Genomic DNA, 144,179 nt, shown 5'->3' on the forward strand with positions numbered 1-144,179 from the left:
GTACTGGAGTTTCGGGGAGAGTGTGGCGCACCGTTTTCCCATACGTTGCAAATGGAGCAGCCCAACTACAACACCATGCAGAAGGCTGACATGATCAACGTTGCATACATGGTGCGTCATTTTTCTCCTCCGGGCTTCGCAACAGTAACAATAGAGCTACCTTGTTCCAACGCCAAGGAGTCGCACTGGCCCTGCCTGATGCTAGCTAAAATGTGCGGGGAGCTGTACGTTAAACACACACAATTCGTTTGCGTACAGCGACGGCGAGCAGTCTTTGTATTCTGCGGCGAGCAAAAATGCAAAGTTGTGCGGCTGGCAATTCCCGTCCATTGGCAGAGTACCCACGAGTTTCGTTGAAAATGTGCATCTCACCAGAGCCCACTTCGAGGAGCAACATTTGTTGTTAAGAAACTCTACCGTCATTTCGTCCGACAACGTAGAGAATGATTTGGTAAAGGATCATCTCCGAGCAAACACGGAGAAAATGGAATCATTGTTATCTCTATATTTAAAGTGTCTTGTGAGATCGCCACTACATTTCCACTTTGAAAAGATGTTTATACATTACAAAAAAAAAAAAAAAGACTAAATATGGAGTTGTATCGTAAGAACCTCTTAACTATTCTTGGCAAACTTGTGCCCTGGGCAACTTTTGACGACCACGCAACGGCGCTCTATGACCCAAAGTCATTTTTGTCGTAATCATTTTTGTATTGTGCGTTGCTTCTGACTATGCAATAAAGACATTGATTTCTGACCAACTGCCGAGTGCTGCCATTCATTAGGAGAGCAAATGAGTTCTCTTCCGCGGAGTGATAATAAGGTTTGTGATCCGATATCCGGGATATTAGTTAGAGGCCTAATGAGATAGGTCAAGGATAGTAGAACCACTGACGCGGGGTAGACGCTCTTTTCCTGACATTGGATCCGGTTTGGAATTTCTTCCTCGCCTTATTACATAACCAGTATAGGATAAACACACGCCACAGAAGGACATGGGACGGCACGGCAAAGCTCCAGAAAAGGTTGCCATGGGAGCGCGGGACTACTGCTGAGAGTTAATCCGCCTTCACAGCGGTGGATTGCAGAGCGAACTATTACGATGCGGGAAGTCGACGCCAGTAAAGCACTGCACACACAGCGCACAAAGGATCAAACGGAAACTAATGCTAAATAGCACATTAACGCCAAGGTCTTGCCGCGTGTCGGTTGCAATATCCAGTACCGAACATGTAATCCGACAATTAAACACGGAGACACAGCACGCGAGCGGTAGACACAACACACACGCACGCGCGCACGTTGGACACAACACGCATTTTCTTTTTAGTTGTGTGGTAGGAAGCAGTGCTGGACGGATGTGGTTTGCTTGAGCAAACTGGGAAGGGCCCTTGGGGGCGGGTTATTTACGCACCCCCAGATGATGTGCGCCTGAGTGGCGGGTTCTCCGTTGTTAAATTTTGGACATGCGGGGCCGTATTCCCTGTTAGGAAGTTGATAGAGCAAACTGGGAAAGTGGCAAAACCACCACTGCTTTGGATGGGCGGAGTCGTGTCCGCAGTCCCGCCTACATGCTCATGGTTACACTGTCGGGAAGTTTCTGACGCATGGCAGCTATGCTTACTCCAACCCCCTCTCCACCAACAACTTCGCTGTATACAAGGGAGAGGAGAATCCCTCTCGAAGTTATCTCTGTCGCGTCGCGGAAATGGGAGAGTGACGGAGGAGTGAGTGGCGTGGAGGTGAAAAGGACAGAGATTTAGCTTACCGGAGACGTATTACGTCTCCCGGAGACGTACAGACGTAGACGTATCGGACGCCTACTGCGCATGCGTGAAAACTGCCGATACGTACAGGCGCTGGAGACGTACTCCGGAGACGTATGCCGCGTGACGTCCAGCTTGCCGTAATCTCGCGAGATCTCACGAGATTTCAGCAGCCATGGAGCCAAGCCGCCAAGCGCCGATGGGATGGTGCTACGAGTGCTTGTAGAGTGCTGCTGTGCGCAACGGGCCACATAGTTCTCCCGTTTTCACATTGGTGTCATCAAATGCTGTAATACCCTTGCCCCGGCCGTGCCAAGAAAACATCATGCGCAAGCGTTTCAGTGCGGCGGACGACAAGCAAGTAGCTCGAGATCGCCACCATCCTGTACATACACTGTACAGCGCAGGGAGAAGGCGCCGTCGAAAGAAGTTGCAACGATTTCTAGGGATCCGCCGACGGCGAACGAGCGCTCGCTCCGCTGCGCAATGAAGGCGTTCGCAAAGGCCTTTGCAAGCCATCCAGCGTCAGAAAAAAAAAAAAAAAAATGATTCTGGTAAGACTACCCACTACCTTCTCTGTTCAGACGATCGGACTGGACAGCGGACTGTCCGAGCGGAACAATTAGTTATCATATGTGACGAAAACGGCACTTTTGAGTAGCTCGGAATGGCAGTGACTAGGCGCCTGCCGATCGCGTGCGCTCCGAGTAGGAGTGGTGGTGGATGATGCTTTCCCACGATACATACGGCCCGCCCGTCTGAACACCGCCTAGTCGATTGCTGGGAAATAGCAGCGCAAAGTAAAAAGCCACTTACGTTGTGCGAATTAGATACATAATATTTCAGCATTTTTGCTAAGCATGGCTCGAGTTGCATAATATAATACACGTCGTGTAGCTGCTTTTGTTTACATGTGCATGTAAATGTGCACAGCCACCAGGAGCCACAATAAATGAGAATTGTTTGCAAGATGATTTACTTTATCTTCTCAGACAATTGTCTGGCACCATTAGCTAACAGCACATGCTGAATGCAGTGCCAAAGCCAAATATTGCAAGAGGTCATTTAATTTTTTTTTGCTCCAAGCTTATGAACTTGTGTCCCTGTGTCAGCACGTGAAATGAAGTATTTTATGCTGTTGGACAAAACATTCAGGCACTGGAAGTCTTATTAGCATTTACAAGTCGCAGAGGCTGAACTGGTTTGCTCATTGTGTTATAAAAACACCTGAAAATTAAAAAAAGGATCCTTGTTAAGGACCGTTGCATTGAATGAAGGCAACAGTGTCTGCGTCGTGGCACTTTTCTAGTGTCCTGGCGCAACTCTCAGCTGCACAATTAGATCCTGTATTATGTTGGCAAGTTAATTACCAATCATCTGCGTCTCATATGGTTATTCCCTTTCAGATGAAAATGAGCCTGCAAGTGCCTGAATGACATGGTGCCCAGAGAGACTCATGATGATGAAAGCAATCATGACAACTCCCGGAATAGTAAGCGACAACACTTCTTATATTACTTTCTTCAATGTTCTTGTTGAACATGTTACAGCTATTTACAAAGCACTGCAATGTTCAGTCTGGATTCTCTTACTGCAGTGTACAAAGTGTAGCCAGAGTGCTAAAGTAAGCTCGTGCATGTTGTTATGCACCGGAAAACAGGATCTCATGGCTGCAGAAATAATTATTTCTTTCATTTGTTTGCTTGCTTCCATGGCACAGCCACAAGTCTGCACAGTGTGGAGCCGCTGCCGTCAACACCAAGCCTGCAGTCAGTGCCCTTGAGGGGTGAGGACATATTTACGTTATTTTGAGCAGCACCAATTTGTAAAAAGTTTTATTTATCTCAATGCCTTAACAGCTTACTACAGTTTAAAACTCAAGACTGCTTAGTACAACTGCACTAGAACCTAGTTGTTAGCTTTTGCATTCATGCCAAAACTATGCATGGACCAGCAGCAGCAACAGTGCATTATACAAAATGCAATGGCCTATGAAAGCAGCGATAAATGAAATAAATGAGTAGGAAAACAAATTATTTACAAATTTTCATGTTCATGGTGCACACTCACGAGACCATCGCAATGCTTTGTGTATTGTTATGCTTGTCTCAGACTGTTTTGAACCTACACTCCATTTGGTGGCATGACTGAGTCTTCGGTTTGAGAGAAGAATGACGTTTCGAAGATGAGAGAACAAAAACAATGAAATTTGATTGCACTTCTGCAGACTTATGTACATACTTCAAAGGTCTTAACAGCAAAAGGTCAAAAGCAAGTTCATAGCAATGATAGACTATTGAGCCTCTTGCCCAGGGCCAGTATTGTTTTTTTTTTACTCCACAAGAAACCTTTAAACAATCAATCCAGCCCTCTCACAGAACTTTGGCCAATAAAACACGGCGCATCTCTTCAGGTCAATCAGCCAGTCAATCAAACAGTATTGGTAAGCAATGTTCCTGCAGTCATACCTTGGGAACAGGCGAGGAGACATAGAAACTTCCTTTTTCACTTCGATAGCGTTGCAATAGTCGAACAAGGAGTCTGTCTGCCAGAAAAACACAGGGCATGTCTGATGTCACATACAGCGGATCAAAACAGCATCTGTAGAACTCAACTCCTAATGGATCAGTGTAATGGTTTTATGGCCATGTCCCTTCTCCCAAACAGCCACCGTATCTTCCTGTGCGGTGTGGCCTCAGGCACCCCTCTCCAGAATGTATTCATCATCGGGCAAAGCGTGGGAAGTTCTCACATGCTTTTTCTTTTTGCGGCTTCACACTTTTGTGTGATGTTTGCCTGGACGCGTGATGCATTTCCAGCTCTTAGGTCATTGCAGCATGCTGCTGTGCATGTGCATAATCAACGCAAAAGCTCAGAAGTAATATTTTATAGAGACATTTCTACTGCAATTACCCATTTGGTGAATTTTATTTATCCTCAAGAAAAGGATGGCAAAATTATATTATTGTTTACTCCACCCTCCACTGTGGTCTTAATGCATTGGTTGATGTGAAAAATGATTCAATTTGTTTTCAATGTGCATCAGAAGGAGCGTTCACTGACATAAAATAACATCAAATACCATGGAAAATCTTTTGCATATGCCAGCAACAGGCAAGTCCCAGTATAGATTGCTGTTGAACGTAACACTTAGTATTCTCTGCGAGCCTACAATTGTAATGTTCCGGCTCTCATTGCTGACAGCACGATTAAAAAAAAATTTTTTTTTCTGGGAAAATAATCAGCGTTGTCTTTGAACAATTTATATTAAGTTTGTTTGATTGAAAACACAACAATAATGTTAACAGGAAGGCTTTGCTTTGCTTTGTCAACGTGTCTGCATCAGTGCCCGTCATAATAGAACAGTCATCTGCATGTGGTGGTTGGTGGCAAAACTAATAAATATCCAACAGGTGCAAGATAGGTGTCAACTTATCCGCAAAGATGACGGCCTGAAGTCCTTGGACATGGGCGACGTCAGCTAGTCGGATTAGACCTAGCAGAGTTTCAGGGCGTGAGCTCGACAGTAGTTTCCCAGAATTATTTTTTGTCTCTTGATTTATATTTTAGATTTCTGGACACGCCCATATCATATGTTCCAGATCCACCCTATATATGTACGACAAATTTAATGGATATGTCGATGTGGGCAATGTCTTTGATGAACACTTTCAACAACAGTGGCCAAAGCAGGCTTCCTTGTGAAACACTGTTAGTGACTGTTAGATCGTTCAAATGGTGATTACTCAGGCATGCTATTTGTGTTTATTCTCCTCTCCTTCGGGGCAAGTGCCAAGGGATATACCCTACAACCTGTGTGCAATTCTGTTCACAACTATATAATCACACCAGGTAGATTGCTACAATGAGAATTCACTGCCTTTTCTTTTCCTTTCTTTTTTTTCATGAAATTCTAGTTTAAGATTCGTAATTATCAAAATACCCAATTGCTTGTCCATGAACCTTTTGTACTTGCTATATACCATGGCCTATTCCCCGCCGTGGGTATGTGCCATTACCACTAAAGACAGTCATCAATGGGTCTGATACATAGGTCAGGGGTGGAAGCAGGCTCAAGCATTTTGGAGCAGCTTTGGGAGCAGCGAGACAAGAGTTTTGGAGCAGCTTTGGAGCAATGAGACAAGAGTTTTGGAGCATTTGAATTATGTTTTGGAGCAGGTTCCTAAGGTCAAATGCCTCTGATAATTGTAGTAATTGTTTTTCTCTTTCTGACAGAAAAAGATGAGCTCTTCCTTTTTATGCAAGTTCAATGCCTCTCCAACTTCGCACTCATTTCTGACAAGACAACGGCCAACAACTTGAAACAGACTAGCAGCAAACAAAATGCTTGCTGGTGTGCTTTATAACTGAACACCTAGTGTGACCTTGTGACCAAAGGCATTTGCCTATTCTGACTTGACAGATTCAAATGTCAAGTTTACCACTTCAATGCACTCAAGCAATGCCACTAATTTGGAGCTCAGATTAATGGACATGACATTTCTGCTCTCTATCTTGTGCATATCCCTTTTTGATCCTATGCCTGTGCTGATAAATTCCTTGGCAGTGGTCAGTAGTGCCTTCAGGAAATGTAGATGGCACTGAAGGGTAGCCTTTTCATCCTTCAGCATTTTTACTTATCACTTCCAATAGTTTTATCATTCTTTGCTTGAGCAATGCTGGGGCTCATTTTTTAAATCTTGGCAATAGGCCCTGTATGGCTTTCCAACACTCTTGAGACGCTTCCTAGTGAGTGACATCTTTGGAGTACCAACCCATAACGATTCAAGTATGATTTTGTCTGCCGTAGGCCCGACAAGCTTGTTACTGAAAAAGAGGCTCGATAGGTGCCTGCTTGTTCTTAGACCACAACCATTAGAATAACTCATGTGGTTTTTCCAGTCGGACAAGTTTCCTTCCGAACGACTCACGGTAGTTTGCGCCTATCTGCTTCGCTTGCTGCTCTTGCTTCTCCCTCCACTGGCGATTCAAAAGGCTGAGAGGAGGTGCTACGTCACATGCACAGTGCATTTTTTTTGCAATTATCTCCAATCGCCAGTGACTCATATTAAATTTACTTGCAAACAAATATTTATTATGCCACATGCTTCCTTCCCTTACAAAAATTTCGTTTGTATTAAGCCCAGTGCTAGATGCGTTATATCTTTGCCACTGGTGCAAAGACATTGTTTGTGTGTTGCACTAAATTTGATGGTAGAACATTAAAACAGCCAATTTGGAGCAGTTTTGGAGCAATATTGCATTTTGGAGCAGGATAGAGCAGGAAAAGCAGTTTGGGAGCAGAATGGAGCAAATGGAGTGGCAATTCCACCCCCGATAGGTGCATTCACAAGAGACTGCTGCACTTCTGTGCCATGATATAGGGGTATGCCATATGCCCAGACATTTCATGAATAATCATGTGCGTAGTTATTCACTGCAATACCAGCTGGAGAGCAATATTAAACAACCTCCAGCTTTCTCATAACAGCTTTAATTTTACAGTAATTTCTGTGAACACTGCACCTTTTCATTCCAGGAAGGTAGAAGAATACAACACGGATGTTTTAAGCAGCACATGGTGACGAACACTGCCCCGTGTGAAGATGGACATGTGGAGATCAGCTGGTGAAATCTTGGCAATCAGTTGACAAGATGCTGATTGCGCTGATGAAAGAATGAGTTATTTATGTTGGCACTATATCACATTGCAGATAGCACCAGTTTATTTTCTCCAAAACCCTCTCGACCATGTTCACTTTGCCAAATAAATCCCAAATACATTTTTGCAACACAAATGCTGTCGGTGTGTTTCTGTTCTTGCATTTTATGGTGCATAAGTAGCTAAGGCTACAGTTTCGCAAATACAGGTCCAAAATTATCTGCAAAGGCCACACTAATTTTAAATTGCATATTTTAAGAAATATTTGCATTGTGAGAATTGTAAACATATGCAATGACTCGAAAAAAAATATATGCGCGCAACCTCTCTCAAGTGAGCCTCAGCTACAACGTTGAAAACACTGTTAGTGGCCTGTGGTCACCACTTCACCAAAAGAAATTCAAAATGTCCCGTCACATAGTGGTAATTGCTAAAAACATATCATAGGTCAGTGTTTCTCAAATAAGGGCTCACGAAGTGATTTTCAGGGTCCACGAAACCCACAGCTGCAAAAAAAAAAAAAGAAAGATATGCGTGATAGCTTTGGCCTGACTAGACACAGTTTTGCAGGGTTAAAATCTAGGAGATTCAAAGGCGACTTTAGTTTATGAAAAAAAGAGTGCAGAAACAGAGGGAGAGGGCATCTGCGGCATTCGTTGATGCCAACGTTGGTAAAACTCGAGCTCTGGCTGCACTACTGGATGGGGCTACAATGCAAAGCGTCTCGGGCATGATGACAGCATGACAGCTCAATGAGATTACAATTAATTCAGTAGTGTACAGAAAACTCTGAATAATGACTCTAGCAGTACATGCGATCAATAATTATATGAGCTGTGAATTAGCAGCATGAAGTGAAAAACCATAAAATGGCATCATCACTTTTTCCAACTGGTAGCACAGGTTCTCACTGAAGCCGTCAGACGGCCTGACGAAGACAAGCTGTGGTGGTTTATACACTTTTATAACTCAGATGCCACCTTTCCTTAATCTAGACAATACACAAATGCATACACAACCGTTCGGGTGAAACACTAGAGACGGCCCACGTGGCACAACTCATGTACAGCGTTCAGACTGGTGGTCTAGTGCATATTTGCGGTCACAAGCATCTCGTGCCACTAACAGTTCGAAGTCAGCGTTGGGAACAAGTGAAGCCGTTGGTCCGGAGCACAGCTGTCAGGTGTCCACCGGTAGACGGTCACGCAGTCCAAGGAGCATGGGAGACAATGCCGAACCAAAGTCATCGCGTCCTTTCAGTTCGCCAAGTAGCGAGATGGCAAACCGAAGCTGTCATATCGCTGCACACAACGCTCGGGCAAAAACCCCCGCATTTGAACACAAACACTATCACACACCACCCTAAATGCCACCACGCACACACTATGTCATGTTGAACACTGTGAGACGAGAACAACGAGAAAGTAGTCATGCACTGCTGCAATCAATCGAGATAAATATTGCTGCATCTCGCATAAACAAAAAAATTCATAAAGCTGCATCTCTGCATAACAGCGTCAACAAATGAACAGCATAAACCTTTGGGTAGCATTGTTGCATGCAGTGATGCTCATCTTGGAAATGGAGTAACTGTTCTAGAAAACACGGACAACAGAAACAGAAGTGGACATGGACGTACACAGGCTCACAACTGTATTTTACTAACCGAAAGAGGACATATATACAGCAAGCAAAAGTATAGCGTTGAGCATGCGGTTTTGTGCACTTTATATATGTCATCGTTACTTAGTAAAATCCAGTTGTGAGTCTGCAAGCCTCCTGTCCACTTGTTTCTGATGTCCAAGTTTCCTAGTGCACTTACCCTATTTACAAGATATGCACCACTGCATGCTGCAATTATTGCTGTAAGGAATACAGAGATGAATTCTGCGACTGTTGACAAATGCCTCAACAATGAAGGTCGCTGCTTGCCATGCTTGTCCATATTTTACTGAGAAAGGCAGCCTAAAAAAAAAAAAAAATGTTCCAAATTTTTTGACCGCAGGACGTAGGCCGACACTTATGTCTGAAAAGGCACAAGGTATTGCCCAACTGAGGCAGACACAAGACAAAGTAGATAGACACATGACAGCTGTACAAAGATGTTCGGCAGTTCATTGCGCAACTTTATACATGCGCCTTACCTGTTACCATCTCAAAGTTTGGTTCTTGAAATAGTCAATAAAAGCAAAATCCCATGCTACGCTGCCAAACCCCCCTCTACAGCTTTCCTAACACTGCTAATTGCCTTGTTGAAGGCAACATGATCAGGTTGCAGTACGGTACCTCCAAACAGCTTGTAGAGTAGAGGCCATCGGGGGTAGGCTGCATCACTATAGATCACATATTTATGACCCATGGTGATCTTCTGCAGGTTCTCAAAGTGCACCGTCTCCTTGAGGATCCCTAAAAGATAGCAAGAATTAAAAATATAACCAATGCGGGTCTACACAGGTGCCTCTTCTTTTTGTATAATGAGATGTAATTACAGTTGCAAGTTTTTAGATACAATTTTTTCCTACAAATTTATAAAATGCAACATGCTAACACAATCTTGCATCACATACTTAAGTGCGACGTTTCTTTACAGATGAAATGCTGTTTTTCATGAGGTGGGTCATTGAGTACCCTTTCCCAAAAACCAACTCAAAAAATATAAAAGTACTTGTGGAATTTTCGCAGCAGAGATGTTAGGCTTTAATTTGGAAATGCACTCCCCTGAATATGAAAAACATATTACAGCTAGTTACTGCAATGAAGACATGACTGAACAGGCTTACCTGCATCGTGACGTCTGCCTTTAAATGGCCCACTGGCAGACTATGGCATTGGTACACATTAGTGCATGATATTTCTGCACAGGCTCCACTTGTGCCCAGAGAAGTCCTCCTTCTGAGCCACAGACGGTCGACAAATTTGCCTTGCTGTGCCATGATGAAACCCCAGCAGTTGAGCATGGGGGCCTTCCTTTGCATGCACCGCCTGAGGAGGAAAAATTGGAGCGGCTGCAAGCAACGATCGCTTATAGAGTCCCTATGAGAAAATAATCTTTCAGTGTGCACCTTCTTTACTGTGCCATAGCATAATACTTATTGCATTGCTTTTGGAAGAGTTCACTAGCGTTACCTCGTACAGGCCCATCAATTTTAAGTGAAAATCTTTAATGGCTCATACTGTCGGCATTCGTTTGTTTGGTCACACTATAGCTGTCAATCAAATGACGTCATGATGATGCCATCAGAAAAAATTAAAATCCTGTTTCCGCTGGGAGCCGAACCTCTATCCCTCGCATCCCCATCCGAGCGCTTTAGCCAACTGTGCAACGTTCGGGATCTTGAAACACACATCAAAATTCTCCTTGTCTACTGTAAGGATGATAGTAGCGATGACAGTGAAGTTGGAATTAGCAGTGATGACATTAGCAATGATAATGACGGTGCATTTAATTCATAATGATGAGAGCAAACGTGATGCACCGTGTGCACCAGCAACGCTTAGATTTTCACATTTCTGCAGTGTAGATTCCGCAGTGCTCCCGGATTTTTTCAACACTATCATCGACACTTGACTTTTTTTTTTTTTTCAAAGCAAGCGAAATTCAGAAACCTACACTAGGTTATTTTCTTTTTTTTTTTTTTTTTTTGTAATTGAAAGATCATATATACATCTCACTTTTGCAAACGGTTTGAGACAGTAAGGATGTAAATAAAGACCAGAAATTTCACAGAAATCATGTGCCAAATCAAAAATGAGCCAGATTCTGCTGATGTGCAGATGGAAATGAGCCAAATCTATTTTATTCTTGACAGCTTTCTTTCTCAGCTTTAGCATGATAGGGTGGACTACTGCGAGTGTAAATTCAATTATTGCTTCTCCATAGCTACTTCCTGATCACTGTCTAGGATACGAAGAGATCACAGGAAAATCTGAAGCCAGAAGATAAAAACACTGGGAACATAGGCCTGCAGCAGACATAAAGCTAGCAAAATAACTTATAAAAGACTACATTCAGTTTAGCCTGTTGGCAGCGGCTTTCCACATTTAGCAACATAAGCAAATAGCCGAAACTGGCAAGAAACGACAATATTTGCCGCTGTCTTGTCGCTTTGCATCCTATGTGCATCTACCATTCCCCGGCAATACAATGGTGCACTGAATTAAAATAGCTCTTCATTAAACACATTCCAACTAATTTCTACCAACAGAAAATAGCCTCACATCTTTGCTTGAAGCAGAAGCCCACTAAGCATTTATTTGCTCACTTTAGAGCAAATCAGTGCTGCTTATTGTGTGACAATGAATATTACAACTCTTCATCAGCTGTATTCACAGTATGATCGTTTACAGGTATTATTTTCACAAAGAGACTAGAAACGACTCTGAAAAAAATTTCCTTCAGTCAAAGTAGGGTCAAATATAGATTTTCATATCGATAAGGGCCAAATCCAAAATTGCTTACATTGTTTAAATTATTGCATAAAATTTTATGAAATTTAGTGTTGAGTATTTCTAATACATGAAGCAAATTAAAAAATAACTTGTGCTGATAACAACCTTTTGCGTATTTCTCAGTTTGTGTTTCCGTGGACTTCCCTAATTTAATAAAAAAAAATATTGACTTGTAAGTGTGCTAGTGTTTATGTTGATGACCTTATGCTGTGCTAGTAGGCAAGATCGAAAAGCAGCATAGCACTGGTTGCATTCGGGACGTTAAACAGTTTCACTAAATTCGATGTCGACAAGAGAGCACCTTCCCAAAGCTCTACAACCGAGTTGGATGCCTTTGCATAAGTGTGCCTAAGTTAATTGACGTAAAAAAAAAAAATAAAATAAAATAAAATAAAAATCAATGATTACAGCAGACGTTCGGTGACTGGGCACGAGTCAACTGCAATCGTTAATGTATATTATGTTTTACAGTAGCCAAAACTGCTCGCCTGCTAGAAACGACACAACGTCGCTACGCGCCATAGAGCATTGGTCCCATGCCATCATCCCTAGGAGCATGAGCGTTGGTGTCTTTCGACTACAAAATGGTAGGGTTTTGACGTAGTTATATCGAGTAGAAGGCTCGATAGCGTTTATGCACACATGGAAGCTGATGGGGATGATGTGCAATGAGTAGCGCGAGAGTGCGTAGCAGTGTGCACGCGGGATGATACGACATCCCGCCCCGCTTCTCACAAGGAATTTATCGCTTTAAATCCGCTCCGGCCCCTTTTTTTTTTTTTTTTAAATTTGAAAGCGCTATAAGCGGTCGCACAAGTGTTAGACTGTTTTGATAAGCTCTGAACCTCAGGATTAGCGCTAATTCGCATTCAAAGATGACTACTGAAACGCCACAGCCAGTCAGCTTTGCTTTACATGTTTCGGCGGGCATATTTATTTGACACAGAAAGCACTGCTATCAATAATTTGGCTTGTAACCGTCAAGCCACCACAGCCACCACACCATGCGCTCCTTACCTCGGAGAGGCGTTGCTCGGAGAATCGCTGAAGAGCTTGCAGATCAAGCCACTTATCATATCGTAGAGTAGATGACCGAAGTAAAAATCGAGCTGTGCCAAGGTGCCTCGGAGCCGGAGACCCTGACACGCTGCGCACTGATGACCTCATTTGGAATTAGGAGGGCTAACTGCAGCTCTCCGAAATCCTCTTTCTAGAATCTAAAAATCCTGTTGAACACTATGTTGTTGTTGGCGCCGATGTTGAAGGGTACCACGCTCACGTAAGTTCCTTCGAGGCTTTGGAATATCGCGCTCCCGTTGAAATCAATGCATGTCTTCAAATTCATCCCATGATAGGGTGCTCAAAAAAGCTGCCTGTCGTGAAGGGTGAAGGATGCTGTCGGCATGATGTAACGTAACGTGGGCAGGTTGCACCGATAGCACGAGCAAATTCTAGCACACGACCGAACACCAGCAAACACGAGCAGTTGTTTCCTTCCTCCATGCGAGCACCAAAACTTGACCAAAACAAACGGATTTAATGCAACTAGGCTTGGATTGTTCAGGCTTGCTGCAGGTGGCAAAGTGGGCGCCGTCTGCTGTGACCCGGGTTGCAGCAGCGAAATGCTTCCTGCAACTGGGTTGCAGGAGCAAAATGCTTGCAGCAACCCATGACGTCTTATCCGGTTTAGGAAAAACGTCACATCCGGCTATTGTTTTGTGGGTTTTGTGTTGCTTTTAGTAGCAAAATGGCTGGTCGTCGTCCTTCATGGTGGGAGCCGTGAGAGCTGTGTCGCCGTGTCAGCCGTGTGCTCTCGTGTTGTACGGCACGTAAGCAATTTTTTCTATTCTTTAGATACTTCAGTGTGCATGTATTGAGTCATTACCCGCTGTCTGGAGTTTTACATTTAGGTTTCAACTTCCGTGCGCCCGAATGTTCTGTTGACGACCATTGAGCCTGCTTGGCCGGCAGTGGGCCCGAACGCCCCAAAGGTGTATTATCGAAGGTTTCAATCGAAAGCTCAACGCAGTTCGACACTAAGTTACATGTCGTTAAATACCGTTTATTAGGCCAACCGTACGGAAATCTCAATCATTTAAAGCACGCCTGACTATCAGTCTTGCGTGCGCTTGAAAAGGGCGGGAAACTTGGGTAAGCGTTCCGCAGCTGTCTGGGTGAATAGTTAATAATTGTAACGTCTCTGAGCTGATAGAGGGACTTTAGGAGGTACTAGGACATGTCAAAACAACGCGTAGAAGCAGGAAAGGCGAGGATCACACAGGCCTGTGTGGGAAGCTTTTGTTTTGATGCACCACGACTTGCTAACCACTTGTGCGACGTACTATCATTTTGTGTGGCCCTCGTTGCTATGACGCGGTGTAATGATTTCATACCTCATTTTATGACTGCACACTGTCAAGTGTATGCAGGGCCCCTTTCTAATTACGGTGAGGTAAGCGATTTCGCCTTGTGTTTAAAGTGCATCAACATGTACTTGTCTTAATTTCTTTTGTGTGTGTAAACATCGCTTATAAGCTGACGTCTAATATTTGGTACGCAGGGACCTTCCTGATATGTGTTTTGGAGTCTAGCATGTGCTTGCTGGTTGCTGAGGCTGAACAAGGGACTATGAAAGGCGGAGGCAGCATATGCTCTAACGCCACAAGGTGAGCCCTGTACTTAATTTCAAAACAATTGCTGTGCCACCGTGAATGGTCATTTGTTTTACATGGGGAACATGCTTGGGCACAGGTCCCCAGTTTGCATAGAGTGCATGAATGAATCAAGCAAGCATTCCTGCAGCTGCAGTGTCCAGCTTGTAGTTTGCAGCCTTTCTTTCTCAGTTGCAACTAATGCATTGCAAACAGTGTGCAATGTAACAATTGATTCAGACTAAGAAAAGCAGACTAGCTCCAAAAACAAACAAATGTTTGCGCAAGATGGAAGATCAAACCACGCTATATTGTCTTCTCAATTCGCTGTGGAAAACTGGCAAAGCTGCCAACGAATGATATTCCTGCACAGGTTGGTTGTGTTGCTTTTTTGTGCGTGTGACAATGTTGCTGCAAGAACTTTATAGCTTTGGAAACCACTGTGAAAGATAAAATGAGGTCTGCAAGATTGGCATCAATGGCTTGCAAGACAAGCAGCACAGAATATACACCCTGCCAATTCTTTAACAGTGTCGCTCGAGCGTCGACTGTCCGAGCAGAAGCAAAGGGGAAATCAGGAGAGGGAACAAGCAGGGAGATGTAATCATGCTGCTTCAGCGAGTGTTGTCTGCTTGGCTGTTCTGCTCCGTTGGCAGCTTGAATCAAGTTTCATATTGTAGTTCTGAGAGCGCTCTGCTATGTGCTTGTGGATTCAAGCTGTGCAAACTTGTAACGTTCCAAATATTATACTTGTCCCTGGTTCTATTTTCAGATACTGTCTCAAAGGTTTCTTTTCTTTTTTTTTTTTTTTTTTTTTTTTTTTTTTTTTTTAAGCAATGAAAGTACCGATACAACAATTTTTCAAAAGTATTGATGGCAAGAGTTATGGTGCAAGTTGGATTTTTTATTGGAAATGTGTGTACTTTGAAGATATTATTCACATGATATGCAGATATTATTGCGGCTAAAAGCAAGCAATGACAGCTTCTCCGGGCACCGACATGCCTGCCAGCCAATTGTGGCAAGGTTGCTTCACATTGATCAAAGCAGCGTAGCAAACGAGGTTCACTGCAGAAGCAAGAATTGTGAGCACGCCCTCGCACTCCTGCATCTTCCGGCGCAGCAGCGCTGGGCAGTCGACGGTCACGTGGTACTGTTAAAGGCCCACTGTCCACCCTCCGGTCGAAAATATTTTCTTCCCCGGTGACTGTGAGACTTCGCCCCTAGAATGCAAGGTCGCAAAATCTTTTGAAAAGAGTAACTAATACCGAAGTTACAGCCACCGCAATTACCTGATTCTGTCATGCTTCTCTCCTTCCGTTCCCTCGCAAAGGTTTTTCACTCTCCTGCCCGAGGTCGTCTAGCCTCCGCAAGACAAATTTCCCTTCCTGCTCCGCGTTTGGCGGGAGGTGGGGCGTGGCACTCCGTGAGCGCGAAAAAAAGAAGAAAGAAAAAGGCTGAGGGAGCGCTCGCCGCTAGATTCAGTCTGGCCGTGGCGAGGGAAAAGCGCGCAGCGAGCAGTAGACACCCATCCTTCTCCCGTCAGTCAGCGAGACAGACCAATGGACGTCGTTCGCGGTACGTACGTCATTACTGGGGCCCGTCGGGCCAGCGCAGGAAACGGGGAAGCTAGCTTCCCAAAGGAGAGCATGAGAGAGCTTTGAATTGTATTTTCGATACTTTGCGGCGCGCGTGTCACTGTAGCATTTTGCGCAGACTATCTCCGGTACCTGATCGAAACACTGGGCTCCTTTGCTTAAAAGGGCCTTCCCTGGACAGTGGCCCTTTAAAGCATTGGCCAGGTGTACACTGCCTACAGTGGTGCCCATTTCGTAGCAGAGGCAATGCCTGCCTAAAGTATATCCTCTTCACTTGACGAGCAAAGAAGCATTCTAGTTTTCCTTGCTGAGAATGGGGAATGCAGCCCCTCCACTCCATCCACTATCTTCTCGCCAACATCGAACACTTTCTTTCCGCTCATCAAAGATTATCCTTTTATGCCAGGGGCCTTGGCGCACGGCCCGCGGAGCTGCGTGATGCAGTCTGCCAGCTCAAAATTTTCAGCTGACATTTTTGAAAGCATTACCACCAGCCCTAATTTCCAACTAAATTAAACTCAGACTTTGTACCAGTTAGTACGCGTTCATTTTTGAAAAGGCGTTGACCACTTAATCTGCGTGAACTTTCATTTGACATCACTATGCCTTCAAAGCAAGGAGCCAGACATCCTTGCCTTCTCTTTTATTTCCAAGTGTGCTTTTTTTTTTTCTTTTTGAGGATTATAAGTGTGGTAGTATTTATTAACAGGTGTACCATTTCAGTACCTCTCTCCGAGCGATCCTGAAGCGGCTTTTGTCCAGCATTGAAGTGGAAAGGAGCACACATTGCTTTTCTTTTGCAATAATAGGAGGGCTTGGTCTGACAAAACGAAGTTAGCTTATTTTTGTTCATTTTATTGTTATTTATTGTACTTTGTTTCCTGTTGTTTTGTTAATTTCTGGCTCCTGGGTCATGAGAGAAAAAGCTTTCTCAATGCAGCCCACGTAGCAATATGAGTTTGAGACCCCCTGCTTCATGCCCATAATGGCAGGGGGTCAATGGATAATTCATAATGAGTTTGTCTGAAAGGTAATTGTTTAGCAAAAAGCTACCATACGCCATTGGTCGGCTCGGACCCACAACCTCCACATCATGGTGTTAGAAGTGTGTGAACGGGCCGCTCCGCACCGAACAGTAAGTGACGATACCGATGGTTTGATTTCCGTAGGCTGCCGAGAGACTGCGTTGACTGTTGGTGGCCGCAGGTTCGCTGGGTGCAGTTAAAATCTTCGGGTGAAGGCGTGGGGAATAGATGGGCTTCCCTATACAGCAGGTGTTTCTTGCTGTTTCTTCTGCCTTCGCTCGTACCGAGTGGTGTTGGTGACCACCGCTGCGTCTGTGGCTCAGCGACACATTGCGGTGCGGAGATGAGGACTTCCTTTCTCGATTGTACACATTTGTTTACACTTGTTTACAAACTGTTTACAATAACGTCGTCAGATGCGACATCAAAACATAGAGGGCTAACTGCAACTGGGTGCACGATCGGAGGTCAGAGGCTAGCAGAATCAAGCCTTGGCCTTCTGCTACACTTTAGGCCGGAGTCCCTAGAGACCTCCGTCAGCCTAGCCTCCCTCCTCGAACAACCCGTCTGCCCTCGTCCCTCCGAGCCCAACTGTCCCAACGCTCCTTCCTTAGCGCTCAAAATTCGAGTCTAGTCCGTTGACCAATCAACGACTAGTCACTCTGTGGCCAATAACATACAGTCCTTCAAAATGGGCTGGCCAATTGCTGTGCCACATATACCCCTCTGCTATGCATGTTAAGTAATACAAACACAAAGCACGCACTACGCGGCGAGTGGTTGCACACACAAACACATACATCTGTGCTTTCTCCCTCTCCAAAATCCTCCCACACAAGAGGCGCCAAGCAGTCGCAAAGACAAACGGCGTCGACGGTTACACTTCCGAAAACACACACACTCAAACCTCAGGCCCAAACATTCCGATCCCTGCCCTTGGTCGGTTGCGCGTGGGCAGCGGATTCAAAGGGACGTACAGGCGTCTTCCCGTGAAGACATGTCAACAGTGCGTTCTCCCCAGGCCCGTGTTACGCCGCGTTTCGGGATTTATGGACTCCGCGCCCTCTCCACTCGAACCGGGAGACACAGCAGTTAGCGCCGAACCCACAACCACTGCGCTTACGCTGTGCCTTCTACTTGCACTGCTCTGCCTCCCTCGCGGCACGGGACGGACAGAGCCGGCAGCGTCGCCCCCCGCTGCCGTGTGTTCTGGGCTCACTTCCGAGAAGCGGTCGCCTGCGCGACCGTCATAAATCAGCCCGCGTCAAGCTGCCCCTTGACCTTGGTCGCCCCTTCGGAATCTCCTTCTGGGCGAAGCCCGCAAACTTAACTGGTGCCGCAAGGATTGCCAGTCAGTTCTCAACGTGCATCGGTGCGCATTTTGTTTTTCTCTCTGATGCCCCTGCTCCAAGCCTTTCTTCGATCATGGTATATTCTAAGTTGTAATGTAATGTAATGTGGAAAAAAGTGCATTGTTCACTGCTGCAATACAGGCTACGTATTCTGCAATGAAAAATGTCAGCTTTCTTCGGTGCGAAAAAATGTCGAACGACTTCAGCTATGGTGGCCGGCATACCAAGAAAGGACCGAGCTATACAGTCACTGTTTGTGAGGGGCACTTTGAGCCCAGGTTTATGTCCAAAACATGGACGACAGAGTTAAATGGGCATATGCTGCAAAGTGTTGCGCGTTGCTAGCAAAGGAAGCGGTCCCCACGATATTCTCTGCCTGCCTTACCTACCTTTCAGACGTCGAAAAGTAGAAAGCGACCCACTGAAAGGCAGCCCCAGGAACCGAAAAAATAGAACATCGTCAAACCTTATGTAGAAGCGTCAGGTGAAGGTAGCACGGGCTTCACACGACACTGCGTGGGCATGGACAGGCCCAAAAGCTGGGTGCAGCTCAACCCACGGGCCGTCTGGGCCGACACATGAACATTTTTGCTGGACTCGGGGTGGGCTTAAACGTACGGGTCCGAGCTGGATTCGGGCTTGTACACAGAGGGCCGATGTCCTTTATAGTCACTTTGTCAGAGTAAAATACACATTCGCGGCGTCGCTGCAGCGAAATGGATGAAATAGCCATGATACGCTCCGAGAAAGAAGTTTAGTCTTCTTAGCTTATTTATTTGCTTATTACGGCACCGCGGAGGCTGAGTCATTAAAGCTGGGATACCCTAGTCTGATCCTAATTGGGAGACAGCATTTTGGCCGAAGCTGAAAGCATGGCAGGCATATACTTAACGATGGCAGTTTCATTGAAGAATCCCGGGTGGCCGAAGTGATCCGGACGCCTCTGCTACGGCGTCCTCACACTTTGAGCCAGTTTGGGACCATTGCTCCAGAGACATAGCTATTTTGTTGTTTTTTTGGCGTCGTGTACACTTTTTTTATTCTCCACGTGAGAAAATTCAAAACCAAATGTGGGTATGGTTTTCATTTTAATCTGTTGATTGGAACGTCTCATATCTGAAATAGCCGCAAAGGCTTGATAGAGTAGAAATCTCCTTGACGATGAAATAAGATAAATCTTGAATGAGCAATTTTTAAATAGAGTCAATCAGTGTCGTAAACAATTAGGCGTGCGCCAGCCACATTGAACGATACAAACGAATATATGAAATTACTCCCCCCGGTGACTAAAGAGCAGCAGTCAGACACCGCTCTTGCATGTTTTAAAGCGTAAAATGCCATGTGCGGGTTACGCTGGTGTGGTGCAGCGTGGAGTTCGCCTAATAAATTAGAATAGCGCCAGGTGAGGCTGTTTCAGCTATCAGCGAGCGCAGACAGTCTGGTCCAGACATGGGCATCCTCACGAGGGCGAACCCTCATGAGGGCGTCCTCACCCTCACCTCGTGAGGATCTGACTCGGTGAGGTGAGGGCGAGGGAGGATCGGCGCTGAAAAATTTGTGAGGACGAGGGTGAGGGAGGGCAGAGGCGGTGAGGGGAGGGTGAGGGAGGGAAAGATACAGAGTTTGAGGGGCGAGGGCAAATGTTCAACGAAAGGCATAGTTTCTGCAGTACGAAAAAACGCGGCAACCCGAAAGGCAAGAGTGACAACATACGTTCTCCTCCACTATGCATGTGTTGTATAGAAAACAGATGTAATGGAACGGGACACGGGCACGAAAGCCACAAAATTGCCCCGGCGCTCGTGGTGAAGAAAAGTTAAAAACGACCCTAGGAAGCTGCAGGGAGTCACCGAGAGCGATGTCGCTGCTTCCAGCCTCACAGAACACGACGGGACCGGCAAAGTACACAGGACAATCGTTTCTAACTGCTAACATTCTTTGCCATTTAGGGAAAAACACGCTCAGAAAAAAAAAAAAGCGCGTCCGAAATAGAGGGGACACGCAGAGAAACGAACACAAAAGAGCGAGGTGGGGTGATCTTATCTGCTGGGACCCTGCCACATGTTTTTCTTTTTTTTTCCCCCGTCCGGATAGCTTGCATGAGTAGCCGACGCATGAGAAGTGTTTCTTGACAGTGTTACTTGACTGTAGTTTTACATAAAGCTTTCATAAGTTGTGTAAATTACAATTCGCAGCAAAACCAAAGGAAAATGAACAGCAGTGAATTTGTGCTGATAATAGCTGCAATAAAATAAACCGCAGTTAAATATCAGTTGCAATCTTTGTCATGTGTTTGTAGAAACAAGAAGTATTTTATCATTTCTTTTACCGTTTTTCGCTTTGTTGTAAATTAGCAAAATTGTCAAATCGTGCATTTATATGTACGGCTCGTAATTACCATACTGGAGCGTGGCATTGGCAGTCTCTATATTGATACCTGATACTGATAGACACACCCTCGATAACAGCACAAATTTTTCGTTACCCATCTGTTACACGAAATTCGAAACCGACAACATGGTCTCCTGTAGCTCCAACGCTGGATAAGCGGAGGCAGTTCAGTCGCGTTGTACCGACACCAGCTCTCTCACACTTAGACGCACGATTCCCTCCACGCTCAGTTTAAATCAGCCTGACGCGAAGCGAGACAGTTGATTCAAACGCTATCGCGTGTTCGCAGATCAATCTATCATTGGCAACGTGTCGCACAAGAGCGCCAGCGGACAGCGCATTGTTTTTTCTGCAATTTCTATAGCATTAAGTTTTACTTTTTTTTATTTTCTTAAGACAGTTTTCTTCAGATGGGTTTTAACATAACATCGATTTGAAAGGAATAACTACAGCGTGTGAACATTGAACACAATTTTACGAAAGAGTTGTTTCATTTCCAATATCCAAAGTGTTCTCATTTCGTGTTAGCCTGTTGAAGTCCTGTACTGGAGTAAAGTTATTTAATATTATTTGCTTTTAGCATCTGTTCTGTATTCAGAATAAGTTTAATGCATGGAAATGCCCGACGATCGTAAGGCTGTATGTTGTCACAGACTCACGCATGAGGGGGGTATGACAATGCTGAACCGGGTTTAATTCTTTGCCGAATGCGCTTTCGGGTTGGGCGCGCAAGGTTGCTTGCAGTTTTTAGATACAAGTGTTTCTGTTTGCAAAATCAAAGCGTGCTGGAGGTGTCAGCCTCGCTATAAAAAAAAAAAGAAGGCATTTTAAGCCACCAGTTAGCTCATTCCAAGGTTCCTAAGGAGAGCATTGCTAAAAACTACCTGCATGCCGCTCTTTACAAAGCCTGCCTACATGAAATGACATGTATAGCGTGGATGTCTGGTTGCAAACACTGACCAGTGCAGGATTTCCCTTTGAGGTGGTCATCTCTGTTTTAAAGAACCTTGCCAGGGATGCTAGGGATGTAGAGCAGCACCGCTGCGCTGAAAAAGCGCAAGGTGCAAGATCCGTTGTCATTCCATATTACTATCAAATCTCCCACCGCTTAAAAAACGTGGCTCAGAAAACTGACGTCCTGGTAGTCATCACTGCACCCGAAAAACTGGCTGGCTCGTGCAATATGGTGCAAGGAAAGCACAAGCAGCTAAGGATGCAGTATCAAACACTTAGACAGGTTCATCCCGAGGGAGATTGCCGTCGTTTACCATATACCAATGTCCCGTGTCAGAAACTACACAGAACAAATTGGATGTTGCAGAAACGCCCCACTTCAGAGCTCCACGCATGAGTAGACGCACTGGCGGGGTGGTGGGGACCTGGCCGTCTATGTCGTCAGTGTCGTGGTTCTGTTCCAAAGGCGTACGCCTCTTTCCGTGAAGCGACAATCTTCAAGAAGTTTGCGTTCAAACTGAGCAGAAAAGTATACGAAGCATACTACATTAAGATGGAATTCACCACTTGTGTTAGCAAGAAGCTTCCGATAACTTAAGGAGTCGTACGTACGGCAACGTGCCAGTGTTTTTATTTTGCCATTACTTAATTTGCCAAGATCAGCTTCACTGTAGGGGTAGACCACGTTTATGTCGGCTTTCAACAGCTTCTTATCCAAAGCATGGTTTCCTGTGCTTGGTATGTCACGATATAAAGCGAAAAAGTGATGTAGGTTCAATGCTGCCGAATAAGACAACCGCTGAACTGGAATTTTTAATTGACGCAAAGCAGGGTTTAGATTCGAGGAAAGCTACAAAACATAGATTCACATTCGGTTAGAGAGGTCCGTACTGAGTGTTTTTGACCTATGAGATGAGAGGGCGACGTCGAAGTCCAGCCCTCCAGGACGCTTAAACCTCGAGTAAGACCCGCTGCCCCAAAGCCACGCAGGCACATTTGTTGGGTTTGATTAAAACGGGCTGTAATTGTAGCTTCGGACTTTATGAGAACGTTTTAATAAGTGTCCCTACATTTTCTTAACATAAAGATGACCAGCTGAGATGAAATACCTTTATGCATGCCGCTAAGGCTAGAGTCGCGCCAGAGAGCACCTGTCTCGCATACTGTTGAAACGTATGCCAGGTCTGAAGAAGAGGAAGACTCTTCGAGGGTTTGCGTGATACCTGCTCTCGAACGCGCAGCATTACCTCAGCTTCAGCGCCCCACATTCACTCTAAGAGTGACTCAATATTAATAAAGCAGACAGCTGAGATAAAAGTAAACCCGATTCCGCGTAGTCATGGTATGTCCTAGGATCTCCAGCTGGCAGGTTGAAACTATGACCGCACTGATTTTTGTACACCTGATTGTGCTTAGCCATTTCTGTGGAAGGAAAGAGGCCTCCTCTCTTCCGCGGATTTCCCCTTGTTGTTGTGCAAGCAGTTGATCGCTTCTCATCTGAAGCAGTGGAATGATCAGCGAGATGTCTGCTACTTTTTCTGTCTTGTGCCAAACACACGCATACACCATGTGTGTGTTGCTAAGCAAACTAAAAACGAAGCAACGAACGCCACTACTCGTACTAGGCCGCTGGAAGACGTTACATTCGGCGGGCTACAGTGTTCTACAAGCGGTAAGCCGGAACATTCTTAGCCGGGGTGCACCTCAGCCTGCACGCCCGAGAGCTTTGGTCGGCGTCTCTTCGTTTGAAGACCGCTTGGGAGGGCGACAGATAACGCACAAAACAATCAGTGTGCGCCTGCCTTTGCACCCTGTGGCAATGCGCCGACGACAGGCGCTAGACTCCCCCCACAGCGAAGGCAGCTGTCATTAGGAAAGCTGTTCAAAAAAGAGAAAAAAAAATATCCGAGCGGTGGGCAGACCACGCACGCTAGCCCACGGCTGGGCTAAAGAAGCGGCTGTGGCTCGTCTTATCAGATCTCCCTGAGGCACCGGGTGGAGACATGAATGGACGTGGCAGCATTGCTCTCGGAAGGATACACACGCGTCCACCACCGTGCGTTCCTTTCCCGCTCTCTCTGTCCAAAGAAAGGGTCTTTCTCCAGCCCAATCTCTCCCCCCCTCCCCCCTCAAAAAAAAAAAAAAAAAGAAAGAAAGAAACAGCGAGCGGCAGGAACGGCTGGGGAAGCCCTTCAGTTTGTGTTGCTGTGTCCTTTCGATTGGACCACTCAAGTTGCTGACGCTTGTTGAAACAACACTTTGGTGCGCTGTTGCAAAATTCTATATGCTCAAGGACGTCCGTGTACTATGTGCGCGAATAAGTTTCCATTGTGGCAGTGTCCTCGGATATTATTGGGAAATGCGCGGTCCAAGTGAAAGGTGTGTAGGACGTCATGCAGGTTCCGGGTGAGTTTCATTTTTTTGCCGCTCTTGTCTTCACAGTGCAGACAATCCGTTTCCCGGCTTTTGCATATGCGGGTTCTGTCCGGAATGAAGCAGATCAGGTAGAAGATGTGAACTTAGACGAACTGATGCAGAGTGCTGATTCCGGCTAGTTGGCGCATATGTGTTGCTCTTCTGTTCCCCTTCTATAAGCACTGCTTCTTTCAAGTAATCCTAGATTTAAGCACACTATTCAGGAAGCATAATCAAACCTTATGCATGAAATTCTGGCCTGTTCACTTTGCTCATCGTACTGCTCTAGTTAGGCGCTGTCTCGTCCTGTTCTCGTATAACTTTAATAAAAAGTGAAAAAAAAAAAAACGATTTTACGCAACACTGAGGCGGCGTTCATGAAAACCAGAAGCGCAACAGAGTTACGTGTTTCACTTTGCGTTTTCGGTTTATTCTTGGGGGAAGGCGGGATGCGATCGGGGCACAACATCGGTGGTACCTGCGACGCCGTGTCTTAACAATCGCATTTTTACGCGGCGTTTCCCAAATGACACTACATGTACATGACTGAAATTGTTGAGCACGGCCCCGGGCTCGCATGCTATGTCCCTCCATCCCCCCCCCCCCCCCCCCCCGCCCTCCCCCCTGCGAAGCGATTGAGGTTCATGAACCCCTGACTCCATCGTAATTTACGCTTCTGTGTGATAGCGTTTTTCTGTTACTTGAATTAGATTACATTGTTCTGTTGTCTAATATGCCGTATACGCCTCATGCCTTCCGTCTGCGGCTGGTTAGATTCGTTAGAACCTCCTCCTTCCTCATGCGCGGTGTAAACGCATTTAATCACTCTATCTCCTTCTAACACATGGAGTGTGAACCGGTGGGCATGCTTGCCCGGTAAATTACGGCAGTGGTTATTTTTCTTCCTCCTCGAAGTTTCGCCTTTGATTGGTATGCTTAGGGCACTGCCAGAATTGTTCTTTGCACTTTTCACAACCTGTGGTTTCCATGTGCAGTGCATATCTTAATCTCAGCAACTGTCGATCGGAACAATTAACTACCAGACGGCTCTTGCCAGTGATACGCTACAGCATGAATGCAGCCCCGTCATTTATTTAAGTCCATTGTTAGCTCGAGAAATTCGGATTGCTAAATGATCAACGCGGCTTGACACTGCCGAAAACAGACGCAGAGAAGAATAGTTTGCGCTTACTTTGACTCATTGTAACATTGTCATAGATCGAAAATAATGAAAAATAACAAATATAAAAACTGCTGGGCATGAGGTTGAGGGTGAGGGAGGGCAAATGAGATGAGGGTGAGGGTGAGTGAGGACCAGCAATATTTTTTAAGTGAGGATGAGGGCGAGGGAGGGCGAAGAAACTTTAAGTGAGGGTGAGGGTGAGGGAGGGCTGCCGATTTGAAATTGAGGGCGAGGGAGGAAAGGCCAAAATGAGGGCATTTGCTCACCTCTGGTCTGGTCTGCGATAAGGCGCTTCCACATATGGTCAGTTTTATATACCACTGGAGGCTAGGAACTGGAAACCTCATACAAACCACTGGGAAGGGCCAATATTCGAACGCTTGATGAGGTGTGATCTTTTTCAAGGTTGGTGTTCAACACTCGTCACGCCTCAGCCACAGATACAGCCTTGCTGCCGCAGCGGCGCCATCTTTCTCGACAGGAAATTGAGGGTGGGGGTGGGGGGGGGGGGGGGGGGGGGGACTTTCTACATGCAGAATCAGCGAAGAGCATTGCAGCCAGAACACGTGCCGGTCCTGGCGGCGGTGCTGTTGTGAGCTATGATATAACGGCACCTCTCGCACACCACAGGGCGGGCACGCCGCCTGAGCTTCTTGTCTTTCTTCTACCACTGTCGCCTCCAGTTCACAGATACATTAAATCGAGAAGAATCGAGGAGGTGGTACCTACGCTTGACGAACGGCAGTTTTGGCATGGCGTAAAGGCTACATACGCACACTATTGGCTACTTTGCGTTTTCTCGAGATTTTATTCAGTTATATTTTGCTGCACACGGTGTCTAAATATTAAAGCATCCTCGCAAGAAGTCCGATGACAATTTTTTTTTCTGTCTAATTGAATGTGATTTCTCGAATTGAAATCATGGCCAAACTGGTTGCTTTTAAGGGGGACATGGCTCTTAAAGCTATTTTTCCTACGTTTTTCAACAAATTTGATAAAACCTGGTAGTCTGATTTAGTTTCTTGCCCTGATTTCAAATATGTAATTAGGTTTCCAATTGGCCAATTAGTTCAAAAGATAAACAATTTCCATGAAAAAATAACTGCACTACAAAAAGTTCACATGAATACTTTGCTAGGTACTAGAAAGCATAACGAATATAATGTTAGGCGCACTTTGGTATAACAAATATTAGCGATGTTATAGCAGTTCACTGTTCCAAATGTAAGTGCCTTCCTGTCTTATTTAGAGCAAAATTGAAAACTCTGAACTGCTATAACATCGCTAATATTTGTTAAATAAAAAAATGCTCCTAACAAATTGTATTCATTACGCTTTCTAGTACCTAGCAAAGTGTCCATGTGAATTTTTTGTTGTGCTGTTATTTTTCATTATTTCTGCAAATTATGAACAATTTTATTATCTCTTGAACTAATTGGGCAGCTAGAAAATTGGTTACATGTTTGAAATCAGTGCAAGAAACTGAATCAGAATGCCAGGTTTTATCAAATTTGGTCAAAACTTGGAAAATAATTTTCAGAGCCATGTCCCCCCTTAAGCAGAAGCGAAATGCAATACAGCTGACATATTTCGTGGTGTGTTTGGAGACTGTAAACAGCCTAAACTAATACATTCTTTTTCAGCGAATTTCTAACAGTTTAGAGTTGTCGTGGGAAGACGAAAGAGTCACACTGGCCGTACTGCCCGAATCCGTGAGTCTCACTGCCTGTTAGAGGCTGGGCACACTACGAGCAGTGGCGCGCCGCGCCGGCGCGGCTCGTTCATACACAACCCTTCAGACACCACACTCCATATCATGTTCTACTTGGCACTTGCTGTATTTTATTTTAAACCAGCCAAAAAACGAGACAGAGAATAGAAGCTAACGAGATGAGGCTGGCTTCTCTGTGTCTAGTCTTTTGGCTGAATGAATGATTACCAACTCGCCCAGTTGTTAACCTTGTTGCTGTATTTACAGGGCATTCCCACGTCTGCTGCTGCGGTTTAGTTGAGCACTGGTGAACGCTGTCTATGTTGGGATACATGCAACATATAAAAGATTGCATAGCCATCATTGTAGCTAGTTTGTAAAGCATGGGATGCATAATGTGCAGGTCTCGGACCTCAACGGTGGCATGTTTCTTGTTTTTCTAGTTTGCAATGGGGGGGGGGGGGGGGGGGGGGGTATTTTTCATTTGACAGTAGATACACTACTAATTACCGTTCATCACCAATGCAGATTTTTTTTATTAGTTAATTATATGCTTTCCTCAATTTCATTCTGTTGGTTTGCATACCTGTGTAGTAACAGGGCCTTTATATATTTTTTCTTTTCTGCTAAATAGAAGAGCATGAGCCTCTCATAGCCTGTGTTGCTTTGGGACGTTAAATCCCATAAGCCAGACCAGCATGAGCCTCGTTTCTGGTAGTCGTAGATCTATTTCATTGAACCTCTTTGTTAATAAGCTTGTCAAACATACGTCAGACAAAAACATACAGTATTATGGGTGTGACACCATGAAGGTGTCAATCATTATAAATGTCACAAGTGTTGGGCAGGCATGCAGGGCCCATCATTAACGTGTTAAAATTAAGGAAGCTCCGGTGCCACTCAAGCGAAAACGTGAGAAGCTACTGACAGAAGGCCATGGATTAGGGCATCTGAAGGGGGAAAGGGCTACCCTTGAGTGCAATCTATCCTCACTGAAGGGATTACTGACCAGTGCCTTGGAAATTTTATCAGAACAGGCATGGATAAAAAAATTATGTGCACAAGATAGGGAGTGGAAATATGCTGCTTATTGATGTGAACTCCGAACTAGTCCAGTGGTGCTTGAGCACATCATATTGGTATAGTCCACATTTCTCAAGCTAAAAGAGTCATGTTTTTAGTCAAACTTATCGTTTGGGCATCAAGTATAGAAACAAGCATTGCATTTTCTGCTAGTTTGTTCCAAATTGTTGCTAAGATCATTTGTGTTATTTTAAACATCTGTACATGTTTTGGCTGTTAGTCTTGTATTTTCACCATCTGTACGTTTTGGCTGTTAGTCTTGTATTTTCACCAATGCATTGATCTTTGAATAAAAAGGAATCAAATAGGTTATTTTGGTATGTCAGGTATAAAAAATTCAGCTAATAAAATCATTTGACTTTAGAACGTACTCCAAAACAATTTGAATGCTTCAAAACATTTGTTTTATAGCTTCAAAGTGCTCGAGCCTGCTTCCACCTCTCCAAGTTGGTTTGTGGTTCAGGTCATTATTGCCAATTCTGCATGACTGAATTGATGTCTTCAATTTGGAGTTTTGGGGAGGGTTGCATCCATTGGGAAGAGTGAAAAATGCTGGCCGAAGATAAGGAACGCTGCATTATGAAAATTCTGATTGCTATTGGGCAACCATCTCGTGGATGATGGCACTTGAAAGCGTTTTGACTGGAGGTACTCGCACTGCTTGGGCTAGGCCAGTGCAGCACTTCATCTTACAGGAGCATATGCACCTAATTTTGGTCGCATTACCTCTCCAAGTTGGTTTGTGGTTCAGGTCATTATTGACAGTTCTGCATGACTGAATTGATGTTTTCAGTTTGGAGTTTTGGGGAGGGTTGCATCCATTGGGAAGAGTGAAAAATGCTGGCTGAAGATAAGGAACGCTGCATTATGAAAATTCCTATTGCTATTGGGCAACCATCTCGTGGATGATGGCACTTGAAAGCGTTTTGACTGGAGGTACCCGCACTGCTTGGGCTAGGCCAGTGCAGCACTTCATCTTACAGGAGCATATGCACCTAATCTTGGTCGCATTTTGCTTGTTAACGACATGCAAGACATTGCTCTGTACAGATCATCACCTGGTTTTTATCTTCAACCACTAAATAATTTATAATTGAATTTTTGTCTTATTTGTTTCAGGGTGTCTATACTCCATTAACACACTGAATGTTAGTAGTGCTGCTACTGCACTTAAAGTCAAGTGTTGGTCTCTGTTTGCAATATTTTTTAGCTGCTTTGAGAAGTATGATGCTCATGGACAGCCTCCTTAACAACATGAACTGGTGTATTTGTGATGAGGACCATATATCAAAGACAGCCAGAGGTTTTATGATGCTAGCATTGTAGCAACTGTTGTGGTGCTGTAGTTCGGCGAGCGATTTAGCCATCTTGTGGTTGTTGCCTGTTTGCTGTGGCCACCCTCAAAGTAAATAGCTATGGTCCTGTCACATAGTTTGAGAACTTTTTGTTACTTGTATGGAAATTACTGTTTGGCACAAAATGACTTATGGCTGCCATCATGTGCGTTATAGAGGGCGAGCGACTACATTTCGGTGGAACAGTTCCTCATTCTTTTTCACAGCCCATAGGAAGGATTTCGCAAGTTTAGAAAAATGAAATGTTCACAGCTGAGTCAGTCGCAATTCCGGAATCATGCTGTGTAGTCGACGAACGCTACAATCCAAGAGCAACGCATGTCGTCTAATGAACAGTGCAAGCGGAACTTCTTGGATGCAGCAGCAAATGAAAATGTGCACACATGGTTTTCAAGATGTCTCAACGTTTATTTATATGCTTCACAACCTACCAAAGCCCGCACGCTTGCGTTATACCAAAGCACAATCAGCTGTCTGTTCTGATGTCTGCGGCCAGTGTTGATAACTTCATATCAGTTCTTTACCACCCATGGTGTCCATTTCTGCTGTGCATGTGCACTGCAGTGATACATTGTCACACGCATGCAGAGAGCACTAGTACTGGCCTTACTTAGGGTAACTTTTTCGCTGTTTTGGCTTTTCTCATTCTTGAGCTATGCTACAGGGTGCACACTTTTCTTTTTGTCTGGTTCCTTTGACGAGTCATGAATTCAGCATTTGTGCTTCTTTCCTTTTTGAGGGTGTAGTGACCATATGCAAATCCACTATTAGAATATATGAGCTGCTGCATAGTCTGCAGTCCTGTTATCTTTTTATTTAAATTTGGTACGTCTCTGAGTTTCTCTGGGTGTTTTGTTATTGTTCTGAGCTTGCATTCTTTTGTTTTTTCTCCCTATGACAGCCGATCCTGCACGTGACTGATACTAGTCGAGAGATCACAACAGCTGCCCACCTTTCAAAGCATGGCATTCCCTGGCCCAAGTTGACTGCTCCCTGTGCTACTGGCTCAACAGTGTACTCACAAGTCTGCACTTCACTTACGAGCGTAATGGCAACACACACACGTTGGCCATAGCTTCTGTGTCAAAATAAAGTATTCCTACTTATGTGCCTTTTCATTCATTATTAACGCACATGATTGGAGTAATAAACACTCCAGTGCCAAAACACCATGTTGACACACTCATTTATGTTTAGACTGCCTACCTTCTGCATTACTTCCCTTTTGTAACCTACCTAGAAAGGTATTTACTGTATGTGTCATAGAACCACATGTATTTGTTATTCCTTTTGAGACTGGAAATAATCCGCAAAACCAGTGAAGTAAGAAAAGTTCACAGATATGTTTCGTAGACAATTTTTAGAGGTAAGCCCAATGAAGATGTTTCGAACTGCAGACAGGGACTGATGATAAAAAGGCAAAGTGGGCGGTGTTTGTTGAATTGCATAAGATTGGTTTGATTCAGTATTTTGCAGATGAGCAGCAACTTTCTTAATTGCAATGCCCTTGTCTGTGGGATACTTACACCCATACTGTCACCTCATGTAATGCTCAAACATTTGGCAGTGCTAATCACTTTACTAAAATATTGAAATCTTGGCCCTTCAACGTGAATTGTGTTCAATAGCGAGGTGACATGCTTGTAGCAATGAGATTCTAACCTTGGATACCCACTTAATACACTATTGCTGTACCTCTATGCTACTGGGATGGTGAGGCAGCATACTAAAAGGGCATAAAAAAAAGCGTGTGCAGTAATTCTTTATGTAACAATAGTTGAAGCCCTCGCCTAATTTAATGTGACTGCATTAAAAGGCCATATTTACCAAAAAAAAGGCAATTTGAGTGACAAGGATGAGTGGCAGATAGTATGACTGGATGGATTGGTCTGTGTGATGTGGGGACCATGGTATGGTATGGTCCAGCTCCTTTGACATGAGAAAAACTCGTTGCCTTTCAGAATCCCAAGTCAGATGTGTGAGTTGGGAGTTCATTTACATAATGTGGTAATTAGTAATTTTACAAATTGGTGTGTGCGATAAAAGCGCAAACTAATATCGGTGAATCGACAAGTAGCGAACTAAATGTACAGGGATGAGGATACAGGAGTCGTAAATGCTGTGGCATGTTTTCCTTAACAGCGGTGCTGAAGTGCCCCCAAATACTTGTTGCATTTGCTCAATACAGGTGTATTTCAGTTTCTGGTATAACCTTTCCCACACCTTTAACCTTTAGGCACAGTAATTGTAAATAAAATCGGCAGTTAAAAAAATAGCATTGTCAAGATGACAGTGTTCCAAAAAATTGAGGAATAGTAATTAAGGTACGTATAGCAGCAAAAGTTGCTACACTGTACCATCAGCATACACGTGTGATCCCAGCCATTTTTGGAACCATAAATGCAGTATTAAAGTTTATCAATTCAGTTTCGGACTATCCTCATGTTTGACAAGATTTTAATGATGAAACCTTCAGCTTAATGCCTCCAGTAGCCTGAGTATTCTGAAGCATAGCATTGTTGCCTTACTTAATTACTTGGCACACTTTCCAATTTTGCAGTGAGAAATTTTCTTAGCTTAAAAAAGTGAAAAATTTGGCAGTACTCTGTCAGGGACGAAGCAAGCTTTTGGAAAAGGAAAATAGAGTAAATGTCTCCGAGTGAACACCCCATGTGCACTGTGAATGAAACTAATGAGCAAAAAAAAAAACAAAAAAAGCATATGCTCTCAAGCAAAGTATTGCAATGCTTAATATTACATAGAATTTCTCCTGGCACACATAGATTTCATATTTCAAGCTGCCAGTTTCCATCATGCAAGGACGACATCTGCTAGTTTCTATACAGCACCTTCGTGCTTTCGCACTGGCAAGCCATGTTTTGTGAGAGGGTACCTTTCTAAGTGGACTCAGCTAGGCTTAACCTGATTTCCATGAAATATATATGGAAGGGTGCTTAAACCAGATGCTATCAGGCTTTAAGTATACCTGCAGGTAAGGGCCCTGCCAACTACTATTTTTAATAAAGAAAATTTGATATATCTAGTCGTCACTTAGTGTTTGTCATATATACTCCCTCAAGCACAATTAATAGTGGTCTAATCGAGCTGCTTGCTTGATGCTAAAAATGAAAACGCAGCACTGACACCAAACATGGACGGGCTACTGCTCAATTAAAACGACTGGAGAGAGTGCAACGTAAATCAACTTAATCGCTTTCACTTCTGTCTTGTCGACTGCGACGTAAAGTATCGGCAGCACTTGAGCAGTGGTCACCTTTACAAACCAAGCATGCAATGCGTCTGGTCATCGACTGGCAGTTGTCGGCCGGCGCATCGTCGCCGTCGATTCTCCCAGCGACGCCGCGCCCTCCGCGGCACGGATTCAACCCTCTTTCCAGTTTGGTTGCTAATGGCCATCAATTTTCGCTGATTATTGCGCTATAAGCAGATAAGCCAGCTCTACTAATTGAGCACATAAATAAAATATTTTATCGAGTTCGGTTTACAGCGCAGCCCTATGGCAGTCGCGTAACCGGCGAAGCGAATAAAGAGCACATCAGAGGATGAAAGTTCGGCGATGCACTCTGATGCATATCTTACGCACTGGATTTGTTAGAGACCAACATGGAATAATTTGAACAAATTGTTCGATATACACGGTCATTTGGCTGCTGGATATACCATTGCTTGTAAATCCGGCCGCGCAAAATATATAGTAAAAAAATTTACTTCTTTTTCCACATTCTATGTTCACAACAAACATATATGCATAACCACGCACTGAGATCAAGCGCCACATGAAAATTCGCGCTTCCACTTCAGTTCGAATAATAGCTCTCGAGGTCAAATGATCGAATGAGTCGCGTTACATATGCTGTGTATGCGAGGTGGGTACGTGGCGGACGAATTAAACTGCACTGCAAAAGATGGTTTGGTTTGGTTTATGAGGTCCCGAAGCAACTCGATCAGGCTATGAGATACGCCGTATATAGTGGAAAGCTCCGAGAATTTCGACCACCTAGCTGGGTTTTTACCGTACCGCGCAGTACACGCGGGCGCCTTGTTAGTTTTCGCTCACATCGAAAAGCAGTCACCCCAGTCAGGATTGAATCCCACACCCTTGGACACAGAAGTCGAGTACGCCAACTGCACCAGCACAGCGGGGGGGACTGCAGAAGACACTGTTGCGTAATTGTTGGGTGCTTGGTTTTGCCCGCGGCTGCTACGTTTTTGTGACATGGCCATGCATGCAGTCCCGTTCCACCTAGCTTCCACTGGGCCCTCGCAATTCAATCTCGACCTCCTATGAAATCGCAACCATGCAATTCCTGGCACGAAGTCGCCTCCTGGTCGAATTAGCATGGCTTACCCTGCTCGAGTCGCCAGACAGTTCGTGTATACACGCTGGCCAACAAAGACGCACGGGATCTGTTGGCTCTTAAATGATCACAACGGTGCACTGCAATGCCGATCGACGCCACGTACACGCTTACGGGCGGCATGCAATTCGTTGCAGCCTCCGCTGCTGCGGGTGCGAGTCGTGAAAAAAGAAACTATGCCGGGACTGCGGGCATTGCAGAATTAACATGCAGTTTCACGGGTTGGTTCGGCTGGAGGCTTTTAATTGTGCTCGTGTATGCGGTGCGATTTCTGCGGTGGTGTGGAGCAGGCAATAGGTAACACGTGGTAACAATTAATTAAGCAGGCGCTGGTATATAACTGATAATACTTTTTAACTAGTCATGCGCACTAGCGCCTCATTTACTAACAGCTATAGGTTTGCTGAGGTCGCAATTATAATATCTATATCAGTTTTTTAATTTTTGGAAACACCATTATCGCCCCGCTTTTACCACATGAATTTAGGCCGCGCATGGCAGAAAATGAAACCTCTCGATTGAGGATAATTTAGTACGAGCGGCATATATATGTACGGGTGTACGTTGTACGATCACTTCGCTAGCCATTCCTCCCGGGCGCTCCCGAACATTATGAAAGGAGTGACACCCGCGGCGGTGCGTGGCGCGTATTGAATCGTAAAGATCAGCATGCATGACTAGCATGGCGATTTGCGCTCACCCGCTGTATAGTTTCGGTTTCGCCTGTGTACGGCCGAAACTACCCGAGCAGGTAGTGTAGATGGCAGCATACTGCTCCGAAGTTGTCACTTGCTCCTTCGTAGCGCCCAAGAGGGACGGCAAGCTTCGAGAGCAAGGTATACCCGCACATATGAAGCGGGCTCATAAGAGAGCCAGGTCATAGCCTCCTCTATTTTTTCGAAAAAATAGAGGAGGCTATGGCCAGGTACGCGCTCGATCATCACAGTGGTTTCAATTTAGCCCGCGCATCAAAATTTCTTCCGTTAAATACGCCAACAAAATTATGTTTTGGGAAAGTTTACACTTATATAGATACTGACATGGGCGTCGGCATGACCCCCTGCATGGTGCCAACAGATTCTTATTCACTGAAACTGCATTGTCAGAACACTTAGTGACATAATTTGTTCATTCTAGAAGGACAAACTCGTGGAAGTTTAAATTTTGGGGCTTGTGTTATTAAATTAAGGAAAAAAGTATGGGAGATGGAATAAACCCCACCCTTTACAACCCCCTTTACTGATACATTATCACCAGGCTTGATTTGGTTGTTTAATCTGATGCAAAAATTCATAAGAATGGCAATAAATGGACAGCAGAAGACAATTAAGTAGTTCAGTTTGGTAGTTAAAATCTTAATGGTCACTGTATCAAATGCTTTTTGAAGATTAAGAAAAGGTAGCTAATTTTATTTGAGTTGAACATGCCCATGCTTCTCATTTAGTGAATCAGTATATACAAAGCATTCCTCATCACCTGATGGGCCAGCTCAAGACACTTACAGTAATTGCTTAACTGTGGCTGCTTCCTCTTTGTATGAAATAAAAAACTAACTTGAATTTGAGGCGAAAGTTTCTAAGAAAGGAAAAGGCGCGAGTACTGAGTCATCAAAAGTGCCTTAAAATTGAGATACTCGCTTAAAATCAAGAGACTTAGCTGCAGTATATGCAGCCAAAGAAGAAATAGAAAAATGCTTTTGAAATGTCAAAACAAGTGATTTTAATAGCACCCCCGAAATTTAGCAAGAGTACTGGGCGATTTTAGAGTGTATGGTTAAAGCAGAATTCAGTTTACCCAAATTTAATACTCAACTTGGCTGTTCTGCCAATGCTAAATTTTTCTAAAAAATTGCAACACTTAGAAGCACAAAAAAAGCCTAGCCCTGAAGGCTTTTGCTTTCTTTTCTAGAATGCATTCATACCTTCAGTTAGAAATGTTACCGGTATATATAGAAGCACAATCAAAAGCGACCATTCAGAGCTTCATTGTAACTATCAAAAATATAAGTTATGAACTGCAAAATAAAACGACCCAAGTTTAAGGTCTAATTGTGTTTTTTAAGTTTCGCTCTCAACTATGCTGGTCCCTGTAGACCTTTCCTCAACTCTTTAAACTGTACTTCAAGACCTAGTAGAAGTAGTAGTAATAAACTTTATTTGGCTACAAAAATGAGTGCCAAAGAGGTTTGCAACTTGTAGAACCAGGGCCATCTGTCACTTCGACATGGAGGACTCCAGCCAGGTACACCAATTAAAAGGAGGAGAGTCAAGATAAATGGGGGACTGAATGGTAATGGTGCAAAGGAAAAGCAGTGTTCTAGGTTAATGCAAATGAGAGATATAGTTGGGACAACATGCTTTAGGTGGAAACGGTAAAGAAAGAAATGCACTGGGAGAAGGAGGAAGAAACTTTAATGACACGGAGTATTAGGCACCGAGAATGACCTGAGTACGGGTCACCAAGGCCAACCAGTCCGTCAGCTGATGCAAGACTAGCCAAGCCCACCAGGTCGGGAAACAAAAGTGCGGAAAATGAAATGTGCCGGGATGGTGAGAAAATTTGTTCCCATTTTACGTTTGACATGAGATTTAGTGACAGAAGAAAGGAAGAGGTGTCAAAAGAAGAATGAGATAATCTCGAAAATGCCTGGAAAGCAGCTTCATTCATCAAATTGACAGGTTGAAAGAAGCCGGCTATCCGGAACGTGGTGTCATCTCAGTTGCTGAAGGAACCTATAAAAAAATGAAAACAAACAGCAAGGAAGCTATGCCTAACACAGTGGACAGAATACAACAACAAAATCTGGTTGCAATACCCTATCTGCACAGCATATCGCATGATTTGAAACGAATAGGCAAAAAGTAAATATCGAAGTAGTTTTTACAGCTTCGGAAAAGTTATTGAAGCTTTGTAGGATCACTCAAACTTGTGGTGTGCAGCGACGCGCATGTAGCATAAAACACCCGACTTTATTTGTACCCTGCAGCACAGGTGTGGTGTATGAGATCCCATTAAGCTGTGGGAAACGTTGCATTGGACAAACGGGTAGATGCCTCAATGAACGGCTCTGAGAACACAATTATACCTATGAAAAACTTGCAAAAAAGAAACATCTGCGAAGGAAACGTTGCTTTGCACTGCAGCAGGTGCACAGGTTGTATGCCCTGGCTTCTACAGGGCTTAAAGCCAGGGGGTGTGTCAGAGACCCCCCCGTAATATTTAAGAGGGGTCCGAGATCCCCACAAGCTTGAATTCAAGCATGAGGACTGTAAGAATACAAACCAGGTAACCATTGTTTTGTTCTTGTCAGTGTATCGTTTCAACAGTGAGTTTCACATTGAGTATTAATAAAAACCAGAGATGGAGAAAAATAATGATTTCTCCCCTTTGTATAAAACGATTTGCAAAACAGGCAACCAGCCACTTTCTCTCTTTATTTCTCTTTCCACCAATGCTCGAACACTACAGACCATAGAGTTAATACAAAGACTCTAGAGGGAAAGCTGGGCAGGGAAACGAGCTTCTCACACCTGAACTTGCAGAGAGCCGGCTCCGTGAACTGCGCATGCGCGCACAGAACCAAAGTGGAAAGGAGGACGCGTTGATTCTCTCGACGGATGTGACGTCAAACAACTTTTAGTATTTGCTTTTTTCTGGAAATAAGCCTCAAACCCAGATGTCAATTACCCCGTTTCGAACCACCGCACCCGAGCAAAAGCTGGCGCGCTTTTCGGGCAACGGGTGTTCGCGCCTTGCGAGCCCTAGGTCGCTTTTCATGCGTCGGCTTGTTGTAGTTTGCGGGGCACCATCCCGATAGATGCAAATTCGGTGAAAATCTGATTCAGTTTGTGGATTGTTGCTCTAAATTCAACAGCGTAGCCTTCGGTCCTGTCCCTGGCCTGTCTGCAGCCTCCGACTACGGTGAGTCGTACGCGAATGATGGTGTTTCGTACATGCCCGCGAGCTCTAGGTAAAGCATTTGTCGGCGTTCTGCTACCGTCTTGCAGCTTTTTTAACGAGTTTTTACACGGCAGTGCAGCTATGCGGTAGTCACAATTACTGACGCGGCGTAATCACGCGACAGTCTCCGGGCGAAGGCATGTGGAGACTGCATAATGGCGTCGATCCCGTTTCTTCGCGCTTGAAACAACCGTTGCTTGCATTACCTGCTGCTGTGCACCGATCAGTCGCCGGTTGCTGTTGTCTTCGGGGTGCACTGGGGTATTGGGACGTACGCGGCGACTTACAGATGATGTGAAACTATTTGTGAGTCGAGAGTCACGGAAGTTTGTAATTTGCTTTTCTTTTTTTTTTTTTTTTTTTTAAGATTTTTCGTTTGTGGTCTAGTTTGTTTGGGCAGTAGCAGGCATTTTGTTGTGGTGCGCCAGCGTGAACGCGCTGGTTTATGATCAGGAGGTTTTATTGCCTTCCTCGCAGCTTCAGCAGATAGAGTGGCTGGGCCCATAGAAACGGTCGTGCTTCCGTCAAAAAACTGTCGTAAGGTATTTATCTATGCGGCCCATACGTGGTGCTGCAGTGCAAGAGGTCAGCTTCTTTACAGTGTCGACGAAGTGCTAAAGAAGGGGAGTTGCTGGCTAGCTGAGAGATAGTATAAATGTAAACTGGCCCAGTGCGAAATGAGCCCCGGAGTGAAACGAGCCTACTGCTCAGCATAAAATTGCTACAAGATACGGGCGTATACCCGCACGAATTTATTGTGCTTATATGCTCACACGTTCCACTGTCGAGTACTCACATCGGTGCATGCAGCAATGAGGGTGACTCTTCGGCTATCATAGGTTCTTTCCCATGAGAGTATCTGCCCTTTTACTACGAAAATAACTGCATTGGTAGAACTCGCTGAGCTTATTTATATAGATTTAACACTTCAGATGCATGTCGCTACCGCAGAGTTCCCTAATATATATCTTTTGCTTGCTCCAACAGCGTCATCACTTTGAGAAAACTGGGAATGATAGCAGAAACAATGCCTCCATAAATAGTGGGCAGTGCTTGGCTTCAAGCTGCTGTCAAGGCCATTGACAGCTTATTTGAAAACAAAGCAATAATTAACCTGAGGTGGTACGTTTTGTTGAGGGGAGTGAGGCACCGTTGCATGTACAGCCTTTGTCAAAAGTGTAGAGCCCGGGGGGGTCCGCTTCTGAGCCGAATAGTGGCACTGATGTAGAATTAGTTGAGGCCTTTCCCACTGAAGGGGGTAGGACAAAAAATCTTCTTGCCATCAACAAAGTTGGAATACCGGAAATTCATTACAAGCCGCAGGAACTGGCCCAGAAGCAGAACCCCTGGGCTCTACACTTTTGACAAAGACTGTACCTCGTAATCCTGTCAAAGAGCTTGGCAGTTGCTGCTATAAGCACTCTTGATTACAATTCCATGCAAGCCGCAGCATATTCCGCACTTACTGCACACATGATTTACCTTAGTCTCTTTGTTGCTATTTCAGTGTTTTGCAAGTGTGCTAAATAGTATTTGTATTTGTGCTAGCATTGACTGCTAGTCTCGTTACTGCCTTTTTCCTTCTGCGGCAGGCACTCTCACTTGCTTTACTCAAATCAAATTCTACTGTGAGTGAGTTTGCTGAATTTATGCAAACTAAATGTAATTGCTGTATTACTCTCATTTATTTACATTTACAGAGGCAAGGAATACTCTGGGCCGACGTACGAGTTTCCTCCACCAGTTGGATTCCGCCGCTACCTCAGTAGTGCAGTGAGCTGTGACTGGTGTGACCAAATGGACACTCTCACTTCTACTGGTTTAGAGTGTGCTCCTAGTTAAGTTTAAAATATCTTGCTTGCAATGTATTTAATCTTGTTGTGGAATATTGTCACCCTTGCATTTGCTGATATGTTATTATTTGGAAAGCATTCAGAGTGATTTTGGACGCATGATTTGCAGTGGCGGGAGGTCGAGAAGCACAAATGTGTGACTGCAATTTTTTGCCCCTCTAGTTTTCAGCCTTTAGAATTAAAGCAACAGATTGATATGTGAACAGGCCTGGCATGGATTAAAGAGTTTGTCATATACAACAACACTTGACCCTTGCGGGGGTAACACAGCTGTGGTTATCTGAGCAAAAGTTCTCTGTATGTGATGGTGTCCGAAACACGGCATTGTCTTAAGTAACTTGGCATGGAATCGGCCACTTCTTGCATTCTCTTGACAGCATCTATTGTAATGTGTGCTAGGCGACATGCCTTCGGATCTGTCTGCAGCAGTTGCCTTGATGTATCAAGATGGGGTGGTTGTTGCGAGTTGGAAATTCCTATTCTCCAGACTACACCAATAAAATGCAGTGAAGCCAAATACCAGGAACCAATGTGTTATGTGGTTCATTGTGAAGGCTTGCCATTCTCGTAACTTTGCCAAATTGCTAGAAACATTATTTTTAAGCCCGGTCTTCTTTTGCTCATAGCACAACTCATTTCGTGCATTTGTCAACTTTTTGTGGTTTATGGTTGGCACATTTTGCAGAGGGTGACAAAATTTGAGCTGGTGTGCCACGAAGGTTAAATATCTGTTTATTGAACTCTTCTCGGGAAGCTACATGCAAATACTGCCTAATGTGGCTGTGAGGGCTTTGCACTTGATTGATGTACCGGTGCATTACTTGTGGCAGCTGGTCTACATTGTACAGGACTGCCACTTTGAGGAGCACCAGCACTACTATGAAGCAGATTCACAGCATTGTTCCTGGTGGAGGCAAACCACTGTAGATGTCCTCATTCCAGTGCAGCTTCAGCCAGTGAATTTCACAATGCCCGTGTTGGACAAACAAGAGGCCTATGAACTTGAGCATTTCACTTAGTCATTTCTTCCAAAAATCCGTCAAAACAAGCAACCTGTTGGTTTCCCCAAAATCCCTGTACAATCATATTTATTTTTATTTTTACAAATAGTTTGTATAAGCTGGAGAGCCTTCACTCAAGTATACACTAGGTTCCTATCTACGTGAAAACTACATGCTTGTGTGCCAGTGTCAGCAGATCGTTGCTAACGATTGTGGAAACCCTCCTAAACAGAGATAAAACTGAGGACATGCAGCGATCATGTGTACATACTCAAAAGCAAGTGGGTACGGAAACTATGTGCACCTTTGGCCACTAGTTGACATTACAGGTGGTTGTAGTACCTGAATCGCTAAAAGCTGAAATCAGAGCTTCTTCTGACAGACTCTTCTGGCTTCTTTGCTGCTAGTGCGATAAAAAAAATCTGTAGCTGAAGTTGCTGAATCACACAATTTCAGTGTTTTTTGTTGTGCGGCCTGACATGAACATTTCTTCATCTAAGCTGCCACCATTCTTCAGATACAGATCGCTTGTGTGTCACCACTTGGTGCGATGTTACTCTGTGTCACCAGGGGTAGAGACAGACAATTGGAGGAGGAGGATACGCTACAACAGGACATGTACTTGCAGACTAACAGGAAAAATAAGGAGGCCTTAGGAAAGCTAAAGAATACGGTAAACGCCGCCATGAGGCTCACTGAAAGAATCGCCAATCTAAAGAGAGGATTGCAGGAAAAGGAGTCAAGTCATTTGGTACAGGCATTCGTGATCAGTAGAACAGTTTATGCGACGCCTTGTATGAATATGGACGTGACGGAGGAAAACAAGGTGGACGCTATGATTAGGCTGGCGTATAAGGCGGCCCTTGGGTTACCTAACATTGCTTCTACCGAAAGTCTGTGGGATTCATCATCATCAGCCTGACTATACCCATTGCACTGTCCCATATTTCCCCACTTAACCCGGTTCTGTGCTAGTTGCATCCGCTTCACCCCTGCGAACTTCTTAATCCGCCCATCTAACTTTCTGCCGCCCCCTGCTACGCTTTCCTTCCCTTGGAATCCAGTTTGTTACCCTCAGCGACCATCGGTTATTCTCTCTTCGCACTACATGTCCGGCCCATGTCCATTTCTTCTTAATTTCCACTAGAATGTCGGTAACTTGAGTTATTTCTCTGACCCACTGTGCACGCTTCCTCTCTCTTAATGTTACCTCTACCATTTTTCGTTCCATAGCCCTCTGGGTTGTCCTCAACTTAAGTAGAACTCTCTTGGTTAGCCTCCACGTTTCAGCCCCATAGGTGAGTACAGGTAAGATACAACTGTTGTATACTTTCCTCTTGAGCGATAACGATAAGCTGTTAGTCATAATCTGCGAGTGCTTGCGAAATGCGCTCCATCCCAATCCTGTTCTTCTTATTTCCTTTTCATGGTCCGGATCTGCGGGTACTGCCTGTCCAAAGTAGACATATTCGCCTACTACTTCCAGTACTTTGCTACCTAATGTAGACTGCTGTTCCTTTCTGAGGCTGTTGAACATTACCTTAGTCTTCTGCATATTGATTTTCAAGCCTACCTTTCTACTTTTCCTGTCTAGGTCATCAATCATTATTTGCAGTTCATCCCCCGAGTTGCTTAGCAAGGCAATGTCGTCAGCAAATCGCAGATTACTGAGGTATTCCCCATCTACCCTTATCCCTCACTGCTCCCATTCCAAGTCTCTGAATACTTCCTCTAAGCAAGCTGTGAATAGTACTGGGGAGATTGTGTCTCCTTGCCTAACACCTTTCTTTATCGGAATTTTGTTACTTTCTTTATGCAGAACTACGGTTGCTGTTCAGCCCCTATATATATCTACCAGCACTTTCACGTACGCCTCGTCTACCCCCTGATTTCGCAATGCCTGTATCACCGCCGAGGTTTCAACTGAGTCAAATGCTTTTTCGTAATCAATGAATGCTATGTATAAGGACTGGTTATATTCCGAGCATTTTTCTATCACCTGATTGATGGTATGGATATGATCGATAGTAGAGTACCCTTTCCGAAACCCTGCTTGATCCTCTGCTTGATTGCAGTCTAAAGTTGCCCTGATTCTATTAGCGATTACCTTAGTAAACACCTTATACGTAACAGACAGAAAGCTGATTGGTCTAATTTTTAAGATTCTTAGCATCCCCTTTCTTATGAATGAGGATAATGTTTGCGTTCTTCCATAGTTCCGGTACTATTGATGACACCAGGCACTGCGTATACAGGGTAGCCAGTTTTTCTAGCACGATATCTGCTCAGCACAGCCGCCCCAGGAAATACATACTTGCCACTCACATTGCCACTGCTTTCCTCCGTCCCCATTCCAACATGCGAGAGCTGTCATTGGAATCTTGCGAGCAGTTGCATGGTTGTGCTGTTTACCTTTAAATCTGTCAGTGAAGAACTTAGTGATAGATACTGATTGATAATGATAGTGACAGTGATGATAATGACAGAGATTACTATGATGTCATGACGTTACCAGGCGACTCGAGCGCATGTGAAAGTTAACCTTATCCAGTCGTCAGTGCAGCGCCTTTCATTTGGCGTTTGCTCTAACGCCACATGACACAGCATACAAAAGCAGACGCAGTACAGCAAGCATCAGCAGCATTTCAAATTGGTTTACAGGAAAGAAAAGGCGTATCTCACACTTCTCCGCGAACACCTGAATCGAGCCATAAGGAAAACGAGGAAGGAGGTGCCATAGTGGAGGGCATCAGACCACCGTCCAATAAAGGCTTTCACCTCATTGCTCTTTAGTGGTCCAAAGTGCCCCTAGAGTTTTTACTTTTTGCTCGTATGAGCATTCAGTTCAGTGCTGCATAGTGTGATGTTAAAAAAGCACGAGTACCAGGGACCGATGCATTTGTCACCTGCAGTCGCTCATTGCGACCTTGGCTGTTCCTTTTATGTTATTTTGTGTTTGTCATAACACATTCATGTGTTACCCCGCCGGGATGGCGCAGTGGTTAGGGCGCTTCCTAAGGATGCGGGATCAAATCCTGGCCTCGGCGACCGCTTTTCGAATGGAGGCGAAAGGCAAGGCGACCGTGTGCTGTGGAATGTCAGTGTACGTTAAAGAACCCCAGGTGGTCGAAATTTCCGGAGTCCTCCACTACAGCGTCTCTCATAGCCCGAGTCGCTTTGGGACATTAAACCCCACAAACCATTCCATGTGGTTCTGCCAGATATACAGTAACTTGGCACTAGCTAACAGAAAGTCGCTGTAGAGAGTAGTGATGTGGTACTAGCTGGTATTATATTGCGCAGGGCCACTCTAGCATTTTTTTTTTTTCCCGGAAGCTTAAATGGAATTCTTTTTGACTGGGGCAGAAAAGTTTCGCAATTTGAACGCCCGTGCTCTTCTCTAGCGTTGCTCTGTGCCTGCACTTCACTGCAGTGCAGGCTTGAGCCAGCGGCAAACGTATACATAACCAGCGCTGCCAGCTTTGGCGAATTAGTCTGCTCGAGGTTGCGGTTACAAAAAATAAAAAGCATCAAGATACCCCGCATGCTCACTTGAGATGCAGACTAAAGGTCGTTCCTGCAGGAAGCATAATCAAATTCAGATGTGGGTTTCAGTTTGAGCACAAGCAGAGTGGTGAGTGCTTTTCCACATTAACAGTGTTGAGCTGCCCTTCTGCCAGGAAGTGCTCTTTGCGAACTGATAAGTACAGTAGAACCCCATTACAGTAAAGTCACCGGGACCGGCCAAAATCTTACTATATCAGTTGTTAGTGATAACACGGTCCTGAAGATACTATCTCGTAATTAAAGTCTGCTTACTAAGCACATCTTGTTGCTTTATGAAAAGAACGCTCTAAAATGCCTTCCATCTCTCTCTTATCATCTCTGTGCCATTTCCTTTTTCATTTTTTTTTTCTTTTACAGCTTGTGGAAGTACCTGTTTAGCATGAATGCAACATGGATACGAATACAGCCGAGCTTGATTCCAGCTGAGAACCAAAGCATTGCGTGAGCGCAGCATCATCTTCCGCTGTTTCCATCTTTTAAGAGGCAATAGATGAAAAATGCGCGACAGTCCAGCACTGCAAAACCTCACAAGCCACGCCTCCAATTCTTGCCACTACTCCTTCGTGCTGAACAGTGTTGTGTGAATGTTCGGCCGTTTCTTCGCTTCCCTTTTTCTTGCTGCACTTTTACTCTATTTTTAAGTGACCTGCCGTCTTCTTTTTGTGTTTGGTCAGCTTTACATTTTTCCCGCTACGCGCTGCATGCTTTCCCTCACGGCTCCAAGGCCTTAAAGTTGGCTTCTTCTCAGTGCTGATGAGCCTAGCGGTAAAACCATAAAAAAAAAAGCACTACTTATTTTTTTTTTAAGAAAAAATTTCCTCGCGATTCCATGTAATGTGTGTGCAGCAATGCCATTTCGTGAGAAGTCGACGCCACGGCCAGACGTTGTTTAGTATAACCTAGTTTTACCAAAAGCACTACTATGATGGGACTTCAGTTTCACTTTACTATAGCAGGGTTCTACTGTACAATGATAACCGGTCATAGAGGCTCCTCCATATTTCACGAGTGGAATGGAGTCCAGTTTTGTGCCCATTGCAGAAACAAGCTGAACAAGCTGGTCATTCTATGTTTCCGTTTTCTGGAGAAGGTGCTTTGCAGAAATACCTAGCCTTCAGGGGCCAGGGGCCGTGCAAAAATCTTAACAGTGACCTCCTGCGAGATATTCAGAAGAACTTGTCCAAGAAAAAGTATAGACAATGAATACGATCTGTGCAGGGGAGTAAGAGCTAGGAGTTAGCATTGCTGTTCTCAATGCAGCTGATGGGTTACGACCATGCAAGCGGGTTGTGCCACCTAATCTACAAATCACAGTGCGACACATTGTACCCGTTCTCCACCCTCTGCCTCCTACCTTCTCTTCATCATCCCTCTTGTCTCTACTTTGCCACCTGCCAATCAAGGTCTCAAAGGGACGAACAACACAAGCTGTCTAAAGCCACCACTTGAAGGAAACCAAATTTTGGTTACATGTTGATATGACAGCGTTAAAGGCTGCCATTCACCATAAAATTTGGTATCAGGGTTGTGAAAGAAAAATTGTGGGTGATAGCCGGGAATTGATTGGTGGCAGGGTTGTGCAAAGTCACTTGATCATATGATATGGCAGATTTGGCAGGAGCTGCCAACTCAAGCTTCTCGAATCAGATGGGTAGGTGAAATGAATCGAACCCTCCAGGACTCTTGCATTTCAAGTCAGACATGCTACCCGTAGACCACAAAGGCACTTCATACGGCTAGGTTAAGGGAGGCTTTATATTTGTGTCAGGCAGTCTTTCACATAATGTGGTAGTTCATGACTCTATGCTAAAGAGTATGTATAAGATAATGGAAGTACCACCATTGCCAAAAATAACCAGGCTGCGTGCTCCGCTTTTCAGCCAAGTAGCAGATAATTCGTACCACTTCTGAAACTGTAAATCTGTGCAAAGTAGTAAAGGCAAGCTGCAGTCCTCACTTCTCAACAAGTTGTGATCCTCTAGGAATTCATGTTGACCTTAGGATACAAGCTAAAATAAGGCCTTGCCTTATTTTTACCTCTCTGCAAGTTCGATCCCTGCCAAGGCACAGGGGTACAGAAAAAAATTAAGGCAGATTGCAGTCATGTACAAGACTGATGACACAATGATGCTGTTTCTGTTTGCCTCAAGTTATCCGTGATTATACTTCGAGACTCATCGTGGCTATCTGTTGTCAGCGGACAAGTGCAACAGATATTATGCCTTTTCTTTCCTGTAAACCAATTTAAAACACCGCCGATTCCTGTGTGGTACGGCGTTTGAGGAAGCGACAAATGAAAGGCGCAGCACGGATGCCTGGATTGGATGCCTGGCAAGGTTAGCTTCATATATGCGTGAATCGCACGGTGAAGTCATCGGTCATGACCGGACATGATGTCATGTGGTGACCTCAGTTCTGGTTATTAGACATGACTGGATGTGACGTCATGATGATGTCACATCCGGTCATGGTGACATTACTGCGAACACATTAAGCTGCGCACAATAGATGAAACAACCTCCAGCTTAAACAGCATCACTGTTGAAAGTGGGCGTTGTGCAGTCTAGTTGAAGATTTGGGCGGCTGTATGCGAGCAAGGAACTGAGTGCTGTGATTTAACTTCCCAAAATAAATGCCACCGAGTGGTACTTTTTTCTTAATACACGTCATATATTTACTAGAACCACCTTACTCTGTATTTTACAGCTGTAAATGCTGCAAAAAGCAAATTTTCTAAATTTGAGAATTTTATTCTGGCATGGCTTATATTCTCTAATCTCCAAAACAATTTTCTTGGGTTCCTTTACTTCTGGAAAACTTGGGGTATTGTTGGAACAACTACGATGAGAACAGCAAATTTTACAAATTTGAAATTAAAGTGTATGAGAGCATGCAAGATGGCGACCATGGCACAAACTTTTTTTTTTTCCGCCTCAAACAAGCTGGGGTAATGTTTGTCGTAGTAACCCAATACAGTCCTTTTCTAAACTGACGGCGGTCGAGCGTAAAAATTGCGTCAAATGGCATGATATGGGTCTGTGTGCAGGCTTCACACAACTCGTACTCTCAGGCCAGGCTTCACACAACTCGTACTCTCAGGCAAGTCCAGTAAAAAAATCTGACTGCTGAGCTGCTACCCGGCACAACAGAACCCAGAATGCAACCTAATCCTACGTTAGCCTGAATACTTAATATTTTTGAGACAAAGCATTCATAGAAGGTTGAAAAAACTCGTACATGCAGAATGCGATCAAAAAATATGGAACAAGTTTCATGACACGCATGCCATTTTTCACAGCATATCACACAACTTGGAAGAAAGTCGACAACTTCACTTTGAAAGCAAATTTTTGTGAAAATGTACAACACCACTGGGAAGGAAAACAATTGAAGCAGTTGAAACAAAAAAATTTGGTGGCGTATGTGTCAGTGAACCCTCAGTGTCTATTAAAGAAAGTGAAATCAATGATCTTCGACACTAGTAGAACCTGAATAGCGCTGTGTGATAAGGCTGTCCACAAGTGCAATAAACAAAGTTGTTAAAATCAAAACAAAACCAAACTTGACAGAACTTGCACCAATATCACTGCTATGCTAAAATAAAATACACAGACACCATATAACCACTGTTCACAATACAAGTTCTACAAACCTGATGCGAATTTTTATATCATAGCTGTAACGATACTAGCACAGCCTGATAATTACAGTACACCTAAACAATCACTCTACCTGCCTCTATGCATATATTGTATGCATATAGGCACTATGCACATATTGTACTTGACTACAAAGTTCAGCATGGTAGTTAACAACCATGCACAAGAAACAGCTCGGGTATTGAAAAGCCTCTTCCAATCATGTTCAAAACCAATATATTCTGATCAAATCAACATGCAAAATGTAAATCTTTCGTAAAAAATTTCATTTTGCACACAAAGACAAAGGTAGCTTTACTGCACATACTGTAGCACGAGTTGAATGCTCCGGGCAAATTTTCATAGTGCTGCAGGGTTTTTATGTGTTTATTATATGAACGATGCAAAAAAAAAAAAAAAAAAATCGGTGAACTCCATAAAAGGTGCCACATTAGAACAAAAATTAGCAGTGCTATGCCTAGATAATTCCACTGCAAGAATGCATCTGTGCTGACTCATGTTCTATTGCCATAAACAAAGTACAGTATGTGAGGAATACAAGGGATGGAGGTTTGATTCCCAGTGGAGACAGTATTTATTTATTTTATTTACCTCACTAATCACACATGTGCTCTGTGCTGTCGTACAGTACAGCAAGTAATGGCATATGGTACTTGTAGTAAGACATAGTTCATGCTGGATACATCGGCTGTAATGCAAAGATGTAATCAATGCAATTAACACTTTTTGTAGTGGCTTGAAATTGTTGACTGCGACCCCGAGCAGTTCGCACGTGAACACTGGCAACCACTGTGATTTCGTAGTATCGATGACAGTCGCCGCAGATGATGAGGGGAATGTCTGGTGCCCTCACAATGCATCAGCCATCTCGCAGATAAGTGCTGCCCTTCAGCGCCACCATTGCAATTCTTGTTTAAATGACTATGGGTTGTACAAACTGGAAACTCTAGCAGACTAACAATCTTGTGCATTCACAATGCCGTAATAACAACATTGCGTGGTTAGTAATTTAGAAAAAATAAATACATTCACAGTTAAAACTGGTTCACTGGACAATATTTTGTAAGTAATAATTCAACAGTACTGCACAAGAATTTTCAAAACTCCTCTGAGCCTCACTAGGGCACCTATGAATGTCGTGCAGCCTTGGTGGATGGAACCGTGACAGATTATTGTAGATGAAAATGTAGCCATTAAATACTGTCCTTTTTAAAATGCGTGATAGAGCGTTACACTGCAGTGCACAGGTGTAGAACATAAAAACATGGCTGCAGCTGCGAGCTATCAGGTGGCTGTCGCACATACTCCATGATAGTAAATCAGGTATATGTATCTTCCATGGGGCAGGTAGCTAGTAGCAGGCTAGGCAGGCAAACCGGGTTCGTTCATGGCTCTGGTCCACCAAGAATGTAACAGTGCTGCAAGTCATCTATACTTGGGAAGATTACCTAACATGCAGACAACTACTGTAAAGTCAAACACTGAAATTACAAAAAAAATTAAGTTGATAAATGAAATGTACTGCCTTTGGATCTGAGCAAGAATGAGAACAGAGGCAAGCCATTTGGTAAGCCTGTTTCGATGCATTCCCTAAAGCCACATCTCTATGCTGTTCTGACCAGTTTATTTGTTTTACAAGAATACACTAGGAAAGAACCAAGCGATCGCACATTACATCTACGTTGTGCACTACAGTTATAAAAATAAAAATCATAGCTAACGAGTACGTGACCCCGTTCGGTAATGCAGTACATTTACTTTGCTGTACAGCGTACCACTCGTCTCGGGACTGACGGACAGCGTGTTAGGCCCTTATCATTTGCCAAAAAACAAAAAAAACAAAGCGAAGCTTAATTTCTAGTAAATCAACATTACACACTATTAAGAAGCGGTCAACACACTTGAGACACAGTTCTATATTCAGCTAGTCTGCAAACTATTACCACAGTCATCATACATAAAAGCAACAACAGGCGCATACATGCAGCATGTGCTGAAAAGGCGCGTCCGATGCAAGTGCAAAACTGACGTTGGCCTCGGTGATCTTACGACTGCTAGGGAAAGCTACATGCCTCACAATAACACTAAAAATTAATTCAAAGCACTTCTGACACAAACGTAAGCCTTCGATGTCTCTGTAGTCACAATGCCTAAACACTTTCAGCGGAGCGCTTTATTTAGTTCTGCGCAGGCAAGCTCAGAACTTCTCTCAGACAACCTCAAGTGCAGCAAGAAAGTAACCTTGCTGCAATGTTCACAGTTAAACGTCCCGAAACAAATCGTTCCCAGCTAATTTCACACAGCGATTCGCGGAAGAATCGCGGTTCTAGCGCAGGCACCATGCTTACCAACATGGCACTCGAGTACGTTAATGTTCCACAAATCAATATATTATGTAACTCATTTCCTTCCAAAGAGCAATCAGCTGGCTTTCTATTCGACTTACCAAAGTGATGCTCACCGTGCGAAGTGCGTCGCCTGTGCTGTATAAACACAGAACACAGCCATTTTATGGTTCGTTAGCATTAACAACAAATAGATAAAGCGCAACACAGGGTCCGCAAAGCACTGGAAGGAGAATAACTAGAGTCAATAACGCGTCAAACATTTTTTTAAAACGTTTCATGTAACGCGCCGCAACTCAAAATAATTTAGCGGAGGGGGCGATGATGATGATAATGGCGCACGCACCATCGTATCTAAAATTGTTGCAAATGAAACTACAGTTTCAGTTAAACAAAGGAGGTGGTGACACATAAACTACAAGTGCCAATTTTAATTATCTAAAGGTTTCCTTTTACTGAATTAATTTTTGTTGGTATTGGACGTTTTCGCCACCTGCAGCGCTGTCACTCAACCGTTGCAACGGCGCGTCATTTGAACCGGCTGGTTGTACGGTGCTCGCACAAGTCTCTGCTGTTCTCTCGAGTTCTCTCTTCTCAGTTCAGCTCTCTCTGCAAGCCTCCCAGAGGCTGTATGACTCATTTATCTCGCCACAAGTAACTTTTAAACCACAGTTCAGCAATGCGACACTAGAGCCATTCAATGAAGGACTACACTTATTCCTAGTCTGGCATTTATTTCCTTTGCGCATTTTCACTCTGTCCATTCATAACAAAAACTTGGAAGAAAAATCAAGAGGCTAAGTGGACTTCCCACAGTGCAGTTACATATCTATAGTTATTTCATAAATTGGCAACACAGTTTTGATTCATCATCACTGCCTGCATTAGGTATGTTGAAGGGAATTAATGGTCTGCAATCATCGCTGCTTCATGCGTTAGCTGCACCCGCTAACCTTGGCTCATTTGCCGACATTATCGCTTCATCCCAGTGTCTGGTATCCCTTACTTGTTTCACTCCCTCGAAACCTAATCGATTAGCTGAAAAGCCCTATTTCCTGGATCACATGTCCCTCTCTAATGCTTCTTTTCAGTTTTCTGCATCTTCATACTCAAAGATGTGCACCATGTACTGCAATCTCAACTGCAGGTACTCTACTGCAAGATGCCCAGCACTCTGTGTCATATGGTATGGTGTTGCGGCAGCATAGAAGTACCACCCACACAAACCATCAGATGAGGACCTGCTTATGCCCTCACCTTTTCGAACCAAGGACGCCACCTGCCCAATGCAAATAGGGCCTGCTCATTTCAATAATAGCTGATTACTACTTCCTTGTTATGATTACCTTGAAACTGTACTTTAATCCACATCTGTGTTTGTGAAGGTTTTCCAAATTATTTTACTTTCTATAACCTGCTGCACTGTCCTTTGCTTAGGTATATTTTAAACTAATGCTTTAATATCCACTTTTCAGCCTTTCAAATGACCACATGATAGCAAGCTGCCTTTTATTACATTATATATACAGCACCTTCCAAATTTACATTCACCTCTTTCTGCTCTTGGGGAAATGTTTCTCATGGTTCAGATTCAACCTGGCTTAAAAACATTACTCCCTTCCTACGTCCGAAACCTTCCTACCTATCTGCAGCAGTGACTTTGTGGCTATGCATTCGACTGCTAATCCTAAGGTTTTAAGATTAAATACATGGCTACATTTTGGCAGAGGCAAGATGTAAAGACACCTGTGGGCTACACAATGTCAGTGCATATAAAAAGGACACCAAGCAGTCAAAATTAATTAGCTCTTTCCCATGCTTGCCGTCTTTCATAGACCGCATTAGGTTTTGGCATTCCCGATCCCTGTGTGCCATGTCAATACCTCTACCTGTTGTAAAGTTGCTCTCATCACAAAGGGTTGAAAAATAAACTTTCATCTTGTAGTTTCTTTAGGTCCTTGAGCATGTGCTGTTATTGAGGCAGTGGGCAATATTTGGCTGGGGCCTTAGACATGCAATAGCCCAAACCAGATTCGAAATTGAGGAAACAGTTTAGCTGAAACAAATGTCTATTTCAGTCTCATCGACATCAACTGCAATGCCCGTTCTCTTTTTCTACAGGAATATAATGTAGACATGATGCAATGCTGTTCACCGAAATGTTTTCCGATTGTCATGGCTACTACAGTTCAAAATAATGAGACCAAAGAGCACGACACACAAGGAATGCTTATTTGCAATGAAAGCATTTTATTGCAAGCTATGAAGTAAATACATTTGTCGTGAAGAACAAGCAAAAGATTGCAAGAAACCATCAAAACAAAATTTAAAACACCATGTAGAAAAGCAAAAATCTAATGCCATGTTTTCATGGAAAGCAGCCATTTTTTAAAAAAGGCTGCTCTTTGAAGCTACTCACAAAATTATTTCAGCATAATGCTCATTTGCTACGATCCTCTTTTTTTCCAACTAGACACAAAGTCTACAAGACCTTGTGTATAAAATGTCACCAACCAGCACATAGCTGCCATGCCATCAGCAAAACCATGCGCCCAACTGCTCATTGCACACCGGCCAAAACTCTGCACTGCCTCTGGGCAAGTGGAAAACAGCTGCAAAGCATCTTAAAACCCATCCACCTTTTGTTTCTATTTTAAGGTGCTATCATTTCTCCTGCTTCGATCATTCCTTTCGTTTTCAGGTGCGATTCCATAAACTGAACTTGTTTATGAACCACCCTAGATTCGAAAATGTGTTCAAACCTGCTGTCTATGAGGCAGCGCCTTCAGAATGCGCGGTGGCCAAAAATACTTTTGCAGCAGACTCGTTAATAACAGAGCTACAACCATCAAAACCGGTATGTTTCTCTCCTTCCCTTCCATCACCAAAGAGTCTCTCCCTCCTCCCTGGTTGACTAGCCTCCACAAGAGACAATACGCGTAGGGCTGGTACATGTAGGCTCCCTAAATACGCGAAATGTGGAGCGCCATCTCTTAGTGCTTTGAGAAACTACGCCCGCCATGTTGGTTCGGTCAACAAAATGAAAACGCTGCCCTGTGCTGGGTAAAAACAGCTACAAGAATGCATCAAATGCAGTCATTATGGCCCCGACTTTTACAGGCATTCTTTTTTTTCTTGCTGATTGGTTTGCGAGGTTTAACGTCCAAAAGAGACTCAGGTATGAGAGACGCCATAGTGAAGGGCCCCGATAATTCCGACCACCTGGAGTTCTTTCTTTAAGGTGCACTGACATTGCACAAACACGGGTGCCTTGCTTTCTGCCTTCCATCAAAACGCTACCGCCTCAGCTTTTTTTTTTTTCTTGCTTTCTGCTACCCAAGCACCACCAGTGACCTTTGTTTGAAGGTTGAGAAGTGAGCTTTGGCTCATCCAGCTACAATGCCAATAAGGAGGAGGAGGGGGAGAGGCTGAGCTCAATGGGTGGCCGAACCATAGGTGCGAGGCCTCTGGCCTTTCTTAGGAAACCAAGCCCGTGCATGTATGGATGTTCTGTGTTTTCTGTATTCATGGTTATGCACGGTGTACCATGGCTGGATTTATGACCTATGCATGGAGGGTGCTTCCTGTCTGCTACAGCTGCGAAATCGTGGCACTGTGTGGCATCGACGCGTCTACTCAGTGATGCCGTCATTTGGTGTGCAACAAGCTGGAAAAAAAAAAAAAAAAGCGGAGGCTGGCCAAGCCTGCACTTTCACCCGGTTGTGATTCTTGCCAACGAGATGTCATGAACTTGAGCGTTCAGAGCGACCTGCAGTGATTTTTGCCGTTGTACTGAGAGTTATAGATGATAGGTGTGCCGGCCATGAGCCATCCTTACAGGCTCTGGCTGTGTATCAGCATCTTGCCGAAGAGCCAAAACCAGGGAAAAACTCGCATAAAATATAGCTAAATTATTGGAACAGGAAACCAAGCCCGTGCATGTATGGATGTTCTGTGTTTTCTGTATTATGGTTCTGCACGGTGTACCATGGCTGGATTCGAGTGGCGACGGTGCGCTCTTTACGACCTATGCATGGAGGGTGCTTCCTGTCTGCTACAGCTGCGAAATCGTGGCACTGTGTGGCATTGACGCGTCTACTCAGTGATGCCGTCATTTGGTGTGCAACAAGATGGAAAAAAAAAAAAAAAAAAGCGGAGGCTGGCCAAGCCTGCACTTTCACCCGGTTGTGATTCTTGCCAACGAGATGTCATGAACTTGAGCGTTCAGAGCGACCTGCAGTGATTTTTGCCGCTGTACTGAGAGTTATATATGATAGGTGTGCCGGCCGTGAGCCATCCTTACAGGCTCTGGCTGTGTATCAGCATCTTGCCGAAGAGCCAAAACCAGGGAAAAACTCGCATAAAATATAGCTAAATTATTGGAACAGAGTTCTCCATCACTCGGAAATTGATGAAAGGAAACACTGCAAGTTTTTCAAACTTGCAGGCGTGGGCACGTCGTTCAGAGGAAATAAAGTTCAAATGCGTGGCAGAAAACATACGTATGGGTCCGGACCGAAGGAAATACCAAAAGCACACTGCGGCCGAGAAGCTCAACTATTGTCATGAAGTTAGCTTCGTTACAAACTAGCTGCAGAGTTTAGCAACATAGGTGGCAGGCAAAGACAAGGGTCGGAAGGCTTTCCTACTATCCTATCCTTATATGAGGATGGTGATGAATGTCTCCTGTTATTTCGAGGTGATGCTGCGCACGCCTCGGAACAGGAAAAGCAGTTACAGTGAATGCGCTGTTCAAAGTGCACAAAAAGTGCAATAAGAGCAGGTTACCTTTTTTTTTAATTTGCACTAACAACTTAAAACAGGTCAACGACCAGCCTGACTTGCAGACACGTGAAGGTGCCCGAAATTTTGGTACATGTGCAGAAGCAGACAGAAATGTGCCCAGAAGCGAAAAGATGCCGTCACACTGGCATATCATTTGAAATAATGCATGTAGGCAAAACAGGTACTCCTCCTTGCTCGGCCACTAATTGTAACAGGCCTGGCAGAACAGGCCCGTGAGGCCGAAAATGTTCATGTGATAAATTCTGTGCTTCTGTAGCCATGTCAATGCATTTTTGACAGTTCCCCTCATATCATGAAGGAAACAAAGTTACAGCAGGAAGAAAAAAATCAGCTTTTGTGCAGCATAATGGGACTGACCTTACAATAGTATGCTGCTACTTGCCTTACTGCAGACTGATAACCCAAATCACTGTTGTATTCAGACGGTAATTAGCACATGTTGCGCACTGTAAGAAATAAGACAAAGTAAGTATTACTACGATCAAAATAATACTGTTGCCTGAGCCTACATTGCACCGCTTTTGCGCACACAAAATTGAGACTACATAATTTCTCTAAGTATTTCGCTCACTCCGTAAACTGAACACTTGAACGCTTGAAGGCGCGAACGCAGGTGCGCACCGGGGGCCGCCACAGAAGCGAGTGGCCAGGGTTGGGTAAATCCTGCACTAACTTCACGGGGAAGAGAGCACTGCTTGCTTAGAAGAGCTGCCATTATATCTGCGGCGAATGCGCAGGCTGTATGAAAGTGCGCGCCGCTGCCACTTGAGTCCAGCCGTTGGTGTATGAATAGCACAGTGCACAGAACACGCTGAAGCATGCATAGACAAGGGCAAGAAACTAAAAGCCTTCTTTCTTGTGTGAGTGTATGCATGAGTGAAAACGAAATGCAAGACAAAAAAGTGCGTGACATCAGCAGACCAAGTGACACCCCTCGCCCATCAGTCAGAGAGAAACCAATGGATGCAGTATCTGTGGGTACCTCATCGACAAAGTTCGATGGCCAGCGCAAAGGATGAGAAGGTTTGGCTGTTTTAAAAGGACCATGAGAGCTTTGGTTTGCATTTTGTTGCTTTCCAGTGTGTGCATCGCTGCAGTATTTCGCAGAGACCATGTCCAACGCCTTATCGGGCTTGGTTAAAATGTCAGCCTGGTCAGTAGCCCTTGAATATGTTAGCTCTCTTAAATGAACAATCTGAAATAAGCAAGGACATAAGTTGTGCTGGCCATATTGTGGACTGCTTTCAAGACAATGTGTGTAATGCCAAATAATCTGAGAAGTTGAATAAACCGTTTGGGGTGCCCTGTTTTGTTTTCTAAATATGCATTATAAGACCATTTAACACAGCTTGGCCACCCAACTTGTGCACACCAGCTAACACAAAGCTTTAGCAGCGCTACACTAATCCCTCTGTCACACAAACACTTCCGATCCTCATTGAACTCAATCTGCATTCAGGCTTTCAAGAAGGATTGAAGCATCCGGTGCTACACGAGCGTTTTCAGTCAGCATTGAGAAATTTCCTACGTGGTCCGTCGTCTGCTGTCAGTCGCAATGAGTCTCAAAAGGAAATTTAAGATTGGGGTAATGATTGCACGATTTCAGTGTACACAGCAGCATTCCGCTTTTGGCGCCTCAGGTCATCTAACCTATCTTCCCAGCGGTCAAGTGCTACAGTGCAGTTTCTCTTCCACTCCACAGTTTCCACACTGACGCAGTCGAAGAGAACGCCACCTTAGCTTCCACTGGCAGTAGACTACGGTGTCAATATTATAAAATTAGCCGTTCTACGAATGTTCTATCATGCCTTTTAATACATTTATGTGTTATTATGTGCAGTTCTATTGCATTTATTCGTTTTTCATGTTTTAGAGCTCATTGATGACGAGGGTGTCAATGACCGCTTTTGAGTGTGCTTGAAATCTCGAGAGCGATTGAGGAAGCAACCTTGAGTCAAGCAGGCTCGAGCTCAACTGCACTTGACAGTTGCCGTGTGACAACCTCGATCTACAATGAGTTGAATGTAGATCCAGTTCAATGAGGATCGAAACTGTTCGTATGAGAGCAGTTTAACTCGCATCTTGCAGGAACAAGCAATCTATATACACCTTTCCAATAAGTTACTCGGTGCCACCATATTGTTCGCTCCTCCTCTCTGGACTGCTGCAAACCGGCTCTGCTTCCACTGTGCTAGCACCAAATGCACAAAGCAGTCCAGCAGGTAGTATGGTGACACCCCGTGACCACTTATTGGAAAGGTGCACACTACTATGACTATGCTACAGTATGCTAAGGAAGTGAACACACAAAAAAGCCAGGCAATCATGTTACTCTGGTAACGAATGTTTAATTGTGGCTGGCCTTGCATATGGCGGGCAGTAATGCATGTACCCCTGTCTTCGGACAGGACAGCAGGGTTGCAAGCATCTCCAGCAAACACTGTGCGGATGTTCGTTTTGTTATAAAAATTTAGGAGACACTTGAGATCTGTCTTTAAGAGTATAGCATGGTAGCGTCAACAGCTCCCATCTGCAGCTTCCCTCAAAGATCCTTGATCGCATACATGCACCTTGCTATTTTATAAATGAAGTCTTTAAAGAACTTTGCTGCAACCTACAAAAAAAAAAAAAAAAAAAAAAAATGTAGGAAGTGCTTAAGAGCTCTAAGATCGCTAAGGCGAACACAACCCGGCACCAGAATTAGAATATGTGACTAATAAGTACGGTGCAGGGAATGCAGCCTTATAGTTACGCACGTCAAATGACAGATCGAATACCACACGCCCATCCTCCGAGGTCCTGTGAATAAGCGCATAAGTGGCCCGCGTATGCATGGGGTTGCCATTACCCTCTTTGTCACCTCTCTGCAGCGGTTTGCACAGCCAGGATGCCTCATTTCCTCCTCTCTGCAACGCGGCAACAGAGCACGCACCTGCCAGAGCTCTTCACACGCAAGTTCCAGTATGAAGGACGTTTCTTGATGACAATTTCTGATCACACTTTCTGTACATGACGCACATGAGCCAATTAAAATACAGCTATTTAAATGCCCTCTAGACACGTGAATATTATGAATATAAGCATAATACATAAGATAAATTCTCAGCACTGGGTAAAATATTCACAAAGTATTGTCAAACATGAATATAAAATCAAGAAATTGTAATAAAATCTTGAGGATATACAAAAGGCAGAAAAATGGTCATTTCTTAAACTACAGCTTGCAAATGAAGCTTTTTTTTTTGCCTCAACTCCTTCAGCACCATGTAATTTGTTTATTAAATGAAATATTTACACAATCTTGCTATTAGATAATACTAAAATGCAGGTATTTAGATGCTCAATTAAATAAATGCCCATGCTTTTATTTTGGCTTTATACATAGCATAAAAAACTTTTTCTCCGAAATTTGCAGAAAAAATCCCAAAATTGAAAGAAAAGGGGGCATGAATATCAAAATAAGACAGCAAGAAAAATAATTCAGAATACTAAAAATATGCTACACTGCCTCTTTTATTACTAGTTTAGGTTCTGAAGTTCATTTTGAAGGTGTGCTGTTCTCTCAGAAATATAGCTAAGTTGCTGAAAACACCCATTTTTATGCTCGGCCTTGTTCTACTCATTTTACAGTTTATAGTATTGGCATTTCCAAACCTTTCAGGATTTATGACTGAATTATTTGGTGACATGTTTTCCAGAAGGTGGGAGATTTTGCCATTAAATTTGAAAATCTGCAATAGAAGCTTGGTGTTCAAACTCCACTGAATTTGCTTGAAGAAGTTCCACACTTGAAGTTCTGGAGAAGCCATATCAAGTAGTACCAAGCTTTCATTACTGCTGAAGCCCAGCGAATGGAAACAGAACAGTTGGAACACAAAATGAGCATGTGTAACTGACCAAGTGTGATCAGAGATTGAAACTAAGCTTTTCTTGGCCACTAGCTGAAGTCCAAGGCTGACATTTGACTGATTCATCATCTGAGCTGAACTGAGAGCTAGTAAAATTGTCTTCAAGAGACTTCGCTAGTACTCTCATAAACAGAAAACTATAGTAGAAGCAGCAGAATCGTGTGAATGGTGCCAAAGACCTCTTTATTTCAAATAATTTTTTAAATGTCACACTGTGCCAGAAAGAACAAAAAAAAAATAAATAAATAAAAAAATAAACAAGCTGCACACAAACAGAAACTATGGTTGTCACAATAGCCCCACTGCGGTAGTGCAGTGGTTAAGATGCTAGATTACTGTGCCGGAGTACCCATGTCCAAACCCGATCGCTGGCGGCTGCTTTCGATGCAAACGAAGTGGCACCCGTGTGCTTTGTGATGTCAGCGCGCGTTAAAGATCCCTAGGTGGTCAAAATTACTCCGTAGACCTCCACTACGGCACCAATTTCTGTCTTTCCACTTTGACTCCCTCCTCCCTTCCCTTACGGCACAGTTCAGGTGCCCACAGAAACAAGTGACAGATTCTGTGCCTTTTCCATTCCTGTGAACTAATTACTATAATTACTTTTGTCATACTATCTGCCTAAATGGGGCTACATGTTCCAAATACATAAATTTACGTCTGCCAGTGTGTGAGAACGATCATTCATATATGAACGATTGGCTTAAAGCAGTCCTGAAAGGTATAAGCCCTAATCCCTTAATTTGTGCCGGTATTATCTCACACACAATCATCAGCATACAACCATAATCTACCACATTGTGCCTAAGACCACCCAACATGGGTATAAAGCTCTGTTTTAACAAAGCTGTATGAACATGGAGTAGCATGTCTGATACTAGATCCAATGGTCTTGGATGGTTCTATTCCACCTCAACCTCTCACCTCAAAGGAGCTGCATGAGTTAGCAGCTCCAGATAGCGTCGTCCTCTCTTTTCTCGATCCTTTGTCTCTTTTTCGCTTTTCCACAATACGAGCTCCAGCCAGTTCGGCCATATCATGTGGCCTCATGACATCGCAGAACCAGACAACCAATCAGTGCATGGCCATGTCACCTGCCAAAGGCATGGTTGTGATTTTTCTCAAGGGTGACGCCTTTTACGCTACCGCAATAAAGCAACTATTCTAAAATAAGTCACTTCTTGTAGAGCACTTTTCACTACTGCTGCTGCATTGTATGATATGGGCAGTTCAAATTATGTCCCTTCTGTAAAGAGCAGTTTGTTTGCACAGCCTCCTATCCGATGTGGATGTAGGCTACAATCCAGCACACAACAGCGGCAGGGCAGACATTAAAAAACATGGCAGCCCTTACGAAAGCCAGCTGCTCCTTCAGCTGATAGAAAGTCAAAGATTTTCCCAATTCTATTATCTTGTAGGCAATGGACAATAACCCGATCAGTTTAAGTTTGCAAGTGCTTGACAGCCCCTTTCTTATAGATTATGGTACTGTTAGGATCCTTCCAAGATTTCAATACACTTGAGGTCGTGAGGCACTACACACACAAAGCAAGCAGTTTTTCTAGCACAATCTCCCTACCACTCTTAAAGATCTGCAGTTGCCTATCCATACCAGCCAATTTACCCCCTTGCATTGCTTCTAAGGCTTTTTTACTTCCTCCATGACCAGCATGACGTACAACCTGCTCACATTACTGCCCGTCATCCTGACTGCTTCAGCTGCTGCTGTGACTGCTTCAGGGCAATGTCATCAGCAAATTGCAGATTACTGAGGTATTCTCCATCTACCCTCATCCCTCAAGGCATGTCACCTAGCACATAGTACAATAGATGCTGTCAAGAGAGTACAAGTGGCTGATTCCATGCCAAGTTACCTAAGACAATGCCATGTTTTAGACACCACTACACACGGATAACTTTTTCTCGGAGAACCACAGCTGTGTTACCTCCACAAGGGATCAAGTTTTCTTCTATATGACATCTCTCCAATAAATGTCAGGCCTGTTCAGGTATTAATCTGTTACTTTAATTCGCAAGGCTAGAAGCTAGACTGGCAAAAAATTGCAGTCACACATTTGTGCTTCCCACCTCCCCCCACTGCAAATCATGTGTTCCAAACCACCCAGAATGATTTTCAAATAATAGCATATCAGCAAATTCAAGGGTGACAATATTACACAAGATTAAATACATTGCAAGCAAGGTGTTTTAAACTTAACTGGGAGCACGCTCTAAACCTGTGGAAGCAGTGAGAGTATCCATTTGGTCACGCCAGTCGCAGCTCACTGCACTACTGAGGTGGCGGTGTAATCGAACTGGCGGAGGGAACTCGTTCGTCGGCACCAAGAATTCGTTGCCTCTGCAAATGTAAATAAATGAGAGTAATACTGCAATTACATTTAGTTTGCATAAATTCAGTAAACTCACTCACAATAGAATTTGGTTCGAGTAAAGCAAGTGAGAGTGCCTGCTGCAGAAGGAAAAAGGTAGTAATGAGACTGGCTGTCAATGCTAGCACAAATACAAATATTTAGAACACTTACAAAACACTGAAATAGCAACAAAGAGAATCTAAGTTAAATCACTTGTGCAGTAAGTGCCCAATATGCTGCGGCTTGCATGGAACTGCAATGGAGAGTGCTTATAGCAGCAACTGCCAAGCTCTTTGACAGGATTACGAGGTACTCACAATGGTGCCTCACTCTCCCACAAAACATGCTAGCTCAGATTAATTATTGCTCTGTTTTCAAATAAGCTGTCAATGGCCTTGGCAGCAGCTTGAAGCCAAGCACTGCCAACTGTTTATGTTGGAGCAGGCAAAAGATATATATATTAGGGAACTCTGCGGTAGCAACATGCATCCAAAGTGTTAAATCTATATAAACAAGCTCAGTGAGTTCCACCAATGCAGTTATTTCGGCAGTAAAAAGAGAGATATTGTCACAGGCATGAACCTATGCTAGCTGAGGAGTATTGAGGTCACCCTCATTGCTGCATACACCGAAATAAGTGAGTACTTGACAGTGGAAGGTCTGAGCAAATAAGCACAGGAATTCGGTCATGTATATAACCATACTTTTGTAGCCATTTCATGCTGTGCAGTAGGCTTGTTGCACTTCGAGGCTCATTCCGCACAGGGCCAACTCACGTTTAAACCATCTCTCAGCTGGCCAGCAACCCCCCTTTATCAGTCCGCAGATATACTCATGTACTGCAGCACTACCACGTATGGTCTGTACAGATGAGTGCCACTTACCTTCCAACAGTTTTCCGAAAGAAGCCCGACATTTTCTATGGGCTGAGCCGCTCCATCGGTTGAAGCTGCGAGGAAGGCAATAAAACCTCCTGATTATAAACCAGCGCGTTCACGCTGGCGCACGCAAAAATGCCTTATACTGCCCAAACAAATATAAGCGAACTCAGAAACAGTTTTACGTTATCTTTTAGTCGCCTCATATGTCCCAATACTCCAGTGCATCCGGAAGACAACAGCAACCGGCGACTGATCGGTGCACAGCAGCAGGTATGGAAGCTGTTCCAAGCGCAATGAAACGAGATCGTGGACGCCATTACGCAGTCTCCTCACGCCTTCGCCCGGAGACCGTCGCGCGATTACGCCGCGTCAATAATTGAGGCTAACGCATGCTTGCGCTGTCGTGCAAAAACTCGTTAAAGAAGCTGCAAGGAAGGCGATGGCAGAAAGACTACAAATGCTTTACTTAGAGTTCGCGGGCATGTATGTACGACTCACCGCAGTCAGAAGGCTGCAAATAGGACTGCACCGAAGGCTGCGCCCTTGAATTTAAGGCTATAATTCACGAACTGAATTCGCATATCACCGAGTTTGCATTTACCGGGATGATGGCCCGCCAACTGCAGCAGACCGACGCATGAAAGACAACCTAGGGTGCCTAGGGCTCGCAAAGCGCAAATACTCGTTGTCTGAAAAGCGCGCCAGTCTTCCTTCTTTGGGCCATACTTTGGGCGACTCAGTGAGCATCTGGGTTTGAGGCTTACTTCTAGAAAAAAACAAGCACTAAAAGCTATTTGACGTCACATCCGTCCAGAAGAGCAACATATCCTCCTTTCCACTTTGGTCCTGGGCGCGCATGCGCAGTTCACGGAGCCGGCTCTCTGCAAGTTCAGGTAACATTGTGTGCTCGCCGGCCGCGGTGAGGCCAGGCCGCGGTCTTGCACCGTGGCCGCGGTTTTGCGAACGGCTAGTTTTGCGTGGTGTCGCGTTACATTCAACGGGACAACGTTAAAGTGAAAAATGTTTTATTATGCGGCAAGCTTCATTGCTTCAGCTGTTCAGTGCTCTTGAGGAATATCGTTAGATTAGTGGCTGTTATTTCACGCTCTGTAGAAATGCATTTTCAGATAGGTTAGGTTAGCCTGCATTTCCTGACCTCTACGTTGCAAGAGTAGCTTTTGTATCAATTTTACGAATGACAGCTTTTCTGTTCTGGACCATAACTGCGCTGCTCACAAAGTTTTCAGTACCCACCCACATGCACAGATGTGTGCGCGCTGCAGTGGCCTTACATTTCATTGCAACCTTCTGCATCATGTTCATTCCTTTTCCAACAGCACTGCATGGACCCACGGACTGCAGCCGAAGCACGGCAGATGCGCCGAGTGAATGGTGTGGCCTTCCCTCAATCGTCAGTACTCCTCTTTGCCCTGGACAATACAAGTTACCCTTGCTAAGGTAGCCACTACTGGGACTGTGTAGTTTATGTATAATGCCTGTTTTGTTACATATCATTTGCAATAATTCGGAAATCAGTTATGCAATTTTTTGTCTCTACCTTAGTGCTGTTTCTCACCTTGTGTATTTTTATTTTTCTGTATTGTGTACGTCGCCTAATGTGTGTCAAGTATTGTCAATGCATCCGTCTACATCTGTTGCATCTCGTGTTTTATATGCAGCAAAATAAATTCATTTCACAAATCACTTGGAGTCTTTTCTGCAATACTGTTTTGCAAAGGCTGTGGCGCAGCTGCGTTGATGGCCAGTTTAGAGAACTGGGAATCTATTTTTCCTGTTGTTATGCACGCTGAAAATAAATAGAAACACTAGCAGATTATTTAAAACCAAAATAATGCGCCAAAAGGGCATGGAAGGGCGCAGCGCATTGGTAGCATTCAAATCGCGCGCCTTTCAGCAAGACCGGAAGTAGTTGCCGCCGGCCGCTTGGTGCACTACAGTCAAATGGGCCGCTGGGCACTATGGGAGTGTCCGCTCTTTACCAATCTCTTTCTCTATGGCCACGGCGCACACGAGATGGCCCACGCCGAAAAGCCTAGTCGCGGCGCACACGAGATCTACAACGCCGAAAAGCCTAGCCACGGCGCACACGAGATCGACAAAGCCCACAGGCCAGCGAGCTGCTCTACGACGGCCGCGAAAGCCTCTTGTCAATGGGTGCAATACGACGAGCTGAGAACGACTGCGCAACAAGACGACCCGCGCCCATTACTGAGTGACTTCTTTCCGTCATCGCAAACGTACTCGGCCACGCAAGCGACAACGGCGTCACAGGAATCCAGGGAACCGCCGAGCACCACAACTAGGGGATCGATCCGACGGCGACGACTCGCAAGTGTTTGCAGCATTAGCCGAAATGACCGGCGCTGTTTTCGACGACGTCGGCGGCAGCGCCGAGTCCTCTTTTCCACCATCGCACCCGTCGTCTTCGAGCCCGAAGCAACGGCAGCTGTCGTCCAACCTGCGAGGAGCCCCTCCGCAACAGCACTGAAAACGTTCATATACAGCAAATGTATGCACATTCAAGCACTGCACGTTGAACTTGGCATGATCGACGAAATGCCGGTGGACGTTTCTCTCGAATGGGCAAAGTGGGACCATTTGTTCGTAACCAGCCCGGGCGTGATGCGCGTGAACAATGTCCTCGCGTACTTTGTGCACCACGCGCGGAATTTGTCGGCCGCGTTCTCCCGCGACCCCGCACGTTTAGCAGCAAAGCGCTGCTTAAGCAGATGCGCTACGAAGTCAAAGCTGTAAAAGTCCCCCTATATTCTGACAGCATTCGCGAATGTCTCGGGGGCGTTAAGCTTGAGCGTATATGTTCAGTAGAATTTGTAATGCCCGGCGAAGACCCTACGTGCATTCATGCGCTCGCCGCTAACGACAGAATACGCGATTTGTGCGGCAATTACACCGCCTGTATAGAACGCGTAATTCTAACAGGAATCATCCGAACCGAATATGGAGCCTACACCCCCAAGTACGAAAATGTACACTTGTACTCCTTGCATTTCAACAACTCTGCCAACCACTAGAGACGAGTACAAGGATGGCTATAAGCAATTTGCCGAAAGCGAGGTTAAGGCTGTTTTAGCCACAAGGCGGGAATTCTACGGGCCGTTCTTCTACCGTTCCCGCAATCCGCTCTAGACAACGAGAAATCTCCGAAACAGGAATGGCAGAAAGGCGTGCTACTGCGCGAACTCTTTGTGGGCGAGGAAAAGTGTTATGCTGTACTGGAGTTTCGGGGAGAGTGTGGCGCACCGTTTTCCCATACGTTGCAAATGGAGCAGCCCAACTACAACACCATGCAGAAGGCTGACATGATCAACGTTGCATACATGGTGCGTCATTTTTCTCCTCCGGGCTTCGCAACAGTAACAATAGAGCTACCTTGTTCCAACGCCAAGGAGTCGCACTGGCCCTGCCTGATGCTAGCTAAAATGTGCGGGGAGCTGTACGTTAAACACACACAATTCGTTTGCGTACAGCGACGGCGAGCAGTCTTTGTATTCTGCGGCGAGCAAAAATGCAAAGTTGTGCGGCTGGCAATTCCCGTCCATTGGCAGAGTACCCACAAGTTTCGTTGTTAAGAAACTCTACCGTCATTTCGTCCGACAACATAGAGAATGATTTGGTAAAGGATCATCTCCGAGCAAACACGGAGAAAATGGAATCATTGATATCTCTATATTTAAAGTGTCTTGTGAGATCGCCACTACATTTCCACTTTGAAAAGATGTTTATACATTACAAAAAAAAAAAAGACTAAATATGGAGTTGTATCGTAAGAACCTCTTAACTATTCTTGGCAAACTTGTGCCCTGGGCAACTTTTGACGACCACGCAACGGCGCTCTATGACCCAAAGTCATTTTTGTCGTAATCATTTTTGTATTGTGCGTTGCTTCTGACTATGCAATAAAGACATTGATTTCTGACCAACTGCCGAGTGCTGCCATTCATTAGGAGAGCAAATGAGTTCTCTTCCGCGGAGTGATAATAAGGTTTGTGATCCGATATCCGGGATATTAGTTAGAGGCCTAATGAGATAGGTCAAGGATAGTAGAACCACTGACGCGGGGTAGACGCTCTTTTCCTGACATTGGATCCGGTTTGGAATTTCTTCCTCGCCTTATTACATAACCAGTATAGGATAAACACACGCCACAGAAGGACATGGGACGGCACGGCAAAGCTCCAGAAAAGGTTGCCATGGGAGCGCGGGACTACTGCTGAGAGTTAATCCGCCTTCACAGCGGTGGATTGCAGAGCGAACTATTACGATGCGGGAAGTCGACGCCAGTAAAGCACTGCACACACAGCGCACAAAGGATCTAACGGAAACTAATGCTAAATAGCACATTAACGCCAAGGTCTTGCCGCGTGTCGGTTGCAATATCCAGTACCGAACATGTAATCCGACAATTAAACACGGAGACACAGCACGCGAGCGGTAGACGCAACACACACGCACGCGCGCACGTTGGACACAACACGCATTTTCTTTTTAGTTGTGTGGTAGGAAGCAGTGCTGGACGGATGTGGTTTGCTCGAGCAAACTGGGAAGGGCCCTTAGGGGCGGGTTATTTACGCACCCCCAGATGATGTGCGCCTGAGTGGCGGGTTCTCCGTTGTTAAATTTTGGACATGCGGGGCCGTATTCCCTGTTAGGAAGTTGATAGAGCAAACTGGGAAAGTGGCAAAACCACCACTGCTTTGGATGGGCGGAGTACATACACTGCGGAGTACATACATACACTGTACAGCGCAGGGAGAAGGCGCCGTCGAAAGAAGTTGCAACGATTTCTAGGGATCCGCCGACGGCGAACGAGCGCTCGCTCCGCTGCGCAATGAAGGCGTTCGCAAAGGCCTTTGCAAGCCATCCAGCGTCAGAAAAAAAAAAAAAAAATGATTCTGGTAAGTCACTACCCACTACTTTCTCTGTTCAGACGATCGGACTGGACAGCGGACTGTCCGAGCGGAACAATTAGTTATCATATGTGACGAAAACGGCACTTTTGAGTAGCTCGGAATGGCAGTGACTCGGCGCCTGCCGATCGCGTGCGCTCCGAGTAGGAGTGGTGGTGGATGATGCTTTCCCACGATACATACGGCCCGCCCGTCTGAACACCGCCTAGTCGATTGCTGGGAAATAGCAGCGCAAAGTAAAAAGCCACTTACGTTGTGCGAATTAGATACATGATATTTCAGCATTTTTGCTAAGCATGGCTCGAGTTGCATAATATAATACACGTCGTGTAGCTGCTTTTGTTTACATGTGCATGTAAATGTGCACAGCCACCAGGAGCCACAATAAATGAGAATTGTTTGCAAGATGATTTACTTTATCTTCTCAGACAATTGTCTGGCACCATTAGCTAACAGCACATGCTGAATGCAGTGCCAAAGCCAAATATTGCAAGAGGTCATTTAATTTTTTTTTGCTCCAAGCTTATGAACTTGTGTCCCTGTGTCAGCACGTGAAATGAAGTATTTTATGCTGTTGGACAAAACATTCAGGCACTGGAAGTCTTATTAGCATTTACAAGTCGCAGAGGCTGAACTGGTTTGCTCATTGTGTTATAAAAACACCTGAAAATTAAAAAAAGGATCCTTGTTAAGGACCATTGCATTGAATGAAGGCAACAGTGTCTGCGTCGTGGCACTTTTCTAGTGTCCTGGCGCAACTCTCAGCTGCACAATTAGATCCTGTATTATGTTGGCAAGTTAATTACCAATCATCTGCGTCTCATATGGTTATTCCCTTTCAGATGAAAATGAGCCTGCAAGTGCCTGAATGACATGGTGCCCAGAGAGACTCATGATGATGAAAGCAATCATGACAACTCCCGGAATAGTAAGCGACAACACTTCTTATATTACTTTCTTCAATGTTCTTGTTGAACATGTTACAGCTATTTACAAAGCACTGCAATGTTCAGTCTTGATTCTCTTACTGCAGTGTACAAAGTGTAGCCAGAGTGCTAAAGTAAGCTCGTGCATGTTGTTATGCACCGGAAAATAGCCCAAGATCTCATGGCTGCAGAAATAATTATTTCTTTCATTTGTTTGCTTGCTTCCATGGCACAGCCACAAGTCTGCACAGTGTGGAGCCGCTGCCGTCAACACCAAGCCTGCAGTCAGTGCCCTTGAGGGGTGAGGACATATTTACGTTATTTTGAGCAGCACCAATTTGTAAAAAGTTTTATTTATCTCAATGCCTTAACAACTTACTATAGTTTAAAACTCAAGACTGCTTAGTACAACTGCACTAGAACCTAGTTGTTAGCTTTTGCATTCATGCCAAAACTATGCATGGACCAGCAGCAGCAACAGTGCATTATACAAAATGCAATGGCCTATGAAAGCAGCGATAAATGAAATAAATGAGTAGGAAAACAAATTATTCACAAATTTTCATGTTCATGGTGCACACTCACGAGACCATCGCAATGCTTTGTGTATTGTTATGCTTGTCTCAGACTGTTTTGAACCTACACTCCATTTGGTGGCATGACTGAGTCTTCGGTTTGAGAGAAGAATGACGTTTCGAAGATGAGAGAACAAAAACAATGAAATTTGATTGCACTTCTGCAGACTTATGTACATACTTCAAAGGTCTTAACAGCAAAAGGTCAAAAGCAAGTTCATAGCAATGATAGACTATTGAGCCTCTTGCCCAGGGCCAGTATTGTTTTTTTTTTACTCCACAAGAAACCTTTAAACAATCAATCCAGCCCTCTCACAGAACTTTGGCCAATAAAACACGGCGCATCTCTTCGGGTCAATCAGCCAGTCAATCAAACAGTATTGGTAAGCAATGTTCCTGCAGTCATACCTTGGGAACAGGCGAGGAGACATAGAAACTTCCTTTTTCACTTCGATAGCGTTGCAATAGTCGAACAAGGAGTCTGTCTGCCAGAAAAACACAGGGCATGTCTGATGTCACATACAGCGGATCAAAACAGCATCTGTAGAACTCAACTCCTAATGGATCAGTGTAATGGTTTTATGGCCATGTCCCTTCTCCCAAACAGCCACCGTATCTTCCTGTGCGGTGTGGCCTCAGGCACCCCTCTCCAGAATGTATTCATCATCGGGCAAAACGTGGGAAGTTCTCACATGTTTTTTCTTTTTGCGGCTTCACACTTTTGTGTGATGTTTGCCTGGACGCGTGATGCATTTCCAGCTCTTAGGTCATTGCAGCATGCTGCTGTGCATGTGCATAATCAACGCAAAAGCTCAGAAGTAATATTTTATAGAGACATTTCTACTGCAATTACCCATTTGGTGAATTTTATTTATCCTCAAGAAAAGGATGGCAATATTATATTATTGTTTACTCCACCCTCCACTGTGGTCTTAATGCATTGGTTGATGTGAAAAAATGATTCAATTTGTTTTCAATGTGCATCAGAAGGAGCGTTCACTGACATAAAATAACATCAAATACCATGGAAAATCTTTTGCATATGCCAGCAACAGGCAAGTCCCAGTATAGATTGCTGTTGAACGTAACACTTAGTATTCTCTGCGAGCCTACAATTGTAATGTTCCGGCTCTCATTGCTGACAGCACGATTAAAAAAATTTTTTTTTTTCTGGCAAAATAATCAGCGTTGTCTTTGAACAATTTATATTAAGTTTGTTTGATTGAAAACACAACAATAATGTTAACAGGAAGGCTTTGCTTTGCTTTGTCAACGTGTCTGCATCAGTGCCCGTCATAATAGAACAGTCATCTGCATGTGGTGGTTGGTGGCAAAACTAATAAATATCCAACAGGTGCAAGATAGGTGTCAACTTATCCGCAAAGATGACGGCCTGAAGTCCTTGGACATGGGCAACGTCAGCTAGTCGGATTAAACCTAGCAGAGTTTCAGGGCGTGAGCTCGACAGTAGTTTCCCAAAATTATTTTTTGTCTCTCGATTTATATTTTAGATTTCTGGACACGCCCATATCATATGTACCAGATCCACCCTATATATGTACGACAAATTTAATGGATATGTCGATGTGGGCAATGTCTTTGATGAACACTTTCAACAACAGTGGCCAAAGCAGGCTTCCTTGTGAAACACTGTTAGTGACTGTTAGATCGTTCAAATGGTGATTACTCAGGCATGCTATTTGTGTTTATTCTCCTCTCCTTCGGGGCAAGTGCCAAGGGATATACCCTACAACCTGTGTGCAATTCTGTTCACAACTATATAATCACACCAGGTAGATTGCTACAATGAGAATTCACTGCCTTTTCTTTTCCTTTCTTTTTTTTTCATGAAATTCTAGTTTAAGATTCGTAATTATCAAAATACCCAATTGCTTGTTCATGAACCTTTTGTACTTGCTATATACCATGGCCTATTCCCCGCCGTGGGTATGTGCCATTACCACTAAAGACAGTCATCAATGGGTCTGATACATAGGTCAGGGGTGGAAGCAGGCTCAAGCATTTTGGAGCAGCTTTGGGAGCAGCGAGACAAGAGTTTTGGAGCAGCTTTGGAGCAATGAGACAAGAGTTTTGGAGCATTTGAATTATGTTTTGGAGGAGGTTCCTAAGGTCAAATGCCTCTGATAATTGTAGTAATTGTTTTTCTCTTTCTGACAGAAAAGCATGAGCTCTTCCTTTTTATGCAAGTTCAATGCCTCTCCAACTTCGCACTCATTTCTGACAAGACAACGGCCAACAACTTGAAACAGACTAGCAGCAAACAAAATGCTTGCTGGTGTGCTTTATAACTGAACACCTAGTGTGACCTTGTGACCTAAGGCATTTGCCTATTCTGACTTGACAGATTCAAATGTCAAGTTTACCACTTCAATGCACTCAAGCAATGCCACTAATTTGGAGCTCAGATTAATGGACATGACATTTCTGCTCTCTATCTTGTGCATATCCCTTTTTGATCCTATGCCTGTGCTGATAAATTCCTTGGCAGTGGTCAGTAGTGCCTTCAGGAAATGTAGATGGCACTGAAGGGTAGCCTTTTCATCCTTCAGCATTTTTACTTATCACTTCCAATAGTTTTATCATTCTTTGCTTGAGCAATGCTGGGGCTCATTTTTTAAATCTTGGCAATAGGCCCTGTATGGCTTTCCAACACTCTTGAGACGCTTCCTAGTGAGTGACATCTTTGGAGTACCAACCCATAACGATTCAAGTATGATTTTGTCTGCCGTAGGCCCGACAAGCTTGTTACTGAAAAAGAGGCTCGATAGGTGCCTGCTTGTTCTTAGACCACAACCATTAGAATAACTCATGTGGTTTTTCCAGTCGGACAAGTTTCCTTCCGAACGACTCACGGTAGTTTGCGCCTATCTGCTTCGCTTGCTGCTCTTGCTTCTCCCTCCACTGGCGATTCAAAAGGCTGAGAGGAGGTGCTACGTCACATGCACAGTGCATTTTTTTTGCAATTATCTCCAATCGCCAGTGACTCATATTAAATTTACTTGCAAACAAATATTTATTATGCCACATGCTTCCTTCCCTTACAAAAATTTCGTTTGTATTAAGCCCAGTGCTAGATGCGTTATATCTTTGCCACTGGTGCAAAGACATTGTTTGTGTGTTGCACTAAATTTGATGGTAGAACGCCAATTTGGAGCAGTTTTGGAGCAGTATTGCATTTTGGAGCAGGATAGAGCAGGAAAAGCAGTTTGGGAGCAGAATGGAGCAAATGGAGTGGCAATTCCACCCCCGATAGGTGCATTCACAAGAGGAGACTGCTGCACTTCTGTGCCATGATATAGGGGTATGCCATATGCCCAGAATAATCATGTGCGTAGTTATTCACTGCAATACCAGCTGGAGAGCAATATTAAACAACCTCCAGCTTTCTCATAACAGCTTTAATTTTACAGTAATTTCTGTGAACACTGCACCTTTTCATTCCAGGAAGGTAGAAGAATACAACACGGATGTTTTATGCAGCACATGGTGACGATGGACACCCCGTGTGAAGATGGACATGTGGAGATCAGCTGGTGAAATCTTGGCAATCAGTTGACAAGATGCTGATTGCGCTGATGAAAGAATGAGTTATTTATGTTGGCACTATATCACATTGCAGATAGCACCAGTTTATTTTCTCCAAAACCCTCTCGACCATGTTCACTTTGCCAAATAAATCCCAAATACATTTTTGCAACACAAATGCTGTCGGTGTGTTTCTGTTCTTGCATTTTATGGTGCATAAGTAGCTAAGGCTACAGTTTCGCAAATACAGGTCCAAAATTATCTGCAAAGGCCATTACACTAATTTTAAATTGCATATTTTAAGAAATATTTGCACTGTGAGAATTGTAAACATATGCAATGACTCGAAAAAAAAAAATATGCGCGCAACCTCTCTCAAGTGAGCCTCAGCTACAACGTTGAAAACACTGTTAGTGGCCTGTGGTCACCACTTCACCAAAAGAAATTCAAAATGTCCCGTCACATAGTGGTAATTGCTAAAAACATATCATAGGTCAGTGTTTCTCAAATAAGGGCTCACGAAGTGATTTTCAGGGTCCACGAAACCCACAGTTGCAAAAAAAAAAAGAAAGATATGCGTGATAGCTTTGGCCTGACTAGACACAGTTTTGCAGGGTTAAAATCTAGGAGATTCAAAGGCGACTTTAGTTTATGAAAAAAAGAGTGCAGAAACAGAGGGAGAGGGCATCTGCGGCATTCGTTGATGCCAACGTTGGTAAAACTCGAGCTCTGGCTGCACTACTGGATGGGGCTACAATGCAAAGCGTCTCGGGCATGATGACAGCATGACAGCTCAATGAGAGTACAATTAATTCAGTAGTGTGCAGAAAACTCTGAATAATGACTCTAGCAGTACATGCGATCAATAATTATATGAGCTGTGAATTAGCAGCATGAAGTGAAAAACCATAAAATGGCATCACTTTTTGCATCTGGTAGCACAGGTTCTCACTGAAGCCGTCAGACGGCCTGACGAAGACAAGCTGTGGTGGTTTATACACTTTTATAACTCAGATGCCACCTTTCCTTAATCTAGACAATACACAAATGCATACACAACCGTTCGGGTGAAACACCAGTGACGGCCCACGCGGCACAACTCATGTACAGCGTTCAGACTGGTGGTCTAGTGCATATTTGCGGTCACAAGCATCTCGTGCCACTAACAGTTCGAAGTCAGCGTTGGGAATAAGTGAAGCCGTTGGTCCGGAGCACAGCTGTCAGGTGTCCACCGGTAGACGGTCACGCAGTCAAAGGAGCATGGGAGACAATGCCGAACCAAAGTCATCGCGTCCTTTCAGTTCGCCAAGTAGCGAGATGGCAAACCGAAGCTGTCATATCGCTGCACACAACACTCGGGCAAAAACCCCTGCATTTGAACACAAACACTATCACACACCACCCTAAATGCCACCACGCACACACCATGTCATGTTGAACACTGTGAGACGAGAACAACGAGAAAGTAGTCATGCACTGCTGCAATCAATCGAGATAAATATTGCTGCATCTCGCATAAACAAAAAAATTCATAAAGCTGCATCTCTGCATAACAGCGTCAACAAATGAACAGCATAAACCTTTGGGTAGCATTGTTGCATGCAGTGATGCTCATCTTGGAAATGGAGTAACTGTTCTAGAAAACACGGACAACAGAAACAGAAGTGGACATGGACGTACACAGGCTCACAACTGTATTTTACTAACTGAAAGAGGACATATATACAGCAAGCAAAAGTATAGCGTTGAGCATGCGGTTTTGTGCACTTTATATATGTCATCGTTACTTAGTAAAATCCAGTTGTGAGTCTGCAAGCCTCCTGTCCACTTGTTTCTGATGTCCAAGTTTCCTAGTGCACTTACCCTATTTACAAGATATGCACCACTGCATGCTGCAATTATTGCTGTAAGGAATACAGAGATGAATTCTGCGACTGTTGACAAATGCCTCAACTATGAAGGTCACTGCTTGCCATGCTTGTCCATATTTTACTGAGAAAGGCAGCCTAAAAAAAAAAAAAATGTTCCAAATTTTTCGACCGCAGGACGTAGGCCGACACTTATGTCTGAAAAGGCACAAGGTATTGACCAACTGAGGCAGACACAAGACAAAGTAGATAGACACATGACAGCTGTACAAAGATGTTCGGCAGTTCATTGCACAACTTTATACATGCGCCTTACCTGTTACCATCTCAAAGTTTGGTTCTTGAAATAGTCAATAAAAGCAAAATCCCATGCTACGCTGCCAAACCCCCCTCTACAGCTTTCCTAACACTGCTAATTGCCTTGTTGAAGGCAACATGATGAGGTTGCAGTACGGCACCTCCAAACAGCTTGTAGAGTAGAGGCCATCGGGGGTAGGCTGCATCACTATAGATCACATATTTATGACCCATGGTGATCTTCTGCAGGTTCTCAAAGTGCACCGTCTCCTTGAGGATCCCTAAAAGATAGCAAGAATTAAAAATATAACCAATGCGGATCTACACAGGTGCCTCTTCTTTTTGTATAATGAGATGTAGTTACAGTTGCAAGTTTTTAGATACAATTTTTTCCTACAAATTTATAAAATGCCACATGCTAACACAATCTTGCATCACATACTTAAGTGCCACGTTTCTTTACAGATGAAATGCTGTTTTTCATGAGGTGGGTCATTGAGTACCCTTTCCCAAAAACCAACTCAAAAAATATAAAAGTACTTGTGGAATTTCCGCAGCAGAGATTTTAGGCTTTAATTTGGAAATGCACTCCCCTGAATATGAAAAACATATTACAGCTAGTTACTGCAATGAAGACATGACTGAACAGGCTTACCTGCATCGTGACGTCTGCCTTTAAATGGCCCACTGGCAGACTATGGCATTGGTACACATTAGTGCCTGATATTTCTGCACAGGCTCCACTTGTGCCCAGAGAAGTCCTCCTTCTGAGCCACAGACGGTCGACAAATTTGCCTTGCTGTGCCATGATGAAACCCCAGCAGTTGAGCATGGGGGCCTTCCTTTGCATGCACCGCCTGAGGAGGAAAAATTGGAGCGGCTGCAAGCAACGATCGCTTATAGAGTCCCTATGAGAAAATAATCTTTCAGTGTGCACCTTCTTTACTCTGCCGTAGGATAATACTTATTGCATTGCTTTTGGAAGAGTTCACTAGCGTTACCTCGTACAGGCCCATCAATTTTAAGTGAAAATCTTTAATGGCTCATACTGTCGGCATTCGTTTGTTTGGTCACACTATAGCTGTCAATCAAATGACGTCATGATGATGCCATCAGAAAAAATTAAAGTCCTGTTTCCGCTGGGAGCCGAACCTCTATCCCTCGCATCCCCATCCGAGCGCTTTAGCCAACTGTGCAACGTTCAGGATCTTGAAACACACATCAAAATTCTCCTTGTCTACTGTAAGGATGATAGTAGCGATGACAGTGAAGTTGGAATTAGCAGTGATGACATTAGCAATGATAATGACGGTGCATTTAATTCATAATGATGAGAGCAAACGTGATGCACCGTGTGCACCAGCAACGCTTAGATTTTCACATTTCTGCAGTGTAGATTCCGCAGTGCTCCCGGATTTTTTCAACACTATCATCGACACTTGATTTTTTTTTTTTTTCAAAGCAAGCGAAATTCAGAAACCTACACTAGGTTATTTTCTTTTTTTTTTTTTTTTGTAATTGAAAGATCATATATACATCTCACTTTTGCAAACGGTTTGAGACAGTAAGGATGTAAATAAAGACCAGGAATTTCACAGAAATCATGTGCCAAATCAAAAATGAGCCAGATTCTGCTGATGTGCAGATGGAAATGAGCCAAATCTATTTTATTCTTGACAGCTTTCTTTCTCAGCTTTAGCATGATAGGGTGGACTACTGCGAGTGTAAATTCAATTATTGCTTCTCCATAGCTACTTCCTGATCACTGTCTAGGATACGAAGAGATCACAGGAAAATCTGAAGCCAGAAGATAAAAACACTGGGAACATAGGCCTGCAGCAGACGAAGCAGTTTGTGCATAAAGCTAGCAAAATAACTTATAAAAGACTACATTCAGTTTAGCCTGTTGGCAGCGGCTTTCCACATTTAGCAACATAAGCAAATAGCCGAAACTGGCAAGAAACGACAATATTTGCCGCTGTCTTGTCGCTTTGCATCCTATGTGCATCTACCATTCCCCGGCAATACAATGGTGCACTGAATTAAAATAGCTCTTCATTAAACACATTCCAACTAATTTCTACCAACAGAAAATAGCCTCACATCTTTGCTTGAAGCAGAAGCCCACTAAGCATTTATTTGCTCACTTTAGAGCAAATCAGTGCTGCTGATTGTGTGACAATGAATATTACAACTCTTCATCAGCTGTATTCACAGTATGATCGTTTACAGGTATTATTTTCACAAAGAGACTAGAAACGACTCTGAAAAAAATTTCCTTCAGTCAAAGTAGGGTCAAATATAGATTTTCATATCGATAAGGGCCAAATCCAAAATTGCTTACATTGTTTAAATTATTGCATAAAATTTTATGAAATTTCTGTGTTGAGTATTTCTAATACATGAAGCAAATTAAAAAATAACTTGTGCTGATAACAACCTTTTGCGTATTTCTCAGTTTGTGTTTCCGTGGACTTCCCTAATTTAATAAAAAAAAATATTGACTTGTAAGTGTGCTAGTGTTTATGTTGATGACCTTATGCTGTGCTAGTAGGCAAGATCGAAAAGCAGCATAGCACTGGTTGCATTCGGGACGTTAAACAGTTTCACTAAATTCGATGTCGACAAGAGAGCACCTTCCCAAAGCTCTACAACCGAGTTGGATGCCTTTGCATAAGTGTGCCTAAGTTAATTGACGTAAAAAAAAAAAAAAAAAAAAATCAATGATTACAGCAGACGTTCGGTGACTGGGCACGAGTCAACTGCAATCGTTAATGTATATTATGTTTTACAGTAGCCAAAACTGCTCGCCTGCTAGAAACGACACAACGTCGCTACGCGCCATAGAGCATTGGTCCCATGCCATCATCCCTAGAAGCATGAGCGTTGGTGCCTTTCGACTACAAAATGGTAGGGTTTTGAGGTAGTTATATCGAGTAGAAGGCTCGGTAGCGTTTATGCACACATGGAAGCTGATGGGGATGATGTGCAATGAGTAGCGCGAGAGTGCGTAGCAGTGTGCACGCGGGATGATACGACATCCCGCCCCGCTTCTCACAAGGAATTTATCGCTTTAAATCCGCTCCGGCCCTTTTTTTTTTTTTTTCTTTTTAAATTTGAAAGCGCTATAAGCGGTCGCACAAGTGTTAGACTGTTTTGATAAGCTCTGAACCTCAGGATTAGCGCTAATTCGCATTCAAAGATGACTACTGAAACGCCACAGCCAGTCAGCTTTGCTTTACATGTTTCGGCGGGCATATTTATTTGACACAGAAAGCACTGCTATCAATAATTTGGCTTGTAACCGTCAAGCCACCACAGCCACCACACCATGCGCTACTTACCTCGGAGAGGCGTTGCTCGGAGAATCGCTGAAGAGCTTGCAGATCAAGCCACTTATCGTAGAGTAGATGACCGAAGTAAAAATCGAGCTGTGCCAAGGTGCCTCGGAGCCGGAGACCCTGACACGCTGCGCACTGATGACCTCATTTGGAATTAGGAGGGCTAACTGCAGCTCTCCGAAATCCTCTTTCTAGAATCTAAAAATCCTGTTGAACACTATGTTGTTGTTGGCGCCGATGTTGAAGGGTACCACGCTCACGTAAGTTCCTTCGAGGCTTTGGAATATCGCGCTCCCGTTGAAATCAATGCATGTCTTCAAATTCATCCCATGATAGGGTCGCATGATGTAACGTAACGTGGGCAGGTTGCACCGATAGCACGAGCAAATTCTAGCACACGACCGAACACCAGCAAACACGAGCAGTTGTTTCCTTCCTCCATGCGAGCACCAAAACAAACGGATTTAATGCAACTAGGCTTGGATTGTTCAGGCTTGCTGCAGGTGGCAAAGTGGGCGCCGTCTGCTGTGACCCAGTTGCAGCAGCGAAATGCTTCCTGCAACTGGGTTGCAGGAGCAAAATGCTTGTAGCAACCCATGACGTCTTATTCGGTTTAGGAAAAACGTCACATCCGGCTATTGTTTTGTGGGTGTTGTGTTGCTTTTAGTAGCAAAATGGCTGGTCGTCGTCCTTCATGGTGGGAGCCGTGAGAGCTGTGTCGCCGTGTCAGCCGTGTGCTCTCGTGTTGTACGGCACGTAAGCAATTTTTTCTATTCTTTAGATACTTCAGTGTGCATGTATTGAGTCATTACCCGCTGTCTGGAGTTTTACATTTAGGTTTCAACTTCCGTGCGCCCGAATGTTCTGTTGACGACCATTGAGCCTGCTTGGCCGGCAGTGGGCCCGAACGCCCCAAAGGTGTATTATCGAAGGTTTCAATCGAAAGCTCAACGCAGTTCGACACTAAGTAACATGTCGTTAAATACCGTTTATTAGGCCAACCGTACGGGAATCTCAATCATGTAAAGCACGCCTGACTATCAGTCTTGCGTGCGCTTGAAAAGGGCGGGAAACTTGGGTAAGCGTTCCGCAGCTGTCTGGGTGAATAGTTAATAATTGTAACGTCTCTGAGCTGATAGAGGGACTTTAGGAGGTACTAGGACATGTCAAAACAACGCGTAGAAGCAGGAAAGGCGAGGATCACACAGGCCTGTGTGGGAAGCTTTTGTTTTGATGCACCACGACGTGCTAACCACTTGTGCGACGTACTATCATTTTGTGTGGCCCTCGTTGCTATGACGCGGTGTAATCATTTCATACCTCATTTTATGACTGCACACTGTCAAGTGTATGCAGGGCCCCTTTCTAATTACGGTGAGGTAAGCGATTTCGCCTTGTGTTTAAAGTGCATCAACATGTACTTGTCTTAATTTCTTTTGTGTGTGTAAACATCGCTTATAAGCTGACGTCTAATATTTGGTACGCAGGGACCTTCCTGATATGTGTTTTGGAGTCTAGCATGTGCTTGCTGGTTGCTGAGGCTGAACAAGGGACTATGAAAGGCGGAGGCAGCATATGCTCTAACGCCACAAGGTGAGCCCTGTACTTAATTTCAAAACAATTGCTGTGCCACCGCGAATGGTCATTTGTTTTACATGGGGAACATGCTTGGGCACAGGTCCCCAGTTTGCATAGAGTGCATGAATGAATCAAGCAAGCATTCCTGCAGCTGCAGTGTCCAGCTTGTAGTTTGCAGCCTTTCTTTCTCAGTTGCAACTAATGCATTGCAAACAGTGTGCAATGTAACAGTTGATTCAGACTAAGAAAAGCAGACTAGCTCCAAAAACAAACAAATGTTTGCGCAAGATGGAAGATCAAACCACGCTATATTGTCTTCTCAATTCGCTGTGGAAAACTGGCAAAGCTGCCAACGAATGATATTCCTGCACAGGTTGGTTGTGTTGCTTTTTTGTGCGTGTGACAATGTTGCTGCAAGAACTTTATAGCTTTGGAAACCACTGTGAAAGATAAAATGAGGTCTGCAAGATTGGCATCAATGGCTTGCAAGACAAGCAGCACAGAATATACACCCTGCCAATTCTTTAACAGTGTTGCTCGAGCGTCGACTGTCCGAGCAGAAGCAAAGGGGAAATCAGGAGAGGGAACAAGCAGGGAGATGTAATCATGCTGCTTCAGCGAGTGTTGTCTGCTTGGCTGTTCTGCTCCGTTGGCAGCTTGTTTCAGATTGTAGTTCTGAGAGCGCTCTGCTATGTGCTTGTGAATTCAAGCTGTGCAAACTTGTAACGTTCCAAATATTATACTTGTCCCTGGTTCTATTTTCAGATACTGTCTCAAAGGTTTCTTTTCTCTTTTTTTTTTTTTTTTTTTTTTTTAAGCAATGAAAGTACCGATACAACAATTTTTCAAAAGTATTGATGGCAAGAGTTATGGTGCAAGTTGGATTTTTTATTGGAAATGTGTGTACTTTGAAGATATTATTCACATGATATGCAGATATTATTGCAGCTAAAAGCAAGCAATGACAGCTTCTCCGGGCACCAACATGCCTGCCAGCCAATTGTGGCAAGGTTGCTTCACATTGATCAAAGCAGCGTAGCAAACGAGGTTCACTGCAGCAGCAAGAATTGTGAGCACGCCCTCGCACTCCTGCATCTTCCGGCGCAGCAGCGCTGGGCAGTCGACGGTCACGTGGTACTGTTAAAGGCCCACTGTCCACCCTCCGGTCGAAAATATTTTCTTCCCCGGTGACTGTGAGACTTCGCCCCTAGAATGCAAGGCCGCAAAATCTTTTGAAAAGAGTAACTAATACCGAAGTTACAGCCACCGCAATTACCTGATTCTGTCATGCTTCTCTCCTTCCGTTCCCTCGCAAAGGTTTTTCACTCTCCTGCCCGAGGTCGTCTAGCCTCCGCAAGACAAATTTCCCTTCCTGCTCCGCGTTTGGCGGGAGGTGGGGCGTGGCACTCCGTGAGCGCGAAAAAAAGAAGAAAGAAAAAGGCTGAGGGAGCGCTCGCCGCTAGATTCAGTCTGGCCGTGGCGAGGGAAAAGCGCGCAGCGAGCGGTAGACACCCATCCTTCTCCCGTCAGTCAGCGAGACAGACCAATGGACGTCGTTCGCGGTACGTACGTCATTACTGGGGCCCGTCGGGCCAGCGCAGGAAACGGGGAAGCTAGCTTCCCAAAGGAGAGCATGAGAGATCTTTGAATTGTATTTTCGATACTTTGCGGCGCGCGTGTCACTGTAGCATTTTGCACAGACTATCTCCGGTACCTGATCGAAACACTGGGCTCCTTTGCTTAAAAGGGCCTTCCCTGGACAGTGACCCTTTAAAGCATTGGCCAGGTGTACACTGCCTACAGTGGTGCCCATTTCGTAGCAGAGGCAATGCCTGCCTAAAGTATATCCTCTTCACTTGACGAGCAAAGAAGCATTCTAGTTTTCCTTGCTGAGAATGGGAAATGCAGCCCCTCCACTCCATCCACTATCTTCTCGCCAACATCGAACACTTTCTTTCCGCTCATCAAAGATTATCCTTTTATGCCAGGGGCCTTGGCGCACGGCCCGCGGAGCTGCGTGATGCAGTCTGCCAGCTCAAAATTTTCAGCTGACATTTTTGAAAGCATTACCACCAGCCCTAATTTCCAACTAAATTAAACTCAGACTTTGTACCAGTTAGTACGCGTTCATTTTTGAAAAGGCGTTGACCACTTAATCTGCGTGAACTTTCATTTGACATCACTATGCCTTCAAAGCAAGGAGCCAGACATCCTTGCCTTCTCTTTTATTTCCAAGTGTGCTTTTTTTTTTCTTTTTGAGGATTATAAGTGTGGTAGTATTTATTAACAGGTGTACCATTTCAGTACCTCTCTCCGAGCGATCCTGAAGCGGCTTTTGTCCAGCATTGAAGTGGAAAGGAGCACACATTGCTTTTGTTTTGCAATAATAGGAGGGCTTGGTCTGACAAAACGAAGTTAGCTTATTTTTGTTCATTTTATTGTTATTTATTGTACTTTGTTTCCTGTTGTTTTGTTAATTTCTGGCTCCTGGGTCATGAGAGAAAAAGCTTTCTCAATGCAGCCCACGTAGCAATATGAGTTTGAGACCCCCTGCTTCATGCCCATAATGGCAGGGGGTCAATGGATAATTCATAATGAGTTTGTCTGAAAGGTAATTGTTTAGCAAAAAGCTACCATACGCCATTGGTCGGCTCGGACCCACAACCTCCACATCATGGTGTTAGAAGTGTGTGAACAGGCCGCTCCGCACCGAACAGTAAGTGACGATACCGATGGTTTGATTTCCGTAGGCTGCCGAGAGACTGCGTTGACTGTTGGTGGCCGCAGGTTCGCTGGGTGCAGTTAAAATCTTTGGGTGAAGGCGTGGGGAATAGATGGGCTTCCCTATACAGCAGGTGTTTCTTGCTGTTTCTTCTGCCTTCGCTCGTACCGAGTGGTGTTGGTGACCACCGCTGCGTCTGTGGCTCAGCGACACATTGCGGTGCGGAGATGAGGACTTCCCTTCTCGATTGTACACATTTGTTTACACTTGTTTACAAACTATTTACAATAACGTCGTCAGATGCGACATCAAAACATAGAGGGCTAACTGCAACTGGGTGCACGATCGGAGGTCAGAGGCTAGCAGAATCAAGCCTTGGCCTTCTGCTACACTTTAGGCCGGAGTCCCTAGAGACCTCCGTCAGCCTAGCCTCCCTCCTTGAACAACCCGTCTGCCCTCGTCCCTCCGAGCCCAACTGTCCCAACGCTCCTTCCTTAGCGCTCAAAATTCGAGTCTAGTCCGTTGACCAATCAACGACTAGTCACTCTGTGGCCAATAACATGCAGTCCTTCAAAATGGGCTGGCCAATTGCTGTGCCACATATACCCCTCTGCTATGCATGTTAAGTAATACAAACACAAAGCACGCACTACGCGGCGAGTGGTTGCACACACAAACACATACATCTGTGCTTTCTCCCTCTCCAAAATCCTCCCACACAAGAGGCGCCAAGCAGTCGCAAAGACAAACGGCGTCGACGGTTACACTTCCGAAAACACACACACTCAAACCTCAGGCCCAAACATTCCGATCCCTGCCCTTGGTCGGTTGCGCGTGGGCAGCGGATTCAAAGGGACGTACAGGCGTCTTCCCGTGAAGACATGTCAACTGTGCGTTCTCCCCAGGCCCGTGTTACGCCGCGTTTCGGGATTTATGGACTCCGCGCCCTCTCCACTCGAACCGGGAGACACAGCAGTTAGCGCCGAACCCACAACCACTGCGCTTACGCTGTGCCTTCTACTTGCACTGCTCTGCCTCCCTTGCGGCACGGGACGGACAGAGCCGGCAGCGTCGCCCCCCGCTGCCGTGTGTTCTGGGCTCACTTCCGAGAAGCGGTCGCCTGCGCGACCGTCATAAATCAGCCCGCGTCAAGCTGCCCCTTGACCTTGGTCGCCCCTTTGGAATCTCCTTCTGGGCGAAGCCCGCAAACTTAACTGGTGCCGCAAGGATTGCCAGTCAGTTCTCAACGTGCATCGGTGCGCATTTTGTTTTTCTCTCTGTTGCCCCTGCTCCAAGCCTTTCTTCGATCATGGTATATTCTAAGTTGTAATGTAATGTAATGTGGAAAAAAGTGCATTGTTCACTGCTGCAATACAGGCTACATATTCTGCAATGAAAAATGTCAGCTTTCTTCGGTGCGAAAAAATGTCGAACGACTTCAGCTATGGTGGCCGGCATACCAAGAAAGGACCGAGCTATACAGTCACTGTTTGTGAGGGGCACTTTGAGCCCAGGTTTATGTCCAAAACATGGACGACAGAGTTAAATGGGCATATGCTGCAAAGTGTTGCGCGTTGCTAGCAAAGGAAGCGGTCCCCACGATATTCTCTGCCTGCCTTACCTACCTTTCAGACGTCGAAAAGTAGAAAGCGACCCACTGAAAGGCAGCCCCAGGAACCGAAAAAATAGAACATCGTCAAACCTTATGTAGAAGCGTCAGGTGAAGGTAGCACGGGCTTCACACGACACTGCGTGGGCATGGACAGGCCCAAAAGCTGGGTGCAGCTCAACCCACGGGCCGTCTGGGCCGACACATGAACATTTTTGCTGGACTCGAGGTGGGCTTAAACGTACGGGTCCGAGCTGGATTCGGGCTTGTACACAGAGGGCCGATGTCCTTTATAGTCACTTGATAGTCACTTCGCTGATTCTACATGCAGAATCAGCGAAGAGCATTGCAGCCAGAACACGTGCCGGCCCTGGCGGCGGTGCTGTTGTGAGCTATGATATAACGGCACCTCTCGCACACCACAGGGCGGGCACGCCGCCTGAGCTTCTTGTCTTTCTTCTACCACTGTCGCCTCCAGTTCACAGATACATTAAATCGAGAAGAATCGAGGATGTGGTACCTACGCTTGACGAACGGCAGTTTTGGCATGGCGTAAAGGCTACATACGCACACTATTGGCTACTTTGCGTTTTCTCGAGATTTTATTCAGTTATATTTTGCTGCACACGGTGTCTAAATTAGCATCCTCGCAAGAAGTCCGATGACAATTTTTTTTTCTGTCTAATTGAATGTGATTTCTCGAATTGAAATCATGGCCAAACTGGTTGCTTTTAAGGGGGACATGGCTCTTAAAGCTATTTTTCCTACGTTTTTCAACAAATTTGATAAAACCTGGTAGTCTGATTTAGTTTCTTGCCCTGATTTCAAATATGTAATTAGGTTTCCAATTGGCCAATTAGTTCAAAAGATAAACAATTCCCATGAAAAAATAACTGCACTACTAAAAGTTCACATGAATACTTTGCTAGGTACTAGAAAGCATAACGAATATAATGTTAGGCGCACTTTGGTATAACAAATATTAGCGATGTTATAGCAGTTCACTGTTCCAAATGTGAGTGCCTTCCTGTCTTATTTAGAGCAAAATTGAAAACTCTGAACTGCTATAACATCGCTAATATTTGTTAAATAAAAAAATGCTCCTAACATTGTATTCATTACGCTTTCTAGTACCTAGCAAAGTGTCCATGTGAATTTTTTGTTGTGCTGTTATTTTTCATTATTTCTGCAAATTATGAACAATTTTATTATCTCTTGAACTAATTGGGCAGCTAGAAAATTGGTTACATGTTTGAAATCAGTGCAAGAAACTGAATCAGAATGCCAGGTTTTATCAAATTTGGTCAAAACTTTGAAAATAATTTTCAGAGCCATGTCCCCCCTTAAGCAGAAGCGAAATGCAATACAGTTTAGAGTTGTCGTGGGAAAACGAAAGAGTCACACTGGCCGTACTGCCCGAATCCGTGAGTCTCACTGCCTGTTAGAGGCTGGGCACACTACGAGCAGTGGCGCGCCGCGCCGGCGCGGCTCGTTCATACACAACCCTTCAGACACCACACTCCATATCATGTTCTACTTGGCACTTGCTGTATTTTATTTTAAACCAGCCAAAAAACGAGACAGAGAATAGAAGCTAACGAGATGAGGCTGGCTTCTCTGTGTCTAGTCTTTTGGCTGAATGAATGATTACCAACTCGCCCAGTTGTTAACCTTGTTGCTGTATTTACAGGGCATTCCCACGTCTGCTGCTGCGGTTTAGTTGAGCACTGGTGAACGCTGTCTATGTTGGGATACATGCAACATATAAAAGATTGCATAGCCATCATTGTAGCTAGTTTGTAAAGCATGGGATGCATAATGTGCAGGTCTCGGACCTCAACGGTGGCATGTTTCTTGTTTTTCTAGTTTGCAATGGGGGGGGGGGGGGGGGGGGGGGTATTTTTCATTTGACAGTAGATACACTACTAATTACCGTTCATCACCAATGCAGATTTTTTTTATTAGTTAATTATATGCTTTCCTCAATTTCATTCTGTTGGTTTGCATACCTGTGTAGTAACAGGGCCTTTATATATTTTTTCTTTTCTGCTAAATAGAAGAGCATGAGCCTCTCATAGCCTGTGTTGCTTTGGGACGTTAAATCCCATAAGCCAGACCAGCATGAGCCTCGTTTCTGGTAGTCGTAGATCTATTTCATTGAACCTCTTTGTTAATAAGCTTGTCAAACATACGTCAGACAAAAACATACAGTATTATGGGTGTGACACCATGAAGGTGTCAATCATTATAAATGTCACAAGTGTTGGGCAGGCATGCAGGGCCCATCATTAACGTGTTAAAATTAAGGAAGCTCCGGTGCCACTCAAGCGAAAACGTGAGAAGCTACTGACAGAAGGCCATGGATTAGGGCATCTGAAGGGGGAAAGGGCTACCCTTGAGTGCAATCTATCCTCACTGAAGGGATTACTGACCAGTGCCTTGGAAATTTTATCAGAACAGGCATGGATAAAAAAATTATGTGCACAAGATAGGGAGTGGAAATATGCTGCTTATTGATGTGAACTCCGAACTAGTCCAGTGGTGCTTGAGCACATCATATTGGTATAGTCCACATTTCTCAAGCTAAAAGAGTCATGTTTTTAGTCAAACTTATCGTTTGGGCATCAAGTATAGAAACAAGCATTGCATTTTCTGCTAGTTTGTTCCAAATTGTTGCTAAGATCATTTGTGTTATTTTAAACATCTGTACATGTTTTGGCTGTTAGTCTTGTATTTTCACCATCTGTACGTTTTGGCTGTTAGTCTTGTATTTTCACCAATGCATTGATCTTTGAATAAAAAGGAATCAAATAGGTTATTTTGGTATGTCAGGTATAAAAAATTCAGCTAATAAAATCATTTGACTTTAGAACGTACTCCAAAACAATTTGAATGCTTCAAAACATTTGTTTTATAGCTTCAAAGTGCTCGAGCCTGCTTCCACCTCTCCAAGTTGGTTTGTGGTTCAGGTCATTATTGCCAATTCTGCATGACTGAATTGATGTCTTCAATTTGGAGTTTTGGGGAGGGTTGCATCCATTGGGAAGAGTGAAAAATGCTGGCCGAAGATAAGGAACGCTGCATTATGAAAATTCTGATTGCTATTGGGCAACCATCTCGTGGATGATGGCACTTGAAAGCGTTTTGACTGGAGGTACTCGCACTGCTTGGGCTAGGCCAGTGCAGCACTTCATCTTACAGGAGCATATGCACCTAATTTTGGTCGCATTACCTCTCCAAGTTGGTTTGTGGTTCAGGTCATTATTGACAGTTCTGCATGACTGAATTGATGTTTTCAGTTTGGAGTTTTGGGGAGGGTTGCATCCATTGGGAAGAGTGAAAAATGCTGGCTGAAGATAAGGAACGCTGCATTATGAAAATTCCTATTGCTATTGGGCAACCATCTCGTGGATGATGGCACTTGAAAGCGTTTTGACTGGAGGTACCCGCACTGCTTGGGCTAGGCCAGTGCAGCACTTCATCTTACAGGAGCATATGCACCTAATCTTGGTCGCATTTTGCTTGTTAACGACATGCAAGACATTGCTCTGTACAGATCATCACCTGGTTTTTATCTTCAACCACTAAATAATTTATAATTGAATTTTTGTCTTATTTGTTTCAGGGTGTCTATACTCCATTAACACACTGAATGTTAGTAGTGCTGCTACTGCACTTAAAGTCAAGTGTTGGTCTCTGTTTGCAATATTTTTTAGCTGCTTTGAGAAGTATGATGCTCATGGACAGCCTCCTTAACAACATGAACTGGTGTATTTGTGATGAGGACCATATATCAAAGACAGCCAGAGGTTTTATGATGCTAGCATTGTAGCAACTGTTGTGGTGCTGTAGTTCGGCGAGCGATTTAGCCATCTTGTGGTTGTTGCCTGTTTGCTGTGGCCACCCTCAAAGTAAATAGCTATGGTCCTGTCACATAGTTTGAGAACTTTTTGTTACTTGTATGGAAATTACTGTTTGGCACAAAATGACTTATGGCTGCCATCATGTGCGTTATAGAGGGCGAGCGACTACATTTCGGTGGAACAGTTCCTCATTCTTTTTCACAGCCCATAGGAAGGATTTCGCAAGTTTAGAAAAATGAAATGTTCACAGCTGAGTCAGTCGCAATTCCGGAATCATGCTGTGTAGTCGACGAACGCTACAATCCAAGAGCAACGCATGTCGTCTAATGAACAGTGCAAGCGGAACTTCTTGGATGCAGCAGCAAATGAAAATGTGCACACATGGTTTTCAAGATGTCTCAACGTTTATTTATATGCTTCACAACCTACCAAAGCCCGCACGCTTGCGTTATACCAAAGCACAATCAGCTGTCTGTTCTGATGTCTGCGGCCAGTGTTGATAACTTCATATCAGTTCTTTACCACCCATGGTGTCCATTTCTGCTGTGCATGTGCACTGCAGTGATACATTGTCACACGTATGCAGAGAGCACTAGTACTGGCCTTACTTAGGGTAACTTTCGCTGTTTTGGCTTTTCTCATTCTTGAGCTATGCTACAGGGTGCACACTTTTCTTTTTGTCTGGTTCCTTTGACAAGTCATGAATTCAGCATTTGTGCTCTTTCCTTTTTGAGGGTGTAGTGACCATATGCAAATCCACTATTAGAATATATGAGCTGCTGCATAGTCTGCAGTCCTGTTATCTTTTTATTTAAATTTGGTACGTCTCTGAGTTTCTCTGGGTGTTTTGTTATTGTTCTGAGCTTGCATTCTTTTGTTTTTTCTCCCTATGACAGCCGATCCTGCACGTGACTGATACTAGTCGAGAGATCACAACAGCTGCCCACCTTTCAAAGCATGGCATTCCCTGGCCCAAGTTGACTGCTCCCTGTGCTACTGGCTCAACAGTGTACTCACAAGTCTGCACTTCACTTACGAGCGTAATGGCAACACACACACGTTGGCCATAGCTTCTGTGTCAAAATAAAGTATTCCTACTTATGTGCCTTTTCATTCATTATTAACGCACATGATTGGAGTAATAAACACTCCAGTGCCAAAACACCATGTTGACACACTCATTTATGTTTAGACTGACTACCTTCTGCATTACTTCCCTTTTGTAACCTACCTAGAAAGGTATTTACTGTATGTGTCATAGAACCACATGTATTTGTTATTCCTTTTGAGACTGGAAATAATCCGCAAAACCAGTGAAGTAAGAAAAGTTCACAGATATGTTTCGTAGACAATTTTTAGAGGTAAGCCCAATGAAGATGTTTCGAACTGCAGACAGGGACTGATGATAAAAAGGCAAAGTGGGCGGTGTTTGTTGAATTGCATAAGATTGGTTTGATTCAGTATTTTGCAGATGAGCAGCAACTTTCTTAATTGCAATGCCCTTGTCTGTGGGATACTTACACCCATACTGTCACCTCATGTAATGCTCAAACATTTGGCAGTGCTAATCACTTTACTAAAATATTGAAATCTTGGCCCTTCAAAGTGAATTGTGTTCAATAGCGAGGTGACATGCTTGTAGCAATGAGATTCTAACCTTGGATACCCACTTAATACACTATTGCTGTACCTCTATGCTACTGGGATGGTGAGGCAGCATACTAAAAGGGCATAAAAAAAAGTGTGTGCAGTAATTCTTTATGTAACAATAGTTGAAGCCCTCGCCTAATTTAATGTGACTGCATTAAAAGGCCATATTTACCAAAAAAAGGCAATTTGAGCGACAAGGATGAGTGGCAGATAGTATGACTGGATGGATTGGTCTGTGTGATGTGGGGACCATGGTATGGTCCAGCTCCTTTGACATGAGAAAAACTCGTTGCCTTTCAGAATCCCAAGTCAGATGTGTGAGTTGGGAGTTCATTTACATAATGTGGTAATTAGTAATTTTACAAATTGGTGTGTGCGATAAAAGCGCAAACTAATATCGGTGAATCAACAAGTAGCGAACTAAATGTACAGGGATGAGGATACAGGAGTCGTAAATGCTGTGGCATGTTTTCCTTAACAGCGGTGCTGAAGTGCCCCCAAATATTTGTTGCATTTGCTCAATACAGGTGTATTTCAGTTTCTGGTATAACCTTTCCCACACCTTTAACCTTTAGGCACAGTAATTGTAAATAAAATCGGCAGTTAAAAAAATAGCATTGTCAAGATGACAGTGTTCCAAAAAAATTGAGGAATAGTAATTAAGGTATGTATAGCAGCAAAAGTTGCTACACTGTACCATCAGCATACACGTGTGATCCCAGCCATTTTTGGAACCATAAATGCAGTATTAAAGTTTATCAATTCAGTTTCGGACTATCCTCATGTTTGACAAGATTTTAATGATGAAACCTTCAGCTTAATGCCTCCAGTAGCCTGAGTATTCTGAAGCATAGCATTGTTGCCTTACTTAATTACTTGGCACACTTTCCAATTTTGCAGTGAGAAATTTTCTTAGCTTAAAAAAGTGAAAAATTTGGCAGTACTCTGTCAGGGACGAAGCAAGCTTTTGGAAAAGGAAAATAGAGTAAATGTCTCCGAGTGAACACCCCATGTGCACTGTGAATGAAACTAATGAGCAAAAAAAAACAAAAAAAGCATATGCTCTCAAGCAAAGTATTGCAATGCTTAATATTACATAGAATTTCTCCTGGCACACATAGATTTCATATTTCAAGCTGCCAGTTGCCATCATGCAAGGACGACATCTGCTAGTTTCTATACAGCACCTTCGTGCTTTCGCACTGGCAAGCCATGTTTTGTGAGAGGGTACCTTTCTAAGTGGACTCAGCTAGGCTTAACCTGATTTCCATGAAATATATATGGAAGGGTGCTTAAACCAGATGCTATCAGGCTTTAAGTATACCTGCAGGTAAGGGCCCTGCCAACTACTATTTTTAATAAAGAAAATTATAAAGAAGAAATAAAGAAGAACAAACCAAGCATGCAATGCGTCTGCTCGTCGACTGGCAGTTGTCGGCCGGCGCATCGTCGCCGTCGATTCTCCCAGCGACGCCACGCCCTCCGCGGCACGGATTCAACCCTCTTTCCAGTTTGGTTGCTAATGGCCATCAATTTTCGCTGATTATTGCGCTATAAGCAGATAAGCCAGCTCTACTAATTGAGCACATAAATAAAATATTTTATCGAGTTCGGTTTACAGCGCAGCCCTATGGCAGTCGCGTAACCGGCGAAGCGAATAAAGAGCACATCAGAGGATGAAAGTTCGGCGATGCACTCTGATGCATATCTTACGCACTGGATTTGTTAGAGACCAACATGGAATAATTTGAACAAATTGTTCGATATACACGGTCATTTGGCTGCTGGATATACCATTGCTTGTAAATCCGGCCGCGCAAAATATATAGTAAAAAAATTTACTTCTTTTTCCACATTCTATGTTCACAACAAACATATATGCATAACCACGCACTGAGGTCAAGCGCCACATGAAAATTCGCGCTTCCACTTCAGTTCGAATAATAGCTCTCGAGGTCAAATGATCGAATGAGTCGCGTTACATATGCTGTGTATGCGAGGTGGGTACGTGGCGGACGAATTAAACTGCACTGCAAAAGATGGTTTGGTTTGGTTTATGAGGTCCCGAAGCAACTCGATCAGGCTATAAGATACGCCGTATATAGTGGAAAGCTCCGAGAATTTCGACCACCTAGCTGGGTTTTTACCGTACCGCGCAGTACACGCGGGCGCCTTGTTAGTTTTCGCTCACATCGAAAAGCAGTCACCCCAGTCAGGATTGAATCCCACACCCTTGGACACAGAAGTCGAGTACGCCAACTGCACCAGCACAGCGGGGGGGGACTGCAGAAGACACTGTTGCGTAATTGTTGGGTGCTTGGTTTTGCCCGCGGCTGCTACGTTTTTGTGACATGGCCATGCATGCAGTCCCGTTCCACCTAGCTTCCACTGGGCCATCGCAATTCAATCTCGACCTCCTATGAAATCGCAACCATGCAATTCCTGGCACGAAGTCGCCTCCTGGTCGAATTAGCATGGCTTACCCTGCTCGAGTCGCCAGACAGTTCGTGTATACACGCTGGCCAACAAAGACGCACGGGATCTGTTGGCTCTTAAATGATCACAACGGTGCACTGCAATGCCGATCGACGCCACGTACACGCTTACAGGCGGCATGCAATTCGTTGCAGCCTCCGCTGCTGCGGGTGCGAGTCGTGAAAAAAGAAACTATGCCGGGACTGCGGGCATTGCAGAATTAACATGCAGTTTCACGGGTTGGTTCGGCTGGAGGCTTTTAATTGTGCCCGTGTATGCGGTGCGATTTCTGCGGTGGTGTGGAGCAGGCAATAGGTAACACGTGGTAACAATTAATTAAGCAGGCGCTGGTATATAACTGATACTTTTTAACTAGTCATGCGCACTAGCGCCTCATTTACTAACAGCTATAGGTTTGCTGAGGTCGCAATTATAATATCTATATCAGTTTTTTAATTTTTGGAAGCACCATTATCGCCCCGCTTTTACCACATGAATTTAGGCCGCGCATGGCAGAAAATGAAACCTCTCGATTGAGGATAATTTAGTACGAGCGGCATATATATGTACGGGTGTACGTTGTACGATCACTTCGCTAGCCATTCCTCCCGGGCGCTCCCGAACATTATGAAAGGAGTGACACCCGCGGCGGTGCGTGGCGCGTATTGAATCGTAAAGATCAGCATGCATGACTAGCATGGCGATTTGCGCTCACCCGCTGTATAGTTTCGGTTTCGCCTGTGTACGGCCGAAACTACCCGAGCAGGTAGTGTAGATGGCAGCATACTGCTCCGAAGTTGTCACTTGCTCCTTCGTAGCGCCCAAGAGGGACGGCAAGCTTCGAGAGCAAGGTATACCCGCACATATGAAGCGGGCTCATAAGAGAGCCAGGTCATAGCCTCCTCTATTTTTTCGAAAAAATAGAGGAGGCTATGGCCAGGTACGCGCTCGATCATCACAGTGATTTCAATTTAGCCCGCGCATCAAAATTTCTTCCGTTAAATACGCCAACAGAATTATGTTTTGGGAAAGTTTACACTTATATAGATACTGACATGGGCGTCGGCATGACACCCTGCATGGTGCCAACAGATCCTTATTCACTGAAACTGCATTGTCAGAACACTTAGTGACATAATTTGTTCATTCTAGAAGGACAAACTCGTGGAAGTTTAAATTTTGGGGCTTGTGTTATTAAATTAAGGAAAAAAGTATGGGAGATGGAATAAACCCCACCCTTTACAACCCCCTTTACTGATACATTATCACCAGGCTTGATTTGGTTGTTTAATCTGATGCAAAAATTCATAAGAATAGCAATAAATGGACAGCAGAAGACAATTAAGTAGTTCAGTTTGGTAGTTAAAATCTTAATGGTCACTGTATCAAATGCTTTTTGAAGATTAAGAAAAGGTAGCTAATTTTATTTGAGTTGAACATGCCCATGCTTCTCATTTAGTGAATCAGTATATACAAAGCATTCCTCATCACCTGATGGGCCAGCTCATCAAGACACTTACAGTAATTGCTTAACTGTGGCTGCTTCCTCTTTGTATGAAATAAAAAACTAACTTGAATTTGAGGCGAAAGTTTCTAAGAAAGGAAAAGGCGCGAGTACTGAGTCATCAAAAGTGCCTTAAAATTGAGATACTCGCTTAAAATCAAGAGACTAGTATATGCAGCCAAAGAAGAAATAGAAAAATGCTTTTGAAATGTCAAAACAAGTGATTTTAATAGCGCCCCCAAAATTTAGCAAGAGTACTGGGCAATTTTAGAGTGTATGGTTAAAGCAGAATTCAGTTTACCCAAACTTAATACTCAACTTGGCTGTTCTGCCAATGCTAAATTTTTCTAAAAAATTGCAACACTTAGAAGCACAAAAAAAGCCTAGCCCTGAAGGCTTTTGTTTTCTTTTCTAGAATGCATTCATACCTTCAGTTAGAAATGTTACCGGTATAGAAGCACAATCAAAAGCGACCATTCAGAGCTTCATTGTAACTATCAAAAATATAAGTTATGAACTGCAAAATAAAACGACCCAAGTTTAAGGTCTAATTGTGTTTTTTAAGTTTCGCTCTCAACTATGCTGGTCCCTGTAGACCTTTCCTCAACTCTTTAAACTGTACTTCAAGACCTAGTAGAAGTAGTAGTAATAAACTTTATTTGGCTACAAAAATGAGTGCCAAAGAGGTTTGCAACTTGTAGAACCAGGGCCATCTGTCACTTCGACATGGAGGACTCCAGCCAGGTACACCAATTAAAAGGAGGAGAGTCAAGATAAATGGGGGACTGAATGGTAATGGTGCAAAGGAAAAGCAGTGTTCTAGGTTAATGCAAATGAGAGATATAGTTGGGACAACATGCTTTAGGTGGAAACGGTAAAGAAAGAAATGCACTGGGAGAAGGAGGAAGAAACTTTAATGACACGGAGTATTAGGCACCGAGAATGACCTGAGTACGGGTCACCAAGGCCAACCAGTCCGTCAGCTGATGCAAGACTAGCCAAGCCCACCAGGTCGGGAAACAAAAGTGCGGAAAATGAAATGTGCCGGGATGGTGAGAAAATTTGTTCCCATTTTACGTTTGGCGTGAGATTTAGTGACAGAAGAAAGGAAGAGGTGTCAAAAGAAGAATGAGATAATCTCGAAAATGCCTGGAAAGCAGCTTCATTCATCAAATTGACGGGTTGAAAGAAGCCGGCTATCCGGAACGTGGTGTCATCTCAGTTGCTGAAGGAACCTATAAAAAAATGAAAACAAACAGCAAGGAAGCTATGCCTAACACAGTGGACAGAATACAACAACAAAATCTGGTTGCAATATCCTATCTGCACAGCATATCGCATGATTTGAAACGAATAGGCAAAAAAGTAAATATCGAAGTAGTTTTTACAGCTTCGGAAAAGTTATTGAAGCTTTGTAGGATCACTCAAACTTGTGGTGTGCAGCGACGCGCATGTAGCATAAAACACCCGACTTTATTTGTACCCTGCAGCACAGGTGTGGTGTATGAGATCCCATTAAGCTGTGGGAAACGTTGCATTTGACAAACGGGTAGATGCCTCAATGAACGGCTCTGAGAACACAATTATACCTATGAAAAACTTGCAAAAAAGAAACATGTGCGAAGGAAACGTTGCTTTGCACTGCAGCAGGTGCACAGGTTGTATGCCCTGGCTTCTACAGGGCTTAAAGCCAGGGGGTGTGTCAGAGACCCCCCCGTAATATTTAAGAGGGGTCCGAGATCCCCACAAGCTTGAATTCAAGCATGAGGACTGTAAGAATACAAACCAGGTAACCATTGTTTTGTTCTTGTCAGTGGTGTAATTGGAAGATTTCTTCTCTATCGTTTCAACAGTGAGTTTCACATTGAGTATTAATAAAAACCAGAGATGGAGAAAAATAATGATTTCTCCCCTTTGTATAAAACGATTTGCAAAACAGGCAACCAGCCACTTTCTCTCTTTATTTCCCTTTCCACCAATGCTCGAACACTACAGACCCCCTCCGATTGAGCCAGACTTTAAATATTAAGCACTGGGCTTCACAAAACAAGGATTATTGGTAAAAGCAACAAGCAGATTATAAGAGAGATTCTGGAGGCAAGAGTCATCAAATAGAAAAAGGGCTTGTGCGTCAGTGCACCTTCGATAATGCTCAGTGAAAAAGAACTTGAGATCCTGTAAGTAGCGTAGGTTTACTCAAAACACTTAGTATGTTATACCTTTTCTTGTATGGCAGTTTTCGGTTCTATATCTGGTGGTTTTTAAGGCTAACGACACGACTTAATCCTGCTCATTCATACTTTACATTTTGACAATGGAAGCCCATATACAGCTCAACCTGGCTTTCATTTGTCTTCATCGAATGTTTAGCGGTGAGGCATGTGCTTGCTCATGGCGTATACTACTTCACTTGCGTTTTGGATTTTTGTGATTTCTTGTTTATTGTTACTTTTTTTTTGTTTTTTGTCAATGCTTTGTTAGGAGAGAAAACTGGTATACGTGCATATTGTAACGTAACGTTACACAGAAGGCGCTCTGGCTCTCTGACACCGAAGAACACCAACAGCCAGTCAGGGCAGCACGAAAGCGGAGCACTGTTTCGCTTCGTCGTCTTCTCCGAATCGCCGGTTCAAATCTTCGTCGTCTATGAATGGCATGTGTCATTGCCCCCCTTCTTGGCAGCATCGCCTCGATGCTACAAATGCTGCTTGATGCGATGAGCTGACAGATGTTATGCTAGGTTGGTGGGGGATACCACAACACAAAACGGGGCACCATCAGTCTCGAGAATAGTCAGCGGGGCGATCGTGGTAGGGTTTCATCCGGACGACGTGTACAACATCAGTGAACTTGCGTCGTCTGCGGCTTGAGGGATCTTGGGTCGCGGATTCAACTTCGTAAGTAACGTCGCTGAGGCGGCGGAGGACACGATATGGGCCGAAGTACCGGCGCAGCAATTTTTCAGACAGCCCACGATGACGAACGGGCGTCCAAATCCAGACATAGTCTCCAGGCTCGTAGGCAGCGAAGCGCCGTCCCTTGTTGTAACGGTCAGCGTCTAGTTGCTGTTGTAGGTATATGCGCTGCCTTGCCAGCTGCCGTGCTTCTTCCGCACGCTGGGTAAAACTAGCGATGTCCAGGTCAAGCTCATCTTCGTCGTCGGTGTATACGGGCAGCATTGTATCCAGTGGAGTGGTCACTCGACGGCCGAAGACAAGCTCGAAGGGTGTGAGCCGCGTCGTCTCCTGAAGTGCCGTATTATATGCGAACGTGGCATATGGGAGGATTTGATCCCAGGTCTTATGCTCTATATCCACGTACATAGACAGCATGTCGGCCAGAGTTCTGTTTAGCCGTTCCACCAAGCCATTAGTTTGTGGGTGGTATGCCGTGGCCCGTCTATGGCTAGTGTGTGTAAGGTTCAGTACAGCCTTAGTCAGGCGGGCCGTAAAAGCTGCCCCGCGATCGGTAATGATAACAGCCGGAGCGCCATGACGCAACACGATGTCGTGGACAAAAAACTCTGCGACTTCGGTGGCAGTTCCATTTGTGAGCGACGCGGTCTCAGCATATCGGGTTAAGTAGTCTGTCGCGACAACAATCCAACGCTTTCCATTACTTGACTTCGAGAAAGGGCCAAGAAGATCCATCCCCACTTGTTGGAAAGGAGTTTTCGGTGGAGCGATCGGCTGAAGAAATCCAGCTGGTTTCACGGGTGGAGTCTTTCGGCGTTGACAATCACGGCAGGTTTTTACGTAAGATCGCACTGAAGGTAATAATTTCGGCCAATAGTATTTCTCCCGAATTCTTGCAAGCGTACGACTAACTCCCAAGTGGCCGGAGGACGGTTCGTCGTGAAAAGCGCTTAAGATGTCAGGCCGTAGGTGCGTAGGCACTACGAGTAGAAATGTCTCTTTGGATCTTTCAAAATTGCGCTTGTAGAGAACTCCACTTCGTAAAGCGTATGACTGCAAGCCACGACGAAAAACAAGCGATACTCTACCACCGCGTCCTTCCAGATAATCGATGAGCGGCGCCAGCTCCGGGTCCTTGCGTTGAAGGTCAGCCATATGTGATTGGGTAATGGCCCCAATAAAGGGAAAATCGTCGGCGTTTTCCACTGCAGTGGAGTCCAATGGCGCGCGTGACAAACAATCCGCATCTTGGTGTTTATGTCCCGACTTATACACAACAGTGACGTCATACTCTTGAAGACGGAGGCTCCAACGAGCTAAGCGTCCAGACGGGTCTTTAAGGCTTGCCAGCCAGCACAAGGAATGATGGTCGCTGACAATACGGAAGGGTCGTCCATACAAATATGGTCGAAACTTGCTGATGGCCCAGATTACCGCAAGGCACTCCTTCTCTGTTGTCGAATAGTTCGCCTCTGATCGTGAGAGTGTTCGGCTCGCGTAGGCGATAACCCGTTCTACTCCGCCTTGCCACTGAATGAGTATCGCGCCGAGGCCAACGTTGCTGGCATCAGTATGTACGTCGGTTGCGGCGTCTTCATCGAAATGGGCGAGTATTGGGGGTCTGTGTAGGCAGCTTCTAAGCTCCTGGAAGGCTTGTTCTTGATCGTCTCCCCACAGGAAGGGTATGCCTTCTCTGGTTAGTGCTGTCAATGGTTCAGTTATCTTAGAAAAGTCTTGGACGAAGCGTCGGTAGTATGAACAAAGACCTAGAAATCGTCGAAGTGCCTTTTTGTCGGTGGGGCGTGGAAAATTTGACACTGCGGTAGTCTTCTCGGGATCAGGGAGAACGCCCTGTGCACTGACAACATGGCCGAGAAAGCGTAGTTCCTTGAAAGCAAAGTGGCATTTCTCAGGCTTGATCGTTAGTTGCGTGCCTTTGAGTGCTTGAAGCACGATGCGCAACCGGTCCAAGTGTTGCTCGAAAGTAGGCGAGAAAATAACGACATCATCTAAGTACACCAAGCACGACTGCCACTTCAGACCTGATAAAACCGTGTCCATCATACGTTGGAACGTGGCCGGTGCAGAGCAAAGACCAAACGGAAGCACCTTAAACTCGTATAGGCCGTCGGGCGTCACAAATGCAGTCTTCTCTCGGTCTCTCTGATCCGCCTCAATTTGCCAGTATCCGCTTTTGAGGTCTAATGAGGAGAAGTACCTGGCGTCGCGTAGTCGGTCGAGGGCATCATCAATCCTGGGCAGCGGATAGACGTCCTTTTTAGTCACGTTATTTAACTTTCGGTAATCGACACAGAATCTCAAGGTGCCATCTTTCTTTTTGACAAGGACCACTGGCGATGCCCATGGGCTCGTCGAAGGCTGGATCACGTCGTCCGCAAGCATTTCATCCACTTGCATTTTAATGGCGTCACATTCTTTAGGAGAAACCCGGTACGGGCGCTGGCATACCGGTAACGTGGTCTCATCAGTGATGATTCGGTGCTTGGCGAGAGGAGTACGACCAACCTTAGAGCCTGTGGCGAAGCAGTCTGCGAAATCGCTCAGAAGAGCCGAAAGAAGATTCCTCTGATCGGGTCTCAAGTCGGGGTTAATTTTAACGGTCTGCAGAATATGACAAGGTGCGGCCTCCTCTTTAGGGTTCGCTCCGGTGATGCATAAATGAGGCAAGGCAGTAACATCGTGAAGGACGGCAACAGCCGTGTCCTTGGCGAGATGCCGCATCTCCTTAGCAAAATTTGTCAGGAGGACAGTAGCACAACTGTTTTGGAGTTGTACGAGTCCTCGAGCAACGGCTAATTCCTTCTCGAGTAGTAGCGGAAGGTGCCCATCCGCGATGCCCTCGTAATCGTGGAATAAGTCATGCTTTACAAGAACCAACACACTAGAACGTGCCGGAACCCTCACGTCATTGTCGACTATACGCAAAACGTTCAGACCCGGTTCTTCGTTTTCAATGCGCGCCACGGCTCGTTTCGTCGAAAAGGAAACACGCGCTTCTTTCAGGTCAATGACAGCGCCGTTGGTCTGCAAGAAGTCTAGACCGAGGATCAAGTCTTTCGAACACTCAGGAAGCACGATAAATTCTCCGACATACACAAAACCACGGATGCCGATCCGCGCTGTGCACTTGCCTGCAGGTTCGATCAAGTGGCTTCCCGCCGTGCGAATTTTCGGGCCGGACCAACGTGTCAAAACTTTCTTCAATTCTCGGGCGAGACCACGGCTCATTACTGAATAATCGGCACCAGTGTCGAGTAACGCGGTGACATCCACTCCATCAATCGTTACACATAAATCGGAGGTAGTATGCCGGATGCTGTCGCTACCTGACACAAGCGAAATCTCGTCGGGTCGGCCTGACGATGACGGAGGATCTTCACATTTCCCGACATCAGCGACCCTGCCTCCGAAGGCCGCTGGTATTAGTTTTCCCGGCTAGGGCTGGGAGAGGAGCGGCGTCGGGAAGAGTGGGGACTTGTCGAGCGGTAGCTCGTCGGGGACGTAGACCGACGCTCTTGGTAACCGGACGTTACGGGATACTGTCGCGCTGCAAGGTCGCTTGCAATCTCAGTAGGCCGTTCGTCATTCCAAAGGTGGAGTCCCTCCGAGGCGAAACCCCGCATGTTGACGCGGCGGTACGGGCACGCCCGGTAAAGGTGACTTGCTTCCCCGCAATGATAGCACAGGGGGCGACGGTCCCGGGGCCGCCATACTTGACGGGGTCGCTGGTAGATTGGCGGAGGGGAGTAGTGAGGCCCCATGCGGCTCCATGCGAGTCCCTCCATGCGAGGACCCTGCGGCTCCATTGCTGGAGCTGCGGCGTTGATACTATGATCCGGCGGGGGAGCCCTACGTAAGACGGACGCGTAGGTGGGCCTCGCGTCGATCGTCTGGTGGGGAACGCGCTGCTGGGGAACGTCAGAAACTTGCTGAGCTGCCATACGCACCTCGTCCCGGACGACTTCAGCCAGTGAAGGAAAAGCTGTTGTGTTGCAAGGCATCCGGAGCGCTTGCAGTTCCTCCCGCACGACAGAACGGATGAGATTTCGTAGTGCGTCCATGTCGCTGCCGATATGCACAGGAGGTGCGTCGGACCCAATCATGTTCACGTCACGGTTGTACTGACGGGCTCGGTGTTGCAGCGTTGTCTCCATGGTCGCTGCCTCGCTTAGAAACTCCGCCACAGTGCGCGGTGGACTGCGCATCAGTCCCGCGAAAAGTTCTTGTTTAACGCCCCGCATCAGGTGACGCAGTTTCTTATCTTCAGGCATTTGTGGGTCTGCACGCTTGAAAAGGCGTGTCATGTCCTCAAAGAACATACGCACGCTCTCGTTCGGGCGCTGATTGCGTGAGTGTAGCGCAGCTTCTGCTCGCTCCCGGCGGTCGGCGCTAGGAAAGGTGGCTTTGAAATCACGACAGAAGGCTGCCCAGGATGGGAAGGCAGCCTCATGGTTTTCAAACCATGTCCGTGCAGACTCTTCAAGGGCGAAGTACACGTTGTGGAGCTTGCGCTCATCAGTCCACCCGTTGTAACGAGCAACTCGCTCGTAGTTCTCAAGCCAGTCCTCGGCGTCCTCGAACACGTCGCCATGAAAGGAGGGGGGTGTTCGCGGCTGATGACACAGGATGTGGGTGGGAAGCCTGCTCTCAGATGTCATTGCAGCAGGTTCGACGGCCGTCTGAGGATGCGTCGTCCTGGTAGCAGCCGGAAGGGGTCCGAATTCAGGGGGCTCTCCACGTAGGCGGCGGCCGAGGCGTTGATGTACGGGGGTAAGCTCCGTATTGGCAGGTTGATTCTGCAGGACTGGATCGATACCCGGCAATTCCTCCACCAGATTTGTAACGTAACGTTACACAGAAGGCGCTCTGGCTCTCTGACACCGAAGAACACCAACAGCCAGTCAGGGCAGCACGAAAGCGGAGCACTGTTTCGCTTCGTCGTCTTCTCCGAATCGCCGGTTCAAATCTTCGTCGTCTATGAATGGCATGTGTCAATATGACGTTTTGACTTCGGCTGAGTCACATGTTATGAAAGTGTGCATAAATTCCTCCGTTTTCTAATAAACCTCAGTTGACAGTCGGTGCTGTGTTCATCTCCCTACCTCTGACCACATCTATCTCAATCTCAAAGACCTCATTCCAATAGTAACATGCACAAGTATTGATACAGTCATAAATTTATTACAATGAATAAGACTTTGCTGTCAACCATGATGAACTTGACTTTCTGCAACATCTAATGTCAAAGTGAAAGTGATCGCTCCTTCTGCTTATATGCTTCACTTATATTATTAAGGAGATTATTAAGTTGGTTAAGACCTCAAGGCAGAATATTAGTTTAAATAGTTTAGTCACACAAACAAAAAAACATGGGAAAGGAATTATAACAGAGTTTTTTCTTGGTTGAAGCGCCATACAGGGGAAGAAAGTAATCATATTTACACAGGTGGAAGCAGGCTCAAGCATTTTAGAGCAGCTCAGGGAGCAGTAATAAAGTAACTTCGGAGCAGCTTTGAAGCAATAAAGCGAGAGTTTTGGAGCAATCACATTATGTCTTGGAGCAAGATTCTAGACTCGCTTTTAATAATAGAATTCTAGCTTCCTCACTTAACTCTTCGACTGTCGAATATTCCGAAAAAAAAAAAAAAATCACCTCCAGTGTCGAACTGTTTCAAACGCTATGCGTTTAGCGCAATACCCGTACTGCAAAAACGCCGCGGGACGGCATGCGGCCGCAGCACCTGTACGGCAAAACCAGTTGAAGGGTTAAATAGCAGAAAATGGAATGCTGCCTTCTACACTTCATAATTGAAGATCGTTTAACTAAGAGATTTATACTGTTTTGTAAGATTCAAAGGTGGACTTCACCACTTCGATGCATTCAAGTATTGCCGCTAGTTCGAAGTTCACATCAATGAACAGTACATTTCTGCTTTCTATCTTGTGCATATTCTTTTTGATCCTGCGCCTGTGCCGATTAGTTTCTGGGTACTGGCCAGTAACGCCTTCAGGGAAGATAGGTGGCACTTTAAGTATAGCCTTTTTCCCCTTCAAATTAATTACTTTATGGCCCTCTGTGGCTGCTCAAATTATTGCTTGAGCTACCTTAGTTTCAACACACTGGCGATAGGCCCTGTATGACTTTCCAACACTTTTGAAAACACATTTAGTGACTGGCACCTAAGTGGCATCACTTCCATAAGAGTTCCAAGTGTGCTTTTGTCTGTCGTAGGCATGACAGGCTAGATGGTGAAGCACCTGCTTGTATTCACAGCAGAATCGCTAGAAACAAACTGTGTAGTTCGTTGCAGCTGGACAAGTTTCCAATGGCTCGTAGTCATCATCATTGGCCAGACTATACCAACTGCAGGGTGAAGGCCTCTCCCATACTCCTCTACCTGTGCTAGCTGCATCCACTTTACTCCTGCAAACTTTTTTAGCCTCATCCGCTCACCTAACTTTCTGCTGTCCCCTGCGACAATTTGCTTCCCTTGGAATCGTTTATTACCCTAAGCGAACATCGGTTGTCCTCTCTACGCATTACATGCCCTGCCCATGCCCATTTCATCTTCTTGATTTCCACTAGAATGTAATTAACTCAAGTTATTTCTCTAACTCACTTTATGTGCTTCCTATTTTTTAACGTTACACCTACCATTTTTCATTCCATAGTTATCTGCGTTGTCCTCAACTTAAATAGAACCCTTTTCGTTAGCCGCCACGTTTCAGCTCCATAGGTGAGTAAGTGTAAGATGCAACTGCTGTATACCTTCCTCTTGAGCAATACCGGTAAGATACTAGTCATAATCTGAGAATACTTACCAAATGCACTCCATCCCAATCTTATTCTTCTAGTTATTTCCCTTTCATGATCTAGATCTGCGGTTACTACCTGTCCTAAGTAAGCATATTCGCCTACCACTTCCAGTGCCTCGCTACCTCGTTGGTTGGTTGGTTGGTTGGGGTCTTTGGGTTATTCTTGGGGGGGGATACCGGACACGGGTTATGCCAGCCTTAATTCGCGGCGGCACTCTTGGTGTCCGGGGGAAGGGGAGATGGGATGTTGGGAGGGGGAGGGGGGTCATCATCGTCGTCGTGGAGTCGCTCTCGTCGTCCTTGTCATCGGCTCCGTCGCCAGCGCTGTGGCCAGCAGGTCAGCAGGCCCGGTGGTGGGCTACAGTCTTGCAGCCAGGCCGGACTCCTCCAGGAAGGCCAGCAGGAGCCGGTGGGCTGCCAGGGGGCTCCTGGCCGGGAAGAGCAGGTGCTCCTCGGTGGCAGCAGGAAGTCCGAGGGCCCGGTAGCCTGCCTCCATCTTGCGACGGTGGTGGGCGCGTGCCGGGCACACACAGAGGAGGTGCCCCAGCGTTCCTGCATCACCGCAGGAGGGGCATGCTGGGGTGGGGGCCCGGCCACGGACATACATCTCCGTGGGCGTCCATGGAACCTGCGGTGCGGAGGCGTAGGAGGAGAGCTCGTTCCCTGCGGGCGAGCTTGTCAGGCAGGCAGTGGAAAGTCCTCCCCTCAGCGATCCGCCGATCGGGGTGCAGGGCCCTCACGGCCTTCTTGAGGGGGAGCCTGGAAAAGTCAAAGGCAGATACATGATTAGTCATACTTACCTGGTCGGAGTGGGCCGCTTTGGCAAGTGCGTCGGCCTCATCGTTGCCCTGGATGCCCGCATGGCCCGGGATCCAGTGCAGTAAGATGACGAAGCCGGCATCCTCCAGGACCTGGAGTCGCGCTCGTAGGTGGCAAGCCGATAGCTGGAAGCAGGACGGCTTGTGCAGGAGCTGCAGTGCCGGCCTCGAGTCGCACAGGATGGTGTAGAAGCCTGGGGGCTGACCAGTCTCCAGGAAGTCCGCTGCCAGATGGAGGCCCGCCAGCTCGGCTGCAGTAGAGCTACCTGGAAAGGAGAGCCTGCAAGAGCTGGACAACCCCACCTGTGGGGCCGTCATAGCCGCTGCAGCCTGGCCCGTGGAAGGCAGGACCGAGCCGTCGGTGAAGAGGAGGGTGCTCCCTTTGCACTCTTCAATCAGGGCTGCGGCAGCCTGGCCCAGGGCAGCAACTGGGGAGCGGCGCTTGCTGACCCCCTCCAGGTCAAGGATGACCTGTAAAGGAGGACGTGTTGGTGGAGGAGGGAGGATGGAATACCCTGGGGCATCTCCGATGACTACCTCGTAGTAGTTTGGTGCGCCTGCTTCACTCACTGATCTCATTTCCCTCACCACAGGCGATTCAAAAGGCTGGGAGTAGGTGCTATATCAAGTGCACAGAACATTTTCCGTAACGAATTCCTCAAATTTGCTTATAAGCAAACATTATGCTGCATACTTTTCTAGTATATTAAAATTTTATACGTATTAGGCTCGGGTGAGATGCATTACACCTCTGCTACCGGTGTGCTGCCATCGTTTTGACTACACTAGCCACATACCCTGTATACAGAACTCATAACAGACCATTGCCCAGCTGCGCTTCTCATAGTCGCTTAACTTAATCGTCTCGGATTGCGGTTCTTGCTGTCAATACCAGTAATGGCCCACTGTGCGGCAAAACCGTGCTCCACTAAATGTAATGTCAGAACATTGATGCAGTCGAGTTGGAGCAATTTTGGAGCAGGGAAAGCAGGTTGGAGCAGAATGAAGCAAATGGAGCAGCACTTCCACCCCTGCATTTAGGATGAATGCAAAGAAAGGAATACTGAAATCAAATTCTAAGTTCATTCTAAGTTCAAAAGGCAAGCCACCATGTCAGTGTTATCACTCAGTATCCTAATTTCTAAGTTCAATATCACAGGAAAGACAATTGTGCCAAGCTCAAGCTTAACACCGTTCAACATGATCCACTTACATATATATATATTCCTGCCGAACATAATCACAGTTCCCATATTGTAAGGAATCTTTATCAACCATGCTTTTATTTATGTGTTTATTGATACCTCAGAGGTCCTAATGCGAGACTTTACAGAAGGAATGGGCTTGTGCACAGTGATAAATGGCAACAGGCTAGTGGTATACATGGCTATGATTAGACAGGTTCTTCGATGGCAGTATTGAAGCTTGCAGGATCACTGATGAGGGATGATTCCAGTTGTGAACAGTGCTTGCGAAGAATGACTCATGAAATGTAGCTGTGCGGGCATGCGGTGAAACGCCACTTTTACGATAACCTGTGCGAGGTGTTCTATACACAGGTTAGCCGAGACGACTGCCATGAGGTCTTGTATGAAAAGCTTGTGATAAAGGCAGGGGCATGAAGTACAGTGACGAGAACAGAGACTTAACAGAGATTTCATGGCAGAGATGCTGAAGGAGTATTCGAGGGAATGAAACTGGTGGCATGGTTTTGAACAGGCTCATAAGGTTCAGTAAAGTTACAGTAGTGTGGATCAACTATATGATTGGTATATTAAAATTGTGATCACACAAGGGTTTTGTAATCTAGTAATTTTACACAAGAAGGTGCCAGCCATGGGTAGGTTACGATAGAGGTATCCAACAGTTCTATTAGAGTAATTAGTTACATGGCTTACAAGGCAAGACAATGTTAGGCCATTAGTGAGGTGAACACCAAGGTACTTAAACAAATTCTTTGAAAAAGTAGTACTAGTGTTAATTTTGTAAGTAGGATGTGTTGTTTTGGCAGTGGTGAGAAGAAATCAACAGTCTAAAGCTTCTCAGGGATGGAGGCCACATAGCACATCACTATTGTATGCGAATTAGATATAGATATAAGGCAGAAGCGTCGGAGGAGTTAGTTACAGAGCAGCGAAGTACACAGTCATCAACTAAAATGTGGATGGTAGAAGTTACTGAAGGGAGATTGTTAAGAGTAAGGGACAGTGCTTTGTGGAACACATAGCTGAAAGAAAACTTTGAAAAAGAGGACTGGGTATTAGCAGTAACAAACCGCGCGCGGTCGGTCAGAAAGCCTTGGATCAAACTAGTGGATAGAGGTTTGTTCAATTCAGGCAGCTTCAGCAGAATGCGGGCAACGTGAAAAATGCGTGCAGACAGGCGACGCAACTTGGAAAAAGCGGTAAAAGAAAATCGAGTACCGAACCTGCTGGATATTTTTTTAGACGTTAATATTGGGATATATTAAGGGCGAAAGGCACCATTTCGGCTCCATCTTAGTGCCTATACCCTGTGCGATTCAGGGAACGTAGGAACGGGAGAATGCTAAATATTTTTTTACCCACTCTTGCACACTACGCGAACGTGCACACCTCGTGAATAACGCGAAATAGAAGTGTCCTTTCGCTAAGGCAGTTTTGGGAAAACTGCTCGCAGCTTCGAAAAGACCAGTTTTATCTGGAGTGCCCGGCATTGCAAAAGAAAGAGCACATAAACGCCCTTCCAGAATCAGCCAAGCGATCACATACGGTGATTACATAAACACCGCAAACTTCAAAACGAAAGCCAAGACCACCTACACGTTGAGAATATTCTTCTTCCATGGCAGCACAAACCAAATCACGATCCCCATACACAGGCCTTTTACATACGCTCTTGGTTTCTAGTATGCCACACTGTGCACCATTCATGCTTCAAAAATAAATCCAAGACGCCCTGTTTGTGAAGCAACACGCAAATATGATTTGTTGCAGAATGAACGGAGAGACCGACGGGGTCCGCAGGTAGGAGCACACACCTAATGAAGGAGTCCAGGGAGATATGGGCTGGGCATCATTTGAGGTTAGAGAGGCAATTAGCAAACTAAAATATGATCAGAGACTAACCGAAATGGAGGAATCAAGGTGGGCACGAAAAATGTACAAGCACCTCTTCATGAAAAGCCTGAATACGAAATGGACTAACAGAACCCGAAAGCTCAGATTTAAGTACCTAGAGTTTGGAGATACACCGCAGCAAAACAGCAGCATTGAAAAGCAGGTAAAGGAGGCAGAAAGGAAAATGTGGGAGGAAAGAATGCAAGGAAAATCAGCATTGGGTATGTATAGAACTCGAAAACAGGATATAAAGAAAGAAAGTTTATTCGACAACTCACGAGGGAGCTCATTGCTGTTTGAGGCTAGGACAGGGGCCCTCAGAACAAAAACGTACAGGAAAAAATTTCAGGAAGTAGATATATTATGCGCGGCGTGCAGAACTGAGGAGGAAAGAACGGAACATGTCGTTCTAAGATGCCAAAAACTTCGTCCTGCCCTTCCCGCGGAAAAAGCGGCAGAGAGCGCTGGGATCAGGGTTGCCAGGTCCAAAAAACGAAAAGTCGCCACAAAAATGGGAAAAGTAGCCAGAAAGTAGCCAACCAGAGGAAGAGCAATAAAAAGTAGCCAAAAAGGAGCCACGAGGCCATGATAGAGCGCTCACTGAAAAAAGACAACCAAAAAGATTCGTTTATAGTCATTTTATTCCAACGCTCGTGAAGAAACAAATGCCACTTGCGTCTTATAGAAACTAAATCACGTAGAAAAGATTTCTGAAAAAAAAAAGAAAACTGGCTGCGTAAGACTGCGATATTACATAAACAGACATAAAACTAAACTGACCAGATAAACACACATGTTATCAGAAACTTCTTTGTGATGATTAGAAACAATATAAAATGCATAAAATTATGTCCACGAAAATGTAAGTATAAAATGTTAGTGGAGTTGGATGTCTCAAACAATGGCTACAAAAGGAGAACACGACGAAAGGAAACTGCTGCAACCACTCAAGTGCGATGTTCAGGCCTGCCGCAAATAGTTGAGTTGACCTTCTCAATCATCGTTTGGGTTTATCAAGGATATGGCCAATGTGCAGGGGGTGTTCACATGATCACACACACTTCTTTTTGATCATGACTACTAGGCGTTGGACGGGAACCTTCGGTTTCTCAAGTATAATATTACATTATCGAGAGGCGTTTACCTTGCCTAGAGATATAGAAATCATTCTTTCATAGGTATACCGAGTATATTCGTAAGCTTCCTTGACACTAGTGCCTAATAATGTTCGGCGAATTGCGGTCAATGAATGGTTGTCCGCGCTCCTTGATCGCATTGAAAGTGCGCAACTGTTTTATTTTGTGAACAAAGTATAAGTGCAAAAGCCACTTTCACACTGATGAGACAAACCTATGGACGGAAGATGCACTCATGACTAAATTATTGTCAGCGGGTGCACGCTAAATAAGACGTACTGCAAGCAAATATGCACGGGCAAAGAAAAACATTTCGAAGCAGTTCGTGGAAAGCCTAGTTAGTGTGTTAGCTCTGTTGTGATTTTTATCTAAGTTTGGCTAGCTAGCATAAAGCTTTTACATTTGCCCTTAGTTTGCCATCTATAATGCAAAGTTTGGCTTTAAGTGCAGTTAAATAATTAGCACTAATTAATTTGGTTCGATAACTACCACAACTCATTTGCACTCAACTTAAGCTTTCGAAAGGTATATGACGATGCATACAGCTCACTAACGCTAACTAATATGGATTGCTAATTCAGAGCATTTGGAGACATCCTAAGCTTTTCAACGGTATATGACTTGATCGTCTAGCTCAAAGTTTGGTTTTATACAAAATTAAATAATTAACGCAGATTAATGAGGATCACTAGCACAGTGCCATTACACTTGGCCTAAGCTTTCCAGCGGTATATGACTCGATGCTGCAGCGCAAATTTGGGTTTCAAGAGCGATTTACTAAATATCATTTAATTTCGCCCGTAGTTGGTCAGAATAAGTGTATAATTAACCAATGATCCAAACTCAAAGTTTATCACGTGACATATACTATGCTTAGCCAAGATAGCTGGAAAGTAGCGAAATAAACTAAGCGGCCGCTTTGACTTTCTCTGATCTTAAAGTTCAAAGCACCAGCCTGGGTCGTTTTCTCGTTTTGCGAAGTTTTACCGCGGTGACGGAGTTCACGCTCAAAAAAAAAAGATAAAAAAACCCAAACACAGCCAGACAGAGGCAGTACTAGACCCTGGAGCGCAGGCCTGGCCTAAAAACGCGCGCTTCACTGACTGCTGCGGCCGGACGGCGGGTGCCAGGGAGAAAAAGCGTGTCGTGCGCAGAGCTCGTAGTCGCCCAAGGAGGATATAAAAAATTTAGTCGCCGCGTCCCTTAGCCGCGCGAGGAGAATTGAAGAGGAAAGCGCGGCGCGGAGGAGAGTGTCGCTACTTTCAAATTATCAAGGGGTTTTAGCGGATGGATGTTAAGAGCGTCCCCTTTGAAACACAGTGGGGACAGTCGTCATCATGCAGAGTTAGTTGTATTGCAGCGCTACCGTTGATAGATTTGTTATCTGTCTATCTATAAAAACGAGCATCCTGAACAGCGCGCAAACGGGCTCGTTGGAATAGGCGAAATTTTTTCAAAGTAGCCAGAAAGTAGCCAAGTAGCCAACCTAAAATTTTTGTCGCCAGGCGGCTCAGAAAGTAGCCAATTTGGCGTAAAGTAGCCAAATCTGGCAACCCTGGCTGGGATTTGCTGGGGAAGATGGACGAATGGATGAGGAACGCGTTCTGATAATAAAAGAGAGGTTAGAGGATTGGTGGAAAAAGTCAATAGAATAAAGAGAGGAAAAAAAGGGAGGGGGGCAGATACGGGCGAATTAGAAGCTAAAAATGGGGAAGAGATAAATATATTTCTTTTAATTTTTTGGCTTGGCGGCGCAAGCTGCCGCCCGATACAAAGGGCAGAGCCACTATCATCCATCCATCTATCCACGTGCGAGGTGCAAGAAGTATGTAGTACATACCGCATGCGTGAAATGTGAAATTACAAAGAGTAGTACAGTGGCAAGAATAGTGCCTAGAATGGGTGATATACTACGTGATGGCATGATGATAGGTTTACGTGAGTTGGACCGCGGCAGGGTGGCAAGCACGACCAAAGCGCAAGCGCATGTAATCGCGGTGTTAACGGCCAGCCCGCGGCCAGCACGCCCGCTCATTTGGTCCTCGTTATCATGTGGATTAACGTCTATGACGGTCGTTATGTAGTTTTGATTCTTCAAAGTTGTCACTTCCATCTGTCACGTAACGCATTGAGGTAATTGGTGCTGCAAGTTCTACGTAGTACATATACAAGCGGCGCTGAAAAAGCTGGGTGCCGCCGGAGTGTCTCTAGCCCAAGCATCGCGTCATTCGTGTTTGTTGGAGGTGTGGTTTGTGCTTACCGTGAGATGCTGTGACGTACGGATTACGTCCTACTAGAGTGCTGTGTGAGACTACGAAGAGTGCTGTGATGAGTGCGCCGATGTCCGGACGGACATCAGTGTGTCCGTGTATGATCGGCGATGTTGCACGTGCATGTCAGTGTTTATTAGGTGCAGTGGTAATTTATTTACACGCGCTGTGCAACAATCAGACGAAAATAAGTCATCGACAATTTGTTAGCCTGCACTACAGAGCTCAAAACTCGGAAAATGGGAATGCACATGATGCAGTTTTCGCATGTTGGAATGGACCGAAAAATAAGTGCCCAGCCCACACCGCCGGGATGCGCATTACTACAGGTGAAATGGTTCAGGTTTATGTAAAATAGCTGCCTGGCACAGCACTTTCCTAAATGTTCAGGTTTTGTACTATTGTTGAAGGCCACTTTATCATTAATAAAGGAACGAATATGCTTTATGTGTTAATGACCAGTGCTTTTTCAACATATGTTCTTTTTTTTTTTCGTTTTTCCTTAGTTTCCTTTGTTTTTCATGCTAGACAAAAACAAATAGTACACTTTTAAACTTGTCAGTCCAAAGCTGAACATGAATATCTGCCATGCATGTGACAGCTTTAATGCTAGAAAGGTTGACGTGTATAGCATGTACTAGACGCTGCGACATCTTAGTGGCACGTTCGGCTACTTGCCCCAAGGTCGTTTAATGCCAGTGATGGCAGTCGCACTTTGGTGCAGGTGAAATGCAAATGCTTCTGTTTCCTGCAAGATGTCAACGCAAAGTACAAAGCCCGGGCAATCAAATTAGTCTGGAGCTCTCCACTACGGTATTTTTCATAGCTACATATGTCACTTTAGGATGTGAAACCCTACATGCCACAGGTAGGCTGCATTGTTTTTTAGATTTTGTAACCTCTCATCTATGTTTTGCAACATTTGGCTAATTTTAGTTCTCAAACAGTTGTTAAAGATGAAACCGAAGCAGTTCTTGGCATGGTTTCCTGCTTGGATTAATTTGCTAATTGCAGTTCTTTGAAACTTGCATCAATGCTGGACAGTTCAAATAGCAGGCAGTTGAATTACAGAAATGATGTGGATCGTGCATTTCAGTTCTGACAAATGGAAAGTAACGGTCCCTTCCTTGCATGCATAGGTGCCCTTAGACAAACACATACTCGGGTGTGTGATTGTGACGCATATCAAGGGTCAACAGAAGACCATGTGCAGCCAGTGTGATATTCTTCATGAAGGCTAAAGTGAAATTGTACAACAGCTGCTGTACCATGCAGAAAAAAATTGATCATTTAGTGTATGATTAACTTACCATAGCATCTTACTCAGAGTATGATGTAATATATATCTGGTTTAGCATCCCAAAATAACTACGGCTATGAGGAACACATAGTTGAGGGCTCCGGTATAATTTCGACCACCTGGGGTTGTTTTACATGCACTGACACCGCACGGTGCATGATGGCCTATTGTTTCGCCTCTATTGAAATGCCCCTGCTGTGGCTGGAACCAAATCTGCATCTTTCGGTTCAGCAGCCTGAGCCAGCACAACGGGGCCAAGTATCAAAATGCATGCCATTACATTTCCTTCTAGCCGGTGTTTTTCTTCACAGAACTAATGTATACAAGGAAAAGTAAATAGCAAGAAAACGCTAGATTTATTGCACATTATATTCACATTTCAGCAAACATTCTCTAGGAAAAAATTTCTCATAATGTTTGCATGGAAACCATGAACATCTTACAAAAACAAAACAATGCACTTACTCCACTCCAATTATTAATGGGCAAGGTTGCATCTATGCTACTACACTGCACTTATCACAAAACCACAAGCCCCATCTGCTTTGGCCAATCACTTGATGAAACTAACGGAGACAGATGTCGCACACCACAGACTGGTCGTCTCGCAACACATCTCTGCATATGTTGCATTTCAATTTCATGCCTTTCCACTTAGCTTCAACTGTTGCCAGCATTACTAGTCACCCATCTTTTCTGAAGTTCCTTTTTACGCTGTTGGGATCAGCATCCTTGTTCAAGATAGTCTCTGGCATTTTGGATGCTATCATTTTCACATCTTCCTCATCTGGAAGAACGAAGGAAATGACAAGCTTTGAGCAGAAAAAAAGTTACGGAGACTTCAAATCTCCACCTGTAGGGGTATGGTGTGCCAGCGTTAATGGTTCTTGTCTGCAGATCCCACTGTGGATTCCCGTTAATTTACATGCCCTTTGCTACAAACATAATTACTAATTCCTTAATTCATGTCTCTGTTATCTCAGATATACTCATTAGCATACGGTCGTAGGCTGCCCTGTTAGGTGATAGACAACCTGGCATAGACCTCTGTAAGCCTCAACTTTTCTTAATTGGAGCTGAAACGTCCCAGAACATATTTCAAATATAACTTTGTAAGCTTGACTTAACAGCTCCTGCCATGTCGTGTGGCCTCGTGACATTTTTGGCTTGTGCACAGGGGTCATCTGTTAAATACTGGTTAACATGCATGAAAAATACATTTTCACACAAACTGGTGGCAAATGGTCAAGTGGTGCACTGCAGATTCTGAAATGTATACCTATATGCATGCAAGGATCGCATCATATAACATGATCAAGAGTCCTATCAGTACCTGTAGTTACATAGCATTTCAATGCCCATTAAAGGACCACCTCAGACAATGGTTGTTGATACCACAAGACCTGTTCTAACAGCGTACTGACACCATTCCACTGAGCGATGGACATGTATATGCATACCCTAGATAGCTCATGATTGTGGATCTCATTTATTTCTATGACTTCCAAGGAGTTCCTGTCGTCAGAAACCCTACACTTTATGAAATCGGGACAGTTGTCTTGAAAGGTGATGAAAAGAAATAACCAGGTTACCTTGATGCAATGCTAAATTACACAGGGTGAATATGCTGCATGAAGATACCAAGAAGTTTGTACAAAGAAAAGTGAGAGTGAAATGGCAGGATTTTTGAAACATTGAAATAAACTACAAACTATACTTGTCAAACCTGTCATTAAGGAATGGAAATCATGCAGTAATCAAAAACACAACATGGAGGCCATTTTAGGTCATCTTCACAAAACACATACCCACACCTCACACACAGCTTCATACTTATGAAAGAGGACAAACCAATATGCAAGGAGTGTGGAGATGAACTAACAATAAACCATATCTTACACGTGCGCCAGAGTCGACAAAATAAGAGGAAACATTTTGTACAATTTTGCAACAGATCCCTTTCCATCCCAGCATGATCGTAGGAGAGACGTGCAAATTTCCTGCATTTTTGGTTTCCTAAAATGTTCCTAAACAAGCTACATCCTAAAGAACATTTTAGTCATTACACACAAAATAAATGCATTAAACCTTGTTCTTGGTGCATGGCAGCATTAGTCGCTTATGCACCATAAAAATCAACACAATGCTGTAAGGTATACCTTGGTTAGCTATGTTATATGAGACAAGCTTTCGGTCTGGTGTGGTCCTTATTCACGTGACAGCGCTGTCATGAGGGTCTGTGTCCCAGCGATCGGAAAGTGACCTATTCCAATAATTTTACAAACTGAAGGCGATTCTACAGATTTCTAAAGACTGGAGTGCTCAAATGTTTTATCAACGTCTGCCTGCTTTGACAGCCTGGAGTGAAACTGTTGAAGAGAATACATTTTTGTACATTTAACGCGTTTCTGAAGGCGTTGCTTTCAATTACGGGACCCACAAAAAGCAGCTGAATGTCAAACGCCGCCTAGGTAGGCTTTCTAGCAAGACAGCGGTGTAGCGTGGAAAATCGCTCCGCCGGTCCATCGCTGGCGCCGCTGACTTGACAGGCGAACTGTTCAGACTTATAGCTACTGACCACACCTGAAACACTGAATTGCGCATGATCAAGGCAGAATTTCTTTAACACTGAGCACTGGTAGCTATCGATTTCGCGCCCAATATTGTGAAAATCTGTCCTCTCTCCGATCATTGATACGTCCACGGTTGAACATTTATGCGCCTCGGTGTAGGCCAGCCGTTGGAACATGGATGCGTGGTTGTAGCAACGATCACTTGCATGGGACACTCTGCAAAATTCCAAGATTCAGCTTCTGCAACGAAATGTGCAGCGCACATTTTCTACCGCGTACCTAAGTCCGGCGATGCATGCATATCGATCCCGATCATTTCAAAGCTGCGCGGCCGTTCAGTCGGGTCACGCTAACCTCGAGCATGCGGGGGTTTAAACTACATGTACGCAAAATTTAACGACAAGAAAAAGATGCAGGCTAAGCACTTTAGTCTAGTCTTCCCCTAAATACCAAATAACATTGCTGTTCACAGAGAGTTCGGATCATTCGCGCTTCCGGCTTTCCGGTTGTGCACTGTTGCGGTGCGGTGCAGTAGGTCTTCGCCTCGACGAGTCGATGTGCAGCTCGCCGCAGTAGCAGCGCAGGCCTCTAGTAGATTCGGCAAGTCTTGTGCGATGGCTCCGAGGTAGAATTTAAACGAAGAATTTAGCTAGAAACATCCTGTTTCCTCGGTCTGCATGTGAGGAACGAGCATAATGCCATTTCACATACATACTTTGGACTGCCGAATGTTCTGCACGGCGAGGTGTGTGTGTGTTGTGCCGACGCTAGATCTTCGGAGGTCGATGCAGGACCTAAGACAGCGTAAATGCTAGGAATAGCTCGCTCGCATTACGGGCAGATCGAGGTGATAGTTAAGTGCGAAGCGAAAGCTGCTCGTGAATGTGCGTATCTCGATGCCAGCTGGTGGAGCTGGTGCAGTACGTAGCATCGCCTGCAGCTATGTGCGTGACAGCGATGCTTACCGCACACGACCCTAAGTGAAGACCGTGATCTATATTAGAACGGATGCACTCTTCGTAGCACCTCATCGAGAGTCGCGGCTAGCTGATATCATAGAGGATAAGATTCATTCACGCGTAGCAAGCGGAATGAGGCCGCGTTCGTCGTGCATATAGCCATGAGCCTGTATATCGACGTCCGCCGTATCTTTACGAGAATCGAATGGATACGTCGGACGTACCTTTAGAACCGCCGAGCACCACAACTAGGGGATCCGACGGCGACGACTCGCAAGTGTTTGCAGCATTAGCCGAAATGACCGGCGCTGTTTTCGACGACGTCGGCTGCAGCGCCGAGTCGTCTTATTCCACCATCGCACCCGTCGTCTTCGAGCCCGAAGCAACGGCAGCTGTCGTCCAACCTGCGAGGAGCCCCTCCGCAATAGCTGCCACGCAATCTGTGGCCCGGCGGCTTTCGCAATCTAGCAGAAGGTTTCGACCCGTTCCCATTGATTTGACTAGTACTACCGTGCCCATGTGCGTATTTCCGTCCCCAGTGGAAGCTGCTCCGCCAGTAGGTGAGGAAAGTGCGGAATCGTAGGCAACAAATTGGAAATTGAAAAGGTTAGCCCGCAAAATCCTGACGCGCGACGCGGCTACCAAGCTTTAGTGACGAAGTGCACTAACGAGAGGTGCTGCTTAGTTGCCTCGTGGGAGGTTGTATCGTCCGTGAATGCCATCTTAAAGGACGCGGCGTGCATACAGGGCACCGGCCCGCTCTCGACTAGGGTGGAACCACTCCAAAAGTCCAGCTTTCAAAGTGTCTCTCTCGCGCTCGTGTTTTACGACGTGAAAAGGGGCCCACAAGACGCGAACCGTAATCGGGCGGAGAGAGCGGCGATTTCTCTAGTGCAAACTCACGCGCACTGCTTCGATGCAGTGAAAATTTTGTACAGGAACCCCTCAAATAGGCTCCAGTCAACGGCACTGAAAACATTCATATACAGCAAATGTATGCACATTCAAGCACTGCACGTTGAACTTGGCGACGGCATGATCGACGAAATGCCGGTGGACGTTTCTCTCGAATGGGCAAAGTGGGACCATTTGTTCGTAACCAGCCCGGGCGTGATGCGCGTGAACAATGTCCTCGCGTACTTTGTGCACCACGCGCAAAAGACGTATACCGTGCAGATGGGCGAGGCGGAATTTGTCGGCCGGGTTCTCCCGCGACCCCGCACGTTTAGCAGCAAAGCGCTGCTTAAGCAGATGCGCTACGAAGTCAAAGCTGTAAAAGTCCCCCTATATTCTGACAGCATTCGCGAATGTCTCGGGGGCATTAAGCTTGAGCGTATATCTTCAGTTGAATTTGTAATGCCCGGCGATATGGAAGTGCAGGACAGATTTGTTGCCGTTGTTGCCTTGTATTCACGTAGGCATGACTTGTGGGAATGGAATAGACGCTGGCTCTTGCCTTGTATTGCTTAGACAATGGCCGTAGTCTGGACAGACGCTGTTGCCTTGTGGGAATGGAATAGACGCTGGCTCTTGCCTTGTATTGCTTAGACACTGGCCGTAGTCTTGGACAGACGCTGTTGCCTTGTGGGAATGGACGATGGCTTGCGGGAGACATAGACGCGGGCTCTTGCCACGTAGGATTGTTGCCTTGTAATATCCATGGGCGTCCTGACGTGGTTTCAGCATAGTCACCGATACATGGTATTGTTACTTGCAGTGTCTGCAGAGCGGCAAATTGCTGGACTTCGTGGAATACATCTTCGGGCGGTCTCCTCGGAGCGATGTACTGACAGAGCCCCCTGTGGTGGCGGCAGAACAGCAACGCGACGACAGTAATGGCGGCCAACGCAGCCCGGCTGGCAGCATTCGCGAATGTCTCGGGGGCGTTAAGCTTGAGCGTATATCTTCAGTTGAATTTGTAATGCCCGGCGATATGGAAGTGCAGGACAGATTTGTTGCCGTTGTTGCCTTGTATTCACGTAGGCATGACTTGTGGGAATGGAATAGACGTTGGCTCTTGCCTTGTATTGCTTAGACAATGGCCGTAGTCTGGACAGACGCTGTTGCCTTGTGGGAATGGAATAGACGCTGGCTCTTGCCTTGTATTGCTTAGACACTGGCCGTAGTCTTGGACAGACACTGTTGCCTTGTGGGAATGGACGATGGCTTGCGGGAGACATAGACGCGGGCTCTTGCCACGTAGGATTGTTGCCTTGTAATATCCATGGGTGTCCTGACGTGGTTTCAGCATAGTCACCGATACATGGTATTGTTACTTGCAGTGTCTGCAGAGCGGCAAATTGCTGGACTTCGTGGAATACATCTTCGGGCGGTCTCCTCGGAGCGATGTACTGACAGAGCCCCCTGTGGTGGCGGCAGAACAGCAACGCGACGACAGTAATGGCGGCTAACGCAGCCCGGCTGGCAGCATTCGCGAATGTCTCGGGGGCGTTAAGCTTGAGCGTATATCTTCAGTTGAATTTGTAATGCCCGGCGATATGGAAGTGCAGGACAGATTTGTTGCCTTGTATTCACGTAGGCATGACTTGTGGGAATGGAATAGACGCTGGCTCTTGCCTTGTATTGCTTAGACAATGGCCGTAGTCTGGACAGACGCTGTTGCCTTGTGGGAATGGAATAGACGCTGGCTCTTGCCTTGTATTGCTTAGACACTGGCCGTAGTCTTGGACAGTTACTTGCAGTGTCTGCAGAGCGGCAAATTGCTGGACTTCGTGGAATACATCTTCGGGCGGTCTCCTCGGAGCGATGTACTGACAGAGCCCCCTGTGGTGGCGGCAGAACAGCAACGCGACGACAGTAATGGCGGCCAACGCAGCCCGGCTGGCAGCATTCGCGAATGTCTCGGGGGCGTTAAGCTTGAGCGTATATCTTCAGTTGAATTTGTAATGCCCGGCGATATGGAAGTGCAGGACAGATTTGTTGCCGTTGTTGCCTTGTATTCACGTAGGCATGACTTGTGGGAATGGAATAGACGCTGGCTCTTGCCTTGTATTGCTTAGACAATGGCCGTAGTCTGGACAGACGCTGTTGCCTTGTGGGAATGGAATAGACGCTGGCTCTTGCCTTGTATTGCTTAGACACTGGCCGTAGTCTTGGACAGACGCTGTTGCCTTGTGGGAATGGACGATGGCTTGCGGGAGACGCGGGCTCTTGCCACGTAGGATTGTTGCCTTGTAATATCCATGGGCGTCCTGACGTGGTTTCAACATAGTCACCGATACATGGTATTGTTACTTGCAGTGTCTGCAGAGCGGCAAATTGCTGGACTTCGTGGAATACATCTTCGGGCGGTCTCCTCGAAGCGATGTACTGACAGAGCCCCCTGTGGTGGCGGCAGAACAGCAACGCGACGACAGTAATGGCGGCTAACGCAGCCCGGCTGGCAGCATTCGCGAATGTCTCGGGGGCGTTAAGCTTGAGCGTATATCTTCAGTTGAATTTGTAATGCCCGGCGATATGGAAGTGCAGGACAGATTTGTTGCCGTTGTTGCCTTGTATTCACGTAGGCATGACTTGTGGGAATGGAATAGACGCTGGCTCTTGCCTTGTATTGCTTAGACAATGGCCGTAGTCTGGACAGACGCTGTTGCCTTGTGGGAATGGAATAGACGCTGGCTCTTGCCTTGTATTGCTTAGACACTGGCCGTAGTCTTGGACAGACGCTGTTGCCTTGTGGGAATGGACGATGGCTTGCGGGAGACGTGGGCTCTTGCCACGTAGGATTGTTGCCTTGTAATATCCATGGGCGTCCTGACGTGGTTTCAGCATAGTCACCGATACATGGCATTGTTACTTGCAGTGTCTGCAGAGCGGCAAATTGCTGGACTTCGTGGAATACATCTTCTGGCGGTCTCCTCGGAGCGATGTACTGACAGAGCCCCCTGTGGTGGCGGCAGAACAGCAACGCGACGACAGTAATGGCGGCCAACGCAGCCCGGCTGGCAGCATTCGCGAATGTCTCGGGGGCGTTAAGCTTGAGCGTATATCTTCAGTTGAATTTGTAATGCCCGGCGATATGGAAGTGCAGGACAGATTTGTTGCCGTTTGTTGCCTTGTATTCACGTAGGCATGACTTGTGGGAATGGGATAGACGCTGGCTCTTGCCTTGTATTGCTTAGACAATGGCCGTAGTCTGGACAGACGCTGTTGCCTTGTGGGAATGGAATAGACGCTGGCTCTTGCCTTGTATTGCTTAGACACTGGCCGTAGTCTTGGACAGACGCTGTTGCCTTGTGGGAATGGACGATGGCTTGTGGGAGACATAGACGCGGGCTCTTGCCACGTAGGATTGTTGCCTTGTAATATCCATGGGCGTCCTGACGTGGTTTCAACATAGTCACCGATACATGGTATTGTTACTTGCAGTGTCTGCAGAGCGGCAAATTGCTGGACTTCGTGGAATACATCTTCGGGCGGTCTCCTCGGAGCGATGTACTGACAGAGCCCCCTGTGGTGGCGGCAGAACAGCAACGCGACGACAGTAATGGCGGCCAACGCAGCCCGGCTGGCAGCATTCGCGAATGTCTCGGGGGCGTTAAGCTTGAGCGTATATCTTCAGTTGAATTTGTAATGCCCGGCGATATGGAAGTGCAGGACAGATTTGTTGCCGTTGTTGCCTTGTATTCACGTAGGCATGACTTGTGGGAATGGAATAGACGCTGGCTCTTGCCTTGTATTGCTTAGACAATGGCCGTAGTCTGGACAGACGCTGTTGCCTTGTGGGAATGGAATAGACGCTGGCTCTTGCCTTGTATTGCTTAGACACTGGCCGTAGTCTTGGACAGACGCTGTTGCCTTGTGGGAATGGACGATGGCTTGCGGGAGACATAGACGCGGGCTCTTGCCACGTAGGATTGTTGCCTTGTAATATCCATGGGCGTCCTGACGTGGTTTCAACATAGTCACCGATACATGGTATTGTTACTTGCAGTGTCTGCAGAGCGGCAAATTGCTGGACTTCGTGGAATACATCTTCGGGCGGTCTCCTCGGAGCGATGTACTGACAGAGCCCCCTGTGGTGGCGGCAGAACAGCAACGCGACGACAGTAATGGCGGCCAACGCAGCCCGGCTGGCAGCATTCGCGAATGTCTCGGGGGCGTTAAGCTTGAGCGTATATCTTCAGTTGAATTTGTAATGCCCGGCGATATGGAAGTGCAGGACAGATTTGTTGCCGTTGTTGCCTTGTATTCACGTAGGCATGACTTGTGGGAATGGAATAGACGCTGGCTCTTGCCTTGTATTGCTTAGACAATGGCCGTAGTCTGGACAGACGCTGTTGCCTTGTGGGAATGGAATAGACGCTGGCTCTTGCCTTGTATTGCTTAGACACTGGCCGTAGTCTTGGACATACGCTGTTGCCTTGTGGGAATGGACGATGGCTTGCGGGAGACGCGGGCTCTTGCCACGTAGGATTGTTGCCTTGTAATATCCATGGGCGTCCTGACGTGGTTTCAGCATAGTCACCGATACATGGCATTGTTACTTGCAGTGTCTGCAGAGCGGCAAATTGCTGGACTTCGTGGAATACATCTTCGGGCGGTCTCCTCGGAGCGATGTACTGACAGAGCCCCCTGTGGTGGCGGCAGAACAGCAACGCGACGACAGTAATGGCGGCCAACGCAGCCCGGCTGGCCCGGCTTCCCCGCCGCCGCCGACAGGAAGGGAGGCCGACTTGATAGCACTGGAGCGCTTGCTACGGATGCCCCTAGCGGCTCGACGGACCAATCCGGTACGCTAAGGTGATCCTTATCTATAGCAGTCTCGCCACATCCCCCCTCGCCGCCGCTTTCCGCGAATGAACGGGCGACGGGCACCGAGCTCTCCGGTACGTCAAGGACGGCCCTCGCCACTCCCTGCATACGAGCCGACGCCGCCGCTTCCAGCGCCGCAAAGCCCGTTTCATCTCCGTTTGAACAGCCGGCAGCCGCTGCAGACGTCGTCGTTGGTAACCATGGGCCTGTCGCCTGGGGAAAATTTCGTGCCGATTGCCAGCACGGCGGGGGCAACGCGTCGCCGACGTTCGAAGGAATCTTCCCTGGCGGGGGACCACCATCGAGCGGACCAACATTTGCCGATAAAGAAACGGAAAGTGAGGAACGTTCCCGGTTTACCGGAGGGCTCGCGGACTTTCGTCCCAGACTTGGAGATTCCAGGGGTTTCGCTTTGCCCAGAAACGCCTCTCATCTGTTCCCCATCGGCAAGGGCGGCCAGGGATGTCCTGTGCAACTCCGATTACGAAAACATCGACGACGAACTCTTTGTCGAATGCCACAGTGTCTCAGCAGCAGCCTCGGACACTAACAGCATCTGCAGTGACAGCGGCAGTGGTAGCACCCCAAATGCACCTGCACAAGACAGCAGCTCCCGTGCCGCCTCGCCTGACACAGCGGTATGTCCCCCCCCCCCCCCCCCCCCCCCCCCCCAAGCAGTACAAGTCATGGCAATGGTTCCAGTCCCAATATTCGTGGCACCGCATCATTTACCGGGCGTTCTAAACACCCCGGGCATCTCAAGCACATTTCCAGGCGCAGCAGCTACACCGATCCCAAGCGCGGCGGCTCCCCGGCCATCGCAAGAATCTCAAGCGCAGCAGCCATCCCAAAGACACCGGGTCTTCCAGGCACAACGGGTCTTCCAAGGTCAATGTACAACTGGTCGCGCAACTCGGAAGAAAACGCGTGCAGCTGCCTACTGCCAGCGGCATCAACTCGATGATGAGGGCTCCTGCGAAGTGTGAGGCAAATTACTAACGCACAGAAAATAAGATCTGCCAGAACTCCAAAGAACTAGAAAGTAAACATAATATTCGCGCTCAGGAATGAATGCAGTTTTTGTTTCTTGCGCAAGAAAAAACGTGTCACATTTTTACTAATATTTTAACTTGTTTCTAACGGCCTCTCTCGGCCGTAGTTGCCCAAAGCTCACACGCTCAGATATGGTTCAACCTGTCTCCGCGGAATGGGTGCGTCGTCGGCCCCTGTTCAACGTTCATCGTTGCGTGCTGCGTACAGAGTGGGTTATCTGTAACAAACAGTCAGTATTTCATTCTGCTGGTTTTGGTAGAGCTTTACTGCAAGGCGAAGACTGTCTGTGCTCGATGAGAAACTGATTGCCGCTGCATGTGCGCATTTCCGGACGATGGGACAATGCTGCGTCACAGCTCGGCGGCTCGGCTCGGCCTCCCAGGCACGTCGCAAAAGTGGTGGCTTGTTTTACGGATACACGTCTGCATGAGCGGCGTATCGCTGCATGTTTTAATTGAGCGGTGAAGGTGAGATTTTATTGCCCCCAAGAAGCGTGTCGCATTGCTCAAAGCCTTCGGTTCCGCTCCCCTTGCTGCGTGTTTTGTTTACTGCGTCGTATTACCGCACCAACGTTCGCTGAACGTGCTTTAGCTGTTATTACAGTGATGTTCCTATTGTCAATGGGATCTTTCTCATGAACATGTTAAATGCTTAAGTTGTAAATTTGTAACCTCACATTGACTCCTTTCAGTGGCAAATGAAGCGCGAGTAAAATATGGGAATCATCAACAGGGCAAGATTTATTGGAGCGAAGCTATATCGTAGATATTTTCACTTCTCAGACGCATTAACTTCTAAATACTAGCAATCCCAATTTGAATTGCTTACTTAAGCTCTTACAGGTTGGCGTTCTAGCGCTAGCGTTATTCCGTTCGTTTGTTTTTGTTGTTCTTTGACGCTGATATGTATACTTTGTTTGTTAGCAAGATCTTTTACCCTTTTATAATCTCACCGCGTCTCGTTTGGAGACCTACGCTCAGGTCATTTTGTTATCACGAGGATTTCATGAAGACCGTGACGAATGAGCGGTGGTCGCTCTCCTACACTTAGATTTCATTGTCGTGAAGCGTCTATGTAAGTAATCGTGAATTAATAAAGCCTGGCTTTGTGCAGCGCAGCTTCACTCATTTATGCCCTTAGTGAAATGCCTCAAGCCATGTGGTTCTATCCATGTGCTTGCCGAATTCACTTGAAGGCCCTTGTTCACAAACGCGCCCGAAGAAATAAGCCCCAGAATGCGTTTACATGACGCGCGACGAAAGACTAGGCTAACGACGACGGAGGCAGAACGATGCTATGATAAGGTGGTTAAAGATGCCGTAACATTTCAGTTAACGTAAAACTTGACAGCAGAAATCCATGTCAAGTTGACTGAACAGTTACGGTGTCCATTTTTCTGCCTTATCCGAGCATCGTTCTGCCTCCGTCGTTGTTGGCCTTTTTTTTCGTTCATAAGTAAAAAGACAAATTCCCCGCCAAAAGTACGTCACTGTGACGTCACAAGCAACGTCACGTGTTTGTTGTGCCTCACAGTTCGCAGGGGGCGCTGGGAAACTAAAGCCTCGCTCAGAGTCGACACGCAGGCTTCTATGGGAGTTACGCTACCATTTGTTCTTCTACCATGGGTCTTCCAAGCACAGCGGGTCTTCCAAGCACAGGACTGAATTAAAATTATTTCGCAGCGCCGACAGACGAAGGAGGAGAGATCGTCGACTCCACGAGCGTGACGTGGCCTTTGACAGTGTACATAATAAAGTATAAGTTATGTTTGAAACAATGTGTCTTCCATTTTGTTTGCTCGCTTCCCTACAGCTGCTGCCGCAGAGTTGGGTACCGATACAGTGAACTAGAATATTGGTACCGACCAGCGGCAAGCGGCGAGCGAGTGACCCTCTTTCTAGAGAACATCCCCGTCTCGAAGGGGAGGAGGGTGTAGGTGTGTTAGCCAGTCGCAGCGGCTGCTCGGAGAGGGGGAAGATTATGAGAGCGAGGAGAGCGGTGGCGCACGGCGGCTGCCGACGCAGCTTGGATGGGTGTTTGTGTGTGTGCGTGTGTGGCTGCCTGAACGACGCCATGGAAAGGATGGAAATTGAGCGACTAGTGGGTGAGCAACTGTTGGCTACAAGCACGCAAAAGCAACAACAGCACGCGAAAAGTGGCCGTGACAGTAAACACGGGGGCGATGCTCCCGGAAGAAATGGCGTTGTCGGTAACAGCGCCGCCCGTGGCTGTAGCAATTCTGCTGGCGCCGCTGCCGCCGCCACGAGTACTCGTGACGGGGCCGAGCAACGGCAGCAGCAGCGCGAGCAGAAACGATAAAACGAGAAAGGGCGTGCTAGCGGCGCTGTGGCGGCGGCGGATGGCATGCTAGGACTGCGCGCCGCCGCCACTAAAGAAATACTCTTCGACGAGGACGTTGTATCGTTAGGCGAAGAAACTACGAGTGCCGCTACTGCCATTGCCATGACGCTAGACGAGGAGCCGTGTGAAAGTATTACTGAACGCGCCGCAGTATCCGAAGGCAAACAGCTCGTCGTGCGAATTAACGACATTGGACAGACGCCCCCCAAGCAGTCGTGTCGCGTATCTAGCCTTAAGCGCACATCCATGAGCATGAACAGAGCACCGCTGGTGACGCCGCCACAAGGAAGCGCGGACCTACGCGGAGTATTAGTAACTACTTTTTCTGAAAAGAGAAGGGCTCGCCTAATGAGCACGATAGACGCGGTAGCGCGAGGCAAGATCGGCGCCCAGCAACACAAAGGCGACGCAACGGCGAGCGCCATAATCGATCCGGTTGTCCTGCCTTTCAAGAAACAGCGCACGCCTGTCACCTTCGAAGCAGCTGCCGCAGCAACGCTTCCAAGTGCACAAGATATTGACTATGTCGACAGCTCGGCGGCGGCCTTCGCCGTCCCCGCCGTCAGAGGAGTTGGTCGAGGAAGAATCCGCACTGGAAGAGCAACCCCAAGAACAGCAAGCTGAGCAGCAACAGCAACAACCTCGGCAGCAGCAGCCGCAACAATCTCAGCGACAGCAGCAGCAGTCACAACAGCAACAACCTCGTCAGCAGCAGCAGTCACAACAATCTCAGCGACAGCCTCAGCCCCGACAGCCCGAGCCCGAACAATTCACCCAAGATGAAATTTGTTGCGGTCAAGTCATACCGCCTACACCACCCATCAATAATACAAGCGACGAGCTGCACGCGGCACCCGAGCCGTCGTCGCCCCCAAAAGCATGGCGGCCCGAACGCCCGGCGCGTAAACGACGGTTGCTCGGGGTGGGAACGCCGGAGGCTATAGATGAATATTTTCGCACTGACGAATTGGAATCCATGTCGTCGCAAGACGACGAGGAGGACTACGAAGCGGTCACTACTACAACCACGAGCGACGACGGCAGTGCAGCTAGCAACGGTTTCGGGATCGGCGCGGGGAAACGGAGAGGCAGAGCTAGAATGCTTTCCCAGAGACGACGAAAGAAGCTCGAGCAACAGAGGCAACGGGTCCGGTTCGCCGATGCTTCCACATCCCACGCCGACAAAGCCATGACGCAAGCTCTGCGCGACATGTTGCCGCAACCCAAAGTGTGCGCCCTAGGCGAATATGTGGATCCTGACACACAGCGCAGCGTGCCCGTGCCGCCTCACGACACCATGCTGGCGCTTCTAGTGTTTGCCACCAGCATGCTGTCCTGTGCCAACGTCAACATCGAGGGATCCGGCCCCGAATTGTACGAACACATATTTGCCTACGCCGTGGTAAGTTTGGTGCTTGCGCTTTCAACCAACGATCAATGTTATATATGTGTGTTTGTCTTTCCAGAGCCGGGGAATCAGGAACAGACGAGCCGCCATGGATGCACTGCGTAACTGGTTCGACGGAGCTTTTGCACATGGCGAACCGGGATACAAGTTTCTCGACCCACACAACGCTCACCCCATTGTGCAGGCCAACCATCGTACTCCCACCTTGCTCGTGGCAAACCAGTTTCCTGGCGAGCACTGGAGCTACGTGTATGCTTTGCGCGTGCGGCAGGACATGGGCTTTGCCTTGGCCCGTGTCTTACTGCTCCCCTTTCTGACGGGAGATGCGTGCGTGGCGTCTCTCGTCGGGGACATGGATGCCAAGTGGATGCCCGGCGTCTCGAGGGCTCTGCACTATGGGCTGCGCATGTGGCTTGCCTGTAAGAAGGGAGCCGAGTGCATGTACTATTTGATGCGCAACTGTATCGAGCAGCGCGCCTACCACGCAGTGGAACCGGCGTCGGTGGTGCTCGACGACGGCACGGTGCTGAGGCCTACCCAGGCAGAGGAGCCCCAGCAGCAGATCGGTCGGGACGGACCTTTGCCCACGTTTGCAGAGGCACCCTATTACGACTTGCACCCGAGCGATTGCGTCGCCTGGCACGAGCTCTTCGATACCAACGACTTTGCTGCTGCCAACGAACGTTGCAACACTCGCGTCATGAACCCCGCACTATTTCTACCTGCGTGCAGCACTGGCGTGGGGACCAGCAGCCTGCCGGGACTGCAGCGGATCCTGGTTTCGGTCTTCTACAGCGCCATCGAATACTTTGCCACGGCGGCGTCGGTGGGAGACACTCGCTGCTGCATCGTATTCTGGGGCGCGGGACACCAAGTCCGAGTGCTGCACGATTCGTGCCGGATCTTGCTGCGCTATCACACCTTGGCAGAATCGAGCACGGGAGCTACCCCTGCCACGGCACATCATCAACCAAATCGGTAAGTAGGTGAGCGTGTGCGGTGATGATAACTGTAGTGATACCTCTCTCTCTTTCTGTCCCGCACAGTTTCAAGATCACCATGATCGACACCGCAACATCACCCGGCAGTGCACCGTCGTCCCCAGCTCAACAATCCCAGCAGCAGCCGCAGCAACAGCAGCAGCAGCACCTCAATCACCGACAGTCACAGCAATTTCAGCAGCAGACACACGACGCCGAGTCCGTGCTATTGTCAAGTGGCGGACATCACCAGCGCGGCAAAATGCACATTGTGTTCTGCGTAGCGCCCGTGGTCGAGGTGACAAGTGACACGCAAATCCAAGTAGAACCAAAGCTCCCGAAAGGAGTAGAGCCCATGTTTGTCTTTCGCATGTTGGATGGAAATCCAGATGCACACACGGACGTCGTAACCAACAGTATATGTCCCCGTTCACTGTCTAATGCCATAATCTCATGTGAGGCTACAGATTTCAAGCGCGGCCTCAACGCGGGCCTTAATGGCTTATTTCCATGCCTATTTCAGTCGAAGCGTTTCGCGTACTCATATATCAAATCCTCCTTGCTAATCTCCTAATCTCTGGATTAGCAAGGAGGATTTGAGGAATTCGCGCTTGGTTACTACAATCAAGCGCGGAGTTTGGACGCGCTTGATTGTGACGCACAGTTGCAGACGAAGTTTTTCTCGTGTAGTGCCATTTCTAGCTTCGCTCTGCTTCGGGTTCGGCTGTGCATTGTGCGCCTCACTCGACGTAAGGAAATTAGGCTCCCCGTGGGCTGCTTATGTCGTTGTTCTGCCGAAGGTATTCCGCCTTCAAATACGCAGTTGGTGCAGTGTTATGTTCCATAGCTCTAAGGCTGTACGTTATGGCACTGCATTTATTTACCTCCGAATTCCTTTTTGCGGTCAGCTAGGCTACGCGTTCGCAATTAATAATTCAGTGTTTAATGTATCTGATAGAGACAGGAAATACAGGCTGTATGGCCGGTTAGTATCGCTTGTCAGAAAGAAACTGCAGGCAGCAACAGCTGGTGAATATTCGAGGTTGCTTTGGTTGCCTTTGGTACTTATATGAAACTTATATATGTATGACCGCGAACTGGGTTTGCATTATGGCTCAGCAGTGTGGCTGATCAATCTGTAAGTCAGAAAAAACGGTACATGATGCAAACTCCTGTTTTTGGAAGGTTCAGTTGTACTGAGTGTGCCCTGTATCTGAATTAACTCAGCAGTTTTCGTGGAGCCTCCTCGCCCATACTTCTATAGTTTCCATCTTTCAGAGATTTGTTCAAGTCAGTGCAGTGGCATCGTCTTTTGACTTGCTATTATGTGAAAGTTGCGATATGGGCAGTATGGTATGTTTTTCATCGAGACACTGGCCCAGTCAAGAAAAAAAATTATGATTGTCAATTGAGGTTTGCAGTTGCAAAATTTCTAAATATGCTTTTGGCACAGACTCGAAGCACCAGTTTGAATAAATTGAACATTCCAATTAGGCAGTTCAGCTAAGGCTTCCAGTTGTAATGCTTATTTTGCTGGCACTGGCCTGAAATGGCAGCTCCAAGCGGGCGACAGACAAGCATGCATTCATATGACACATAGACCATAGGAACACTATATATACCCGAAGAGTTGACACGATCTTTTCTTTGTTGGGGTTTAGCCTCGCACATTGGACCCTCCTCTTGCATTCAGTGGCAGATCTTCAGGAGTCAGAGTTACCTCGTTTAATCACAACTTACGTGGTTATAGAAATTATGCAAACTACACAGCAACATTTTTTTATGAAATGTTTAACAGGGCCTTCCAATTGAATGTTCCGAAGTAAGTGCCAATCAGAAGTAGAGAAACCATTTGAGCTACCTGATTACATTCACAAGTCCAGCTGGCATGTCTTAATTTATTTCATTCCTAATAGACACATGGTGTCTTTTTTCCTGGGATAAATTGGCAGCATACTTGGCAAAGTTACTGTTCAAAAGCAATTTAATTACATTACCAATTACTTACTAAGCCTTAAAAATATAATGCAATTGCTAAATACTGCTCCCAAAAAGTAATGACATTACAATTACTTCCGCAGAGCAAATTCCTTCTCATTAATTACTGTCTGGATTTCATCCGTATATAAACTAAGTAAAGCTTGTGAACAAAACCTCTCCAAACACTAGAGCACATTCTTTCATCTTCCTGCCAAATTCTATCCAGTGAGACTATTCCCTTCCCTTTTCCTACAGAACAGGCTATTAAATATATAAGACAATGGCAACAAGAACAATCATGGTCAAACATGCCGTGAAAATTTCCGCCTGTCTCTTCCCCCAAACCCCTTTTTTGCCCATGATGGCAAGTGTAACCAGGCGCCACTGTGCCTATAGCCAGTATGCAACAGTGAGTGCTACTGCACACTTTCAACTACTTTTGCCCTTCTACCATTTTGCACCATCTGTCACTTCGATGGACCCTCAACGCCTTACATGTATACCTTCTGCTTAGAGAATAGTTGCGATCCGGAGACACAGGGCAGGTCTGAAGCCTTGAACATGTAGTTCTAAATTGTCTTTTTTTGCTTATCCATCACTGTGGGACAGGCTTGCTGCATGTCATTACTGCTTTCTTGGCATCGTACCAAGAGTACATAGTATGAAGTATAGAAACAGCAGTGAGTCACTTTAGTAAAAGTAATTTTGAAATGAATGAATTACTTTCAGTGCTTAAAAGTCTGGCTCTATCAGAGAGACTCTAGAAATTCGAGCGCAATTGTTGAGGAACTAAGAGGGTGAGAGAAAGGGCTGGCGGCCTTTGCACATGTTTCTATTTAAATAGAAGAAGTTTATATATATATATATATATATATATATATATATATATATATATATATATATATATATTGTAAAGAAGACAAAGAACAGAAAAACGCTGCGGCATCGCCATCACCATCGCTTGTCTCCGGCGCCCATCTCGCTCGCGCTGAAGCTGTGCCCTGCGGCTGGTAATTCGACCCTGCTGTGCCCGAAGTACTGCCAGTGCTAGACGTTCCAGCCAACCATTAAATCCACATTTCACTTGGTGGAGGTCAATCTGAGGTTCCCTGTACCAATCTCGCCCTGGAACTTCGCCGCAGAACATTGACTACCCCAATGACGGAGCCGACTTCATTGCACCTACCTCCGCCAGTCACCTGCACAGGTGCCGTTCGTCAACGGGACCCGGCTACCTTCAGTGGAAGCAGCGATGACGACGTCGACGATTGGCTGACCACTTACGAACGGGTCAGCCGTCACAATAACTGGGACGACAACCGTAAGCTCAACAATGTCATCTTTTACTTGAGCGACGTCGCTAATCTGTGGTTTCGAAACCACGAGTCGGACTTTGGCACCTGGGCGAATTTCAAGACGAAATTTTCTGATGTCTTTGGCCGCCCCGCCGTCCGAAAACTGCGCGCGGAACAGCGTCTTCGGTCGCGACTGCAGCTGCCCGGTGAAACGTTCACCAGTTACATTGAGGACATTGTTGATATGTGTCGTCGCGTTGACCCGACCATGACCGAGGCCGCTAAAATACGTCATGTCCTCACAGGAATTGATGACGGCGCTTTTCACATGATCATCGCGAAAGGCCCCACTACGGTCAAGGAAATCTATGACCTCTGTCAAAGCTACGACGAGCTCCGGAGGGAGCGTGCTTTGATTCGCCAGCCTCATACATCACTTGCTGGACTAGCCGCGGAGAGGGAGTCATCTAGCCTCTCTGAAGACATCAAGGCTTTTGTACGCCAGGAAGTTGCGCGACAACTGTCCCTGCAGCCCTATGTTAAGGAGTCGTCAACAACTGGCCTTGTTCCGGAGCTTCGCCATGCAATCCAACAGCATGTATCTGAAGTCCTCCCTAATCCTGTTCCTCAAGCAGCTCCGGTCGCACCTTCAATGCCGTTACTCACGCCCACAGTTTCATCGTCCGGCGTTGCGCCACTGAGCTACGCTCCAGCATTCGCGCCGGCTCCTCCTCAAGTATTGCGCCGCACCTATGCCGAAGTCACTTCAAGTCCACCGCCTGAGCCAGCATATGCCTATGCTTCGCCCCCCATGCGGTCGGCACAAACAGCTTTTGCTCCCCCCTTGCTTCCGACACGATCTCCATGGCGCACATCAGACAACAGGCCTATTTGCTACCACTGCGGCATCCCTGGGCACACTAAACGCTACTGCAGGCGCCGAATAAATATGGCCTTTGCTGCACGGCCTGCGCCACCTTATTTGGCCCCCCAGTTCCCAGTCCCATCGGGTCCTCCAACAGCACCCCCTGAACCTCCGGACTTCCGCCCTCGTCGTTCGCCATCACCACGTCGCCGCTCCATTTCGCCAATGCGCCGACGACCCGCTACCCAGCCGGAAAACTAACCGCCGCAGTTCGCGTGGCACGAACTGCGTATCCGACCGAATTTCAAAGTCCTCGTCTTAATCCCGCGAATGTTATTCCTGTCATCGTTGAAGGTGTTCATACTCTTGCGCTTGTTGACACCGGTGCCGCTGTATCAGTTATCAGCCAAAAACTCTGCCGCTCCATCCGAAAGGTGACTACGCCTCTCGAGGGACTATCGCTTCGTACCGCATCCGCTCACAGTATACAGCCGACAGCTATTTGCACTGCTCGCGTCGTCATTGCTGCAGCCTTGTACATCATCGAATTCGTCGTTCTCCCCACATGTTCTCATGACGTAATTCTCGGCTGGGATTTCCTGTCCCAGCATCATGCTATCATTGACTGCGCCAGTCCTCAAGTAGAGCTCATTGAATCGAGTGATGCACCGTCTGATGCCCTGCTCCACGAGCCGTGTCCTCGTTTTGCGACCAAACTCCTCGTAGCACATGACACAACCATCCCACCCGTTAGCGCTGTTCTGGTTCCCCTCACTGCCTCTTTTACCACCGCCGCGACAGTCCTCTTTGTGCCCTCTAACGTTGTCTGCCGCCGCCGCCACTTACCGCTGCCGTTTGCCGTCCTTGACATGAAAAACGGCGCTAGCACACTTCTGGTAGCCAATCCTCTTCCGTCTCCCGCTATGTTGATCGAAGGGGAGTGCCTCGGCCGCATCGAGCCCGTGGACCTTCTGTTCACCTTTGATGATGTGTCATTCCCTGTTTGCCAAGTTGACGCCTTAACTCCAACTCGTGTGGCTTCAGATCCGCTACAGCGGGACCTTTTTGACCATTCCGTGGACAGCGCTCTAGAACCGCGCCACCGCGAGCAACTTCTTGACCTTCTCCACCAATTCCGCGCCTCCTTCGACATTCCGCAATCTTCCTTGGGCCGCACGACGACCGTTTCCCACCTCATCGACACTGGCGCTCACCCACCTCTCCATCAGCGGCCGTATCGGGTGTCCCCGACTGAGCGCCGTGTTATTGCCCAACAAGTCGATGACATGCTGCAACGCGGAGTAATTAGAGAATCCTGTAGCCCATGGTCGTCTCCTGTGGTCTTAGTTAAAAAGAAGGATGGCTCCATACGATTTTGTGTTGATTATCGCCGCCTCAACAAAATCACTCGTCGTGATGTGTACCCCCTCCCACGAATCGACGATGCCCTAGACTGTTTGCAAGGCGCAGAATTCTTTTCCTCACTCGATTTACGCTCCGGGTATTGGCAGGTGCCCATGGCAGAGCGGATCGTCCTAAGACCGCCTTTATTACTCCAGACGGACTATACGAATTTAATGTTATGCCATTCGGACTCTGTAACGCCCCAGCCACATTTGAAAGAATGATGGACACTGTACTGCGCGGCCTGAAATGGAACATCTGTTTATGCTACCTCGATGATATCGTCGTCTTTTCAACCGACTTCCCGACCCACCTGACTCGACTTCGCCAGGTCTTCACCTGCCTAACCCGCGCCGGTCTTCAACTGAACCTCAAAAAGTGCCGCTTTGGTGCCCGCCAGCTCACAATACTCGGACATGTTGTGTGTAAAGATGGCGTTCTGCCTGATCCTGAGAAGCTGCGCGCCGTCGTTGACTTTCCGAAACCGACCACTTTGAAACAACTGCGAAGCTTCATGGGCCTCTGCTCGTACTTTCGTCGTTTTGTTCGGAATTTCGCAACCATCATAGCCCCCCTTACACAGCTCTTGAAAGGCACCCCTAACCTCTCCTCTTGGTCGCCAGCCTGCGATGATGCATTCGCGACACTGCGCAATGTTCTGACGTCACCACCAATCCTTCGCCATTACGACCCTACTGCACCTACAGAACTTCACACCGATGCCAGTGGTGTCGGCCTCGGCGCCGTCCTCGCCCAGCGCAAGCCTGGCTTCTCCGAATACGTTGTCGCCTACGCAAGCCGTGCTCTCACCAAAGCCGAGTCCAACTACTCCGTTACCGAAAAGGAGTGCTTAGCAATCGTGTGGGCTATAACGAAGTTCCGCCCTTACTTATACGGCCACTCCTTCGAGGTAGTTACAGATCATCACGCTCTCTGCTGGCTCGCGTCTCTCAAGGATCCGTCTGGCCGTCTCGGGCGCTGGGCTCTCAGGCTTCAAGAATACGACATCCGTGTAGTGTACCGCTCTGGCCGCAAGCACTCTGACGCCGACGCTCTTTCTCGGTCACCGGTGCGCTCGCCTAACTCATCGTCCCCTCCTCAAGCATTCTTGTCAGCACTCACCATTGAGGATATGCCTTTCGAGCAACGACAAGATCCTTGGGTTTCTAACCTGCTGGATATCCTTGGCACTACTTCCGCGGCTACGCATCCTCGGACACTCCGCCGACAGGCCTCCCATTTCGCCATTCGGGACGGCCTTCTCTACCGCAGGAACTACAACTCAGACGGCAGAACGTGGCTTCTTGTCATTCCGCGCCACCTCCGCTCCGAGGTTTGTGCCCACCATCACATTGACCCTCAAAGCGCTCATGCCGGCGTCCTCAAAACCTATAATCGAATTCGTCAGAGGTACTACTGGCGGGGAATGTACAATTTCGTACGGCGCTACATTCGCTCTTGTACCGCCTGTCAACAACGCAAGATTCCTCGCCACCCCGCTGGCCCTCTCCAGCCTTTACCTTGTCCAGCTCGCCCGTTTGATCGCGTGGGAATCGACCTTTATGGTCCGCTACCATGCACTGCCGCTGGTAATCGATGGGTCATCGTCGCAGTCGATCACCTGACCCGTTACGCCGAGACTGCTGCACTTTCAGCGGCGACAGCCCGAGAGGTAGCCCATTTTCTTCTACACCACTTCATTCTTCGACACGGCGCCCCTCGCGAGCTACTGAGTGACAGAGGTCGTGTCTTTCTTTCCGAAGTAGTTCAAGAGCTCCTGTCGTCTTGCAAATCGATACATCGGGCTACAACCGCGTATCACCCGCAAACAAACGGCCTCACGGAGCGCTTCAACCGTACGCTTGGGGACATGCTCGCAATGTATGTTACATCTGAATCGGGAAGCTCCAACTGGGACCAGGTACTGCCATTCGTAACGTTCGCGTACAACACTGCCACCCAAGCAACAACTGGGTTTTCGCCCTTCTTTCTCTTATATGGCCGTGAACCATCTTGTACTCTGGACACAATTTTGCCATACCATCCAGATGCCTCTGAGTACAGTGCTTTGTCAGATATTGCACAGAAGGCCGAGGAATGCCGTCAACTTGCTCACACGTTTACTTCCAACACTCAAGGCTATCGCAAAGATCAGCATGATACCGATACCCCTGCTCCCACGTTCCCGGCCGACAGCTTCGTTTGGCTATGCGTTCCTGCCACCAACAAACTAGACACCAAATACCACGGACCTTATCGCGTCTTGGAACGCACATCCCCTGTGAACTACGTCATCGAGCCAGTCACCCCTTCTTCCGACCACCGCCGTCGCGGCCGCGAGGTTGTCCACGTTAGCCGCCTCAAGCCATATTACGACCCCCTGGTCGTCTCTTCTCCCTGAGTCGCCAGGATGGCGACTTCTTCACGCGGGGGAAATGTAAAGAAGACAAAGAACAGAAAAACGCTGCAGCATCGCCATCACCATCGCTTGTCTCCGGCGCCCATCTCGCTCGCGCTGAAGCTGTGCCCTGCGGCTGGTAATTCGACCCTGCTGTGCCCGAAGTACTGCCAGTGCTAGACGTTCCAGCCAACCATTAAATCCACATTTCAATATATATATATATATATATATATATATATATATATATATATTAAGGAGGTTTTTGTGATCATTTTATGACATGCACCTGAAAAAGTGATCCCTGCACTCTGCCAGCATGATCGATGATCTGTGATGTAAAGCAGCTTATAGTGAAACAACAAAGGGTCAGAACTTGTAACATATGCAATATTTTTTCCTGAAACCGCTATCTTGTAGCACAGTTCACATCGAGAACTGAACTTCTGACTGTCTGGTTGCGAAGAAAATTTTATAAGAGTGAATAAGTTTAAATAGAAATTTTGCAATTAAATGCCTTTGAATACACTTTATAGAAGCAGCAAGAGTGTTATGTTCTTTAAAGCACTTTATGTAGAAAGTACAATCTTAATTGCATGTTAAATGTACAATCAACTAAGTAAAAAATAAATATACTATAATTTTTACACTTCAAGTGAACGCAATGAAAATTAGCAAAAAATATTGTAAGAGCTACCAGCTTGGTTTGACTGGCGACAAGTACATCATCTGAATAATATTGCGTGAGCATATTGACAATTTGCTCAGCTAGTACCGAAAACACAGTGCGAAGCGGCAAAACCGAAGAGATGGCATGTGAAAATACCTTAATTAGTTCCAGCCTCTGTGTAAAGGGACTAACTTTTGTTTTCTTCATCACAGGTTTTAGAAAATTCTAATTCTTACTAAAATTAAGTAATAATTCTTACAAAAACTTGCTGCAAAATTTTCTAACAATCATAAGCATTCTCTAATTGCCACTGAAAGGAATAAAATTCGAGGACACTTTGGCGACTAAAGGGATGAAAGGCGAAAGCCTGAGTGCTGCATTCTGCTACGCGACTGTTGCGCATGTAGCGATGAGTGCTGCTACAAGTAAAGCGAGTGACTACTCTTTCACATTCTGCAAGTGCATTTATTCAGTGCATTCTGCTTGGCAGCGCAGCGACAAGATCGCGCTTCTTGTATCTTCGCAGTTGTTCTACATTTACTGTTGTGTGGTTGATTTTACCAGGTATGTGGCATTAATTAGTAATTATGAATGAATTAGGCATTAATGTGTAATTAGTAATGAAATAAATAATAAGTCATTTATTTGCTGTTAGCCATTAATTGATTAAATATTCATTAATTAGTAAACAGTCATTGATTGCCATATGGCCATATAAGCCACGCATTCGCGCATACTGTGGTGGTGCTCTGTTTGGTCGAGACCTCCATGACGTCATCCTGTCTCGACCGATCAGAGCTGCCGCAAAAGTGTGATACTTTGGCTGACGACAACGATGAGGCAATAAAGGCCTTTGCCAAACGGATGCACCTGCTTCATATTCATGCAGTGCTGGACACCGGATATATTCAAGTGCGGGGGGTCTCAGACCTCTCGTAAAAACTGGTGAGGGTTCTCAGACACAATGACACCCCCCTGACTTTAAGTGATAATCTTCTCATGTATCTAAAATAATAATGTGGGCTATTGTGAATTGCACCTTTATTGTAATCCTAGTGTAGTGCATCTGGCAAGTATATTCCCACTGAAATCAGGGCTAGCAGCTGGTAATCTATATATGCCTCCAAGAGCAAGTATATGATACCTTGCTTGTGATCATTGATGAGATAGGAACTTCAGAAAGGCTTGAAATTGAATCTAAGACAGCAGCAAAGGTAGGAAGAGAGCCTAGTGGATTAGTGAACCAGCAGGAGCTCAAAGGCAAGATATCCAACAGTTAGTTGTAAAGGAATGAATTCCAGGAAAAGATATGTAACAAGGGGACCCAGATAGCCAGGTGGGCTGGTGAAGTGGATAGCTTGTAGGGATAAAGCAGTTTACAGTGGAGAGGGTTAGTTGGAGAGAAACTATAGAGGCCTTTGTCCTAGCTGTATAGTGAATGCAATTATGCTAATGATATGTAACTTGAAACTTACATGCCCTGGAGAGGCATATGCTGCGTTGAACATTTTCATGCCTAAGAGAAGCTGAGATATTTAATGTTTAAAACGTCTGCATTGTACCGTCATATATTTAATACAAGCTGTTTTCATAGGCAGCTGAATTTGACACACATTTAAGATGGCGCACATATCAAGCACATTAATTTGAGTGTACTAAAATTGCCCTTAGTAACAGGTTTAGGCCGGTTAACCCCCATGAAAATAGACACCTAGTAGACTTTGTTCAAACGTACCCATTTCAGCTGGAAAAGCACATTTCCAGCTGAATTTCTAGCTGGACGGCCATATTTTCCAGCTGGAAAAAAATGATATTCCAGATAGAGGCTTGACTGGAGGTGTAAATTTTCCAGCTGGACATGATTTCTGGTTCCATAATCCAGCAGGAAATAGATGTCATTCCAGCTGGAATTGCTTTTTCCCAGCCGGAAATTACAGTTTTTCAGTTGGATAATTTCGGTACACAGTTCCATAATCCAGCAGGAAATGAGTGTTTTTTTTCGTCTGGGATGAGCTTTAACATCCTAGAGTGGCTCAGGCTATGCGACATGCTGTAGTGGAGGGCTTCATAAATTTTTACCACTTGTGCACTGACATCGCATAGCACATGGGCACCTCCAAGCAGTCTCCACAGCCGTGAATCGATCCCATATTCTTCAATAGAGCAGTCGAGCACCCAATCACTGAGCCATATCAGGTTGGAGCGCTATTTAAATACTTATACTTACCATGTGGATTGTACTATATATAGACATAACGCACATCAAATGAAAAAAGACAAGTTATCTGTAGGGGGCAAAATGAAACTGCAGTTTCACTTCACTAGCTGTACCATGCATGTTCTGCAGCATACAGTTTTACTGATTCTGACAGAATGTATATGATAATATTGATAGTATTAATTGGTAAGTCATGGATGCATTTAGAAACTCTGAGCTTTGTTCACTACTTGATGCAGCATATAACTACAGTAGAACCCCGCTGTAATAAACTCGGATATAGTAAAGTGAAACTGAAGTCCCAGTTCATCTTCCATAGACAGCTGTACTTTTTCCCCCTTTAAGTAAAGATAATTTTGGTAAAAATCGGTTATATTAAAGTGGGCCTGGCCGCGGCGACGACTCCCAAGATATGACATCGCCGCCCGCGTACTACCTAAAATCACGAGGAAAAGAGTTATTATTATTATTATTATTATTATTATTATTATTATTATTATTATTATTATTATTATTATTTTGTATTTCAATACAAAAATAACACCGAGTGTCCTTTTAAGTGGCTTTACCACCAGACTTAGCAGTATTCAGAAGAAGCCTACTTTACAAAGGCCTTGGAGCCGCGAGGGAAAGCACGCAGCGCGTAGGATAAAAAAGGAAAAAGCTGTCTACAAACATGGAAAGGAAGCGGCGCGGTCCGTTCAGAGAGTAAAGGAGAGTAAAAGTGTACCAAGAAATAGTTAAGGGGAAGAAACGGGCGAACATTCCCAGCACTGTGCAGCAGAAAGCATGAGGCGGCGGTAGCAAGAAGTGAAGGTGCAGCGTGTATAGTTTTGAAGCACTTGACTGCCACTCGTATTTATCATTTATTGCCTTTTAAAAGACAGAAATAGCAAAATGTGACGCCATGTTCATGCAAGGCTTTGATTTTCACTTGAAATCAAACTTGGTTGTATTAGTAGCCACATCCTCATTCTTTAGATGTACTTCCACTAGATGTAAAAAAATTTTGTAACTGAAAAAAATTGCATGAAGACATGATAAGGGAGGGATGGAAGCTATTTCAGCGTGTTTTTTTTTTTTTTTTTTTTTCATTAAGCAACAAGACATGTTCATTAAGTGCCCGTTCAGCTACTAGACAGCACCTTCAGGACCATGTCATCACCAACAACTGATATAGCAAAGACCCTGATGCTATAGTGGCTGACACAGCAGTCAGCTCAACCGTCAGAATGTGTTAACGTGAAGATATGAAGCAATTTGAGAACAAATTTTGTGTTCCATATGACAAGAAATGAAGCTCATTAATGTAGTAGATTGAACATATTTGTGTTGCATGAAGGGATGACAGCACACAAAAATGGATAGGGGCACATATAGCAACAAACGACAGGATGAGCACTCATTTGTCTGGTCATTCCTTTAAGAAAAGGAATCACGAATTGTGTCTTAATCATTTCTGAGCTGTTCATTCCTGTCTGCCAAGGTTTCAATAATCTTTAAGGGAGGAGATAAGAAAGAAATATCTAACTACGGACCAATATCCATTCTATCCGATTCTTCAAAAGCTCTAGTTATAGTTAAAAAAACTGAGAACTCTTCAAAAAAACACTCTTAATATTAATGACAGTCAGTTCGGCTTTTGCAAAAGACGGTCCACTGAATTTGCTCTGCTGCTGCAAAAAGAAATTATTTTTCAGGGTACTGAATCTAAGAATACAACACTAAGTATGTTTTTAGACTTTAGTAATGTACTTGATCTCCTCAATCATAAAATATTGCTTAATAAACTTGAAAGGTACAGCATCCGCGGCTCCCCTCTTATTCTGTTTCGATCGTATCTGAGTCAATGTAAACAGGCTGTCTGTATTGATGGTATTCTGCCTAGTTTAAGAGCTATACGATGTGGAGCTTCCCAGGGTAGCCTTCTGGGTCTGTTTCTTTTTAATGCTTGTATTAATGATATAGTTATATAAACTTGCTTTCGACGTTTTATATGTTCTGTATGCTGATGATAAAAGCTTTTTCTTACTGATTTGTCCATATATAAGTAACCTATTAAAGAGAGGAAACATTGTTCTTCAGTCACGGTTAAGATCAAATGGACTTGTTAAAATTGTCAATAGTAAGACATCTCTTTTGACTTTTAAACTTTAAAGCAACTTTATCAATGCCCATTTTATTTACCTTAAAAATTAATAACAGATAGAAATTATCTACAGCTTTAAATCGTTGGGCATCATTTTTGATGCACATACAGAAGGAACAGAACAGATTACATATATTGCAAAAAGAGTGCCACAGTCTGTTGGTGTCCTTTGCAGATGTCTCAGAATTTTTTCAAAATATAAAGTTGATAATCTACAACACAATATTTGAATCTTATCTTAACTATTGCCATTTGGTCTGGGCCACTACATCAAGCACTAACATTAATAAGTATAATGCTTCAAAAGAAAGTAATTAGATTAATTGTCGGGGACAATTATACAGCTCATAACAGCAGATTTGTTTTCTTAAATATAAGATTATTTGCATTAATGTCCTCTCTAAATACCAGCTAGTATATTATCTTAGGTTCTCTTCTCCCACAGCAGTTGCTTTTTTTGTGTCCCTCGCTAAATTAAAACCAAAAGAGAAATATATCTTCACCCGATGCACTGATAAATTGGTTCTGCCACCCTTAAGAATAAATTATGCAAGACACTGCAGGCGCTAAAGTAGTTCTCATTGCCTCATTTAATTGGCAAATAAATATACTTCCAGGGTAAATGATTTCTTTTCCCCATCTCTGAGGGCACTGAAGTTGCATTTTGTCGTGAGTATGGTTGATGTACACCAACATTATTATTCCATTATATATATATACATATTGCCGTGTAATTTGTTAGCTTTGTTTGCAAGCTTCCTTGTATGCCATTTTATTGTTTATGTTGCTTTTGCACTGGGTCACTCACTTTCAAGCTACAGAGTGGTAGCTTTTTCGTCTACGGTCGCTGAGTCACAACCATTCTCCGAGCAGAATTTAAGGTACGTGTGGCGTCGAGGGTCCGTCGAAGGGACAGATGGTGCAAGGTGGTTGAAATTCAAAACTAGTTGAAAGTGCTCAGCAGCACTCACTGCTGTGTCAGCTATAGGCACAGTGGTGCCTTGCACTTGCCGTCACGGGCGAAAAGGGGGGGAGGGGGAGGGGAGACAGGTGGAAATGTTTATGGCGTGAACATTGCCAACTGCAAGCTGCTGTGGTCAAGTGTAAAATATATAATGTTCATTCATTCATTCATTCATTCATTCATTCATTCATTCATTCATTCATTCATTCATTCATTCATTCATTCATTCATTCATTCATTTTATGAATAAGGAGACATGAAGCAGTAATATCTACTGCTTTTGAGTACTGCAATTACTTTATTTATATTTGCAGTCTTCTGAAAGTGAAGCTTCCAGTACAGCACTTGGAAAATATTATTTAAAATATAAGACTGTTGGTACTGTGGTTGTTTCAAGTACCAATGAAGAGAAACAAGCCATATATATCTCCTGCTTGCTAACTTCATCTTGAAAATAAACTGACATCTGATGTACAGACCAATTATGGCTAGCCAATTGAACTGAATTGAGCATAGAACTTGCTACAGCAAACAGCTCACGGTTACATTTAAAGAAAACTCAAGTCCCAGTTCGTCTTCCGCAGACAGCTGTAATTTTTTCACTTTTATAGTAAATACATTTTTGACAAAAATTTGAAGTGCGTCTGGCTGCGCCGACATACTTCCCATGAAATAAAATATACCTATAGAATCGCAAAAGCAAAGTTTTTTAAACTCTTTACCACTAGGATCAGCAGCTCTGATAAGCAGATATAGTAAAGAAATTTGCTGGTCCGAGTGACTTTACTATAAAGGGGTTCTAGTACTAGTACTTATTCAACCTGAATCAATGCTTTCAGGGCCTGCATTATACGAGCTCAGTCAAAAAAGACCAATTGGATATTTTCAACTGTAACCATTTAATTTTCCAACTGGAGCCAATGGTGTTTTTTGACACTTAACCCATTGCAGCTAATGGGTGAGACCAATTGCACTCAGTGGGTCCAAAGGGATGTGCCAATGGTATGTATAAACAATGGGTCACACTCATTGCATACAATGGGTCCAACGGAACATACCGAATGGGACAAAAGGTAGACTGACTTACAATTTGCATGGAAACATGCTTGATGGTTATCAAGGAGTACAGGCAAGCATACGTCTCGCATAAGAAATGCAATACTGTACAGTTTCACAGATGCATATAACACAAGATTCCATACACCCAGCAAACATACTTCTTAATTCCTACTCTCATGCTGGGGTCAGTCTTGCCATTCGAGTGTAGCTATTTCATTTAATTTTGTAGGCGGAGCGATAGTAACAGGAAGAATTGTGTTTTACAGGTTAAGCTACTGATAGTCATATATCCAAACCAATTTGTCCAGTTTTCTGTCTTCCAGACGTTAACTGCTGATTGTTGTTATTTTGAATATTGTGTTTGTTTTCTTCATGAAATATGGAAATGTTCCCAAGGATACACCCAGTGCAGTTGGCCAGACCAATTGGACTCAGATGGTAATTGTCTCACTGTGTGCTATGGGTTTGATAAAGTGGGCTAACCAGTTGGTTAAGATTCATTTAACCGAGTAATCATTTGAAACTTATATGAACTGATTAATACTATAGTTATGCACAGATGGCACTCTATATACTACTTTGCACAAGTAGTTGCAGGATCCAAGTGACCTATCAAATTGGAACCAACTGGAATGAGATTTTCAAATGGAATCAAGTGTTCCAAATAGACTTTCCAGTGGGTTCCTATGAATTCCAACTGGAACTCATTGAGCCCAATTGGGCTGCCTACTTGAAAGAAAAATTCCAATTGGAAAAAAATTGAGTGCATCAGTACGACTGACATTCCAGGGGGTTCCAATGTGTTTTTTTTTTTTTTTTACTGGGGCCACTTTAACTCCCTCTGCCATCGCACAGATGAATCGTAAGTGTATCATACTTTCTTGTGGTACACTAGCTTCTACGTTGACATTTGTTAGCACTACATGTTTACAGAATTTACCAGACAGAATTTTCAACCTCTAGTTGCTTATTTCATCTGGAAGTTTTCTAAATGACATGAAATGAGGAAAAGTTTTGGTCATAATATAAAAGATGAAAGAATATTTTTCAAGGGCCTTGAAAAGGTTATTCTAAGCCACCTCGACATGGTCAAGCACAATATTTTATCAAAATCTTGGCATGGCTTTCGAAAGGGCAGGTCGATCCGCCCTTCTATGGTTACAACATTAAGGCTGACTTATTCACTTTTGGCATTTTTGTTTTATTTATTACGCCATGTAACTCTTAATAAATTAGATTGTTATAGTGCCCATGCTCTTTTGGAATCATATATCTGACCGGCTGAACTCGGTACATTCACATCAATTGATATATCATTCTAATTTGCTATGCCAGGTGAAAACCTTAACTGGTCTAACTGGTTTAAGGAACAAATTTCCAGTTAATCGCAGTTGGATTACAGTTGGGGATCCATTGTTATCCAACTGGGATGAACTAGAAATTTGTTCCTTAAGCCAGTTAGATGGATTTGTACCTATGTTCCACAAGGCAGCATTCTTGGGCTGCTCTTAAATCTAATTTATACGTAAATGATCTCATGCATCAACTTAAGTTTGTTTTTTAGCTCAACTAATAAACTTGATATGTTTGAAATGGCTAACGGCTAGTGCACTGTAAAAACTACTTGAACTACCAAATAAACAGCCTAAAAATTGATGAAACTAAAATCGAAGGAATTTTATTTGCTCCTAAAAACAAACATATGTTTCCCCAAGCCTCAATTTAAAATTAAGAAGTCATGAAATAAACGTTGTGATACAGCATAAAATCCTAGGTGTATATTCTCAAGTCAGCTGACATGGGATAGTCATATTGAGCAGGTATCCAAAAAACTCCTGTGTTGTAGGTATGCCCTCTTTCAGACCCAGAATCAAGTTTACCATCTCATATTCTGTTCCCACCTTAACTATTGCATGCTGGTATGGAAGGCAACTACTAAAACAAAAGACATCAGTGCACTTCTGCCTCTAGAAAAAAAAAAAAGCCGTTTGTTTCATAAACAATTACTGTCAAGCTTCAACAGAGCTAACCATTCAGCATCAAATTGTCTATCTATATTATTTCTTTATAATTTATTATTACCATCTTTTTATCATTTGCACTTTGATGATGAAAAATGTCAGCAATTTAATAACCCAATCAGGGGCAACATTGTTTTAATATTTTGTACCTGTGAAAAAGGGATGATAATTGACATTGCCAAACTAATTACCTCCTTCAGTCTTTTAACTTGTACAGTGCTAGTTCTACTAAATAAACTGTATTTTTCCAATACCAACCTTGTGAGTGACAAAGTTTTGTGTTTAATGTTTCTAGAGGGGCCTGTGTTTTCTATTTTACTGTGCATTGCGTGGTACCTTGTTCACTGAACCTATAAATGTGAATTTTGTGTGCATTTTGCTATGTTATTTCAGGAATAGTAATGTTGCATATTGGCAGTACTTTGGTTCATCTTTCATTTATATGCA

General features: G+C 45.3%; 2 protein-coding genes and 4 long non-coding RNA genes across 9 annotated transcripts; 4 read left to right on the forward strand and 2 right to left on the reverse strand.

Annotated features, from left to right (window-relative positions):
* Window positions 1-1,735: 1,735 nt before the first annotated feature.
* LOC146180996 (uncharacterized) lies at window positions 1,736-72,357 on the forward strand. 2 transcript variants are annotated; one of them, XR_014700134.1, is made up of 6 exons: window positions 1,736-2,320; window positions 3,173-3,258; window positions 3,487-3,552; window positions 68,118-68,203; window positions 68,437-68,502; window positions 72,242-72,357. It is a non-coding gene; the product is annotated as an uncharacterized LOC146180996 (long non-coding RNA). The 2 variants fall into 2 exon arrangements; XR_014700135.1 differs by lacking the exons at window positions 68,118-68,203; window positions 68,437-68,502; window positions 72,242-72,357 and adding an exon at window positions 7,306-7,441 and having other exon boundaries at window positions 1,737-2,320.
* LOC146180997 (uncharacterized) lies at window positions 7,650-13,394 on the reverse strand. The gene is made up of 3 exons (XM_084576217.1): window positions 12,895-13,394; window positions 10,209-10,410; window positions 7,650-9,834 (listed from the first exon to the last, which is right to left on the reverse strand). The coding sequence occupies exons 1-3, from the start codon at window positions 12,951-12,953 to the stop codon at window positions 9,769-9,771; spliced, it is 327 nt and encodes a 108-aa protein (XP_084432343.1). The 5' UTR covers window positions 12,954-13,394; the 3' UTR covers window positions 7,650-9,768.
* LOC146180998 (uncharacterized) lies at window positions 13,597-30,701 on the forward strand. 2 transcript variants are annotated; one of them, XR_014700132.1, is made up of 3 exons: window positions 13,597-13,702; window positions 14,438-14,543; window positions 30,497-30,701. It is a non-coding gene; the product is annotated as an uncharacterized LOC146180998 (long non-coding RNA). The 2 variants fall into 2 exon arrangements; XR_014700133.1 differs by having other exon boundaries at window positions 13,599-13,706.
* Window positions 72,358-72,385: 28 nt separating the features above from the next.
* LOC146180999 (uncharacterized) lies at window positions 72,386-78,278 on the reverse strand. Its single transcript, XR_014700136.1, has 3 exons — window positions 77,832-78,278; window positions 75,143-75,344; window positions 72,386-74,768 (listed from the first exon to the last, which is right to left on the reverse strand). It is a non-coding gene; the product is annotated as an uncharacterized LOC146180999 (long non-coding RNA).
* A 221-nt stretch (window positions 78,279-78,499) lies between these two features.
* Window positions 78,500-88,701, forward strand: LOC146181000 (uncharacterized). Of its 2 annotated transcripts, none has more exons than XR_014700138.1 (3): window positions 78,500-78,584; window positions 79,316-79,421; window positions 88,497-88,701. It is a non-coding gene; the product is annotated as an uncharacterized LOC146181000 (long non-coding RNA). The 2 variants fall into 2 exon arrangements; XR_014700137.1 differs by having other exon boundaries at window positions 78,500-78,580.
* A 35,250-nt stretch (window positions 88,702-123,951) lies between these two features.
* LOC146181001 (uncharacterized) lies at window positions 123,952-128,211 on the forward strand. Its single transcript, XM_084576218.1, has 3 exons — window positions 123,952-125,723; window positions 125,788-126,707; window positions 126,776-128,211. Exons 1-3 carry the CDS (start codon window positions 124,845-124,847, stop codon window positions 127,281-127,283), a joined length of 2,307 nt encoding a protein of 768 aa, XP_084432344.1. The 5' UTR covers window positions 123,952-124,844; the 3' UTR covers window positions 127,284-128,211.
* The last annotated feature ends 15,968 nt before the right edge of the window (window positions 128,212-144,179 follow it).

The sequence above is a fragment of the Amblyomma maculatum genome, chromosome 8 (genome assembly GCF_055883805.1).
Source record: "Amblyomma maculatum isolate TAMU_Amacu chromosome 8, ASM5588380v1, whole genome shotgun sequence".
Taxonomy (NCBI): Eukaryota; Metazoa; Arthropoda; class Arachnida; order Ixodida; family Ixodidae; genus Amblyomma; species Amblyomma maculatum.

Excerpts from the sequence above, each read along its gene's own strand:
- LOC146180997 (XM_084576217.1), bottom strand. The coding sequence starts at position 12,953 with ATGATAAGTGGCTTGATCTGCAAGCTCTTCAGCGATTCTCCGAGCAAC. Across the intron at positions 10,411-12,894 it reads CCGAGCAACGCCTCTCCGAG|GCGGTGCATGCAAAGGAAGG; the intron begins GTAAGGAGCGCA and ends TTTCCTCCTCAG. Across the intron at positions 9,835-10,208 it reads AGGCAGACGTCACGATGCAG|GGATCCTCAAGGAGACGGTG; the intron begins GTAAGCCTGTTC and ends GCTATCTTTTAG.
- LOC146181001 (XM_084576218.1), top strand. The coding sequence starts at position 124,845 with ATGTCGACAGCTCGGCGGCGGCCTTCGCCGTCCCCGCCGTCAGAGGAG. Across the intron at positions 125,724-125,787 it reads ACATATTTGCCTACGCCGTG|AGCCGGGGAATCAGGAACAG; the intron begins GTAAGTTTGGTG and ends TTGTCTTTCCAG. Across the intron at positions 126,708-126,775 it reads GCACATCATCAACCAAATCG|TTTCAAGATCACCATGATCG; the intron begins GTAAGTAGGTGA and ends TGTCCCGCACAG.